This window comes from Ruditapes philippinarum, unplaced genomic scaffold (genome assembly GCF_026571515.1).
Source record: "Ruditapes philippinarum isolate M1 unplaced genomic scaffold, ASM2657151v2 ctg5924_1_1_1_1, whole genome shotgun sequence".
Classification (NCBI taxonomy): Eukaryota; Metazoa; Mollusca; class Bivalvia; order Venerida; family Veneridae; genus Ruditapes; species Ruditapes philippinarum.
In genome coordinates, this window is record NW_026858220.1 from 1 (window position 1) to 133,968 (window position 133,968).

The 133,968-nt window shown below is 32.5% G+C and overlaps 5 protein-coding genes across 9 annotated transcripts; 2 read left to right on the forward strand and 3 right to left on the reverse strand.

Moving 5' to 3' along the window:
• Nucleotides 1–330: 330 nt before the first annotated feature.
• LOC132752510 (proprotein convertase subtilisin/kexin type 7-like) lies at nt 331–15,953 on the forward strand (the record flags this gene model as incomplete). The annotated part of the gene is given in 14 exon segments (XM_060742840.1): nt 331–432; nt 1,384–1,479; nt 1,985–2,075; nt 4,079–4,133; nt 4,634–4,772; nt 5,774–5,877; nt 6,908–7,081; nt 7,651–7,758; nt 10,078–10,183; nt 11,126–11,282; nt 11,789–11,883; nt 12,287–12,380; nt 12,833–12,941; nt 13,754–15,953. Coding segments are annotated over 14 exon segments (2,099 nt in total), but the record flags the coding sequence as incomplete, so codon positions are not given.
• Nucleotides 15,954–21,430: 5,477 nt separating this feature from the next.
• On the reverse strand, nt 21,431–40,393 carry LOC132752511 (WD repeat, SAM and U-box domain-containing protein 1-like). Its single transcript, XM_060742841.1, has 12 exons — nt 40,232–40,393; nt 37,938–38,388; nt 34,967–35,166; nt 33,896–34,000; nt 33,049–33,142; nt 32,335–32,368; nt 31,404–31,444; nt 29,386–29,492; nt 27,871–28,095; nt 27,045–27,125; nt 26,584–26,655; nt 21,431–25,868 (listed from the first exon to the last, which is right to left on the reverse strand). The coding sequence occupies exons 2-12, from the start codon at nt 38,354–38,356 to the stop codon at nt 25,720–25,722; spliced, it is 1,527 nt and encodes a 508-aa protein (XP_060598824.1). The 5' UTR covers nt 38,357–38,388; nt 40,232–40,393; the 3' UTR covers nt 21,431–25,719.
• Nucleotides 40,394–45,784: 5,391 nt separating this feature from the next.
• LOC132752512 (monocarboxylate transporter 14-like) lies at nt 45,785–62,708 on the forward strand. Of its 4 annotated transcripts, none has more exons than XM_060742842.1 (7): nt 45,785–45,982; nt 54,830–55,150; nt 56,870–57,013; nt 57,477–58,211; nt 60,983–61,252; nt 61,414–61,539; nt 61,853–62,708. In XM_060742842.1, the coding sequence occupies exons 1-7, from the start codon at nt 45,907–45,909 to the stop codon at nt 62,017–62,019; spliced, it is 1,839 nt and encodes a 612-aa protein (XP_060598825.1). In that variant the 5' UTR covers nt 45,785–45,906; the 3' UTR covers nt 62,020–62,708. The 4 variants fall into 4 exon arrangements, with proteins under 4 accessions (XP_060598825.1, XP_060598827.1, XP_060598828.1 ...); XM_060742844.1 differs by lacking the exon at nt 45,785–45,982 and adding an exon at nt 49,589–49,741; XM_060742845.1 differs by lacking the exon at nt 45,785–45,982 and adding an exon at nt 51,548–51,685.
• A 6,266-nt stretch (nt 62,709–68,974) lies between these two features.
• On the reverse strand, nt 68,975–83,228 carry LOC132752513 (monocarboxylate transporter 4-like). The gene is made up of 6 exons (XM_060742846.1): nt 83,070–83,228; nt 76,526–77,229; nt 75,880–76,023; nt 71,859–72,314; nt 70,899–71,168; nt 68,975–69,297 (listed from the first exon to the last, which is right to left on the reverse strand). Exons 2-6 carry the CDS (start codon nt 77,139–77,141, stop codon nt 69,140–69,142), a joined length of 1,644 nt encoding a protein of 547 aa, XP_060598829.1. The 5' UTR covers nt 77,142–77,229; nt 83,070–83,228; the 3' UTR covers nt 68,975–69,139.
• Nucleotides 83,229–102,066: 18,838 nt separating this feature from the next.
• LOC132752514 (large neutral amino acids transporter small subunit 4-like) lies at nt 102,067–119,992 on the reverse strand. Of its 2 annotated transcripts, XM_060742847.1 has the most exons (10): nt 119,632–119,992; nt 115,906–116,479; nt 114,091–114,137; nt 113,233–113,309; nt 112,528–112,620; nt 105,550–105,745; nt 103,975–104,124; nt 103,327–103,428; nt 102,932–103,118; nt 102,068–102,474 (listed from the first exon to the last, which is right to left on the reverse strand). In XM_060742847.1, exons 2-10 carry the CDS (start codon nt 116,436–116,438, stop codon nt 102,312–102,314), a joined length of 1,548 nt encoding a protein of 515 aa, XP_060598830.1. In that variant the 5' UTR covers nt 116,439–116,479; nt 119,632–119,992; the 3' UTR covers nt 102,068–102,311. The 2 variants fall into 2 exon arrangements, with proteins under 2 accessions (XP_060598831.1, XP_060598830.1); XM_060742848.1 differs by lacking the exon at nt 119,632–119,992 and having other exon boundaries at nt 102,067–102,474; nt 115,906–116,650.
• Between the last annotated feature and the right edge of the window lie 13,976 nt (nt 119,993–133,968).

The following is a 133,968-nucleotide window of genomic DNA, read 5'->3' on the forward strand; positions in this document are numbered from 1 at the left end:
AAAAGAAAAGATCCCCCCACACCCCAAATAATGTTGAAAATAGTTAAATGAAATATCTTTATATCATTAAAATTTCACCGCAGGAAACCATTTTACTTGTGTATATTTTGACCTCTTTTTTTGGTAATTTACGTTGATTGTAAGTGCTGTTTGCAATGTGTAAATTACTTTCTTTGTTCACTTCACAATATTTTACTTTTAAATAATTTTTCAAAATTTTCATGAAAATGAGCATGAATCTGGAGGCATGCTGCTTTAAAGTTCTGACGTGACCTCATTTTACTTTTTTGTTAAGTTTATTTTTTCAACCTAGGATTTGTTAAATTATAGGATTGGAGTGGAACAATCCAGATTTGTTGGAAAATTATAATAAAGAGGGCAGTTATGATCTAAACAATGGGGATAGAGATCCTTCACCTAATACCAAAAACCGTAAGTTGTTTTTATTTGAACATGTTCTATTTTTTCTCATATGTATCTCACTTCTGAGAAGTTTTTATGAGGAAGTACCCTTGATGTTTTTCATATTGAAAAATTGCCCTTCTGTTCTTGTGGTGGGTTAAAAATGTGAAAAGGCCAAAACCTGAAAAGCAACTCAACTACGACATTTTAGATGTCATTTTTTCAACTTCTGTTTGTTATGAATTCACCTTTATGGAATGAAAGGTAAATATGTGACAGTCTTCATTGTTTGTGTTTTTGACCTTTCACCTTTTCAACCCTTACAACATGTCATAAATCTGCCTCATATTACAAAGATGTGAGATGATGGGGAAACAGTGATGCCACACAGTTACAATCTGTAATTCTTCAGTTAACCTGTTTCTCATGTGTTCATGTTCCTAGAGAGGTTCTGAAATATGTTGTATCCTAAGAAAACTTTAGAAATAAGATTTGCTACCATCTTGAACCTTTAAGTGTGGCTTAAGGTTTTCAAATTCAAAACATTTGCCCCTTAACTGCTGTGCTAAAACGAGTCAAGCTGGAAAGTTGCAGTGTGACTTATACTGTTTTGGTGTGACGTAAAACCAAACCTAAAAAAAAAATACTTGAATTAACAAAATTGAGTGTTTGTATGACGTAAAACAGAATAATGAAAAAAAATTTCATCATGTCAATGCTATCACTGGATGGTTGCGAATCAGATAGTTTTAATTGATGTGCGCCGTATCGCTTGCTGCTATCCACCATCTTGTGCTCTTGAGCTTTCACTTGACAAAATCATTACTAATATAAACTCCATGGTTTTCTTTTCAAAATGAAACCTGATTATACTGTCTTGTAGTAGCTTTACAATAGTCAAAATAAAAATGAAAAAAAATATGTTAGATAATTTGATTTGTATAATTAATGATATATTTAAATATTTGTGTTTATTTATAGAGAAGAATCATCATGGAACACGATGTGCAGGTGAGATCTCTGCCATACCAAATAAAGTATGCGGTGTCGGTGTTGCCTTCCGCTCTAAAATCTCAGGTTTGACGAATGTATTTCATAGATAACTTACATTATAAAATATGATCATTTTGAATGTCTTACACATACAGTGTATTACTCAGATAAAGTATGATCATTTTTGTGTCGCCTTGAAAATCCGACATATAGGGATTACTTTGGTTAGCGGCCGCGGCAACTTCGGTGGGGGGTGTCCCCTAAGGTTTGTCCAGAGCATAAATCAGTCACTATAAGTCGGATTGACTCCAAACTTGATTTGCATGCTTCTTTCAATGACTTGACTCGCAGAGTTCTAGTGCATTATACTTGCAATTTATAATTTACATTGTTCATGAAAAAACTGTTATAGGCTTTAAAAATGCTCAAGACATAGAGCAAGACTCTATATTGCTATGAGAAAAAATTCATTAGAGAGTTCATTATGAACTTTCATCTTAATTAAGATACAATAGATATGATTAAAAAATTCTGACACATTCTGGCATAAACATATTATAAATTCATGTAAATATTTTGTTTATGTTAGGATTAAAGCTTCTAGATGGACCTCTAACAGACAGTATGGAAGCTGATGCCTTCACAAAGTTCTTCCAGATCAATGATATTTATAGTTGCAGGTAAGAACTATGAAATCAAACAAGTATCGCAATTTCTGTCAGCATATCAAACAAACCGCTAATTCAGGTGTTTTTAAGTGACATTCTATAATTATGATTTATCAAGGCATTCCCCTCATCCCACTGAACATCTGCCATCCCCTCCAATAATTTTCTAGCAAGTTTTTTTCCCCAAGAAAGTTAAAAAAAACAACAATAAAAAAGCAACAATTTAAGTCAGTTTTGTCTAATCCATTTGAACTGTTCATTTATAGTTCATTGAAGAACATTTTAAATTACATTAGAGAAGGATACTATCAACATCAAAATTTAAATTTGGTCACAAAAATGATCAAAAATCAAACAAGACGTTTTTTGTTTTGGTCGGAGATCAAGAAGTATTTTTGTGTCGCCGGTGTTGCCTTCCGCTCTAAAATCTCAGGTTTGACGAATGTATTTCATAGATAACTTACATTATAAAATATGATCATTTTGAATGTCTTACACATACAGTGTATTACTCAGATAAAGTATGATCATTTTTGTGTCGCCTTGAAAATCCGACATATAGGGATTACTTTGGTTAGCGGCCGCGGCAACTTCGGTGGGGGGTGTCCCCTAAGGTTTGTCCAGAGCATAAATCAGTCACTATAAGTCGGATTGACTCCAAACTTGATTTGCATGCTTCTTTCAATGACTTGACTCGCAGAGTTCTAGTGCATTATACTTGCAATTTATAATTTACATTGTTCATGAAAAAACTGTTATAGGCTTTAAAAATGCTCAAGACATAGAGCAAGACTCTATATTGCTATGAGAAAAAATTCATTAGAGAGTTCATTATGAACTTTCATCTTAATTAAGATACAATAGATATGATTAAAAAATTCTGACACTTTCTGGCATAAACATATTATAAATTCATGTAAATATTTTGTTTATGTTAGGATTAAAGCTTCTAGATGGACCTCTAACAGACAGTATGGAAGCTGATGCCTTCACAAAGTTCTTCCAGATCAATGGAGTAGTGGCGACATATAGGGATCACTTCTCCGTCGTCTGTCTGTCTGTCCGTCACAAAACTTGTCCGGACTACTCCTCATAAACTACTTGTGCAATTTCATCTAAACTTTACAGGAATGATCAGTACCAAGTCTAGTTGTTCATATTGTCAGCATTTTCCGGTTCAATGAATTTTGTCAGAGTTATGGCCCTTTAATAATTTTTATTTTTAAAGTTTGTCCGGACTACTTCTCTTATACCACTAATGCAATTTCAATGAAACTTTACAGGATTGATCTGTAGCTCAAGTCCTTGCGCATAATGCAGGGGTTTTCCGGTTGAATGATTTTTGGCTGAGTTATGGCCCTTTGTTAAAAAGGTGTTTTTTTTCTGTGTGTTGCCAGATACACAAAAGCTTGTCCGGACTACTCCTCATAAACTACTGGTGCAATTTCATCCAAACTTTACAGGAATGATCAGTACCAAGCCTAGTTGTGCATATTGTCAGCATTTTCAGGTTTAATGATTTTTGTCAGAGTTATGGCCCTTTTAAAATTTTTAATTTTAAAGTTTGTCCGGACTACTTCTCTTATACCACTAATGCAATTTCAATGAAACTTTACAGGATTGATCTGTAGCTCAAGTCCTTGCGCATATTGCACGGGTTTTCCAGTTGAATGATTTTTGTCTGAGTTATGGCCCTTTGATAAAAAGGTGTTTTTTTCTGTGTGTTGCCAGATACACAAAAGCTTGTCCAGACTACTCCTCAAAAACTACTGGTGCAATTTTATTCAAACTTTACAGGAATGATCAGTACCAAGTCTAGTTGTGCACTGTCCGTTTGTCTGTTCGTCTGTCACAAAACTTGTCCCAACATGAAATTGGCCATCATGAGGCGACACATGTGATTACTGATCGCTCTTGTTTACATCTAGCTTACGATAATGTGCTACCTATTAAAAAACATCATTGTTGATAATTTGGAGAAATTTTATTATTTATGGTTTTTTTATTTGTTACAGTTGGGGCCCAGATGATGATGGGAAGACAGTGGATGGACCTCATGTTTTGGCTGCTGTAAGTGTTGTGATTATATACTCTTAAAGATAACATAATTAAAAAATTTTGATTTTAAAACATTGTTCTTGGTCAGGGACTTTCAGATTTCAGCTAGTTTATTGAAGGTTGGTTGTTTTACTGTGAGTGCCTGACCATGCCCGATATAATTAGCTCTAAATTTCTTCCTTTCTACCACCTGTTGGGCTGCAAATTTCACCATAACTTTTCATCATAAAGAGAGACCCACTCTTGCCATGAATTAAATGTAACAGGTAAATTCTGATAGATATTTACAGAGATTTTCTTCGGCCATGTAAGTTATTTATAGGTCATGCAAGTAAATTATAAAATTGAAAGGAATTATGGCATAATGTAAAATGTAAACTTATTTTGACTTACACTTGTTCACACATCTTAATGTATCCTTGGATGGGCATGATGTCACTTTAAGAGAACCACGGTTAAGTAAATCATGAAGCTTATGATGAACTGTATACATTTTCTTTGAAATAAATTAGGCTGGGATGAAACATGGTATTGACTTTGGACGTGGTGGTTATGGTAGTATATATGTGGTTGCCAGTGGCAACGGGGGTCATGAAGGGGACAACTGTAACTATGACGGTTATGCAAACTCACTTTATACAGTAACTATAGGTAGGTGTAGGATTTTATTTTCAGACTTGTTGTTTGAATTGGGTTTAAAGTTCACTGATTGAATAGATGTATTAATTGTGAAAAATCATACTGTAATTGAAAGCAGTGGTGAACTGGTTACTTGTAGCACTATTACAGTGAAGAAGTCCTTATTTTCAAAGATTTTAGAATCCTTTATTCAATATTTTTATTTTGTAACTTTCAATTGGGAATATTTTTCTGTGGATTGGGAAAATAATATACTATTTTTAACTTGGAATATGACCCAATGACGGCTATAAAATATGCCCAAAAAATCCCTGTAATCAATGTTCAATCAAGTGTAATTTTTTTACAGAGCATAACTTTACCTACCCATTTCTGATAGGTTACCTGAAGGAAAGTATTATTCTGTGGTGTCATAATGTGGATATTTGAGGTTCTTGAGCTCCTTTATGGTATTCAGTGCAACCTCTCAAGAGAAATAACCATTATACAGCAACAGTCAAAATTCTTCTGAATGTAACTATTTCCTAGTAATGTAACCTGTCAAGAACAACACCTTTCAGCAACAACCATAATCTCTCCTATATGGTATTGCTCTGCAGAGAGTTGTAGTGGTATTGAACTATCAAGATAAATTTTCAAAATTCCAGAAATTTTACTCTGACTTTGTATGACTTTGTAATCTTTGTTTACTTTGCATGTTTGTTATGATGATGTTATGGTTATGAACTAAATATGTAATGGGTTCATTTAACATTTGAGCCGCACCATGACAAAACCAACATAATGGGTTTGCGATCAGCATGGATCCAGACCAGCCTGCGCATCCGCGCAGTCTGATCAGGATCCATGTTGTTCGCTATCAATTTCTTTACTTGTTAAAGGGTCTGTAAGCGAACAGCATTGATCCTGATCAGACTGCGCAGAAGCGCAGGCTGGTCTGGATCCATACTGGTCACAAACGCACTATGTTGGTTTTGTCATTGTGCGGCTCATTTTGTATTTATTATATAAAGGAGCTGTAGATGAGACAGGACATATGCCTTACTACTCCGAGGAGTGTGCCTCCATGTTGGCTGTTACATTTAGTAGTGGATCATGGGGTCAAACTAGAGATATTGTAAGCTGAGTTATATTTATATATGAAAATGATTGTTTTGAGTACAAAAATGTAATTATTTTCTCAAAATTTAAATCTTTGTAAACACTCTTTTTACTGATTTATTTATTGAAAATAAAACCAAAATTTAAATCTTTGTGAAAACTTTATTTACAGATTTTTTATTGAAAATAATAAAATCAATTTTTAACTCAATTCAAATAAATATCAAGAAATGATTATCATGGTCAAAGGGAAACAACTCCAATATAAATTATTAAACAAAATGAGAAAAACTTTACAAAAATTTGTTATGTCAACTGAAATCAGAAAGACAAAGTGAGGTTGGAAATTTATTTTTATTTGTAATTGTAGGTATATTTGATATACAAATGAAACATTTTCTGTAAAAGATAAAAATGTTTAAAATAGGGGTTTCTGATAAAGTTAACGATGATTTGAAAGTGAAACTGTTATTTTGTTATGAATTTATTCTTATTAAAAATAACTTTAATAATCCTTTAACTGAATTTGTGAAATGGACTTGTTTTGCTTTGAATTTTGAATAGTCCATTGTTGATTGAAGGGTTTTTTATTTTGATCCTAAAATTTAGCAGCCAACAGTATATAGTGTTTGGTCAGTTATAAATTTTAACTTAAGGGTTTTGTGAAAGCTTCATTCACATCTTTTTAAATTTGTTTTTGATAAGTACTTTGAGCTTTTAAAACCCTGATACTGAAAGTAAGTAGCCGTAAATTATCTTGAACTGGAAGTGTTTAGTCTTTGCCATTAGTAATAGTATAGAGCTAGATCAGTTTGTCTGACCAGATTCTTTACTATTAGTTGCTTAATTTTTGAATTTTTATTTTAAAATCCCTTAAACTTTGAATAAACTGTTCCAAATGGGAGGCAGGGCAAAACTGTTACATGAATTCTAGCTGGAAAAGGGTTCGACAACACTAAATTCAAAGTCGGACGATTCTATTCATGGAAAGTTTGACTTAAAATTCAGTTTTCCTAACAAAATTCTATTAAACTATATAACTATAGGTTACAACAGACTGGTTAGCACACAAGGAGTCAGTACGAGGATGTACGGAACATCACAGTGGTACGAGTGCTGCAGCTCCTATAGCAGCCGGCCTGATAGCCCTCATGTTAGATGTACAACCCTGTCTCACATGGAGAGATATACAGTACCTTATAGCTCTCACTGCACTCAAGGTTTGTTCATTGTCATAGATTTGTACTGTGAGTTTTAGCTGTGAAAAGTTTACTCTCTATATATCCCTAAAAAGACTCTATTAAACCCTCCAAGACAATAGATGATGACAGGAGGGCATAATGTTAATATCTCTCTGTCCTTTGCCGTGCATTACTTTGACTCTGGCCACAAAATGCTCACCATATCAGACAAAGACTTTGCTATTGTACTGAACAGGATTGTCACTTAGATTCAGTGAAATATGACATAATTTCCTTTACTTTTACTTTTAAGATCAAATTTTCAAAAAAAAACAACATTTTTTAACATTTGTTTTTCCAATATTACAGATATAGGGCAATTTTAACATGTTTTTGTGTTTCATTTATGAACAATAGCATGGTTTGTTTATGATTTATGAAAGACCTTATTTCATGAATTTTGTGCACATGCTTTATGAAAGACATAAAATTTTGTTGTTTTTTTTTTCTATGATAAAAGTAGTCAAAGTATTGCAAACTTTTCAGATTGTTAATTTTGGACACATGTACATCTTTTACCTATTACATGTATTGTTTTTTTTTAACAGGTAGACATAGATGTAGCTCACTGGCAGAAGAATGGGGCGGGGCTCTGGCACTCACATAAACATGGTTTTGGTCTTATGAATGCCTGGAGGCTTGTGAATGCTGCCAAGGTAAGTTATATTGTCACAAAATTGTTACAGGGTAATTACTACCAATAATGGATCAGAAAATGATTTTTTGAGCAAAGTTTAAACTGTATTAGTAAGAAGTTTGGCTACAAAATATTTATGAAACATGAGGGGTCTCAAGTAATTCAGGATGCTGATTTCAAAGTGCTTGTCCTTCATATCCTGCAAGAGACTTCGGATTCTTTCATTTAAGGAAACTTTTGAGCTAGCTTACAGAATGTTTGTTTATCTACTCAAGTGCCCAATCACTATGGAAATAATACATAGGGAGTCACCTGTTGTCTTCATTTAGGAAATAAATATCAATTTTGAGTGCATTTTGAGTGCATTGTTGTAAAATAATACATGGTTCGAGTTTAAATGTGTTGGAATATGATTAATTACAAAGCATTTGAACGTAAAATTAATATCTATCTCCAGTCTAACATAATAATAAAAAGAAAATTGTTTAAAATTTTAGGTTGAGCTACATTAAGCATCGAAGTAATTTTCCTGATGTCATTTGGTTTATATCTGAAAATATTTCTTTTTTATGTTGTCCATTTTTTAGCTCACCTGTCACAAAGTGACAGGGTGAGCTTTTGTGATCGCTTTTCGTCCGTCGTCCGTCCGTCCGTAAACTTTTGCTTCAAATGACATCTCCTCATAAACCACTAAGCCAATTTCATCCAAACTTCACAGGAATGTTCCTTTGGTGGTCACCTTTAAAAATTGTTCAAAGAATTTAATTCCATGCGGAACTCTGGTTGCCATGGCAACCGAAAGAAAAAACTTTAAACATCTCCTTTTAAAGAACCCAAAGAGCTAGAGCTTAGATATTTGGCATGAAACATCTTCTAATGAGTGTCTACCAAGTTTGTTCAAATAAAAGCCCTGGGGTCAAAATTGGCCCCGCCCCAGGGGGTCATTGATTTTCCCTATATGCATATAGTAAAAACTTAAAAAATCTTCTTTTAAAAGAACCCAAAGAGCTAGAGCTTAGATATTTGGCATGAAAACATTTTCTAATGGGTGTCTACCAAGTTTGTTCAAATAAAAGCCCTGGGGTCAAAATTGGCCCCGCCCCAGGGGGTCATTGATTTTCCCTATATATGCAATTATAGTAAAAACTTAAAAAATCTTCTTTTAAAGAACCCAAAGAGCTAGAGCTAAGATATTTAGCATGAAACATCTTCTAGTGAGTGTCTACCAAGTTTGTTCAAATAAAAGCCCTGGGGTCAAAATTGGCCCCGCACCAGGGGGGTCATTGATTTTCCCTATATGCATATAGTAAAAACTTAAAAAATCTTCTTTTAAAGAACTCAAAGAGCTAGAGCTAAGATATTTAGCATGAAACATGTTCTAATGGGTGTCTACTAAGTTTGTTTAAATGAAAGCCCTGGGGTCAAAATTGGCCCTGCCCCGGGGGTCATTGATTTTCCTTATATGTGTATAGCAAAAACTTAAAAAACCTCTTTGAAAAAATCCCAAATAGCTACAGTTTATATATTAAGCATGAAACATCTTCTAGTAAGTGTCTACAAAGTTTGTTCAAATTAAAGCCCTGGGGTCAAAATTGGCACCGTCCCTGGGGTCATTGATTTCCTTATATGTGTATAGCAAAAACTTTAAAAAATCTTCTTTGAAAAAAACAAGTAGCTAGAGTTAGATATTAAGCATGAAACATCTTCTAATAAGTGTCTACAAAGTTTGTTCAAATAAAAGCCCTTGGGTCAAAACTGGCCCCGCCCCAGGGGTGTCATTGTTTTTAACTATATGTGTATAGTAAAAACTTAAAAAATCTTCTTTTAAAAAACCCAATGAGCTAGAGCTTAGATGTTTAGCATGAACATCTTCTTATGGGTGTCTACCAAGTTTGTTCAAATAAAAGCCCTTGGGTTAAAATTAACTCGGATGGGGGGGGGAGAAGGTCATTGTTTTTCCTTATATGTGTATAGAAAAAATTTAACATCATGAAACATCTTCTAATGGGTGTCTTAACTCCAAGTTTGTTCAAATAAAAGCCCTGGGGTTTAAACTGGCCCGCTTCGGGGGCCTATATACAGGTGAGCGACCTCAGGGCCATCATGGCCCTCTTGTTGTGTAATTATGCTTTTATTTACCCTATATGTTTGATAGGGGAAAAGTGTGAAAGCATGGTAAAGCTATATAGTCTTCATATTTCCTTCAGCTACTATACAACTGTCATCTTTGAACGAAATAAAAAATTGATTATAATAACTGTATATACAGTAGAAAATATTAATATCCAATGAAAATCCTTGTTACAAACATGGAATATCATTTTTATTTGGTTTACAGGTATGGGACCAGGTGCCCTGGCAAACATCAGTGGAGTATAGTGAGAAAAAAGTTTCAATACCAATCACTAAAGGTCGCTCTAATCCTTTACAACTTACTTATACAGGTATATTCTTATTTCATAGGTGTCTTTATCTGAATCATTTTTCTTTATCAAGAATGATAGGTACTTTTTGTTGTGTTTAAGTTGAGTTTAATAGTCATCATTTAAGTCTCAACCCTCTGAATTTCTTAAATGGACTTGTCCAGCTTCCATTTCTGGAACAGTCCATTATCAAATTTATTTTGGGGTATCAAGATGTAAATTCTAAGTTGGTTAGTCAATTGGATCCATTGAACAAGGGAAAAGTGATCTGCTATTGAATGTCATTATTTTGTGCACTATTGTCAAACATTTTAAAGAAAAATTCATTAATGCTTGATTGTTAAGAATGCTTGAAGCTGATATAAACCATTTGCAAATGCTTCCTGGACCTAACTTATACTGGTGTCATAATTATGAGGAGTCATGGCTATGATCTTAGTAGAGTTTGAACCTGTGACCCCTGGGTTGAGAGGTAGACATCTTAACCATATCTCTAGGGCTCCTCTTGGACTATTTTTTTTACAGTCTGTTTCAATTCAGATGCTAGTTTATTGTTTTGACAATATACCTAAACAAGAACCAAATATATTCCAAAAAGAAATTTGATAATTAACCTTGGCTTATTTTATTTGTATACAACATTGTACAAATTTGTTAGCTTGATTAGGTTACTAGATTTTACTTAATAGATTTACTCCGGAATTAAGAATATTTGTGTTTTTCCCAGCTAATCCGTTGGTACACACATCGTTTTATCAGTTACAGCCTCGAAAATAAGTGCAACAGGTTGTCTAATCTAATGTGATGGGCAGTGCACTTTGAAGCTATTGTGGTAAAAGATTGTTTGTACCTACAGATTATCTGTGGAAAAACCCACATTTGCTGAGTTCCGGATAACATCTATTTTGACCTGTCAGCAGTATGAATATGGTTTCATTTCATTTTTTGTTTGTTTCTCAACAGTGACAGAGTCAAATGCCAATGGATTTGACCTATATATACTAGAAACTGTGCAAGTGACCTTGACCTTGGATCACCCATGCAGGGGTTTTCTAGACTTCAGAGTGAAGAGTCCTCATGGTACAATGTCTGTGATTGGTGCATCTAGACCACATGATGAGTATGTATGACATAGATGTAATCTATTTATAGATAAATTTATCGCCTCTCCCAGCACTGTTCTGAATTGGGGCATTGCTCTGGTAGTAACACTCTAGGAAATGCTAGTTTGATACCCAGCTTTTTCAGCTAAACTTACTAACAAGTATTTCGATAGGGACTTTAATAATTAAATTACCATTTAATTGTTTTTAACACCTTAAATTTAAAGGAAGCAGTTATATCTCCTGAATTGAAGTAATTTCTGTATCAGTTGGCTCCATTATATAAAATAACTGAAGATTTTCTGGAGTGAGATGCCAATGTAGGTTTCTGGTTGTGACTATAAGTAAATGTAAAACAAAACCACTTACTCCCTGCCCCTCACAACCTTATCCTAACCCCAGTAGATTACTAAGTTGTGCTTCTGCATATGCTTAGTTTTAGGACACAAACATCATCGTTTTTGTACATTTTAATAAAATTTGTAATAGATCATTCATTTGTTAATTAATTTGATTGTTACAGCTCACCTAATGGATTTGACAAGTGGACATTTTCTACTGTTAGATGTTGGGGAGAGTCGCCTGTTGGTGAATGGACAATATTCATCAGAGATTCGGGTATGTGTGTATATTTCAAAACGCTAAACTACTGTTGACTTATATACCTTAACTCTTTAAGGCCCATTAAGCCCCTTAAATGCTATCATTTTATATTTCTCAAAACCATTTTATTTTTTTGTGTCTTATGTTTTGCTTTGTTTACAATAGGTATAATTATAGTGTGTTAGTATTTTGTATGGAAGTCAAAATACAATGTACTACTTTGTTTACATTTTGGTACCTTTGCAACACATTACTGCATGTTGAACACTACTTTCTGCAATAGTTTAACAAATAAGTTCCTCAGTTAATCTATGTAAAAAAATTCACATTTTATGTTCATAGGCTTTTAGACCTCAGTTGGGTTCCTTTTGTGTAAAATATGTGTATTTATTGAAACTAACGGAAATAAACATTTCAGACAATGGAAAATATGGAATGGGAACACTTCGTAGCTGGACCTTGAAGTTGTTTGGAACACCTATGGCACCTAAAGAATTTAAAAGAAGGAAAAAGTAGGCTTAAAATATTTATATTATACATGTATATTCCTAAAATGTCTGACTGTATGGCCTATTTCTGCCAGGAAATACGAACTTGTTCATGTCAGGAAGCTATTCAGTGAGCTAACAGAAAGGCGAGAGTTCAGCTCATGTGCTTACAAAGACCACCTGAGGTCTTCCCTCAGTAAAAGTGGAAAGTCACCACTACTACTGTGTCTGTTTAACCAAACCAAAGGAAAATATAAAAAATGTATATATATAGTGAATATTGATCACTTGTCACATCTGTGACATATAAACTGTGACATCACAACTGACAAGATATAAGTGTGACATGCATACTTTATATGAAAGTTGTAACATGCTTTTATTGATATAAATTGTCATTTTCAAACTTTTGATTTCTTTGGGTAAAATTTTAAAGACAAGTTGTTATTTTCCGTTTTTCTTTTGACAATTAACAGTTTGGTGAATGAGGCCCTGCATGGGGGATTTCTGAACAGTACAAGCAGATGTATACCCCCTCCTGTTACCTCAAAACCTGATGAAATCATGTCGGTGAGAATACTGAAGGTAAATATAATCTTAGGCCAGTTCTTTTATACCATGGCTTTGATTTATATAGAATTTATTTTATTTTATTTCGATTTTTTTGGAAGCTATAATCTTATAGACACAGTTTCGAATTAGTACTGAGCAATGAGTGTAAAGTATCTTGGTCAAAGAAAAAATGACTTGCCCCTAGTCCAACCCTCTAACCACTCGGCCATGCCGCCTTAAAATTGTTCCCTCATTTCATAGAATTTGGAACAAGCAAACCACAAGCCATATGGGCAAGTGCTTGGCAATATCTGCTAGCCCAATTAAGATTTAACAAGCTCAAAAATTATTCTTTTAAATTGGAAAGTAAATTCAAGAATGATGACTTAAACAGTTATTTTGTAATTCTGTCCCCTGAATAAAGGATAAATTAATTAGTTGTTCCTTTTGAAATTCAGTCATTCCACTTTCAGAAACTAAGGTAAATTGACTTTCCACAGGTCAGTTAGGCAAGTTCCTTAGAAAATGATATGACCTTGACCCAAATTCAACTTGACATGAAGTAGTGAGCTAATGTTAAATTCAATGACATCTTTTATATATTTGTACTGAAAGATTTTGCGTCTTATATCAATAATTTTCCAGCCTGCTTCTTGAAACTTACCAGAACTTTTGTTATGCCATGTCCTGAGCAGGTCTGAATCCCTTGACCCTTGAGTAAAGAGACATATATTAAAATATTTAATCATTATGCCACAACTGCACACCTTATAGCATAAATTTGACTGACAGTTTTATTATAACAATAATATAAATTCATACAATTTTTTTCTTTTCTTTTGAAGGTGATCTGTATGACAGGTGCACTATGTTTTTTATTTGCTGTTTACGAGTCATTTGAATATTTATTCTGCTATAATGATGAGAAAAAAGAACAAACAAAGTATATGAAGTTGATGAAACAAGCGCACCGACTGGCTAGAGAGCATATCTACAACCAGCCAACCAACTCGGAGACAACCGGACTACTTAATGATAACATTCCTATGCAAACATTCCCTACATCTGACCTCTCTGACCCTGATGGTTCAAGGTCAACAAGTGATACAAGGTCAGCAGGTGGATATAACTCAGTGGGTGGTTTAGGTGACCGAAGAGAAGGTCAAGGTGAAATGTTAGGTGACCTTACAGAAGGTCATGGTGAAAGGTCAAATTCAGATGATTCTCTTATACAGGCGGGTCCATGTGATGTGGAAGTACACAATAGTCAGAACGGAGAAGTTTCAGCAAATGTTATACATGAAGTGAATGGTGAAATAAATAGTGCTCACTCAGCTGCGGTTAGTGACAATGTAACACATTCCCGCATGACTGACCCTGAGTCTAAAGGTGAAGGTCATTTAATTAGTGATACTCTTGCAGCGTTACAAGCAAAGGTCATGAGTAAAAAGCAAACAAAAAATGGGTACACTCTTTTACAAGACTGTTCTGATGAATCTGAAACAGAATTTTAACCAAACACATTATAAATAATACAAGACATACCTGTATTGAGTTTCTTGTGGGAGATTTAGCCCTCATTTAAATACTTCAATCAAATTTTAACTAGTTTTTACCTCTATTTTAATGAAATTGTAAAGGAAAATCCTTTTAATCTTTCTTTACATCAAAAATTGATTATCTACTTACACATTAATAGTTATGTTACTGAGGATGCTCTAGAACTACTAGTAAGTTAGGGGTCTGTATGATAATATGTGTTGATTGACCTGATTATGTATTTCTATTTAGTGAATAAGGAATAACTCTGACCTTCTCAGAGCTAACTTGGATAATGTTAGGCCTTTACCATGAGATTTCAGCAGGGTCAACAAGTACATCCAGACTGTATACTAATATACTGTTACTGTTTCATTTTAGAACTTTGATACTGAATTCCCTTTTACTAGCAATGAACTCTTCCAAATTTATTTTTTAAAGTAAAGACAGCACATCATTTAGCAAGGTTTTTGTAACAGAAATACTTATATAAATGTTATGAAATTCTTTTGCTATTTTTAATTTCTGATAAACAAATTTGAAAATGAGTAATTATGATACTAGTAGAGGATGTGCATTATAGAAGGTATAATTATATGGTTATGAATTATTTATGTAGACCAATCAGGACATAGTAAAAAGAAAGATAAATGATGAGGTTAAAGATAAATTGCATTTAGCATTATTTTAATTGCATTATTTTATTTGTATTATTTTGTAAATGATCTTAAAATTCTTGCAAAATTTGTCATTGGAGCCCTTTGTGCCACCCTGTCCTTGATTTGACAACAGTTTTATTTATGTCGTGAAATCTTGTGAGAAGTCTGTTATAAACGAAATACTTGGGATTTTTTTTAACAACATAGTAAATTTTAATGATCAGCATATTTGCATAAATATATAGGTCTTATATAGAAAAAATATAGTGTATAAAACTTCCATGTAAAATATTATTTATGTGGTAAATAATTGTCACTTGAGGGGTTTAGAGTAGTATATATGGTTTTAGCTAGAAATAAACTGCGAGTTTTAATGTTGTAAACATTGTTTGATTTGTTAAATTATATTTTTAAGTTAAATCATATCAGTTTATTTTGGGTTTATATTTGCATCTAGATTTTGAATAAATTTAAGATAGGTTATTGTATAAAATGTTAGCTAGTGTAGAAATTTTATTCAATTTATATATTTTGTTTAATATCACAAGTATGGAAAAATCAGGCTGCTTTAAATTTCACATTGAATAATGTTAAAGGAATAAATTAACATTTTAAACCATCATCAGAGGCCACTGGCTTTAAACCACTTTCCCTGCTCTTCACCACTCCTGGTTTCAATTCAGGGATTTTGTGTTCATTCATGTGAGGACGCTGTCGAGCTGACTTATGAAAGGTTAGCGGTTCTACTCAGGCTTTTGCCTGAAATATTGTACAAAGAGTCATGTAAGGTCTTTCTTCATCCAATAAAGCTGAAAACTCCTGAATAATGTCAGTGATTTTAAAACCCAGCAAAATCACAAACTACGAGGAAAACTAATGTTTTATGATACATCCTCAAAACAGCAGGTAATGAAATTATAGTGAAAAAGTATAATTATGTAAAAATTATGTCAGTAAATAAGATGGGCAAAGTCTTCCTTTAGAGCATTGTAAAATGTCTTACTATGCAATAAACAGACTTAGATAGTTGGATGGGGTTGTTATTTTATCTTGCCTAGATTTATGGCAGTTTATTGCAGTCTGCATGGTTTAACACATTTTCAAATAAAATCAAACAAAATAACTAAATAATTGAAAATGTACAAATAGTGTTTTAAGAAATGTATAACTATTCAAAATCAAGTGATACTTGGCAAGTTATGTGCAAAATATTTTTTTATATTCTGAAAGGAGTTATGCCCCCTTTTAATCAGCAAATTAAGGGTTAATAATATACTTCTCTATTTTCTAACTGTTATACAAGGTCATTTTCTCAAAATGTTGATTTCTTAATATTTTGAAATTTTTATTTTCTTTACAAATATTTTTATTTTTTTGTTTTGATTACTTGAAACTTTACTACTTTATTTTCTGAATACCTTAAGCTGTTTCTGTGATAATGTGGGTAGACAAATTTTGAATGTATATCACCACCTGAATGCAGTAATGGATTAACTCCTATTAAGATTTAGTAGGAGTTAACCCATTACTGCATTAAGGTTATAGTATGTTTTTGTAAATCCAGCTATTTGCTTGCTTGCTTGCAATATTATCAATTATGAAATTGTAAAGTTTCCTGAAATTATTGCCCTAAAATTTGACCTTATTTTTTTGTCAGAAGTTGCTGGAAAGCCTGGAATATAACACCGTCCAGCTCTTATATTACTCTGTGAAATATATTTTGATCTTACATACAATACAAGCAAATGTCCTCTATATATAAGATTTATTTATTAACTTTAATTTGTTATTGTTGATAAATGATACCTTACCATTTTTATGTTCATATTTTGTTAACTTTATTCAAACGTGTTCATATTTTTCTATCTTTATTCGAACATGTTCATATTTTGTTATCTTTATTTAAACATGTTCATATATAAGTTGGTGCTGATTGCATTGCTAGTCAAAGTATTAGATTTTATGCATATTTACTGGGAAATCTTATATATATTATTGTTATTTTGTATGCCCCTACTTATTTTTTTTTTTATCAAGAACAGTGAGACTATCCTATTTACCATATAGCAAGGAGTTTGCTTGCTTCTGAATTTACTTTTTGTGTGAAGATTTTGCTTGCATCTTAAATTCTTATGTTATTATGTTAAAACTAAAATAATGCCTGAATTTAATATACTGATCTATTTTTCTCTAATATTTATTGTTGTAGATATGTATTTACAATATTTCTTATTACTTGTTCAAATCCCACAATTATTTACACAATAACTATGTAATGTTTAAATTTTATGATTTTTACATGATAAAATTATATGTAGTTATTAATGTATTGATTTATTTTTGAATCTTGTCTGTATGTACAATATGAAAGTACGATGAAAAATTCCGTATTTATCTTCTAATTGTATATTATTGTGATTTTTTTTTCATATAAATTATGATGAAATATTATCGAATATTGTTGAACTGATTTTATTTTTGGGACATATTTTTTTATACAATTTGAATGCATAGTAAAAATTTGCTTGCCCATATGGTAATTTTCTGGTAGCGATGGAAATCCAGACTTAAAGGAACTCCACCAAGGTTTAAAAGCATAAAAACACAACATTAATTTCTTACATCTATATATATTTAGATCAGCTGGTGTACTTAAAAAAGAAAGCTTTGCAAAAAATAATTAAGAAATATACTAAGAAATATATTAAAAAATCATATTTTTGTGCTATTTTTAGCCCGATTTGACAATTTTGGGTCATTTTCACAATTAAAACGATGATTCTGGGAAAATGGAGGAAGCAAATTATCTGAAGTTTTCCCCACAAGTTACTGATCTAGATCTACATCAAATGAAACATTTATGCCGAAAAATTATCTCCAATCCTGTCATGTCAAAAAAACATCAGTAGAATTCCTTTAATTCATGAATTATTCAGGAGTATGAACATTTATACATACAGAAATGTCCCATGAAATAATTCACAACCATAGTGATTTTTTATGCATATGAAATGTCAAATTTAATACAAATATAGCATTGTAAATGTTAAACCTTTTTGATGGGGATTTGAGCTTAATTTTCAGAATATCTGGCACTTCTTTTGTAATGGAAATTCACAATCATTTCAATGAAATTGATAGAAGTTAAAGTTTATGTATTGAAGTGTATTAATAATGCAAGTATATTTCTGGAAAAACGATATTTCATGTGTTATACAATCAGTCACTGATAATCAAAGAAACCATGTACATAATACCTGTATACAATTTGTGCAAGCACTAAAAAGTTCACCTATTTTAGGTCTTGTTTGCTTTTTATATGAATTTAAAACATTTTTGGTAATATCCCAGCAGTTTGTTCACCAAAATGGCCGTCCTGGATGAATAGCCAATTAATTAACAATTTCTCGAAAAGTGATCAACTAAAAATCCAATATGATTTCTGGGATTTTAGGTCAATCCCAATACATATTATGAATCATATAAAAGAAAATCAGGTGCATTTGATATGCATTTACATGTGTTATATTTTATTTTCAGATGCTATTTTATAAATTTAATATTCTACAAATATGTTCATAAAAAATAATTTCAAATCTGTGGTGCTTATTTCTTTCAGGTTATGTTAAATGTTACACTTATGTTTCAGGTACCTAACCCATAATCTGCTGGAACCAAAAGTGATAAAGCCTTTGCCAACAGTATAGTGCCAGGTCAGCCTGCACTACATGTGCAGTCTGACCAGGCTCTATACTGTTGGTAGATTAACCCTTAAAGTGCTGAAACCAAAAGCGTTAAGCCTTTGCCACCAGTATAGAGCCAGGCCAGCCTGCACATCCGTGCAGTCTGACCAGGCTCTATACTGTTGGCTGACAAACTTTAAATATTAAAATAAATTGACATCCCTAAAATTGGAAATGGACAGTCCCAAAAATGGAAGTTGGACAAGTCCATTTAAGATATTCAGCATGTTCAGGGTTAATTTTTGTATCCATGACAAATCAATTAGTAATATTCAGCAGATTAAGGGTTTAAAACCAGTAAGGACATTTTTCTTGTATAACTGAGAATGTGCAATTAAAATACAAGTATATAGGTATTTAAAATTTAAATTTCTTATTCATCTATAATCAATATTGCTATGCATAATTTATGCAGGTTTAATTTTCTATTGTTTATTTTATTGTTTAGGCTTCCATTTGTGTATATATTTATATTTTTGTTGTTAATCCATTTAAATACAGGTAATTCTTTTATGTGATAATTTTATGAGGGTATATTGTATATTTATAAAAATGGGGAATAATGAAATAAAAGTAATATAAAGGAAAGAGGTGTCTTGTTTATATTTCATTGCAGTTAGTTTGTAATTAATTGGTCTTTAATGCCAAGGTGATTAAAGTTACTAAGCCACTTGCCTGTTAATACTGTGTGGTCAAACCTTTGCCAATGACATTGGTTTCTTTCATGTCTTGAAGCTATCTAGCTAACGTAAGACAGATAGGTAGTATATTCTACTCATATTCGTGCCTGAAAAGCACCAAAAGGCCATATGACCTCGACAGTGACAGTATGACTCATAACCCAACCTAACGAGAAAGTTATTGATGAATTTGTGTAACAAACTTTCTGTAAATAATTGATCTGAATCTGTTTTGACAGAAATACAATGGAATTTTTAACATCAGTATGAATGATATAGGGATAGAGATTTAAACTTTGATATCATTTGATCTAGATTTTGACCAAGTGACCGACATCATTTGATCTAGATTTTGACCCAGTGACCTACAAAGCTACAACTATGAAAAGAAATTTGGACTACCCAGTTTCAAATGCAGATTTGGACTTCAATATCAGATGACCTACTTTTTTACCCAGTTTCATACTTTTTAGCTCATCTGCACATTATATGTTTATGTAGTGGTTTTTTTCAGGTGAGCAATATAGGGTCTTTCTTGTCCAAAATATTTTCCAATGAAAATTTTTTTGGGAAAAGATCATTAAAAATAGAGACAAGGCTGGTAACAATTGTACAAAGGTGACTTTGCATGCTATTTAAAACCCAGCCCTGATTCAAAGATATTAACAAGAACATATCTAACAGACTAGGGGCTATTTTTAGCTATATTTTATTAATCTTATGTGGGTATGCCACCTGGGTAGGCAGGCTTATACATTACATTCAAACAAGAGATAACAAAACACATCTTATTTCTTATCTTCTAAAATTTAATTAATATAAATGATAAGAATTAACAGCAAAATATAACAAACATTTTTGGTTTTCTTAGCACTATCAATAATAAAAGAAAGAATTCGTATATCATTTTAAGATATTGTTGTGTTTAACATTTCATGTAATCTTTCAGTAGTGTATATCACAAATACCAGTTTAGAAAAAGTTCATAAAATAATAATAATAATTTTCAACCTTTCAGTGTTTGATTATTAAACCCTTTACAACATATAAATACATGTCATATGAAAACTTATATAGAGGATATTGAATGAGTGTAGTTTAATACTAAATTTATTGAACGAGTTAATAAAATCATATTATGCGAGCCTCTGGCGAGCAAAATATTGTTTCATTCATTTTCGAGTTCAATAAATTATGTATTGAATATAAGACACAATATAAATTCTATTTATCAATATATAAACTAAGAACGGTAAATCTGTTAAAATGAGTAATGTTTTAAATGACGCGCCCATAATGTAGAAGCTAACATTAGCGCTGCTTTAACAATCAGCTGTTCTATTGCGAAATGGTCACTCAATGTTATTTTCTGTGTAAATGTTTTTATAAATGCATTATTACATCCTGAAGACCTTTTATATGTGAATAAAAAGTAATATGCATAAAATTCATTGCATCCTTAATAAAATAAGTAAGTAAGAGCAAGCCAGTATAAATCCATGGTCAACCAAGACTACCTAGTACAATCCTGACAGGCTTGTTAAATCCAGGCTGCCTTATACAATCCAGACTGACCGTTTAAATCCAATCCAGAAAGACTAGGACAATCCAGGCTGCCTTTAACAATCCAGGCTGTCTTTTACAATCCAGGCTGTCTCTGTCATTACATGGTGCCTTATACTCTTATTTTTGTAGGTAAATTTTTTTTGAGCTCAAAGAAATGTATATGAAATGAAGAACTCATTTGTATCATGGTGAATGAAAACAGGTGCAATGCAAAGATTTGTGCTTCAATGAATTACAAAATTATAAACAAACTGTTTTCACCAACTTTTGACAAATGACTGAAATTTAAACACCTGATACATCAAATGAAAACCTATCTCATGTGATAATAGATCAATGCTTATTATTAGCCTTTTAATGGGAGGGTGATTAGCCTTTGCCACCAGTACTGAATCAAGCCAGGCTATACATCCATGCAGTCTGACCAGAATCTATGTTAGTTGCTTAACTTTAATATTTTCATATTGATATCCATTCAATTGCAATGGACTTGCCCAAATTAGAATCTTTGCAGGGAAAGTCTATTTATCTAAATTAGAAAGGGAGAAGGGTCAAAGCATATGTATCAAAATGTTATTTTTGTTCATGATTTGAGTAATAAATAAATATATACCATATCAATATATAAGTATATTTCAGTCTATCTATTACACAGTACTAAAACACATGTTAAAATTATGCATTATTCCAGTGGCTATACCCATTGTCTTTAGACAGTACACCACACTAGTTAACATAAAACTATAGGAAAATCTCTTTAAGTATTCAAAATTTAAGTAGCCCTATCTATAAGATTGGACAACATTATAAATATCTGACAAAAAGTTCTGGATCTTCTTTGAAGACAGTTATATCTCTTAAATCTTTGAATGAAAGTTGGCATTAATGATTTGCCTATACCATATATAAAGTGCCAGGCCAGCCAGCACTATCATGTCCATGGGACAAGTCAAAACTCAAGCTTAACATGTCCGTCATGCACTATATACATTTACCACAGTTAAGATTAAAGAAAATGAATGATTCTATAAAATCTATGACAACATAAAAGCATACTACATCACAATTACAATATCTAAATATAGGAACAAAAACATTTCTTTGAAAAACTGAACAAATAAGAATATCTGTACATAACAAAAGTTCAGCAAAGGTTATAAATATATATATATAAACATACAAATTGCACATTTACTCATTAATCATTTAGCATAGAAATGAAAATTAGATAGTTGTGAAAATGGTTGTATTGAATTTTTGAGCCAGATGCACTTTACCAGAACATAAAAATAGACCAAAGTTCCTGTAACTAGCATTCTTCATGTTAGCAACAGCTAAACAGAAGCACGTATGTAAGGCTATAGATATTTGTTCATCATTCCATTATGGACAGTTTCTAAAGAGGAAGCTGGACAAGTCCATTTAATAAAATTTGGCAACGTAAGGGTTAAGTATGCTAGAATTTGAAATGGTGTATCTGCAAGAATCTCACAATAAAAAATGAACCTAATAGTTACATTCAAAGCCAACTAAATAAAAATCTCACACACATATTTCACGAGAATCAATTATAAATTATGTAAAAACTTCAAAACTGTTTCTAGAGTGTAACAAAACAAATATATAATGACAATAAAATGCAATACATTAGCAAACAAAATAAATTAACAAAAATCAAAATTTAAAATTTTGGATTTCTAAAACTTCATATAATTATATCAGATCAGTAATTCTATACAGTTTCAAAGAAAAAACATAAACAATCATTAACAGGGGTTTACAGGTACTGGTTGTACATGTATATAGAGACCATAGGCGTAAATTTTACATTTAACCCAATACCTGCAATAACAGCGAGTGATTAGCTTTTGCCACGAGTGTAGAACCCGGCCAATTCTCACATTTTTTTATATTGAAATCCCTTAAACTTTGAATGGACTGTACTAAATTCAAAGAAGGGCAAACCAATTACACAAATTCAGTAGGTTCCAGGGTTAAAAAATTAAACAAGATTGTATTTGTGAAAAAAATGCTCTGACATGTAGTATACAAAGAACAATCCTATCTATTTGATTAAAATCAGACTTGTGGTTTTTAAGAAGAAGATTTTTTAAAGTTTCACAATATAATCTATATAACAGACATGCAAACATGTGTATTGGTATATGCCACTGCAGCATCTGTGATCATGTATACTGTAAATCATACATAGGTAATGATATTGTACTTAGACATCAGGCTTGTATAATGGAAATTATTTTAGCAAAAAATATAAAACAAGGTGAAAAACATGGTCTAATTATGATTACACGAAAATCAGATTTCTTGTAAGAAAAAGCAAGAAAATTGCTTGCATGTAAGTTTTTGAATGGTAAAAAAGATATTACAAGGTGGAATATGCAATATAATGAGTATCTTTAGGCAAATTATATTGATTTTGATGACTGATGTAAACAAGCAATATGAAATGCATTGCAACTATTTTATAATGTGAAGGGACTTTACTCAAATTTTGAGCACTGTTTAAGAATATATTAAAGCACTTTACAAGCATTATTTTCATCAAACAATATTGACATAAGCCAACTTATGGCATTAAACAACTTTATGGCGTCTTTGGATGAATAGAAATTTAAACCAGCATCAGCAAAAATATAAAACAAGATGTATTCCTTATACACTTAATGTCCTTAACAAAAAAAAGCTGAGACTTGTTTTTAATACTATTTCCACTAATATACTGTATGATATTCAAAATTTTATCTTTTTGTTCTTTTCTTAAATCATTCATCTTGTAAATACAACTCTGTATGTCCAAATATCTCATTAACATAAACTTTACAAATCCTCTTTATGATCATTTAGTAGAATGAAGATTGTTTGCAGCAAATTTTGGCTTGGATACATTTGTTATAGGCCTACATAAAAAAATAATACTCAATACATCACAAATGCTTATTTATCTTTTCTGAAGAAATAAGCGTAAAGTCAGTGTACATCAAAAATCTGGAAATAAAATATTTTCTATGGAACTTTGTATCATAAATTTTTTCTATCGTTTTTTTTAGTTTGTACATTTCACTCTGTCCACATAATTGAAAATTATAAATCAAAACTAGAACTGATACTGTCATGGCGTGAATACCCCTGCATACCACTTTGTCAGAATCGACAGTGGCCATTTAGAACTCCAGGACAACCTCCCTGCCAAATCTGAGGTTACTAAGCCAGTGCATTGCTAAGTTATGTATTCTACTTCTACATGCTTCAAATGTAAAAATGTCAAAATCAATACACTCTGGACAGGCATTCTGAAGCAATTGAGGGGAAAAGCTTTTTGACAAGGTCCCTGTGACCTTGACCTTTGACCTGGTGACCTCAAAATCAATAGGCGTCATCTACTAATCATGACTAACCTTCATGTCAAATATGAAGACTGTGGGTCAAAGGAATCTTAAGTTATTGGGCGGACAAGCTTTTGGAAGTCAAGGCCCCTGTGACCTTGACCTGGTGACCTCAAAATCAATAGGCGTCATCTACTAATCATGACTAACCTCCATGCCAAATATGAAGACTGTGGGTCAAAGGAATCTTATGTTATTGGGTGGACAAGCTTTTTGATGTCAAGGCCCCTGTGACCTTGACCTTTGACCTGGTGACCTCAAAATCAATAGGGGTCATCTACTAATCATGACTAACCTCCATGCCAAATATGAAGACTGTGGGTCAAAGGAATCTTAAGTTATTGGGCGGACAAGCTGTTTGATGTCAAGGCCCCTGTGACCTTGACCTTTGACCTGGTGACGTCAAAATCAATAGGGGTCATCTACTAATCATGACTAACCTCCATGCCAAATATGAAGACTGTGGGTCAAAGGAATCTTAAGTTATTGGTCGGACAAGAAAAAACCGACGGATGGCCGGACAGCCGGAGGGCCGGACAGCCAGACGGACAAGCTGATTCCAGTATACCCCCCTTACAACTTTGTTGTGCGGGGGTATAAATATCATACTATTTTAACTTTCAGACTTAGACTGGTAATTTTTTCCTTCCTTTCTGTCTTGCTACATAACCCTTCTTATCCCGGACCCCTTCTTCATCCAAAAAATAATAATTTTTTCTTCAAACTACAGTGGAGCCTTGTTGGTCCACATGAGTTTGGATTACATGTATGAATTGATTACATTGACAAATACAATGTCACAGAAATAAATCGGTTTTTGTATATGAAAGTAAATCTACATGGCATTGTTAATGTAAAATGGTTAAATAATAAAGATTGCATTTAGCAAAAGGTTCATTGTGCAATTACTTCGATCAAGGATATGTTTCTAAATCTCATGATTTTACCATACTGGACCATGTGCGTAGCTTCCACACCTTGTGTGATTCCAGCCTAGCAGAATCCACAAGTCGAATAAAAGTTCCAGATCAACTTAATCTTAAACAAACCCCCACTTCTATTGAAGTGAACCAGAGGTATTAAAGTGTTCTGAGTGTTTTTTATCATGAAATTTGTTCATACAATGTTTTTTGATGCAGTGATATTGAGAAAATTCCTGTACACTCTCGCTGTTTTTGGGAACAGTTTGACAAAGGCAACAAGCTAGCTGAAGCATATCATCATTGGTTTAAGTGCCGCTGTATAATCATTTTAAGACTCCGGTTCGGTGTAAGATCCTGGGTAGATAGTACAGCATTTGTCATTGGACTTCTATCTTTACCTTTCTGTATCCAACTTGTTATAGCTGCACGTTCGTATGTATAACCATCTAAAATAGGAAATAACATTACTAATACTTATTTATTCAGTCGGGTTTTAAGTCACATCAACAAAGTAAAGGTCATTTTGACAATACCATTCATAATTTTACCAAAATCTGGAACTAAGTACCGATCAAATAGCAAACAGCACATACCAAGATCAGAGCGCATTTGCCAGTCGATAATGGTTGCCTTCCACGATTTAGACTCAGTGTTAACCACTAAAGATAGAAATTCTTTGCTTTAGTTTACTGTGTCATTTTATAAGGAATAATATATGTATATGAAATGACACAGTAAACTAAAACAAGCTGCAAAGAATTTCTAGCTTTACTGGCTAAGGAAGATACCAAGTGCCCCTCCCTGCATTATTTAAATGGCAAACAACCTTCCGTAAGAACATATAAACAACATCTTTATATATTAATGGTTATATTAATTTCAACAAACATTGACATAATAAATCAAACTCTGTATCTGTCTAAATAACTTTATCAGTCATTGAACATTTATCATGATCAATCTTATATGAAAGTACTCCTGAAAGGAATGCTAACACCTGTTTATAATTAAAATATTTGTTTAATCCATAAATATAACACTGTTTTATTACATTTATACAGCTTTTGAATAAGACTTACATTTTCTTATACATTCATTACATAAAATGTGTATTTAAATGAGGTATGACTGAGGAAAAGCTGTAATAACTGATAAATTTACCTGAGCATATTACAGGATCTTTCATAATCTCCCTGGTGATTGGACACAAAAATTCATCAGGAACCCCAGCATCTGTAAATGATAAGTTACATGAAGCACCATTGACTTGAACAATTGTTTCTTTAACAAACACCCTTAAAATGGTGAACCACTATTAAGTTTGTTTGATTGTTTTGTTTTGATTTTTTTTGGGTTAAACTGCCACACTGACACATTACTGGCCAAAACTCACTTTTAAGTAACTTACACCAAAAGGTAAATACAATAAAGATTTCCAAAAGGTAAATACAATATAGGTTTCAAGTTACATAAAAAAATGCTTCGAGTTTTTCAGTAACTTTATGTAAAAAACTCTCCTTGTGAGATATATACATTTTAAATGAAAATACTAATTAATTCATTATCGAAAATTCCTAATCTTTTACATGTTTAAGATATGAGTACAACAGTGCTACACTTACCAAGTTCCTTCTGTTGCACAAATGGATGTTCCAGGAGTCGACTACGACAACGTAGTATCTTGTTTCTGTGACCAAGGGAATCTAACAATAACAAATACGATAACTTTGTATTCATATTACTGTAATGTATGCTGTGGTTTCAGTTTCGTTAAACCCTAAAGAAGGCATATTGACCTAAAAAAAATTCTTTGTTTTCAATCACACTAACAATGAAAAGGTCACATGTTGTCATCCCGGCTTCACTGGTGAGCGCTATCTTTTGTATTAAAAGGACTCCATTGAGGTTTTTGAAATAAAGAGACTGGGAATCATTGTTCAAGATTAATGTTCCATTTAATGTAGGTTATTTCTGAGTATATGCTTGAATTATCATTTGTTTATCGTTCTGTTATAACTGCCCAAGCTATCTATGTAAGAAATTCAAATTTTATGTTTTTAGACTTTGGACCTCAGTGCAGTGCCTTTAATTAAAGCAGGCATCAACTGAACTATTATACATGTACATAAAAGAAGTTTCTGGTGGGAATGACTTTTAATTTTATTGTAACAGTTGTAATGTTGAATACATTTAGCTTGAACATATGCAAAATCATGCTATTGTGTACAAAAGGGTGGGTTTTCATTAGTCAAGCAAACCCTCTTTGAGGTATTATATAGAAAATTAAATGCAAGGAAACAATTATTATGACCAACTTAGTTTTCTCTCAAACTACATTCACATGTGCAAACAAAATTCAAACAAGTCTTGAATAACAAAATATTCATAGGTGATGTTTATTTAATGTTTAAATAACTGCAAAGTAATAAATATACATTTTGTACATACCAACACCTAGCCCTATCATCAAACTTTCCTGATTCAGGGTGAGTAACTCCTGTCCATCAATATCGTGTTTTCTAAAGTTATCTTTGTACTGGTCTAGTCCTATCTCCTCTATCCATGTACATACATCATCTACCGTCCAGTTCTCCGCACCACTACAGGTCTCGTATACATCTACGCTATCTGTCTGTGGTGCATCCTCAATATGCAAGCCATCCTCTAAGGCAGCTAGTTAAAGATAGTGATTATGTTATTTCTACTTCTGTTAATTGACATTCAAATATATTTTTTAATTGAATATACACTGAATACTTCAGACATATATGTACAAAAGTATTCTGACATTTGATCTGATATTTAATCTGATATTTAATCTGATATTTGATCTGATATTTGATTTTGTCTGATATTTGTTCTGATATTTGGTCTGACTTTTTAATCTGATATTTGGTTAGATATTTACATTTGTCTGATATTTGATCAAATATTTGTTCTGCTATTTGATTAGACATTGGATCTGATATTTCTTCTGATATTTAATCTGATATTTGTTCTGATATTTGATCTGATATTTGTTCTGATATTTGTTCTGATATTGGTTCTGATATTGGTTCTGATATTTGATGTGATATTTGATTTTATCTGATATTTGTTCTATTTGTACTCTGTTATATTACACTTAAACCTGTTGGAAATGAAGGTAATTAGCCTATGCCACCAGTATAAAGCTACATGTAGGCCAGCCTTAACTTCACAGCAGTGAAGGACAAACTAGTAACTATTACAATTATTTAATTTAATTCATTATTTAATTATAAATTATTATTTAATTATTTAATTTATTAACACATTGGCGATCCATATCATCTGTTAAAATGCTGTTCGAATTGGTTTTATTTTCAGTCTATATATTCAAATATCATCCATGACTTTTGGTCAAATCAGTGTTTTAAATGAAAACTTTTGTTGGCTGACCATCTTCAAAATTTTCATCATGATTTTCTCAAAAACAATAAAGTTAAAGGCCACTTTCATCTTCAATGTATTTCAATACACACATTAAATAACCATAATTTTCTATATATTTCAAATATTGCAGATGAAAGTGGCCTTTAAAGGGACTCCACTGAGGTTTTTTGACATGATGGGACTGAAAATATTTTTTCAGATAAATGTACCATTTGATGTAGGTGTAGACCACAATTTTTGTACAAACTTTCAGATCATTCGCGCACTTCGTTTTTCCATAATAATTATTCAAATTGTAAAAAAATGACCCAAAATACTCAAATTAGACTAAGAAAAGCATAAAACTACAATTTTCGATTTATTTTAAAGTATATTTCTTAACTATATTTGCATATATTTCTGTTTAAAGCGCCCCAGTTCATTTATGTAAGAAATTCTAATGTTATGTTTTTAGGCTTTTAAACCTCAGTGGAGTCCCTTTAACTTTATTGGTTTTTGGGAAAGTCATGATAAAATTTATCTGAGGAATGAATACAATTTAACACTTACTAAAAAGCTGTTGTTCAGACTGTAGTTTCCAGATCATAACAGTTTTATCATTAGACCCTGATGCCAAATACTGTCCATCACTTGAAAAGGCACAACATGTCACATATCTGTAAACATATACAGCACACAACATAATTATCATATGTTTAATAAAATATATACATGTACTGTAGATGTAAAATACATGTCACATATTTGTAAATGTATGCATCACACAACATAATCATGTGTAAATATATACATAATACATATCACACATTTGTATGTATCATATACAATACACAGCCTATACATTACACAACACAATTCTCATGTGTAAATATATACATAATATATTTCGCATATTTCTCAACATGTATTCTACACAACATATCACATGAGAAAAAATATACATCACATATCATATAACATATTAAGAGAAACTAGAAATGTGTCATCATGCCACGGATGCCCCCGCATGCAGCCAAAATTTCAGATGTTATAATATTTAGTTCAAAATTTGTTTGCACAAATTATTTTTTTAATTTTAAGTTCAAAGCCCTTAAAACTTTTCAATGTTAACACAAACCATTTTCATACAATATTCAAGGCACTGAAATTATTTAGTCTTAACCTTTTGAAAAAAGCATATTTCATATTTGTAGCCAAAATAATGGCTACATACATTTCCACAAAAGTATGAGTGCTGAAACTGAAAGTTCAAAATTTTTCCAACATTCAAGAAAGATAAGTTTGTCCAAAATCATTGAACCATGACCAAATTCAAACTTAAACTGCTTATTCCTAAGATGTATCTATATTATTTTCAAAGTGAAAGGGACATAACTCTGCCAAAAATCATCGAACCATGACCAAATTTAAACTTGACCTGCGCCTTCCTTTGACATATTCATATGTCAAATTTGAGTTTAATATGTAACACTGTTGGGTAGATAATGAACAGAAACTGTAAATTTCATATTATTTTCAAAGTGAAAGGGGCATTACTCTGCCAAAAATCATTGAACCATGACCAAATTCAAATATGGCCTGGGCATTCCAAAAACATATCCATATGTCAAATTTGAGTTGAATGTGTTGTACTGTTGGGGAGATGATAAACAGAAACTGAAAATTTCATATTATTTTCAAAGTGAAAGGGGCATAACTCTGCCAAAAATCACCAAACCATGACCAAATTCAAACTTGACCTGTATTTTCTCATAATATATCCATATGTCAAATTTGAGTTGAATGTGTTGTATCGTTGGGGAGATAATGAACGGAAACTGAAAATTTCATATTATTTCAAAGTGAAAGGGGCATAACTCTGCCAAAAATCATCGAACCATGACCAAATTCGAACTTGACCTGTATTTTTTCATGACATATCCATATGTCAAGTTTGAGTTGAATGTGTTGTACCGTTGGGGAGATAATGAACGGAAACTGAAAATTTCATTTTATTTTAAAGTAAAAGGGGCACAACTCTGCCAAAAATCATCGAACCATGACCAAATTCGAACTTGACCTGTATTTTTTCATGACATATCCATATGTCAAATTTGAGTTGAATGTGTGCAACCGTTACTAAGATAATGAACGGAAACTGATGATGACGGAATGACAGAATGACGGAATGACGGAAGGACGGAATGACGGAAGGACGGAATGACGGAAGGACGGAAGGACGGAACAGGGTAACACTATATGCCCCGGCCATTACATGGCGGGGGCATAATGAACATGATATTACAAATCACATAAGGAAATTTACATGTATATGACATACATGTAACATATCACAGGAGAAACTATTTACATACATGTGAAAATAAACATTGCATTACACATCAAAAATGTGCTAACATATACATCACAAAATAGAACACATATGTGTAGATATATACATGACATTCATAATAAAGGCTTTATTTCATAAAATATTGAACAGGTATTTCATAAATCATTGATTCCACTAATGTTTGATATACTTAAAACTTTTATTCTATCTGAACTATTCAGCATGTACATTTTACCTTTTGTGGCCTTCAATGACATGTAAAGAAGTTCCAGTCAACTGAAAGAATAAATACATTAGTTAATACAAAAACCTTATATCTGACAATGACTAAAACTGTTTATATGCTGCATGTAAAAACCAAATATATTAATATAAAAATCAACATTTTTACATAATTTGTTAAGAGATCGTTCAATGAATAATCACAAAACCAGATTTTCCGCAGTGCATATAATATAACAATATAGAAAACTCTGCCAAAGAAGCACTTAATCACAAAACTCTGAAATATGCTCAAGGTCTAGAGCTTATAAACTTTTTTCCAAGTTTTGTCTCAAATCTCAGGATTTTCATTGGTCAGTGCACTTTCTGTGGCAGTTTTTGACCAATCAAATACCTTAGATCTGAGTTTGATCTCAGAGATAATTTCTTTATAACCTTGGACCCTGGGTTCTGGGTGTAGTGAGTGACAATTAAGCTCTGTTAAAATATGATTTGTATATCTGTAGTTGATAAGTAAACAATACAAGTTATCCTAGTTGTAAACTGTTACAGTAATTGCCTACACAGGGGCTTGGCACAGTGTTTGGATAGTGTAAAAAGTAATTCTTGAAAAAAATATATACTGTACTCACTACTGTATACCGAGCTCCTGTGATTGCGTGTAACTTATTAAATCATGCAGAAATTTCTTTTACTACTGTTCTGTTATTAAATGGATATATTTTTAGAGATAAAAAAAGTAAAGTCTGTTATATTACATTATTCAATGTTGATTAGAACTGTGAACATTGATGCTCATTGTATATTTCATTTACTATAAATATACTTAACTTCAGTGTTCAATTTTTTGAATATCTATTTTACTCATTTGGAGGCATGGAAAGATTTTTACATGCAATTTTATCTTTAACAACTGATTATATCTTTCTAGCATTTATACTTACTGGATCCCACAATCTCACTGTTTTATCTATTGACCTGGAAAATAAAAAGATTACAAAAATTTCATAATGAAGATGTGCAATTCGTCAGAATATTCTTAATAACTGACTTAGCAAATTCAATTCAGTTCAATTCTTTATTGTGTTATTTATGGCCACCGGTCCATACACAAACAGAATACATTTCAAAATATCAATGTAGAGTTAGTAAATAACAACTTTAATGCCAATCAAATTGCTATAGTCACTTAACACAGCAACTACCGTAACAAAGACATTTACAATTTAGTATCTCTTTAGGGAAAAAGGTTCAATGATTCCAACTAAATATGGCTTATTTTCAAATCATTTAATAAACAGATCAAAAGATTTAACATTGAATTGTATATTAACATTCCTTTCAATTCTGCAAATAATTCTACAAATGTTCATGCAAATCTCCTGAGAAAATGACAATGACAAAGATATATGTTATAGATTTGGCGCGTTGTCACGCAATGCCGCTTATGTGCAAAATATAATTTTGTTTATGTTATTAACATAACATCACTTCCTATGTGTATACCTATTTAGTGTTAATAAAGGAAATGAACGGTACACAATGCCTTGTTCACTTAGATCACATATTCACATTTTATGGTTATCTACAAGTATTACAATATTGATTACGGTCCATAACAACAATTGTACGTGTATTATATCTACATGTATACCTACCCTGAAGCTAGAAGTTTGCCATTCAATGAGAACTTACACTGCATCACAGTGCCTGTATGACCTCTCAATACACGTTTCTCTTTCAGCAGCACACCTGTAATACCAATATAGTATGTTCCAAGTAAAATGATATAACTTGACAAAATATATTAAAATCATTTTTCTTACAGTACAATTGCATTATTTCTGCTTTTACCCATATGACCTATGCAGACAGAGAACTGCCTGCACATCTATGCAGTGCCTGATCATGGTTTACACCATTTGTTGTTCAATCAGTACTTATTTCAAAATTTTCCCTAAAAAGACGAATGGTTTAGTTCAGAATGAAAGATGTTTAGATGTTACCATATTTAGTCAGGTAAGGGTTAAGGTCATATGACTAAGACACTTAAAGTTTGAAATTTTAGTGTTTTTTTGCGCAAAATTTGTAATTTATTTGTGAAATGATTCATTTACAGTACACAACCTTAGTTCGCACATTTTACAACCGGGAGTTTTTTGAAAAATTGGAAGGAAATGATACAACAATAACAGCTACAAAAATAATAACCAGGTTCCACTTGCCACTTGTCGGTTGTCCTTGGCTGTAGTGGGGAAGTTGCCATTTACATGTGAAAACAAGTTAGTTAAGGTACAGATTCCCTGGCAAATAAACTGACAAATACATGACACAAAGACTTAAAATGGCTCAGGCTATATCAGACGGAGACGTTGGCAGTTACATGTAAAGTCAGATAAGTTCAGGTACAGATTCCCTGGCAATAAACTGACAACAAATACATGACAAAAAGTCTTTGACTCATGCTTTAACAAACAAAAACAAAACATACACAAAAAAACTTACTTGTAGTGCCTGCTATAGACGTAAACTCCCACAGTTTTATGACATCATCCTGACCAGAAGTTGCCAACAGAAATCTTGATGTACCTGTTGGTGGGCCTGTCTGATCTAATAACAGATAACAGGGATACTGGTACAAAAAAAGTGACTTCAAAAGCAAAGAAAATAAAAGAACTCATTTAATTTTTAAAAGCTCAATTAAAATAACACCACTGAGGTCCAAGCGCATAAATAATGAAAATCAAATTTCTTACATAGATCAACTGGGCCACTTAAAACAAAAGATTTGCACAAGATAATAATAAATAATTATACACAGAATCAGATTAAAAATTTGTATTCTTGTTTGATCCTTACACTAACATTAGTTATATAGATATAAAACATGATAAATCTATCACACTTATCAATTATAAATTAAAGTAAACAATAAAAGCTCAATAAAAGGCACATAAAATTCTACCATTTCCCTAGAGTTTGAAGGATGCTGAACTTTTGATTGATATACAGTTATTTGATTCTAGTTTGATAAAATATCCACAAATAACGACAATCAATTCAAAGAATTCGAGGAAATTACAATATGAATATTTGTCACGTATGATAATGCTGTAAAATAAGATATTTTCGCTAGGCCAAAGTAAAATGAACATTTCGGCCGAATTGGTGAAATTAGATATTCACAAATTTCTATTTTCAGTTCTGTTAAATTTATTATAACTTCGATACTTCCTTCTACGTTCTCCAAAATCTTCAATTTTGGGAATGTTCAATCTTGGGAATGAACATACTTAATCCCTTACTAAAATTTCTGACTTTACAGTATGCTAGAAGTAATAATGACTTGTCATTCCTTCCAGAGTCTGACAAGACTCTTTTTACTAGTAAACTTCTTTAATTTTTTAATGCTGAAATCCCTGAAATTACAAAGTGAGAGTTCCAAATTTAACATTGTACAAATTTAGGTTAAAAGATAAAACAATTACTGAGTTATATTGCATAATATGCACTACATATACATGTATATAGAACATAAACTAGAACAATAGAATGTACTATGTAAATTTTTTGTACCTGATATGCCGTATGTAGGTGAGAAATCACAATATGTAACACCAAGGTCGTGACCTTCTAGTTCCATTAACAAGGCTTTTCCATGACCATATTTGGCATCCCACACCTGAAGGTCACCGTCACTTGAACCCGATACCAAATACTGGCAGTCCGGTGAAAAATCGCAACCAAACACAGTTCCTTCATGTCCACGGAATGTACTAATGATTTGGTAAGAAAAATAAAATATGAAACTATGTTGTTAATTATTCATATTAAGGTGCCAGTCATTTGTAACCTTGCCCACTCCCATACCAGGAGAAAAGCAGGGAATTTTGGAAAAGCAATGTCCTTGAAAAAGATCAGTCCTACTAGGGATTATTAATCAGATGGTGAAGATCTTCACAAACTCCTTTAATGCAGGATAGACTATGTTCCTCAGGCTATATAGGTGAAAAAATAACACAAATGCATTGACGTTAAAGAGTGGAACCAGCTGAAAGGGGTTGGTTAAGGTAAAATCATGTGTAGTGGGCTAAGGTAAAATCATGGATAGTGCGCTAAGGTAAAATCATGAGTAGTGGGCTAAGGTAAAATCATGGATAGTGGGCTAAGGTAAAATCATTGGTGATATGCTAAGGTTTAATCATGGATAGTGGGCTAGCCTAACGTAAAATTTTGGGTAGGGGGCCAAGGTAAAATCATGGAGAGCCTAGTGGGCAAAGGTAAAATCATGGGTAGGAGCTAAGGTAAAATTATGGGTAGTGGGCTGAAGTTAAATCATGGATAGTGGACTAAGGTAAAGTCATGGGTAGGGGCTAAGGTTAAATCATGGGTGGTGGGCTAAGGTCAAATATTTCGTGGTGGGCTAAGGTTAAATCATGGGTGGTGGGCTAAGGTCAAATATTTCGTGGTGGGCTAGGGTTAAATAATGGCTATGGTAAAATCATGGGTGGTGGGCTAAAGTCAATTTATTAGTCAGTTAGGCTAAGGTTAAATCATTGGTGGTGGGCAAAGGTAAAATCATGGGTGGTGGTCCGAGGTTTAATCATGTATGCAGGGCTGGGTTTAAAATGACTGGTGCATAAGTTTTCTATATTAACTATATTAACCCTTACCCTGTAATATTCTTTAAATGGACCAGTCCAGCTTTCATTCTCTGAGCAGAACATTATCATGTTTAGGAATATCAAGATGAAAATTTGAAAATTATATGCAAAACAAACAAATATCTTCTATAAAGACTGTACATAAAAATCATTACATATTTATGAATATCTGCATGCAGTATGTACAATTCAGATACATGTACTTTAAAATATTACCTTTCATTATAGCATCATAGATTTGTATGACATGAGAACACAGAAACAGGTTTTTTTTTTAAATATCTATCGAGTTATTAGAAGGGGATGTTTTAACCAATATACATTTCTATATTAGTCATAGTCTTCCAATAATACACGCTACAAAGTAAACCATTAAATGACTATACATGTATAAATATATCACTATGTGTACATCAAATTAAGTGTATCTGTCAGACATGATATATATCTTAAAGTTGCCATAGAAACAATTTCCTTAAGATTATTAGATTTGTATTGGTAACAATATGAAACAAAAGCTATTATATAAGTGCTTATCTTATGGAAGAGAAAATTATGCAACAGAAACATAACTAAAAGGATAAGCTTTTGTCACCAGTATAGAGTTAGTCCAGCCTGTACATCCCTGAAGTCTGACCAGCCTCTTTATTGTTGGTGGCTTTACATGTTTTTTGTATAAAGAATATTTTTTTACAGAGGCAAGCTCAGACTTTCCTATGAGCCTCTATCAAAATGTACATACTGTACAAACAAAAGATTTATATAAACAAAAATACTTAATGTATACAACATAGAAAAGAAAATTATTGAAAAATGATTTAGGAAAATGAATATTAACATTTACAATATTCAAGAGCAATCAGTGATTACATATTTGTATTTTGTTATTGAAATCCTTTAAACTTTGTATGGACTGTTTCAAATTCAAAGCAATGCAATTCTTTCAATCAAATTTAGCCGAGTTTGTCAACAAGAAAATCTTTAAAATTTAGCCGGGTTTATCAACAAGAAAATCTTTAAAAAAAAATTTAAGTTTGAAAAAGTCACATTCATGTATTTTCAATGCTTAATTGTAATAATATATATGTTATTTTTGTCATTATCATGGTTTATGTTCACATTTCAATTTCGTATAGGCCTATGCATACATTTAAACTACATGTATAATAATATAAGTGTCATAGTTATTAAACTTGGCTACAAGTCAATGTTTTAACTCTTTATTTAACAAAAACAACATGTCATATATAGAACTGCTGGTAGTAAAATAAAAGAGTCAACAATCATTATTGAAAATCATTACCACATAAAGCCTGCATTCAATTTAGAACTTTCTTCTGACACAATAAATATCTATCAACCAATCAATGAACCATATTCTTTCCTTATAAAAAACTTGGAAACAAGTTAATTTCTGTTTGTTTTTGTTTGGTTTAATGTCAGTTTAATCTTTTGTCAGTCATATAAAGAATGGTAGATACTAAACAAGAATTGCAGCTTTACATTTCAATTTTGCATAGTGAGGGTTAACCCAAAATGTTAGTTAGCTTCCATTAACATTTTGAGTGGAGAAAATTCATAAACAAATTTTCTTTATTAATGATTATTTTTCCTTTTTGTTATGACACATACAGGCATTGCTACAACCTGTCAAAGATTTGCTGTTTTCTCTAATGATGCTTTTGTTGCACTATTGACAAGTCTGTCTATAGACTTCACTAATGTTGGTATTCCCATTCTGTACACAGCTTTTGTCTGAACAAGCACTAAATGGATTATATAATCATGGATTGGAATACCAACTTATTAATAATATAAAACGCCTCTGTGGTTTTATTCCACTGGATAAGTTATTGTAAAAAAGACATACAAAATGTAGATACCTGATTAAGGATTCTGTGCTTATATCCCACAAACAAATATTATTATCATCCCCACCGGAGACCAACATTTGTGAGTCAGCCGAGAATCGGCACACACGTATAGGCGATTTACTCTCATGCTGTAAGACTCCTTTCTTCTTTCCCGTCTTTACGTCCCAAATAATAACTTTACCATCCGTGGAGCAAGAAGCTAACAGTGTGCCAAATGGCGAGAATGTACAACAGTGAACGTAGTACGTGTGTCCGCAAAGTGGCGAACAAGCTAGTTCACTATAGTCATCAGTGTCCCATAGACGCACTGTTTTGTCACCTGAACATGTTGCTAATACCTTGGACTTGGAGAAACAGAGGCCATTAACATCTGATGTGTGTGAGCTTATAGTGTGATGAAGGCTAGCAATTATACTGGGAGATTCCATACTCTTAGGATTTCATGTACATGTAGCAGTATCTGAAATTATGAAAATTCAAAATATTGTTAATTTCATGATACTGAGTAATGAATTGCAGAATATAAGAGCTATCATTATACAGTACAACCTCTGCAAAGCAACATTCTTTTGGAGACCAATCTTTTGGTTGCTACTTAGAGGTGTTGCTCTTAAAAGATTAGATTTATTAGAAAGTTTCAATTTGGAAAAAATATAAACTGTTGTTGTAAAGAAGTAATTGCTCAAGAACAGAGAATTTCACAAAACTAAAGTAGTAGGACCAACCCTCCAGGAAGACCAATGCTTGGCGCAAACATAATGATTTCAAGAATATCTTACTAAATAAAAGCATAACATTGAAAAATAACATTTTACTATCAATTTGTCATCTTTACATCTAAGATTGTATGCTTTAAAAAAACATCCTGCATGGTCATGACTGTCACTTAGTGCTGCAGCAGACAGAAGAGGAGTACTTCTCAATCTAGTGAATAAAACAAAGGCATTTTGGCTGCAAAACAGGCACAGGTGTAGTTCAATTTATGTAATTAATTAAACACTTTTTAAAGAATTATTGATAAAATTTTGTGTTTGTGGTTTCGGTCAAATTTAACAAAGACTTTTTATCTACACAACAAAGTCCAACTCTAATAAGACTGCCTAAGTTGCGCTGAGCAATTGAATTTTTTAGACATCATCCTGGTCTTAGGCTCACTCATTTTACTTGTTCTGTATGTTTGGGGAAGTCAAAGGCTGGGACCGGGCTTTGACTTGCCCAGCTTTAGACTACACATGTATATTTAAAAGGAAATCAAATAAAAACAATTAAAGGATATCGATAGATCAGTACAAACTGACATATCTCCTTCTTTAGATAATATGAGCTACAGCTGTTTCACAATAAACCCTCAAAATATAGAATTCTATGAAATTTTCAGTGTCATTTATAGTTGGGCACCTCCATTTTCAATGTATAAACTCAATGATAATGGGCGCAGTTTTCCGAAAACGGAACAATCACAACTTTTCAGATTAATAATACGGGGAAGTCAAAGACCGGGCCCGCGAAGCGGGTCCGGGCTTTGGCTTGCCCGGCTATAGACTACACGTGTACATTTAAAAGAAAATCAAATAAAAAACAATTAAAAAATATATAGAATTCTATACCTATCAATGAAATTTTCAGTGTCAGTTCTAGTCGGGCGCCGCCATTTACAATGTAACTCAATGATAATAGGCAGGGTATTCCGATAATGGAACTAATCTCACCTTTTCGGATAAATGATAATCTTCGAATGTATCGAGTGAAAACGGAAGCGGTGCATTCCGAATGACACCTTTAAAACAGAAAGAATGAAAGGAATTTTTAACGACTTTCCCGTTCATAGGCATTGCCTAATTTCATATAAATTGTCAAGGGTTCCTATTAAAAACAGAAGAGGTGCATGAAATACCAAATGACAGTCTTTTAAACAGAAAAACAAACAATTTTTTAACCTACTTCCCCGTAAACACTGTAGAATGTCATGCTTATTTTTTAATGAAACCATTTCTAGGAATAACTAGGCCTAACTCATAAACAGAAGCATTGAACAGCTGTTGAACTGTTTAATTTCATAATAATGTTAACTTTTCTTGTTGTAAAACAGTTTTTATGTTTTGTTTTGATTTTCAAAACATGTGTTACGATTTTGTGCCTAGAATTAGCCTTAATTTTAAATGCTTAAGAATGATTATAAGATTATGCAAGTGTTTTAACTGTTTAACCATCTGAAAGTAGCCCAACTTTCTTTTAACAGTTTAAACCAGGAGTCACGGAAAATTTATTTGTTGCTTTTTATTTTATTGAAAGCTGTCACTTACCTATTTATAAACATGTCAATCAAAATATGTTTATGACAAGAAAAGACCGACTTAAATATCTTGTATTATCTTATTTTACTGAGAATTTCGCAACACTAATAGTTATTGACATTTTGGTGTCAGCTGCCATTTTGTAATGATCATGTGACACCATCAGAAATTGTACACACAAACAAAATCACTCCAACACACGGTAATATTCCACTAAGTAACTAGGTTAAATAACACTAAATATTTTGACAAAAATAAATACAATGTATCTACATCTCTGGCCTAAATATTGGACAAGAGCTCAAGAACGCACTTTTGTGTATTAGAACCTATTTTTTGTCACAAGGATAATAGTTTACAAAAAACAGGCAATTCAATAAGGTGCTTGTTCAAATAAGCTAGTAACCTGCCGGGTAGACTAGTTAACATGGAGAAATCTAGGAAGACGGACATGTCTTACCAGACCATATAAGTATGCAACCTTAACTAAATCATATAGATTTCAAGACCCATCAATAAACGGAGACATGTTTAGATATATTTAACATTGAAAATTAGAAATGCTGCACACTAACAAACTGCATGGTTACAAATACATGTAGGCCTACATGTATATATACGGTACACTCTTTATATAGTTTTTCATGTGCGCAATGAATAAAACACTCCTATAAATGTATACAGTATAGTAAACTATTTCACTGGTCTCACATTGCAAGAAAGTGTCATAACTTATTTGGCCACAGAGCTCTGCAATATATTTAGTCTCTGAGCGATTTAACAAAACCGCGTGCACAACTAACATGACCTTTTTCGTGGAAATTACAGTCTGCAGTAACTTAAACGTGTGATTTTGCTCTTTTAGCATACATGTATAACTGTTACAGAATATTGTCATAATATTTACAAAAAAAAATGGTAAAAGTGTTGAACTACGGGTTCTTAAAGGGAGACACAGGCAAATTTTTATTTCTTACTTTTGAATTTTTCATTCGTTATTCTGTAAGTGCCCTCAAAATGAATATATTCGACAGTCAAAGGAACAAAAAAAATTCTCCATATAAAGAATAAAATATAGTTTCCTAACTTGACCCGCGTTGGTCAGGTTAGAGCGCTAGCATTTCACAATAGTTGTCAAAGCGAACTCTGGAAACGTGAAAGAGCATGTCAAATGAATGACTTAGGCTTGTTTCAATCATACAATATCCACAATATCTGTTATTGTAACCTCAAGGGTTTGTTCCAGTTACCGGACTTGTTTAAAACTATTTGGTGATTCTATTGGCATCTCAATTTTGTTCAACATATATTATATAGATATATTTACGCTTCAAAACCAAAATATATAGAAATTTAAACAGAAATTCATGCTGAAACTTCAAGAAAAGTTATTTTAGCATGATTTGAGCACATAAGATCATTTTAATATTTTTGTCATTATTTTGCCTGAATATCCCTTTAAAATGTCAGCAAACACTTAAGTACTGTAATTCCCTGAATCATAACCGAAAATTATATATCAACCATATCGACGTATTTAGCTTCGGACAAAATTTAATATATTATATTATTGGATGTTAAGCGGTTTTATATGTAAGCATTAGGGAGAAAAAAAATAGGAGGGTAGTAATAAAAATAGTAATCCTGAGGGTGTTTCTAAATCAAAGTTTTACCATTTCATTAAAATATTGACTTTGAAGAGCTTAAAGCGGCGCTAGATATCTTGAACAGTGACTTGCATTTTCGAGTACCGTCTATGAACCAACTCGATCAAATGTCTAAACATTGCCAATTTTGCCGTTTTGGGCGTTCTTTGAGGATTCTATATTATTCTCTAATTTATCACGACAATACTTAGTCAAGACGTGAATTTATATGAGCGAATTTATATGAGCACACCAGGCACCAGCCTCTTGTAAGAAATAAAAGGGTGAAACGAGGAGGAAATAAATATCAAACTAATTTCATTAAGTTCCGATATTTGGATGTCAGATATTGAAAATTTCTGACATTGGAAGTCACATTATAGAGGAAACAAGGGAATTTTAGCATTATATTTTGAAGCCACAAGCCAAAATCAGGAGTGACTGACTCTCAAACTTCCATTAATGGAAGCCCTGATTATATAATTCAAATAATTTCAAATGAATAAATGAATACAAATATTTGGAAATGATATTATGTTGTTTTTTTTAATTATGGGGCATCACAATTTAATAGATATTGTAAATGATCAAAATACAATGTAATTTAAAGAGTTTTGTATGACACAAGAGGAGGTCACTAACCGAGAAGTCAAAGCATGTCCAAAGAACGCTAGCACTTGTGTTTGACTCTTCAAATGTTGACATGTAGGTGGATATTACAACACTTCCTTAAGATTTCGACCAATGTTGATATTGATAGATAAAATACCAATGTTGCTACCTATAAAATTGTCTTCTCTTTCCTACTGGTAGCATCTCAACTTAAAGGTTCATTGCTCTCACATTTTTCAGACTTAGTGTTTTTTGTTTAATACATAACAGTTAATGCTTCACGAATTTCACATAGATTATTAGAAAAAAACTTTACTTATAACGCTGTATAGTTTTATCTTTAACAATTTGATAAAATATAGTTACATTAAAATACGAATAGATTTTTACTTCTTTAGAAAGGGCAAACATGAATCTTATAATTTTAAAATAAAATTTATATGGTTCTAGAACATGTTAAATGCTTGTTACCTGAAGAATGCAGTGCTAAATGTGAAGAAGTGAAAGACGTCATATAAAAGTAGCAAAGTGTAAATTTGACTTCCATACAAAATATCAAATCACTGTAGCTGTACTAATTGCCAAAAAGCAACTGAACGAACAGATGGTTAAGCCAATTGGTTAATGAGCAACTTTTTGGAAACTATAAAAGTAAACAAAATTAAAAAGCTATTGAGAAATAAAAGTAAAAGCATTTCTGGGGAATAATGGCATTTAAACAAATTGCAAAATATATGCAGTTGGTTCGAAATATATGTGCTACTCAAAATTTGAGATTCACAATTTATTTCGCATAGAATTTTTACGATATTCATTACTATATAACAAAACAAATACACATCGTTATTTATGGGGCCTGTTTGTTTTGCCATCGTCGGAGCACATGTTTGCCTCAAATGGTTAGCTGAATTCTTTAATTCTTAATAGAATATATATTTGTATTCAAATATAGTGAGTCGCAATAATTTTATTTTGACTTTGTAACATTTCATCACAAAATTGCATAACTGCCATTCAGCTGTATCATTTTAAACTTGGTTTAAAATGAATTTGAGAAGTTGACATCGAAACATTTTTCGTTTTTTAAAAATTAAATGAAACAAACAATTAATAACACATTAAAAAACCCAAACAAACAAATAAAATCATTAAAACTCCCAAACAAATACTATAAATATACATTTCTGCAGTTTTTTTTCTTCAGACATCAAAACGTTTTTCGTTTTTTAAAAATTAAATGAAACAAAAAATTAATAACACATTAAAAAACCCAAACAAACAAATAAGATCATTAAAACTCCCAAACAAATACTATAAATATACATTTCTGCAGTTTTGGAACACTTCTGGTCTAAGATAATCGACAATAAAAGACACGAAATGTTTGATTTGATAACTTCCCCTAGATAATAGCACAGACAACCTATCGAAAGTCTGAAAAAGAATATCCCCGAGAAATCCGCACTCCTCCCTTTTCTCTCTGATATATTTAAGTAAAAAATAAATGAAAAATAGAAAGAAAAAAAAAAGAAATATGAAACATGATGTTCCTTTTGTATACTTGTTAAAAGTAATATTCATCTCTCAGAATTTATTAAAGATTGGAACAAAGATTTTCCAGGACTTAAATCATAAACAGTACTGAGAAAATAGTACGACATTTGCTTTTCCACATACACATCCGTGACACTGGCTTTTGAGAAAAGGAGAATTCCCCCCCCCCCCCCAAGACTACAAGAGGATACGATGAGAAATTTAAGATTTGTTTAAATTAATTAAGTATATTCATGTAAATATTGAAATGTGCAACGTGTCTGAGGTACCCCAACACCGACTTAATTATGCAGTAACTTCATTATTACAACTGAAGTATATGAAGAAACTTTACTATTGTCTTCTTATTCTGTTTGAATTTAAGTTGGCTATTTATATTTTAACTGAAAATAAAATACAAAACAATAAAATAACAATAACTACATTGATCATACACCCGTGCCGATTTTGCGACTCCGTAAATATCGTATTGCACGGTCGTGCATATATTTTGACGTGACGTCATAAGCGTTATACAAACATCGTGTAAAGAGCGCTAAAATTTAATGTTAGCGTTATACTATAGGCGCGTCAATGAAATATGACTCTTATTTCACTTTAAACGGTCTTTATCTTGGGTATGTGATAAATAGAATATTAAATTCATGTAAGTTCCATACACTCATTCAATATCCTCTATACATTATACATTGTTATGATGAAAATAAATCAGAGTCATATATGCACTCGGTAAAAATGCTACAATTGAATTTGGTCATAATATAAGACCCTTTGGAGGTTTGAATGTTTCAATTGACAGATGTTACTTTGTCTTACTTTTGTTCAGCGGGGTGCTACATGAAAGCACGACAGTGACCACTCCTTTGGGCGTCAGGCAAAACACGAAATAACGACAAAGTGACCAATTTGTCGTACTTTCGTTCTGCGGGGCGACGAAAATACAACAAAGTGTTTTCTCTGCCGTATTTTCATGATTTCTGGCGACCCACGTAGCAAAAATACGACATGGCACAAATCAGCCACCATATTGATCGCAAAAAAAACGTGGAATATGTTATTAATGCGATTGTTTTCTAATTTATGAGTTGTCTCATATGCGGTCCATTGTGCATTGTTTGGTGTCATTTTTTCTTGAACAAACAAACAGATTTATACATGTAAGCATTGATACATATGAGAATTGAAGTATGAGATGTGTTTGTTTTTTTCTGGATCGGCATGTTTATATCTACGTATAAACTTACTTTAAACCTACTTAGATCAATACATTAGGCATTTATAGGATCTTTTTTTTATTCAACTATGATACATTGATTCATCGGTTGCATATAAAAACATTGCACTTTGACAAAGCAAAAATGATGCGCAATTATCACTATAGTATTGCCTTATTGGTCATAATGTAATAGTATATTATTTTTCTGTTTCATATCACTTGAATGCATCGTTGCAAATGATGTGTTTGTTAGGCTGTACATTGATATTGATTGTTTATGATGGCGATGTATTTCTCAATAGCATGGCATATCTGCTTTCGGCCTATCTGCTTTCAAAAGCAAACATTACAGAAATGTGAAGTAGAACAAATAGGTCAAGTCGCAAATAATTGCGATTTAATATTTGTTTGCCTAATTTCTGTATTTTTTTCCATTGATCTACGTATGTGTGTGCGTGCGCAACTAGGATATTCACCCTTTGCTATCATATCGGAGACTTTGGCCCTTGATATATAAACTGTCATCCAATTTCTAATGTACATTATGTAGGCCATCATCTGAGGTCACAGCATAAGATTGCATTGTATCTACGGACAGGCAGTGTGTATCTTAATTCGAACATTTCAAATTGCTCTGTTTAAACATAAATTAAGCAATGTCAGCGTTTTCTAAAAGGACTGCTTGCTGCGTGTGCTCACAGGATGATATTTCTGAGGCCCAAGGAGCCCAAGGTAAAACATTTTATACACTATCTATACTAGAACTAGTTGGTACTTTAGGAATGATATCATTCAGAAGGTTAATGATTAAATATTAATATGACATTATAAACCATCCGTAAAGGTTATCTAATGATTCGAAACCGATAAAGGTAAAACATTTATTTGTTGTTTGACGTAAACAAAGCTACTGTTCTGGCTTTAGGAGTTCGCATCTCATTGTCATGGAATATCTGTACACGTTAATTTCATGTTAATAGGATTTTCATGAGATATTAACACACAGGTAATTTGTATTTGCAACGCTATATCAAATAAATTACATTTTTATATTTTATAAATAAAATTTACAACAGTAAATTTATGGTGTTTCGATCCATAATATTATGGGCGACTCTCGAAAGAGCTGTAGCATAAAACGTCTTTGTCATTCAATACACGTGAATAGTTTATATAATTACAATTACACGAAAATGTCCCGGAACAAAATATTATGCTTTAAATAAAGTTTACATTGCCTCACTTATGTTATAATTTCGTGAATGCACCACCCTCTTTTATACCAATATACAAACATATTTGGATTTTTTTTCAAACTTCAAAAAGTACGTTTTTGCATCAGATATATAGCTTTATACACTTTCATGTCTTGTTTGAATTTAGTTTTGTTATAATGACAGAGACTTTTAAAACATGTTCGACTGTTATATTTTAATAATATAATTTAATGTTTAATGTTGTAAATTATATTTTACCGAAAATGAAAATATGTTAACAGACCAAATATTCCTAAATAGATTTTAAGCAAGTATTAGATTTTTTACAAAAAAATGTTGTTTTTTAAATATACCCATCGTCATTTCAGTAGCGTTTGTCCTCCTTGTAAATTTGGTTAACAGTTGATAAATACAAAAAATTAATACATAGTTCAAAGATTAGTCGGACATATTAATTTCTGTTCAGTCTGGTCTTTAACAAAAACATAATTATTTGACGTTTTTATTAGAAAAACAGCCTTTTTCAGTATGCCAGATTCTCGGTTATTATTCCGCTAATAATAATATCACATTTTGCAATTGAAATCCACCGAGAGTAATCAAAACAAAGTAATACAAATCTGGATAGTGTGATCCCTCGGAAGCATTGATCACAACAAAATCGCATGACAATTGCAGACTCAGTTTGATTGAGTTTTTACATGAGGGATAATGAAAAAGTGCAGCATCCCTCAAGCCCCCTAGCACCGGTTTTATCGGCACAATTTTCAACTCTTAAACGTGCTGGAATCAATGATCCCGAAGGACTAGAAATATATAACAACACTGAAAGACAATTTACGAAACTTGCTAATTCGGGTCGATTGTTAAAGTTCATGACAGTCAGAGAATATGTAATATCCCAGACGCTCTCTAGCACCGTCTAATTAAGATAAAAAGTTTAGAACTAAAGTAACTGGAAATTGCAAATGTCGCGTATTAGATTGGTCAACATGGAGTACGGACTCACCTTTATACATATAATACTTGATCGTCAATAACAATAACTTGCTGTATCTATAGGATGGGCGTTTAATCAATCGTTTACAACAACAACAATATAACAACAACAACACCTCTGCATAAATATTTGCTATATAAACACTTGTGTAACTGACCTCGGTCAATAAAAAGCACCGAGCTGATAAGTTCACAAAAGGAAAGTCCACAGAAATAACATAAGGAGTGGGTATAAAGTCTAAGAGTGTGAGTAATTATTATAAAAACATGTTCAACGTTTGATATTACCATTAAAGGGGGTTGACACGACGCGACAAAATAATTGTTTGAGATTTTTGTACAATTTGAAATTAGTCTATACCAACAAATTGCAAAATTTCGAATCATTCACCCAAACTTAAGTCGAGCTAAGAATCACACAAATAGTAGATTTTTAATTTTATTCGAAGTATATTACTTTAATATCTTTATATAATTTTTTTGTTGTAAGTGCTCCCGTTGATCTATGCAAGATTTTCAAATTCTTTTTTTTTATGATTTTGAACCTTGATCCTCCTATAAGATGATGATCCTCCTATAAGATGAATGATATTTCTCACTGTGTTGAACAGGTATTTCGGACGCATTTTGAATGATGCTCCTATTCACATTAACTACCTGAATCCGACCTCGATTAGCCTTTGCAATCATTAAAGATATTTCGATTTTTTTTTTTCAATTTAGTTTTCAAAGCAAGCGAAATCTGTTAACTTAATTTAGCTTGTTCAATTGCGGACTCAAAATTATCTAGACTAGATAGTCGATGTCATGGTATTATCTAAGTTAGAAGTCGCTATCTTGCCATGTTTAAAATTACTTTAATTTATATCAAAATAATTAACAATATGAGTTCGGGATTTAAGGTATTGCAGTTTATTATTTAGCCTTGCAGACAAATGAATGCTTTTATTGATTCTATTTAAAATGTTTTCCAAATACATGTAAAGATTCTATTTTGCAAATTGTTTCAGATACCGCATTCAATTTCATAAGTTGGTAGATCATATATTTAATGTTAAGAGGTATTTTTATGTTTTTAATGGTGTTTGTTTACAGCTGCTCATCATGTGGTATTAATGCTTGAACTCTTCAACTTTATTTCTATTTATGTAAATCATTTATGCATTTATATTTCATCAAGAACACTCTACCAGGGGGATGTGTCACAAATAGATTTATCTATTAGATCTCTCATTCTCTAATCTTAATATATCTACAAGTATGGTATGGAGAAACTTCCTCAAAAGAGGGACATCCAAATAGTTAATAAATAGTTACAAATGAAGTGCTTAAATCAAGGTTTTCTGTTAAACTGACTGTTACAAAACTTTAAAGTTTAAGGTGGAACAAAAATAGAGAAAACAGGTAAATTTAAGAACACCCAAAACGGCAAAATTAAACATGTTACAGACTCAGATTGATTTGCTGTTCATGGACAATAGTTGTATGTGCAACAAAAGTCCATGCCCCCCAGCACCGTTTTATAAAGCATTCCATATTTAAACATTTAAATGGTGAAATTTGGATTGGAATCATAATTAGAGGTATTTGTGCCATCCAATGGAAAACGGCGTAAGGGTCAGAAAGAAAAATGCTTGTTAGGTAGACGAGAAAACAATTTGAGGAGCTAAATAAAACATAATTGTGAATTCAATCTATTGATTGAAATAGTGGAAATTGGAACCTTAACGTTTGAATTTAATGTAAAGAATGTAAAGAATGTAAATTTACGAGAAAAAAATGCTATTATTACTAGAAATTATCGACAAATTTAAAACATGTATTTTTTCATTCATTGTCAATTTTACATATATACATAGATATTTACAAGAAAGTTATAAAGAAGTAAGTATCCAAAAAAGTACTAACGATTTACAAGTTGATAGGTAGTAACATGTACCTAATTGTCAACATTTTGAACACCCCATTTCGAATATAACATTAATTAAACCGACGAATGCTTGACCAAAGCTGCTTACAATGTAAAGTACACCGACGCATTTTTTGACGAAACTGCTGACCGTAAGAAAACAAATATGGATGGTAAGAGTGACTCAAGTGATCTAACGTAGGACGAACAAAAACTCTGGAATACATAAGGAGTGTGGACAAACAATCATAAAATTACAAGATAAGCAAAATATGACCTTCAAATAAATTCATATATATTCATGTTAACATGCCTGTTTTCGCAAAACTGATTGTGGCTGACATTGGATGTACTAGATTTATCGAGGTATATTAATTTCACTATTTTGAATGTTTACAGATAGATAGATAGATTCTTTATTACCTCCATCATAGGAGATTAAAGCATTTATAATGAAGAATTAATAAATGTATTCATGTGCATCCAATCTAATTAATCTGTCCTTTAAAAAAATCAATTTATATGTTAACTTGTAAACATAATAAAAGTATACTAAATTAAAAAAGTATTTAGCTATATGGAAGATATAAAAGCTTTTAAAAAATCATTTTGAGTAAAAGTTTCATAATTTAATTATAATTAACATGTTATTTGGACTCATTTGCGCTGTCACTACTTTAATTCTTAAGTGTTGTTTAACAAGCGTATGTACATGGATATTTTCCTGTAAACACTTCAACAAGGCTTTATCACGTAATTATACAAATATACATGTAATTCATTTATCAAGTTGAATTGAAACATTTCAGCGTTCCTTAAAATGGGAACCAAAATGACATAAACGTAGGTACAATATATCGACATAAAAAGATAATAGAAAATTATGAATAAGTACATGTAGATGTTGATTATGGCGTGTTCAGGTATCTTTATTGCATGCACGTGTTTATAACGGCAAGTTCAATTCATCTGACGATTGACAAGTGCAGTTTATATGTGATATAAGCTAAAGGTAATTGATATGCTATCATAGCACGATAATGTTAGATATCTAAAACAAGGTCTTCATTATGTTAATGGTGATACAACTATTTCTGACCTATGCAAAATCTCATTGATAAAAATCCATTTTTTTCTCTCGACAAATAAACATGTACATGCATACCATGTCGTAATACTTCAGAGTTGTTGTTCCAATCAATTCTGTAGTTTTTTGAGGTTACAAACGATTTTAAAATCTCGTTTGACACCAGTCCAAAAAATCAATATCAAATTGTACTTTGTCTAGCCTTGTTGCCAAAATTCCATATCAAATCCTTATTGCACCGAAGTAAAAAAAGTTCTGTTAAAATGTCAAGAGATCGATGGGGTGAAATAAACATGATACATGTATTTTACAAAGAGTACAAGACTGTTTTTATTTAAATCGTACAAAGCTGCAAAACTTATATCAGACGAGACGCTATATAATTGTGTGCTATGTACTCGTCCGATAGCATTCACTGTTGCACTCAATAATGTATAATGATTTACTATAATGTTTCTAAATTAAACATTTCACTATATCATACTTAAATGTTGAATACCGCTTAAGCCGGTGCCAGGGGGTGTGAACGGTAGCTTAGCAATTACTTTTACCATCCATACACCGCGCTTGCAACATTTCAATCTTGCCTTTTAGGGCGTTCTTTACGGATTCCGTTTAATATTTTTTATTAATTAAAAGGATCTATACTACGTAAATGAACATCCTATCATGTGAATAGTGGTATGTGCTCGATATAGTTTACAGGAAAGTACTGACCAACATTTTTTACATAATAAAGAAAAACTGGACCTAGCTGTATATTTGCCTTAAAGAAGCGGGCTTAAATACATTTATGTGTAAACATGTTTATAAATGTTTACATAACTAACTTAACAGTTGTGCAATTAATATGACATTTTAAACAGATACAATGACAAATTTGATATATCAACAGACTTATGTCAAAATTAGCTTATTTTCATACACAAATTATAACGTTATTGTTTGTGAATTTAGCAAAAAGAAATTACAGTTTGACCTTGGTTGGTGTGATACAGATAAAGAAACCAGCTGTGCCTGACCTCTTTATTAATTCACGTATACCATAAAACAAAATAACTTACTAACAACACATAAATTTGTGAGGATAGATTAACATACAATATTGCTACCATATGTCGCTTTCTGAAAATTATACCTGAGGTCACAGTTTAACTTATACATTGAAATCGTTACATTTATTAGAAGTATTTTAGTATACAAAAAGAGTGGATAATTTATGTGTAAGTACATCATTTATAATGACATTTCTTTGTAATGTTGATGGTCATTGGTGCCTTCTGGGTGCCGTACTAGAGTGTGTCGGGGGGGGGGGGGGGCTGCGTCCTGTGAACGTTGCCTTTGCCTTGTTGAGCTTTATTCTTGTTTTTTTTTTCAAAATTGATTTTAAAGGCTCATGCAATTAAAATGTTAAAAGTACTTTACGATGTACAATAATATAGGATTTATAAATGAATATATTTTGTACAAGAGACCGATATACATACAACCAAAGTTTATTGTATATAATCGTAAAGTATAACAATAACACAACAGTAACACAAATAACATCATCATATCTTAAGCTAAAAGCAAAATTATGATGAACATACAAAATGGCTTTGACAAAAAATTAAACCAACACTGTCTGGGACCTCTCTTAATATTAATACATTGATCATGTATGCCGGTTCTAGGGTGCGTGTAAGATGCAGCACTTTTACGTTATCTCTTATGAATAGACTCAAACCAAGACTTTCATTCTATGTAATTTTGTTTTCATTTCTTCCGGGGAATCACCACTTTTTAAGATGTTTATACTTCAGTCAAGGGCCGTGTGACAGCTGCCAAAAGTTGCCCCCTTTTTTCTCTTCACTCTCGTTATTTCTTTCTATTTATTCGGGATCATTGATCCCATCACGTTAGTTATAAAGATTTAGCATTAAGCCGGTGCTTTGGGGACATGAGAGAAGTTGCGCCTTTTACATTATCTTTTATGAACAGACTCCATCAAACCGAGTCTGCCATTTGCATATAATATTGTTGTTGTCATTTTTCCGAGGAATCATCATTGTAAGTTATGAAAATGAATTTTTGAAGCAATGTCATGGTGAGTATTAAATCGCATTTTGTCGATCCTGGTGTTGTTAATGGTTTCATTACTCTTGTCTAATATATTCGAATATAATAGCTTTATTGAGATTCAAACAAATTTACTGTACTTGAACATTGCATACTTCATGATTAAAGCGGTGCTAGGAGGCATAAATTATGTTGCGCATTTTGTTCACTTCTGTTCACTTTCTTTGATCAATTTCCGATACTTATTGTCTCACACCTTTCGGTTTTCAGGACGTTTGCTAAGTCCCACGAGCTGGCGCAAATATCTAATTATACATAATTAGCATCATAAAATGAATATTTCGCATTTGTCTCTTTAATGTATGTTCCGAAGTGTAAACTTAGTGACATTTTATTGAAGTTATAACTAATGCAATATTGCATTTCATGCACTTGTATTGCTTGTAATTTCAAGGAATCGATTTATATGTGTTTTTAATGTTACACCTTCTTTTATGTATGGAGTTATATTAGTATCCGCATGTAGCTTCTTATTACCATCCATTATAAAAAAAAGTACAGTTTGTAATTTAAAACGCAGAACGTTTATATTTTGTTTACATATGATTCTTGTTTGTACTGGTTTCAACCAGTTTTAAAAGTTTTATATGTGATATTTTACCTACTTGTCCTTTGAATTGTTTTGTTGTTAGTTTAAAGTCTCGACCGAGATTATTAAGTGACTTGGTTATTAACTGGAGTTTTACTTAATTCTTATGAGGTACTATACTTAACCTTTGTTGCAGATAAAAATGATATTAAAAAAAACTTTTTTTTTCAGAAAGGGTTTTTGCGTCAAGATTTAGTTTATTCTTTATTAAGTTGTTAGTTCTATTTCAAAAGCATTGCTATCTATGCAATCTATGTTATTTCGAGATGTTTCTAAAATACGATAATCATCTAAAATGTGCTCAATATCCAATCCGCATTTGTTTTGTTTTTTCTTTTGTTTCATTCAAACCTTACTGACACTGTTATGAATAAATGACAGAAAATATCAATATGTGCAATGCAAATAATTATAATACCGGTAATTCCTTCAATAAAATATCACTTATTCTGCGGGACATAAATTAAATAGACAAATAGAGGATATTTGTTTGTTTTGCATGTAAGATTGAAATATAATTTCACTGAGTGAACACCAGATGCCATATTTTCACGAGTGGCGTAGCCACGAGTGAAAATATAATAGCTGGTGTTCACGAATGAAATATATTTCAATCTTATATGTAAAACAAATAAATTTTCTTTTTATTTCATGCTTTTTAAGTGATTTTAAGTATTTTTTACTGATTTTGCCGCGTAACGTCGCGCATTCTCCTTTGTGACGTCATCACATCATGACGTCACATCATTAATTTTGAAATATAGTTCTGTTAAATTTTGTCTAATTTTGTTACATTTTTAACATGATGTATGGTGACATTGACTTTCTTTTCCTAAAGAAGCAAAATTTACGCATGACAGCATTTATTTCTGCCTGTTATTCCATTTCGTTATGATTTTCTATTCATCCGCATTTAGATATAGTCCGGCTACAGTGAAAATTATATTTTATAAATTTCACTAGTGGTTTATCAGAATATAATCATCTGATATATTACAATAAAACACTGGAAAGCATGAAATAAATGTGTGAAACGTTCATTTTATGAAGGTAACTATGCATTTCTTGTAATTAAAACATTCCAAAAACATTGCTTAGATATCATACCAGTTCGGTTCATTTATATTGAAACGAATGTACTATGACATACATTTATATTAATATCCTTTCATAAATATATGTGAAATAGGGACGTGTGGTTTTGTCATTTTCAATTTATTTCCTTAATATTTATACAGTGCAATAACACACTAGCTTCTATATATTTCTAAACGCATGTCAGCTATTGAGGTTTAAAGTTTTGTTGTTGCAATTTAAACAACTGTATTAACCGTAAAGTCACCAATTTTGTTTAAATCTGAGCAGTTTCCATTGCTGATACAATTCGATCAGATTCTACACTGGCAGCATGGACCTGTCGATGCTTTCGTCATAGATTCCCAGAAAAATGAAGGTTAAGTAAATTTCCAACACATCTTAAAAAGCTGAGATAGTAACGTAAAAAGATATCACTTATTGTACGGAAACTTAACTGCGCCGTAGTATTTAGATGGAGATGGAGTTAATCAATAGAACAACAGTGGATAGTGATTCATAGATTGCTAACCGAACAAATTTACTTATATACAACAGGTGTGTGTAAACTTGACTTTTTCAGAATGTATTTGTGAGCATCTAGAGCATCATCAGCGGATAGTTAAACGTGTTTGGAAAAAAATACAGAAAATGGGGAAGTTTGTGAAGGCAGAGGAAAGCCCCGAGGGTAGTTCGGTGAGCTCCGATTCTGATGATGACGGTGCGGAAGACGGGGGCTGGGGCTGGGCTGTCTGCTTTGGCAGTTTTCTTATCAACTTTATATTAGACGGGACAATGTTTTCATTTGGTTTACTGTTAATAGAATTGTTGGACTACTTTGGTGAAGGGAAGTCAAAGACCGCGTGGATAGGATCATCTCTTTTAGGGATGAGCATGTTTATGGGTGAGTTGCTGTTTTTCTTTACCACAAGAACATAGATAATTCGGTCTAGGATTTTGGCAATTAGATAATAAGAAAGGGTATTTAACGAACCTAATGACATTGAACATTTTATACAGCCTGAGTTGTTAAATATCTACGATACCAATTGGCTTCTTTAAAATTTTTGACGATGGCAAAAATGTTTTTATTAACCTTTGTTTAATACCCCATAGTTTTGACATGGAAATATGTAGATCTGCCTATAGAAATGTCTTACGTCTAATACAATATAAATCCGCCAAATAAAAAGTAAGTCACAAAAAGACTAACATAATTAGATATATCTTGTGACTGACAATCATATTTTTTTGTCTAAGAAACTGCCAGAAAAAAAGCTATTGGCACACGTTAACATCGCGTGCTATCCACATACTATATAGTCTGTGATTGAATGGGCACAAATATATCGCGTATGTAGGTAAGTAGTATTTGATCGTGATACGGTTCTTAATCTTGATAAACTTGTTTATAAAAAAATCTACTTTAAGTATTGAAATCTATGATAATTGTTTTTGAGAAATTAAAAAGATCCCCCTCACCGCAAAAACTATGCTTTTTAAGGAAATTTCAATTTCTAAGTGATAACACAGATTTGCTCGCTTCTCACCTTTGCTTCACGAAGCATTTAAATAATTACATCTCTTCTTTTTTAATTTTTTTAAAACTTGCATAATCCGATAATTTTTGTTACATATTTATGTTAGGGAATATGTGGTTAAGTACAGAAAACATTAAATATGCCAACACAGATATTTTTTTTCGTCTTGCACTCTTGACAGGTATAGAAAGATTCATGGGAATGCTGAATTGTCATTGTTAATTGAGAGAAAAACACTGAAAAAGAACGGCATCAATGCAATTTATTCATCGCGCTAATGTACTTCTATTAGAGTATTGGCCCAGTAACATAGATCTAGATTGATAGAAAGTGCTTCTTACGCTGTTATCTCTATTCTTCTATCAGAACTTTACTTTGGTTAACTGAGCATAAAATCTCTTAATTCAAAGGTCAACGTGGTTAGATACTTGACCAATGGAACTTAATGGACTGTCAATCAAGTATACATAATTACATACATCTGGAAACTTATTCATCCAACTCATAAAACCATTATGATTATTCTAAGATATTTTTTGTGTTCTCCCATATAAACAGGGCATTTCTAAACAGTTAATTAACCTGGTCTTAATATTAGTCAGAAAGTATGTTACAAAGCCAGTATCTAGGACGAAATCTATACTGTACTGTGTAAATAAAAACAAACAGCTCTGCAAGTTATATATGCCCCAGTGGAAATAGTCAGAACAACTTCACTTGGCCTGTAATTAATGTATCTGATAAAGATACACATCTTCTGTGTGGTATACAAGCAAAGTTGGCCCAGTGATAAACATTTGATTAATGAAACATTTCCAACGCTTAACGCTCAATCTTTGCGGAACAAGCCAAACAATGTTGCGATATTGTGAAAACAGTCCTCTTTGATTGTTACCGTTCTCCTTTTTTTACATTATATCAAACACAGTACAAAATCTAAAGTCTGTATTAGCATATTTTTTATTTATCTTCATGATTTATGTCTATCCTTGTATTAACAATACTTTGAACGAATTACTTGTATCTACAGTGTATATATTGCATATGTACTATTCATTTTCTTCTTTTTTTTGACATGACAGGACCAATTGTTAGTATGCTACTGGAACGATACAGTTGTCGTCAGATTACAATAGCTGGAACAGCATTATCTGTGGTCGGATTCGTCGTTAGTTCATTTTCTCCCAATGTGGAAATACTCATTATAACGTATGGCATCATCGGAGGTAATGACTTCACACTTTCTTTGTTCAATACATGTTAAAGCTGATAAAAACTATTTCTGTATCCTACAAGTAGGGTGTTGCGTTAGAGCCAGCGCGATTTCTCTGAGAACGAGTCTGTCACTATCGAACTGTCGTATTGTCACCGTCGTATTGTCGTACCTCGCATTTTTCCTTACCCAGAGAAATTGCGCTGGCCCTAACTGGGTTTTACTTTATTTTCATCATGTTAACTTTTGAAAAACATTTACTTGTGCTGAGGATAACAAGACTAAATTCAATTTAATTTTCGATTTAATTTTGACCACAATTGCTAGTAAAGTACCTAAATGGCATATAAAATTGAAACTGTTTTATTATTTGTCACAGTCCGAAAAGCAAGTAAAAAAGTCAAACGATTATACTAATCATTCCGGCATGATCATTTACATATTTTCATTTGGAATAAAATATTTTAACATTTCAGGCATTGGATTCTGCATGTCTTTCATATCTGCCATCATTGTCGTTGGGACCTACTTCCATCGGAAGCGAGCCATTGCAACTGGTATAGCAATGAGTGGGAGTGGCTTAGGGACATTTGCATATGCATATCTGACAAATATTTTACTATCAAGATATGACTGGAGAGGGACAGTATTGATACTCGGAGGTATATTACTAAATGGGATTGTTTGTGGAGCTCTATTCCGCCCTGTTACTAGACCGAAACTTCAACGCTCTAGATCTGAAGATTTATCATCGAATAGTTCCTTTGACGTTATAGACATTGCAGAAATCAAAACCCTTTTAACTAAAAAGGAACCACCATTTAATTATCTACGAACATGTAACTTGCCATCAAGACTTTCAATGAGCACAGAGTTGGCATGCATGCAGAAAGATAGAATATTAGCAGAAGAAAGTCACGCAAAGACGTTTTTGAGTCAGCATGACTTTTCAAAGGTCTTGAAACCAGTTTCAAATCAAATGTCAAGAACGGATGTTTTCTACAGTGGTTCCCTAGCACGCCTTCCACATCGATGCAGCAGCTCTGCAAAAGTTGAACCAGATTCAGACGATCTGAGTATTTCCAATGGAAAGGCTTACACTGCAGATAAGTCCAAGTGCGGTAGAGTCGTCGGTGCTCTGAAGAGGAACTTTGCATTGTTTAACAACAAAATATTTGTCTTGCTACTCTTGACAAATGTTGGCTGGACAGGTACTTTTTATTTTTATAATTCGCTCCTGCAAGATTAGACTATATATACGTAAGATACCGTTTTTTCCTATAAATACACAGTTATTAGAGGCTATTATACACGTACATATGCGTGTGCTTTCATGATGTCCGAGAAAATGAATATAGCTAGCTGTCCATTTACAAGGGCAATTGTCTGTACTACAGAATCATATTTTCATTATATGTATCATTTGTTCTAATTTTCGGTTGTGTTATTTTAGACTCACCTGAAATCATTCTGGAAAAAAACAACAGTAAAATGTAATTATGCGCATCTGTTATTCATTTGTTTGATTAAGGTAATACAAATTAAATTTCGTTATTTTTAGCAGCATCAAAACTTACAGTTATAATCTTACTTGAGACGTCGGGTATTTGTTTTTGTCTCAGAAAAGCACGAACCATTTGTGTGGTTGAAACGAATAGCGATAACGCCTTTAATTTCAAATGATGATAGGATACTATTAGGTTTGCAGTGCTTCAGTTGAGCATTAAAGTCAGTCCATGTGTTTTCTTTTTGTACTTTGCGATTCATATCAAGTCAAGTACACAAGTTATCTTCCTTAATCTGTGTATTTTGAAAAAGAAATCGTCCGTGTGCAATTTACAATCCTGTATAGTATTTGTGTGCTTTACAATTGTTGTAAATGAGTACCTCAATTTTTACAAAAATGAAATTGTTCGTAGAAATTAAAAATACCTTGCCTGTTATTTCCAGTGGCACAGTTGTAGTTCGCAATTCACTTGGAAACGAGTATTCTCTACCAGATATGCCAATATAATTGTTGTTCTGAAAAAAAAAATGTTATTTAGAATACACAACATTACGTCTTGTATGTTTTGGTGAACAACCGTACAAGAAATAGATTAAAGCAATAGATCAAAGAAATATATCAAAGCGACCAAATGACAATTGATATGAAGTCAGGTAACATTGTACCCAGTTGCAGTCTGAAAATGTAAAGAAAAATTGAAATGAACTAGCTCAGTGAGCATTTTGTGTCTTTGATTAAAGATATGTAAACCAGTGTTGGTCATATGAAAGATTGGTTGTAGATGAATATCAATAATGAAGTTAAAACATTGGATCTCTTGCAACAGTTAAGTTTGATGGATGATCATTGTAGTTATGATCGTTGTAAAACTGGTCTTGTTTAAACGGTATTCTACTTGTAAACTTTCCTTTACACCATGATTTTACATGCAATAAATAAGTACTGAGTACGAACATTTGGAGGCTCTCTGTTAAATGGAGTTTATCACCACTTTTGTGAACTGATAGGGTTATTTTTAGTAGTTAAGTGAGCACTTTTCATTACTCTAATGGATAAATGCACAGAGTACATATTTGACACTAACGCAACAAAACTTTGAAGCAACGTGTCATTTCTTTGTTTGAACTGAGTACATTTTGCCCTTGACACATTTAACCACATTTTGCACCCATGATATATAACTGTTTATAAGAAATGGATAGCACCCCTGATACCGTAACAATACATTCTTTTTCAGGCCGGGCCACTCACGAGGTCACGTGGATGGGCCGTGAGATTTTGTTGTAATTTTCTATGAGGTATATGTAAGGGGCAATATTCTATTGAAGTATTCAGCTATTTTTCATGACAATTTATCGAAACTGTCTTGTGACTGTTTTCAGCACCAATGATAAATCACTGTTTATATTTGTTTTTCTTGAAGTTATGGCAACATTTACAAAAGTGCATTTTCAATTTTATAATACCAATTATGCGTATATTGGAAACATTATATAGAGCCGCTAAACATTTCAGTACCTAGATTTGCAAACTCATTCATTTTAATTTCATATTTTTTCTCTATCTATTTCGACTGATTCGAAGAGGACAACATATTTAATGGTATTTATGTACCTTTCCAATATCAATACCTTGAACAGTGATTTATTATACAATAATTAAAATGTCCAGAAACAAAGATGATTTCATTGTCAGCTTTCTGGACAAAAGGTAAATGTTTGAGCTTTATCATTTGTTTGTCTGTATAGCAAATGGAAATTTAAATCAAAGCACATATTGGATGGCAATATTCGGTCTGAAATTTAGTTTTTTTAGATATTTAGATTTAATGTCTAAATTTCATCGAAGCTTTCGTAGATTTTTGTACAATTATGCATATTCAGATTTTTCTTTCGTAATAACAGTCATTAAAAAAGTATGTGGAATGATTGTTTCTTTGAGCCAGTAAATAAATGTGTAAATTTCATTGGATATTCTTTGACATTCTTTTGTCTAACATGACCATTTTGATTGAACTAGTTATAAATTTAAACTACATTTTTGGTGTACATTTTGAGTAACTGCTGTTTACATAAGGAATTAGAATATCATAAAGAAGTTTACTTTCTTGTTACATATGTTACCTATGTATCAAATGACACTTATGTATTAGTATCATTCTTACGCAAATAAAGGATAAAAATATGTTAAAAATGGCAACTGCTAAATAATTAATGTTATTATCATGCACATGTATTTTAAATAATTATGATTGAAACAGTTTAAAATGGGCGATTTGAAACACTCATTCACATTTTTATCCATATATTATTTCACTTTTAATATCTGTGTCTTAACAAACTTAATCGCACAATTTAAATTAAATACACTACGTATCTGATATTTTATTATATAATACCATGATTTATATAAAAATGAAATATAAACTTGACTTGATTATCCTTAGGTTTTCACATGTTTTATATGTTATTTCAGTGCAATCTGTACCATTGACGTACATACCGGATCTTGGCATCTCTAAGGGACTGCCTAGCTCACAGGCAGCAACGTTGATCTCTATCGTCGGTATAACAAACATATTTGGAAGAATCATCTCCGGAATAATCACCGATATGTTCCGAATAAGAAGTTCTGTGACGTATACAGCTGCGTTGTTCACAGCGTCTCTTGTAAATTTTCTGATGCCATGGTGTGAAAGTTTTCTTGCATTAGCAACGTGTGGTGCAATATTCGGCTTATGCATGGGTATGTCCTTTATCTAATAGCATTTCTAACACACATTTCTAAAGGTTAATTTCAAATTATTCCCTTTGGGTCCAAAAATTTCAAATTTAGCATTGCTAACTTCCCTTGATTGTTTTTGTTCTAAGTTCAGTCCGTCAACATATACTTTTGACTATTTTCAGCAACCGTTGTATCGATGAGAACAATTGTATTAGCAGATCATCTGGGAATTGAACAATTGACACAAAGCTTTGGGATGGTAGCTATGTTCCAAGGTGTAGCATTTCTCACAAACGCACCTTTGGCAGGTATATGTTTCAATCACCTTTTATTTAAGTAGCTCATTGCCAAAGTCTGTAACATTGTCATAAAATAATTTTAGAAATTGATAAAAACAGGTAATCAGATTAAATGAAATTTGTGTACTTATAAAAATGTCTTTACAGAAAACGGTTCATTTAAACAATAAAACGTCAATTAAACCGAACCTGGAACATTTCCAATTACGATAACCGTTTGAAATCAGTGTAATCATGAATCTTGCAGTTTAAAATACACATAATATTAAAGTCTTAATACACTTAAGGTACATTTCTTTTAAATGTTTCCATTGTTTTCTAGGTTATCTTTATGAGACGTTCGATTCGTACTTGATGCCATTTAGCTTTGCTGGTGGTATGTACTTTTTGTCGGGAATATTTTGCCTGATCCTACTTTGCATCGATCATGGCCAAAACGGAAAGGAGGAAGAAATCATCATCAAGGTTGAAAAGGTGCCAGAAGACTAAGAGTCAGAACGTTTCATCATAAGTGCAATAATATATGCTGACTGCACCAAAACGTGTGCATGCTGGCTATAACTGACAAGCGGTATGATGATCGCGAGAAGCGTCGTCATCAACGCCAATACTAAGGTGACTTCTGTGAAATCCGCAGATAGTCGTAAGAAACGGTCCCTGTTCCTGGGACAGAAACTATAAACAGTGAAAGTATGATCGAAGGTGCTGAGGTTAAGCTTCATGTGGGTTTAATGGACTTACAATATAAAACGGTTTTCTTTGAAATTGACATGAAGTTGCCAAGTCAGACCAGGAGTGAGGAATGACAATGCGAAATTATATTCTTGTGTTGAATATATTATGTACAATAAAGATAAATACATGCAAAAGGGTACATTATAGATATATCTTGTTGCAATATTTAATGCTTGAAAGCACAGTACGACGTTTTTATAACCACTTTGTTACCGGTATGTTTTTTTATTTAGTACATCTGTATATGTAATGTATGCGAATTGAACTTGCTTTGTTTTGTTTTGTGGTATTACATCTAAAGCGAAAAAATGTACATATTTCAACATGTCATGTATTTTAGAATTTATAGCATGTACAAAACCAGATAATTTCCTATCATTATAAAGTGAAAATAATCTTGATTTCTGTGAAATGAAAACTCTGTTTATAAATATTTTTCTTACTATGATGTTATAATGGCATGTATTTTCAGAATCTTATTTTTACCTTTTTGTATAGCTTTGTTTCAAATCGTGGTAATTGTATTATGAGACTAGAACAAAAAATAAATGGAGAGATCCCTTCAAGAGTAAAAAAAAATGCGGCCCTTAGGCCATAATAAACTCAAAAGCCATTATCGCATATTGCCGGGCAGCAACCAAGTATTAACCTCTAAGTACAAGTTGAAGTCCTGGGCAAACATGCGAATGACCAGAGTATTGCAACTCTCAGTTGAATTTCTTGACAGCTAGCAAGTTAATTATATAAGCTCATGTTACAAGTATGGAAGAAAATTACTTGCTTGCATACTCTTCTAAAATCAGCTACGATCAATAGAACGAATCAAAATGATTGTCTTCTTGCTTTCTTATATCTTTATTTTATCTGTTATTATTTTTTTGTTATTTTCTACCATAAACATTTTTAAGTTCATTTAAACTGTACGGTTTTGTTAAATAAAGTAATTGCATTAATTATATTAATGTGAATTACGCCAATCAGTATTTGTTTTTATTAATTCTATGCAGAGGTGAATACTGTTATGCAATAGCATTCAACAGAATGTAGTTTGGTAACCATGCTTTTAAACCATTATCTGAAGGTCTAAAATAGTTAACATTTCTTCCGTCTTTTGGTTTGAATCCAAGTGTGAGATAATCTATGAACATTTTGAATTTGTGTAATGGATTTGCTTGCTTTGAACTGAGAGCAGTTTATTAAAAGAATTAAAGGGTTTCGGAGTAAAAACTTAAAAATTGACTTAAAAATAGTTTTGTGCATGTTAAGATTAAACTTTTTTGTTTGCCAGCAGGACATCAAACAAAAACAGGACAGGGCAAAGTTGGCACATGTTGAAATTAGTTGTATTGAAATTATCCAGCACTCAGCATGTAATTGGTATTCACTTTTTGATTTATTTATCTTTATATTGTTCAAATCTCATATTGAACAATTAAGCTGTAGATGCTCGTCTAATTAAAAAGCAGATAATGATAATAATAATAATGATGCAATAAATTAGTTAACAAAGATCAACGAGAGGGAGCGGGATTCACAGAGCGGGAACAACAAAAGTTGAATAAATAAAACATACTAGTAGTTAAGCCTTTTCATGCTGTTCTTGAAAGTGACAATCCATTGCCTCTAATATAGAGCACATCCACGGAGTCTTACCAGGTTGTAAACTGCTGACTGACTTATTTTAAATTTTCATCTTGTTATATGTTGAATGAATAAAGTTTTAACAAATATTCCAATCGCTGATATTCCCATTCAGATATTAATTGTTTGATATTGCTTAAATTAAGGTATGTGACTATTTTTAGCCGTTGGATTTACGGACTATTTGCGTTCTTTTTACCGGTATGACATCATACTAATTATTTTTATGTTTCAAGGTTTGAGTTTCTTGACGCTGCTTTAGTGAGTTTAAACAAAGAAAGCGAGAGTGTTTTCTTATTCATTATTCGCTATAGCTCGTTGTTTATGTTTTACCTCCGACAATTTTAAATGAAAGCATTAAGCTCCAATCAGGGCATAACGCGGTCAATCTCAGAAAAAATGTTTTCAGAAAGTACTGAGCAAATTAGTCCTTTGACATTGTTAAGCATTGACACTTCTGAATTTAGAACACTCCTGGTATACCACTGCTGATTATCTTTTTGAAGATAATTCATGCTAAATGTGCTCTTTAATAGTAGCTAGTGATATCAAGGCGTCTACTTCTAGCAACTTCTGACCCACTCTCTCTCTCTCTCTCTCTCTCTACATCCTATTTTATTTGTTTTACCTAGTATTTTTTCCTTGTATCATAGTTTGGGGACCTTTCTGTTGAAAATGTGTCCGAGTTAAGTCGTATACATATACATGCATAGTGCGGTAACTGGAGTGCAGGTATAAGTGACCCGCACTCCAGAGCATGCCCATTGATTGACTCACTTTTGCTGGGGTTTACTTATTGTGGCGGCAGAGAAATGGAAAGCGGTAGAGTATCATAATTATTCAGATGCTCCTTCATTGGTAACTTTTTCTTGGGGTTTTCCTTGTGACAACAGGGAACGTGTTTTTATGTTTGACTATGATACAAAAGAGAAAGAACATCAAAACACTCGGCAATCTAATCAATACTCGGGAGCTACGCCCCCTCGTACAAATCAGATAGCCTCGTGTTTCGATGCTCTTTCTATTACTTAAAGTCATACTAATACTTTTGTAAAACTTATTTTATTGATGGGGAGTGCATGCGCTGTACAGAATGACCAGAAAATGTTTCATTGAGGTTGTCTTGCTCGTCGCTGTGTGAAGTATTACCAACACAACGGTGTGTGCTTCAAGTATTATAATTGTTTTATCATCTAAATTAAAATATTGAAATCCGTCTCCGTCTTGACAGGTTGATGCGGACAAAAGTCAGCATGTATTATAATTATGCTGTGTCATGAACAGGTGGAATCAAAATCATCGTCACCTGATACAATTTAATTTTTGAAGTTCTGAGCGTTGTTATTACATTGATCTATTCAAATCAAAACGGCATGAGAAGTTAAGTGAAATTTTCTGACATACTTTTCATCGGATATGTAAGGCCAATGGTTTGATGCATACTTGATAACAGTTTCGTAAGAATAACACTTATTGTATCAGATAAGATCTGTTTTGCTCATAAGATCTAAATGCAAATTCGGAAAAATACTGTTTCAAATATCATTTGTTTCTGCTGAGGCTATGTGCAGCTAACTATGAAAAAGCATGGAACGGCATACATGTGGGGTCACATATAACACTAAGTTAACCTACTAGAGCCCAAAAATTATTATCCTTTGTCCCTAGTACAGAAATAGGCCAGCCTGGACATCTGTGAAGTCGGACCAAGCGCTCTTCTATATCCCCTTGCACCGGCCTACGCATTATTCAACTTTCAACGCAATACATTTTCAATTTATTATTATCAATGATCACGAAGGATCCGAAAAAAGAAGCCTGTGCCATTATGCCTATACTGTAGTATGTATTCCAAGACCATCTCGGTTATGATGGTCCTCTTTGCCGAATGAAGCTGTTTTAAGGTTTTAATGCCACTGTTTTTAAGAGTGTTCACACGATGGGAACGTGCTTATTATTTCAACCGTTGAAATGGAAAAAAAAGAATTATTTAAAACTTTGCAATTCACAAATCATTTTACCTCCCTTTGATAAATCTTAGTTCGTGTGTAAATAGATAACAAATTAATGTAGTCTTAAGCCGTATAACTAACTATACATAAATGCACAAAACACAACTGATTTTATTCCACAATTCCGCACGGAAATGTGAGCAATTGTTACTGAAACTTATAAACCATTTTTGAGTACTGTAGATATTTAAAGAGTTCTCATTCTATTTGTCATAGCTACGCAAATATTCTTGATTTTTCTATTTTTCTCTCAGACTTTTTGTGTTGTTTCATTTTTCTGGTCCTTCTGGATCATTGATACCAGCATATTAATTGTTAAAGATTGAAACTGGCGCTAAGGGGACCTGAAGGGCGGTGCTAAGGGGACCTGAATGCCGGTGCACTTTTCCGATAACCGTCAGACTCAATCAAACCAAACCTGCAATTTCCATGCAATTTCACTGGTAGATCAACCATATTCTTTTGTGTCTTTTGTTCTAATGAGAGTGGAAAAATGGAAAAACTGTACCTTTCTGACCCAGCTTAAATTATATCTGGTTACTTAGAAATTGCTTCGGAAGGACATACCTTCCTTTCACAATATTTTTGAAAGATATGACTTGATTTAACCAATAAATATCATTAACCTCAAAAATTACAATAATGATTGACAAGGGCAATCATTACAGGATGCAATATCCATAGGAATCTCGCGACAATAAACTCTACATTTCACGTAAAAAGATTTTATGCATTCGACCTTTAAAGAGGTATTCTCAAATTGAAAAAAAAATATGTTGAAATTGAAGGACAGTTTAGTTCAAATGTTTAACCATTGTAAAAAAAGCTTTATATTATAAATTATAATTGTTGGCAAGGCAGTCAAGTCAATCACATGTATTAAGTATTAAAATTAATTAAGTAACTGACACTGCATTGTTTTCTTAAGAAAATTAAATATTTCGTTAGTGTCAATGGTAATTTATTACTTGGACATTTGCAATTATTTAAAAGTGTATGTCAGCTCTGTGATCAGCAGAAATTTTCATTGAAAAGGGGGGTAATCCTCTTCGAAATCATTTTGTAAAAAAAAATGATTGGCTACCCCTATATCAAAAGATCATTTTTATGTGTCAGACATTTTATTCTCCTAGAAAAATCAGATGTGTGAAGTTCGCGGCCTAGCCGCAAGGTCGCCAAATTCACGCCGCCAGGCCGCTGGGCCGCCAACATCACGCCGCAAGGCCGCCAACTTTACACATCTAGAAAAATCAACTCTTTAGCACAAAAACTCAAATTTTAGGAAAGCGTAAGTCTATGGGATAATGAATGCGATAGTCTTTCCTGCTGGGCTAATTTTCATGTTCTCATGTCTTGTCTCAGGTTTTGTAGTCCTGAATAAAGATAAATCAAACAAAACGTTTCACAAATTTATTGCATGTTTTCAACAAACGTAGCGTGTAATTCAAAACAAGAAAACATCACATTTATTTATAAAATAATGTAATACTGAATTATTTAAGTAGATATTCAATCTTAAATCTGGAAGATTGAATTTAAATAAAAAATTCAAATAAACAACCATTATACAAAAATGTATACTCCCCGAGTAGAACAAACCATTTGAACTTTATATAATCTTGAATGTAAATACAAGCGTGTAAGTACGTAAAAACAGATGCATTTGTTACTCTATGTCACAGCATAAAATGTCCCTTTTGCAATGAACACTGAAAGTTGACAATGATTGTCCATCTATCAAACTTCAACGGCGTTTTCTACGTTCTGTAGTTCAATATTAGTAGTGGTAGCTACACATTTGTCTTTTCTATGCTCCCACCTGCACACCGCCCGCAGTGGGAAACAAATAGCCCCTGATAACCCAATTGCCGCCCCAGCTAAATAAAAAGCCCCCTCGTAATCTCCAGCCTCATCTGAAAAGTGCACCTATAATATAATATAATATAATATAATATAATATATTTATAATATAATATAATATAATATAATATAATGTAATGTAATGTAATGTAATATAATATAATATAATATAATATAATATAATATATAATATAATATAATATAATATAAATCATGGTAATATAAATCGTTACACTTTTCATTATATGTTAATTTATGTTTCTCAATTTAAGTCTAATATTTATTATTCATTTAAATAATATATGTGGCGTAACATATTATGAGCGTTCAGGTAAAACTAAGCGGTGAGTGCTAAAAGGTACTGGAGTACAGTTGAAACGAAGTAAAACATGTACTGTTTATACGAAAACAAGGTATTTAGCAACATTAGATTAACAAGTGCATTAAATAGGCGGAATAATGGTGACATATATATTCCAATAGATTCTCTCCCTTTCATAAATGTATAACAATTCGTCTACAAAAATGTATAATATTTATAAGTATTTTTACAACAAAAATAAGGAAATTGGCTTTTGCTTATAGATTCAATTTCTTGTTTCAGTTCTCTAAATCGTTTCCTGGAAATTTTCGTTATTTTACGGACTTTAATTAAAAAGACTTTTTGGTCAACATTCGGAAAAAAATCCATTTTTTTGTGTGTGCAAATTTACATTATTAATATTACATTCTTCCAACGCAGGTTGTAAATTTTTACTACAACGTTCGTTCATTGCAAACGTTCACTCTACAAGTAGCTAGGAACAAGTTTTCACTCAAACTTTCACAGTAACTTTCATTAAATCAGATATAACATACATAAAAACATCATGAACACATCATCTTTAACAATCATAAAAAGTATAATTTTTTTGCATTCATTGTTTTGCAAACAAATATCTCATGCAACACGTTTCACGCGATTTTAATGGGAAAATTTATAATAATATAAAGGCGGCCTTTCATTAAAACAAAAGTAGGTAAAAACGAGTATTCAGATCTATTATATGTCATAATCCATTTAATTAATAAAACTAAGTAAGCAGTTTTAGTGTCGACAACATTTAATTCTCACAATATGTCAAAGAATGGAATAAAACTAAGATGACTCCATGCCTTGTTTTACAAAATAAATAAACAAACTTAAAACCAAATTTCGGTGGTACATGTGTTGGTGAGTCTGAGCAAGAGACACCGAAGAGCGGGGCAACGCTCGACATTTTCTTAATTCCAAAGGCAAACAACCCGAAGGAAAGATATATTTAAAACGACAACGGCACCGGCAACATGGCTGTACATATAGCAATTTAGCACAAATTATCTTAATAATAAAGTGAAGTGTATAAGGACAAACCTGCAATAGGGGCACCAATGAACGCTGAAAGTCCCTGACACATTGTGACGAGTCCAAATGATGACGTCAACTTTTCTATTCCCAGTAACTCTGCCATTATAATTGATCGATATGATACAAAGACAGCTGAAAGAAATTAATTTCTTGATAAAAATCTCATCTTTAAATTGTCTGTTTGTATTTCAAAGTATATCTGGATGGTCCAGAATGGTAATGCATGTATATAAGCTATCTATTGTTTTGTTTTTGCAAGAGAGAATCGTTATGTAGCAAAGTTGATGGTTAAAAGCATGCAGTAATCATTCAAGAGTGCTGGGTTTATGTCTTGTTCACTTCTCCAAATCGATTGGACGCTTATTTATTTACTCCTTTTTATACACTTAAAGCGCATAAAATAAAATATGAAACAAGATAAACTGTTTTTGCAATCGACTTTTTCACTCATATATAATCATCAACAAGATACCATATGTCACAATTTACATAATACAAATGAGCCGCGTCACGACAAAACCAACGTAATGCGTTTGCGACCAGCATGGATCCAGACCAGCCTGCGCATTCGCGCAGTCTGATCAGGATCCATGCTGTTCGCTTACAAGTCTATAACAAGTAGAGAAACTGATGGCGAACAGCATGGATCCTGATCAGACTGCGTGGATGCGCAGGCTGGTCTGGATCCATGCTGGTCGCAAACCCATTATGTTGGTTTTGTCGTGACGCGGCTCAAATGTAGATCTGAATATGCCATGGCATGTTTGTTATCTTATTTAGAACAAAGATGAATTACATATGGAATTAAACTTTCTTTTGGTGACTTTAAATACATTGTTACGCAGACGACAAATTTGACATAGCCTTGTCTTACTTACTATATAACCACCAGGTCATTGACATTCATGTTATCTATTCAACTAAATTTTCCAAAACTCAAATAAAATATAGGGTTTTATATTATCAGCTAACATCTGAAAATTTTAATTTCAATAAATCTTGTTTATCATGTTTAACATTCTCCCCCACATCTGACTCGTGATCCAGTTTTTAAAAAGGTTCACGTAAATATCATGAGGTGACGTATTGAACCAGTTTTCGGACTGTAAACTCTTTTTTGCTATGTTTTGTTAAACAGTTTTACTTTAAATATACTGTACGTCTGTTTATAAATCCCTTAGCCTGCTGGTGCCCAATTGATGATACCCATAAGACCAGTGTAGACCAAGATCAGCCGACACAATCGTGATGTCTGAGCATGGCCTGAACTGTCATTGCATATTTTGAAATTCTCCCTTTAAATAACACAGGAGATTGACATTCTATCAATAATTGAAATATATAAGCAAATAATTAAAAAATAACGGCAAATGTACCCCTCTATACTATAAGTTAACGGCAAATGTACCCCTCTATACTATAAGTTAACGGCAAATGTACCCCTCTATACTATAAGTTTATAGTTATAGTATAGAGGGGTACATTTGCCGTTATTTTTTAACTATTTGCTTATATTTTTCAATTATTGATAGAATGTCAATCTCCTGTGTTAAATAATGAATGGTTTTATCCCGATAGTCCATATAATATATATTTAGCGATGTAAGGGTAAATGTAAAAACTTTACACATTTGAAGTATACTTTGCAAAATAATTAATCGGTAAAACCGTCCAGTATTGGGAAGGGAGTTCATTTAATACTAAACATTGCCAGAAGCCTGTATAATACGTACCAATACTAATTCCGAACACAACACAATATGTAGACATGGCCCCATAGTGAGAATAATAAGGGACGAACATTGTTGACACGCCCCCTATCAATAGGGCCACGCTATTTATTTTCAGAGGATCAGCCCAAGGTCGGTCCGCCAACCAACCGACAAAAACACGTGCGACTGTGTTCAAAATACCAATGATTGAGATCAACATGGCTCCCTGCTGTGACGTCATACCAAAGTCGTCTGCGAGATCAGGAATGTAAGTGAATGGAATGAAAAATCCTGAAACATTAAAATGTCGTTTGGTTAAACAGGGTCTTATTTATTTATTTCTCACAGTGTCATCTGCTGAGGAAATAAATCATACAGTAAATTGTCGTTTGATTAATCACCATAACATTTTGATTTATTTGTTTCATCTGCCTTGAAATTAATCATCACACTTAATATGACTTTTCACGCCAAGAAGTCAATTTGTAACCCTAAACACATAAGGTCAACAACAGGACATTTTTGGTCAAAATGCTTACTATGTCCTTTCTTGGTGACAAAAATAATTTCATCTTTTTATTAGACGTATTAAATAACAGATGTTCAGCAGCCAGACAATAGTCTCATTGTTCAAATTATAAAAATGATATATAAGTCATTAAAATATGACAATAAAACGGTTTTGTTTCGTTTTGAAAAATGATACGTTTGAAAACAGAAAACCTGAGTTTTTACTAACTTACTTTTATCCCCAAACCAATTTTCAAAAAAAAAAATGTTATATAACCATTCAATTTTGACTTCAAACACATTCTGCTATTAAATGTCAATAACCACATATTTTTTGGGCAAAAGAGAGCGGTTACTTCAACTAGAGGGGAGAAACTGAAATGATTGACAAATTTGTCCAATTATTTGCCTCTTAAAACGGTGTGGGATTGTTCATGAATAGAAATATGTCGGTTATTTTGTAACTCTTACCTAACATGCATAGAAAACAGGACAATCCGTAGACAAGGAATGTCGGACTTTTCAACAACTCGAAATCGAACATTGACGATACGTCACAACACTGTGCACATTTAGACAACTTTTTGTCCTCACAATCGTCTGTTTCACCCTCAAGCAGGTTTGTATTGGCATCGCCCTTAGCTCCTCCCTTTAGCATACTTCTACGCTTTTTGTCCTCCTCCTCGGCCCCTTTTAAGGGCCTTAATAAGATGGCTATTGGAATACCGTTTAGAACTACAGCAGATATAATCCACATAGCTCCTTTCCAAGTGTACTTTTCTATAAGAAATTCACTAAGTGGGGCGAACACAAAACCTCCTATGCCACTCCCACATACTGCTATACCCGTAGCTAGTGCCCGCCTTTTCTTGAAATAATGTCCCACTGTTACAATAGATGGAAGATATAATAGGCCTAGACCTGCACCTAGAACGAAAAAAAGTAACGTGTAAGAAAATAATACAAAACAAATATAATAAGGTAGTTGTGCTCAAGATCAGGAATGTATATAATATATGTCAGAGGGTGAGAAAATGTGCTCCCTGATCGGGACTCGAACCGAACCCTTGTAATACCGTTACCAACAGAGCTATCCGGCAGCTTACAAGCACACACGTGTTCTCCCCTAAGTAGTGAACAGTTCTGAACCGTGACATGTATTATAAACGATCCTGGTCAAATAAAGTAATTCTTGGCTGCCATAACGAGCTAAGTTTATTTCATGCGAGGTTCAAGTTACGTTTTTGACAGGATTTCAAGTCACGGCGACACTGTCAGTGTCATATTATGACTTTCCAGCTTGATTTTGCGGAGGAAAACCTCAGATGACCATTCGTGTATTCAATTATTACAGACTCGAGTGGGCACCTCAATAAAACCATTACGCTTCCGTTAGACACATGAACAGAATCATCGCGTGTAAAAAATCCCAGTCGGGATTCGAACTCGTACCTGTGATGGGCCCAAGTTGCATAATTACAGATATATATACATCATAAATGACAAATAAATACTATTTCCGCGGTTCACATTCGAATTTCAAGTATCTGATTAAATTTTCAAGTAACTTCAAGTTATTTTGGTCACACGTAACCTTAGTTATCCTTAAACTGTGATCATAGGTTAACCTTTAACCCTGACCTTAGGTTAAGTATACGTATAAAATTTAGGTTAAGTTCACATATCAGATATAGTCTGATAGCGAAGTGTTAAACTGATATGAATAGATTGATGTGACGTGACAAGGAATATTTTTACAAATATAAATTTATACATGTTTATATAAATGTACATATGAACAGATACTGACCCAAGGATATTAAGTAATTGCATATAACCATTGTAAATAGACAATCTTTCAAATGGTTGTCGTTTTAACCTTGGTTAAAACAATCGGGGTTATTCAATAGTATAAAATAGGAAATATTTCTAACAAACTGTGTAATAACCAAAGTAGCGAGTTCTTTAAACAATATGGGTAATAAGGAAAGTTTGGTTGGGATCTAGGTTGCACCAACATAGTATAGATCATATAGCGACTTTCCAGCTTTACTGGGTGGAGCAAGACCTTAGGTGCCCTTCCGTACACAGCCGGTGCATTATTTCAGTCACAAGCGGGCAATAAGGAAAGTAACAATCATGGTAAAAAAGAAAGTCAATTGCACCTTCGAATTTCTTTCAAAAGAGATCACTGTTTGGTTTCTTTCCATCCGACAAATAACATATTTAAAATGATCAAGCTCTTTGAATATTTACCGACCATATATTTCACAAAATTAAATAAAAATTACATCTATATTTTAATTTTAGACTGTTGCATACATGTACTTCAAGAAACTGTGAAAATCGCATTAATTAAAAAAAAAACGCTCACAAAACGACCGACTTCTAGGCTTATGAATAAGAATAAATTTGTCAAAGGGGCCTCTGTAATTTAGTTATTAAAGACCGGTTTCTTTAAACCCTTCGCCGCTCCCTCATTGTCGGTCCGAAACCGGCTACGGCGGTTAAGAAATTCTTTGTGCAAAGTGCATATTTCCATTCTATGTGAGATTTTTCGTAGTTAGATAACATGGTTTTAATAAAGTTTTCAGTGAAATATTAGTAAATATACACATTTAAGGAACCCTTTCTAAAATGTGAACGTGTTGAAGTTTAATGTCACAACTTTTGAATTCACCGTCATGATTTGTATTTACTATGTACTACGTTCACAAGGAGTAACAAAAGTGTGTTTAACGTCATATCAAATTACGAAAAAAAAATCGTCATTCTGTACTTCTAAACGACATGGAAAATAGCTTTTAGCTGACCTTGAAACTGAATGTTACGAAGCTCTGATCAAGTTTAAAGAACAAAGGCACAGGCATGTAAAGTAATTGGATTTAAAGTAAATATAATCAATAGTGAAAGTTTTGTAAACATATTTAAATTTTGCTTGTTTCCTGTTTCTTTAATTGATGTACAGGCAAACCTATGACTTAAGCCACTCAAAAAAATATCATCTACAGAAAAAACCTTTAGCTATGACCCCTCGTTGAAGAACTTTATACAGTCTATATATGGGCTCGTGTTGAGAGACCACCTGACAAAGCAAGGTTGGTAAAACTCTATTTAACACGTGTCTTCTAAACAGAGTTCACTGTACGCCATATAAGGTGTTAATGGAGGAAAGTTCATGTAAGTATATACAAGTAAACAGTTTATGATATACAGTGTATATATTGTTGGCTAGGAACAATTTACATAATTTACATAAGATTATGTAAATTGCTGATCTCATTTATTGAGATATATATAGAGAGAGATATTTGTAATGCAGTTTTATGGGATTTGAAAAATTATCTATATGAACTTCCGTGTTGGTTAAAGATTAGATCAGCTTAATTTTCTAAGAATGACAATGCAGTAATATATATATATCTTTTTTATAACCATTCGGAACACGATTAGTTTCGTATCCGAAGATTGACGGAAAGGGCCGAACAGTTGTGACAGTCGGTGCATTGCACTCCATTTTTGTATTTTCTGAGCGTAAGATCAGTAAATACATAGCTAACATCCACGGTCTAACACAAAATTTCCTCACAGTCCTAACAACGCAAAGTAGTTCTCACTCAAAACTGCTTAAAAACCAGCAATTTAAAAGAAAGAATAATTTTTAATGTAGGCATTTAACGAATTACTGTGCATTAAAAGTTTAGATTAGTCAACAGAAATATCAGGTTACAATCACAAATTTCGCGGATGAATATCTTTTTTACCCAATGAAAAATGTTCGGCTATTTCCGTAAAGCTTCGGATTATCAATGAATATCATTTTAATCAATGAAAATGCTATTTTTAGCTATGTCGATTACCGAATACTCCAGAGCGTAGTACACTGTCGAGTAGTGGAATATATACATGTCGGACTGTTTTGGCGAGAAGATTTTCGCTAACTTATTTTCATCAGTGGTTAACAACAGGTTTATCGTGAACAAAATACCTCGAAATTAATAAGGATTACAAACACGAAATGGAAATTCTCAATTTAGAATTACATAATGTATTCGTTTTAATTCAAGGTACATATGCATAACTTCGCCGTGGTGCAGAGGTAAGCGGTCTCGTTGAGGGTGTGAGAGGCCTATGGTTCAAATCCTAGTCGAGGCAATTCTATTTTTTTTTCATGCAAAATTCCATATGTATCAATCCCAAACTGTTATAGAAGAAAATCAAAACGCTGTCGCTGCGTAAGATGAATTATAGTATATAAAATAAACTTATACAGGAAAGTACATACAGATAGTCAGTATGATTTAGATTGCAAAATCAGAAAATATCATAGAGCTGCTGTCCTTTGATTATATATATTTTAATCGCCATCTATGTCACACAAACGCTGTTTTATCTCCGCAAGCAGTTGGCAACTTCTCGTCATACATAAATTAACGGCAGTAATTGTAATTTAACTAGATCATATGTGTTTAAAGTTATGTTTATATATTACCTCCAAGCAGGCCATATAAAATGATCATCACTTGAACGTTCGGTGACCACGTGCAGGCAAAGAACGATATAGCTGCCAAACACGCGCCAAATACTGCAACCTGTCGAGCCCCAAACACAGATACAAGAATACTCGAGATTGGACCTATAAAATAATTAACGATGTATATAACGTATATTGTTATAATAAAGTGATGATTTACTAAGAGTTTTTTAAATGGTTTGAATGCTGCCACTGACAACGACTTGCTTATTAACATAAAACAAGGCAATATGAAATCAGGTGCGCCTGCAAAAAAGTATATATATGTCGACTGTTCATAACAATGAACAGTTCAAAATTCAAAGCAATATTAATATTTTATACAATATTAAGCGGTGAAAGGATTATTTAAAATCAACTGATTTGTTAAAAGACAATATACTTGCTTACCATCTTGCCATTTTTTATCAATAACAGAGCAGCCTCTGCAGAACAAGACCCTTTGGGAGACAAATACTTTGGTTGTTGAAGTGAAATGTTGCTCTATGAAGGTTTAATTTAATGTCAATTTCTATTTCGAAATAATTGAGATAGTTGTTGTAAAGAGGTGTTTGTTATACAGAGGGTCGCTCTGCAGAGATTCTAGTATAAACATCATACATACCAATCCCAAGGTAGGTTCCATTTAACACTGATATAATCCAAGACGTTAAGCTTTTACTTTCATTGAAATGTAGCAAGAGTTCCTTGAAAAATAATCCAAATGAAAAAGATATTCCATCTAGAATCACTCCCACCATAAAAGCTGCAAATGTCACTACCCAGCCCCAACCCCCGTCCGGAGCGTTGTCATAGCAACTTGTCCCCCGCTCTAATTCTTTGACGTTAGGTCCACCATTTTTATGTTCAGAATTGTCACTATCATTGTTCTGCTGGTTTATATGAACATGCCGTATATTACCATTGTCATTTATCAGTGGTGATTCTTCTAAGGCAGTTTGTCTTTCCTCGTCAGCTTCCAAATCATTAAAATTTGTTGATTCATTTTCATTCGATATTCTTTTGTCAACACTTTCATTTGCTGAATGTCGGTTAACTCCGTTTATTTTCGGATTGTCATTAGAATTTCCAGTAATCACATCTTCTGATTCCATTTGATCGTTTTTCTCATTACTTTCGTCTGCTCCAGCAGACGACACTTTCACTGCATGCGCCGTAGACGTTTCCGGTCTGTTATCCCGCTCGGGAGTTTGCCTGTCAGTAGAATCGCTCTCCGGCATGTTTCTTGCTGAGCATGAAGCCGGCAAATTGTTTGGTGACCGTATATTTCTTGTCTGTGTTAGTCAGTTGAGTGTGTTTTCATTGTTGCTGCAAATGAAACAAATTTCCTCCGGTCAGTAACTAAGGCGATTGTAAAAATGATAACGTACGCGGTCAGCTGCGCACGTAACCTTTAAAACAAACATTAGGTGAGATCCTTGCATAAGAAAAAGATAAACCTGTGGAAAATTTACATTATCTCTATAATTTATACATTTCAAATGTGATTGATGATAAAATTAAATTTTATTCTATAACATACTTTAAAGCCAGCAAAATCATAGTATTTAATCTTTTTTCTCATTTTATCAAACTGAATCACACGAATACGAAGTTCATTTAAACTAAAAATTACTTATAAATTCGGAAGTCGCTACTATAGTAAGTAGTAAATACATGTAGAATATAATGAAATCGCTCATTAATCGCAGTGTACATGTATCACACGGTTCAACAAGGAACGTATGTTGTTTCTGTTTGTTTCTGTTTTCTATGATAAAAGTTATGTTGTATTATCAGTGGTGTTTGTCATATATTTCTTTGCACCACATACCTGAACGCTGCTCTCTATGCCTTTAGCAAAGTGAAAGCCGAATTCTGAGGAAAAAGTATTTACATGTAGTTTCTTTATCAATTTGCAAGCATTTATCAGGCCATGGTTGTTTTTTTTAATATTTATTATTTAAACATTTCGAACTTGAATAAAAAAAAACGCATCACAAGTTTGATTACAGAAATACACTCGATTTCAAATTTTAGAAATATCGATTATAGCGTATGTTAGTCATAATTTCTAAAGATTTATCACTAAACCGCTTTAGTCCTGTCTGTACAAACAAGAACAATCTCATTTTTTTTCGGCCATTTCCGTCAGTCTTCGGTTTACATGTATAATAAATAATAGTAGATGCGTTCCGATTGCCAAGGCCAGCATGCAGTCAGACTCTAGGCTTATTGTTATTTTGATATCAAATCCCCTTAAATCAACAATGGACTGGTCCCAAGACTATGCAGGGTAAGTTCATTACACAAATTTAGGGATGTTAAGACTATCAATATACCGGTACTTCAAATTCTCGTAAATCAACTGTAGGAAATTTTCTTATTGTACACATATATTATAAATAATTAATAAATTTCCTCTTTGGGTACAAAATGCAAATGATGAAAGCGTGATGAACACATCAAAAATATTTGCTACACATATACAGTGAAAGTTTGCAATAACAAATTGAAATAACAATGTAGACAATTTCGTTAATTGCCAAAATGGTATTTCCGTTTAGGATAAGTAGTTCGGTATTCATGGATAAGTAAACAATGTATGGTTACATGTTGTTTTCCATTTCAGTGTCAATTCAGAATTATTTCATAAAGTAAACATTCGCAGGAAAAGACTTTGACACGCATTCTGAAAACATTTAGTCCGCACGTGCCCCGCGGGCACTTGCTGATGCCATGTTAAACTGACAGTTACTTAAAGATGCTATCAAATATTACGGAATACCTTCTTAATAGTAAATGTTTACGCTACTTATTCGCTTCGGGTTAATTGTTTTATATTATGTTTATTCTTTTCTGTAATACTGTAATTTGTAATTAATTTGAAATATGCAGAAAATGTAAAGCGTTTGTAACGTAATATTATAAAGAAAGATAAAAAAAAGCTGATAATACGTGACGCAAATAGGATGAATTAATTAATTGCATATAAATTCATTGTCAAACCTGACATTTATGAAACAATGATACAATATTACATTTCAAAATTTCATACAAAATGTACTTTTAAATGTGCAAATTCGGAACTTTAAAGTTGAGAAAGGGGGCAAATGTTATTTAATCTCGTTTATAAAATACTTAGCTTTTCCAATTATGCTATTCAGTCTTGGGAATAATTTTAGAAATTTTATATCAAATTATCAAAATTAAGCAGCAGGTTTTGGTCGCCCCTCTGATGACATAGTAAGGCATCAATACAAAAAGATGTGCCGAAAATGAATTTTGACATACTTATATCTAAAACCTTCTCGCCCTTTTACTGACTTCATTGAGATTTCTTTGCCTCCGAAAAAAAATCTTCACAGAAAAAATAATAATTTTCCGTGGTTTAAATAAGCGTCTCCCTGGCCAGGAGCATCAACACAAATAACAACATCCCATGTCAAACATCGATAAGCGCCTCCCTGACCAGGATCATCAAGAACAACAAATTACTACTTCCATGCACGGACCTTAATTGGTCCGTTTTCCCTATGATAAAAAAAGATTAATAAGCGTTTACCTGACAAGATACAGAAAAGGCAACAACAAAAGATTTTTAAAAAATCAATAAGAGACCACATGACAAAAGCAGCGACAATAATAGCGAAACTCGGACAAACTATTATACCGCTTCAAAAACTGGTACTAAAATGATTCAAACTATAACAATGGATTGATCGCCTTAATCCATGAACGCCGATTTTGATTTATACTGAAACGTTTTTCTTACTCCTTCGCCCTCCAAAGACCCCAACCCCCCTGAAATATGAGTAACTATAGCCGTCTTTCTCCGATGTTAATGAGTGCTTCAGTTCCGATGAAGATACGAACAAATAGTTCTATAGTGCTAGAAATCGTTGTGATAGTTAAACAAGATAAGTTAATCACTTAATCAGGTGTTAGTAATAAATAGCTTCGCTCAAGTAAAGCATATTTGATGACCTTGGTGCAATTAATACTATAAAGGCTAATTTCAAAACATTTTGGTGACAGTATATAAAACAGACAGAAATAACCACAAAACCACAATAAATCATCTAAACCTTCAAAAATACTCAAGAGTTACTAAAATTGAAATTCTATCATTAAATGATTTAAATCAACCCCCGCCACTATAAAAGACTGAATCACTAATTAATAGACAGAATTTCAAACTCCTGTGATGTCACATGCATACAACAAGCTTGTAATTAAAGGTATACAATGCACTAATTCGTCGTTAATCCAAAGAGTCAATCGTCTTGAATCACACACAAAAAATAAGATGTCTCTCGAATTCTTCTAAATCGCGACATAGCACTAGCATTTAGTCAAAAATCTATAGTCGTTCGTTGACAAGACATAATTTAGTCAATCATTCAACAATGTTAATCGAATCAAAAGCTTATGGTATAGAGCCTTGTCAGATTGAAAATACTGTGCGGTCTGGCCTGGCTATCTCAATCTTTGTATTGTGTACGAAAGACAGATGGGGACATTTCAACTTCATGATTTCTAGTTTTCAAGATTGAAGTTGAAACCGTGAATTCGTGAAATCGTGTCTTCGCGATGTTGAATTCGTGAAGTATAGAAATAGTATAGAAATAGTGATCGAATTCGTGAAGTTGAAACTGTGAATTAACGAAGTTTAAAATAATAAGTTACGAGGATGAAGTTGTGAATATTCATGAAGATGAAATCGGGAATTCATGAAGTTGAAATGTCCCCATCGGTCTTTCGTAATTTTGATACTGATATCCTTTAAATAATGAATGGACTATTCCAAATTAAATGCAGGGTAAGTCCATTACATAAATTCAGCAGGTTTCGGTTTTATTAATTTCTATTTTGATAACAAGTTTATATGAAATTGTACGAAATTTAACAATCTTTACTGTGTAATGAAACATCTTTCGTATACATCTGAACATTTATTTCAACTGGTGAGAATAAATTATACAATGCTGTCAACTAATATGTATTACATTATAATATTTGAAACAAACGAAAATTATCCGGTAACTTGAACCTTCATTTTCGTCTGTTAGACGAGATGATGGTTTTTATAAGCATATGTTAAATTCAAACACCTTATTATTTTGCGAATTATTAAAAAAGATGAACTACTATTAATCTATATCTATTACAAGTACATTATCAATATAATTGAGCCGCGTCATGACAAAACCAACATAATAGGTTTGCGACCAGCATGGATCCTGATCAGACTGCGCGGATTCTTTTAACCTGCCGTTAGTTTTACCTGCCGTCAAGATAGCTGGTTATTATACCTTCCGTTAAGATAACTGGTTATTATATTTGCCGTCAAGATAGCCGGTTTATTAAACCTGACGTCAAGATAGTCGGTTATTATACCTGCTGTCAAGATAACTGGTTATTATACCTGCCGTCAAGATAGCTGGTTACTATACCTGCCGTCAAGATAGCTGGTCTTTATACCTGCCGTCAAGATAACTGGTTACTATACCTGTCGTCAAGGTAGCTGGTTATTACACCTGCTGTCAAGATAACTGGTTATTATAACTGCCGTCAAGACAACTGGTAAATATAACTGCCTTCAAGATAGCTTGTGTCAAGATAACTGATTATTGTATCTGCCGTCAAGATATCTTGGTGCTATAATTCCTGTAAGGACGACTGATTGCTACAACTTATGTCAAGATAGCTGGTTGCTATACCTACAGTCAAGATAGCTAGTCAGTGGTTCTTTGATCATTCCCGCGGGTTCGAATCCAGCTTCGTTGACGTTTAATCTAAACATATGTGTATAAGTTAACCAACCAGCATACACAACAAGTACTCAAGACAATATAAGTACGTCGTTCGGTGCATTTCATCGGACTGTTTTACTTTATTTTGAAGTCAACCCCATTGAATCAACAAAACAAAACCGACTGCATAAATCAAAACATTTATCTTCCGCTCTTTTCTGTTCAGTTAAATTTGATTTAAGTTTCCTTTTATCATTCGACTGGCCAAACGTTTACTTGATAAGAATAAGTGCCAATAAAAGGACTGTATGATAAGGTAGGTATACCTATAAATTCTATAAATAAGTAACACGTACGCATAAATAGTGTACAAAAATTGCAACTCTGAGTGATCGTATTATATATATTATTTACGTAATTATATAAGGCAGATGTTTGTTTTATCAGTCTACAATCTATTGATTCTTGCACTGAACTGATTTATAAATAAACAACATAATGTTCATACAAGTTAACGCCTTACTATCTTTAATCAAGGTCGAGACAAAATCAAGTTTTTAACCTTGAAATGAATTGACTTTCAAAACCGTAAATCTAATATTATTCTTCATAATGAAATGGTGTGTATATCTCAATGTGTATATTTTGTCTAAAAGTAATGTATCACTGTATAAAACAATATTTCAAAATACTAAGAAAAAAGGGAAAATGACCGATAAATGAGTACATTGTTATTTTATTCCTGGCGAACATTAACAATTGCTGTTTTAATTACTTCAACAACTAACATATTACTACACAGCCATTGGGGAAAAAAATTAGCTCTCAGTGCTGAACTAATTAACGTAAAGTGTTATCATGACATCTTCAATTACATTATACCAGTTTTGACCTCATTCTGTATCAGTCAGGAAACAATGGTGTTGGCTGACCTTAACTTCACTTTTTCACTTTTCATTAAGTACTCGTATTACAAAATGCTGAGAGTGATAACACGTGATAAGCAGAGGTCAAATATTACACGGTCAGTCTCTACACATTGCCCAAAAGGAGATTAGATTGCACGACGGTAAATTTCCTTCATTTAAAAAGTGGTAGTTAACAAGTCTGAAATTAATCAAGATTCCCATAAATATGGAACCAAAAAGCTAAAAAGCTAATGTGTTTAGTGTGTTAGTGGGTCTCAAAGGCGTCATTACACAAAAAATCCTCGATTTGCGGAAGAAACATTTAGCACGTATTTCGCATCTGCCAATATTGGTTTACATCTAGCAAGGAGACAAAGCATCCGCGGAATTCCTCGAGTGAAAACAAAATAATCAATGGAGAACGGCATACTTATTTGTAACAGAATAAATTATATTATATAAAAAACTGTTATCTCAAGTTAATAAAGATTTAAGTATAGCAAACCTTATAAAGCGAAGTATCCCTACTGTATTAAGCCAATATCGAAGTTTAACAGAAAGCACACTTCACTCGATCAGCTGTTGTACAGCTGTTTAACACAATGAGGTCACTTGACAGCGGCGTTGTCTTCACTGTAATGCTACTGCTACGCGTAAAGTACATGCTTAACGGAAATATTCATATTCCATCTAAATGTGTGCAAAATAATAAATAAGGCAGTAGGATATATTACATAGGTTTATTCTTAAATGAAGAGATATATTTGAAGCATATTTAATGAAAATTATGTTTTATATCTTATTTTAATTAATATTTCAAATTCACTTTCAACAAGTATCAGCATTATTACATTTATTTTTTAATGAAAATATGAAATCTACAGTTAGTAATTTATATACTTATATACAACGTTAAAGATTCGATTTATACATATTAATAGACGCTAATGTAGAAAGTGTGTGAAATAATGAATAAACTAATGCATGACATTTATTCTTACTGACATTATCACTTGATATAGTTTTCACTATCAGAAATGCCCAAATATTTTAGTAAATCAGCGGCAGCTTCTCGGCTCTTTCCGTCAAATTTCGGCACAGAAGTAAGAATACACAGAGCGGGCTAACCAACGCTAGTGCACTAAACATGTAAACAAAAAGTTATTTAATACTGGGAGTTGCTAACTAAGTTTGTTCCAATATATCGTGTAAAAATCCAATTAAATTAACTTAATTTATAGGTATAAAAGTAAACAGTACATTATTTATATACTAATTATTACGATCGTAGAAACCGAAAGAACAAAATGTCTACCAGTTGACATTAATTACGATTTGTCTACATATTTACCTATCAAATTGTTTTGTTTTTTCTTCAAATGATATCCGATTGTTTAATCATTTATTTAGCACCTCTTCCGAAGTTTATAAAATTTCAAATATATGTTCATGTAGGTTATCGGGAGAAAATAGGTAACGTACACAGCGGACACCCTCGATCTGATAACTGCTTCCAATCAAATGAAACAACATGTTGATATATTAATTGGTCTTGGTGAACGCAACATGAACTAATCGATCTAGTGTGCCGATCTATTTACCTATCATAATATATGAATAGCTTTGTTCGGGGTTGTTTTGTTTTATTTTATTTTTTTAGATAAACACAAAAGAGGAAGTAAAATTCATATGTTTCATGACAAAAAAAAACTACCCAACAAACAAAAACAAAAAAACTTCAAAAATCACGAATGAAATGAAATCAGCCGGGTGACAAAATGTCGATCTAAGATTACGTGATCCGCAAATAAAACCATATTATACCTTTTTGTAGCATAAAGGATATTTTGCAAATTTAGGTCTTCTTTATACACGCAATTAATTGAATGACGATAACAATCTTCTGCAACGCTTATGGGACACGCGGATTATTGCATTATGATATAGCCAATATATTCATTCTTTTGAATAAAATATACCTGCAACCGTTGCAGAACGACCCTCTGTAAACCAATCACCTCTTTTAAACATCAGTATCAGTTCTTTTCTAAATTAAAATAAAATACACCATATAGTTAACCTCTCATCAAACAACACCTCTCAGTAACGACCAATTTCTTTATTTCTCAAAGGGTCTTGCTCTGTAGAGGTTGCACTGTATGACACAGTTGATTAAATCTTTTTTTTTAAGTTAGATTTATAACACGTATTTGGAACAAGAAAAGGCCCTACATTTAACCTTGAGCTGCTATTTTAATGGGAACGGGAAGAATTTAACCTTGAGCTGCACTATATTTTAATAATTGGAACGGGAAGATAATCTAAATGCAGTGTCACCGAACTTCTTCTTAGCATAGATAAAGGTAATTTAGTTGTTAAATTGCGCAAGTGTATTAACTTGTGTAAATATGCGTTGATGATATTCACTTAACCCAGCATATGTTTAAAGAATAATATGCATTTAGCTATATAACTTTAAAACAAGAAGGACAATATGCTGCATAATCTGATGATTCCTATGGCTACATGCAGCTTCATTTGATGTTTATATTGACTACATGCGGCTTCATTTGATGTTTCCAATGACTACATGAAGCTTCATTTGATCTTTCCCATGACTACAAACAGCTTCATTTTATGTTTCCAATGACTACATACAGCTTCTTTTGATGCTTTCCATGACTACATGAAGCTTCATTTTATGTTTCCAATGACTACATGCAGCTTCATTTGATGTTTCCAATGACTACATGCAGCTTCATTTTATGTTTCCAATGACTACATACAGCTTCATTTGATGTTTCCAATGACTACATACAGCTTCATTTGATGTTTCCAATGACTACATACAGCTTCATTTGATGTTTCCCATGACTACATGAAGGTTCATTTGATGTGTCCCATGGCTACATGCAGCTTCATTTGATGTTTCCCATAGCTACATGCAGCTTTATTTTATGTTTCCTATGACTACATGCAGCTTCATTTGATGTTTCCCATGACAACATTCATCTTAATTTGATGTTTCCCTTGACTATATGCAGTTTCATTTGATGTTTCCCATGGCTATGTGCAGCTTAATTTGATTTTTTTCCATTGTTACATGCAGCTTCATTTGATGTTTCCCATGACTACATGCATTATCATTTGATATTTCCCATGGCCACATCCAGTATCATTTGATGTTTCCCATAACAAAATGCAGCTTCATTTGATGGATCCCATGGCTACATGCAGCTTTATTTTATGTTTTCAATGGCTACATGCAACTTCATTTGATAATTCCCATGGCTGCATGCAGCTTCATTTGATGTTTCCCATGACTAAATGCAGCTTCATTTGATGTTTCCCATGACTACATATAGATTCTTTTGATGTTCCAATGGCTACATACAGCTTCATTTGATGTTTCCCATGGCTACATGCAGCTTCATTTGATGTTTAGTATGGCTGCATGCAGCTTCATTTGATGTTTCCCATGACTAAATGCAGCTTCATTTGATGTTTCCCATGACTACATATAGATTCTTTTGATGTTCCAATGGCTACATACAGCTTCATTTGATGTTTCCCATGGCTACATGCAGCTTCATTTGATGTTTCCTATGGCTGCATGCAGCTTCATTTGATGTTTCCCATGACTACATATAGATTCTTTTGATGTTCCAATGGCTACATACAGCTTCATTTGATGTTTCCCATGGCTACATGCAGCTTCATTTGATGTTTCCTATGGCTGCATGCAGCTTCATTTGATGTTTCCCATGGCTACATGCATATTCATTTGATGTTTCCCATGGCTAGATGCAGCTTCATTTGATGTTTCCCATGGCTGCATGCAGCTTCATTTGATGTTTCCTATGGCTGCATGCAGCTTCATTTGATGTTTCCCACGGCTGTCTGCAGTATCATTTTATGTTTCCAATGACTACATGCAGCTTCTTTTGATGTTTCTCATGACTATATACAGCTTCATTTGATGTTTCCCATGACTACATACAGCTTCATTTGATGTTTCCCATGACTATATATAGCTTCATTTGATGTTTCCAATGACTATATACAGCTTCATTTGATGTTTCCAGTGACTACATTCAGCTTCATTTGATGTTTCCCATGACTACATACAGCTTCTTTTGATGTTCCAATGGCTACATACAGCTTCATTTGATGTTTCCCATGGCTATATGAAGCTTCTTTTGATGTTTCTCATGACTACATACAGCTTCTTTTGATGTTTCTCATGACTACATACAGCTTCTTTTGATGTTCCAATGGCTACATACAGCTTCATTTGATGTTTCCCATGGCTATATGAAGCTTCTTTTGATGTTTCTCATGACTACATACAGCTTCTTTTGATGTTCCAATGGCTACATACAGCTTCATTTGATGTTTCCCATGGCTACATACAGCTTCTTTTGATGTTCCAATGGCTACATACAGCTTCATTTGATGTTTCTCATGACTACATACAGCTTCTTTTGATGTTTCCCATGACTACATACAGCTTCTTTTGATGTTTCTCATGACTACATACAGCTTCTTTTGATGTTTCTCATGACTACATACAGCTTCTTTTGATGTTCCAATGGCTACATACAGCATCATTTGATGTTTCCCATGGCTATATGAAGCTTCTTTTGATGTTTCTCATGACTACATACAGCTTCTTTTGATGTTCCAATGGCTACATACAGCTTCTTTTGATGTTCCCATGACTACATACAGCTTCTTTTGATGTTTCCCATGACTACATACAGCTTCTTTTGATGTTTCTCATGACTACATACAGCTTCTTTTGATGTTTCCCATGGCTATATGAAGCTTCTTTTGATGTTTCTCATGACTACATACAGCTTCTTTTGATGTTCCAATGGCTACAAACAGCTTCATTTGATGTTTCCCATGGCTACATACAGCTTCATTTGATGTTTCCCATGGCTACATGCAGCTTCATTTGATGTTTCCTATGGCTGCATTCAGCTTCTTTTGATGTTTCCTATGGCTGCATGCAACTTCATTTGATGTTTCCCATGGCTGCATTCAGCTTCTTTTGATGTTTCCCATGGCTGTATGTAGCTTCTTTTGATGTTTCTTATGACTACATACAGCTTCATTTGATGTTTCCCATGGCTGCATTCAGCTTCTTTTGATGTTTCCCATGGCTGCATTCAGCTTCTTTTGATGTTTCCCATGGCTGTATGCAGCTTCATTTGATGTTTCCAATGGCTACATTCAACTTCATTTGATGTTTTCCATGGCTACATGCAGCTCCATTTGAATTTTCCTATATGATGTTTTGTTTCCCATGTCTAAATATAGCCTGCTATAAAGTTTAACTTACATATAGATATAACACTTTGATGTTATAAATGATAACATATATAAAGCCTGTTTTTATGTTTCTCATGACTACATGAAGGATAATTCGATGTTTTTTCATGACTATATACATTAATAATATGTTGTCCAATTAATATATTATCATATTTTAATATTTCACATGAGTACGTCATCATTTGGCGTTTCCAATGACTACATGTATCATTATTTAATGCGCGTATGACTGACTACTTGCCGCATGAATCTGTTAACTGTGAATACTTATAGCATGACTAAATATTTCTTATAACTTCATGTAGCGTGTTTAAATGATAACTTTGAATGCACATAACATGATCTTACGTTTTATTTTACTACATATAGCGTGTTTAAATGATAACTGTGATGATCGAGTGTTTTTAAAACTACATGTAACATTTCATTTGAATACATTTATCATAATCGAATGTTTATCATATCTACATAAAGAGTGTTTAAATGTTAACTGTGAATGCATATAACAAGATCGAATGTTTCACATAACTTCATAAAGAGTGTTTAAATGTTTACTTTGAATTATTTATCATGGTCGAATGTTTATCATATCTACATAAAGAGTGTTAAAATGTTTACTGTGAATGCATATAACATGAGCGAATGCTTAACATAACTTCATAAAGAGTGTTAAAATGTTTACTGTGTATAAATATAGCATGATCGAACATAACTTCATAAATAGTGTTAAGTTGTTTATGATCGAATGTTTAACAGAACATCATAAAAAGTGTTTAATTGTTAACTGTGAATACTTTAAGCATGAGCGAATGTTTATCATATCTTCATAAAAGTGGATTTGAAATTAAATGTATAAAGCATGATCGAATGTTACACGTGACTTCACATAACGTGTTTATGTTTACTGAGAATACATATAACATCATCGAATATTTTATATAACTTCAAAAAAGTGTTTAAATGTTTACCGTGAATACATTTAACATGATCGTATGTTTCACATAACTACATTAAGCATGTTTAAATGTTTACCGTGAATACATATAACATGATCGAATGTTTCACATAACTACATTAAGCATGTTTAAATGTTTACCGTGAATACATATAACATGATCGAATGTTTCGTATAACTACATTAAGCATGTTTAAATGTTTACCGTGAATACATATAACATGATCGAATGTTTCACATAACTACATTAAGCATGTTTAAATGTTTACCGTGAATACATATAACATGATCGGATGTTTCACATAACTACATTAAGCATGTTTAAATGTTTACCGTGAATACATTTAACATGATCGTATGTTTCACATTACTACATTAAGCATGTTTAAATGTTTACCGTGAATACATTTAACATGATCGTATGTTTCATATAACTACATTAAGCATGTTTAAATGTTTACCGTGAATACTTATAACATGATCGAATGTTTCACATAACTATATTAAGCATGTTTAAATGTTTACCGTGAATACATATAACATGATCGAATGTTTCACATAACTACATTAAGCATGTTAAAATGTTTACCGTGAATACATATAACATGATCGAATGTTTCACATAACTACATTAAGCATGTTAAAATGTTTACCGTGAATACATTTAACATGATCGTATGTTTCACATAACTACATTAAGCATGTTTACCGTGAATACATTTAACATGATCGTATGTTTTACATAACTACATTAAGCATGTTTAAATGTTTACCGTGAATACATTTACCATGATCGTATGTTTCACATAACTACATTAAGCATGTTTAAATGTTTACCGTGAATACAATTACCATGATCGTATGTTTCACATAACTACATTAAGCATGTTTAAATGTTTACCGTGAATACATTTAACATGATCGTATGTTTCACACAACTACATTAAGTATGTTTAAATGTTTACCGTGAATGCATTTAACATGATCGTATGTTTCACATAACTACATTAAGCATGTTTACATGTTTACCGTGAATACATTTAACATGATCGTATGTTTCACATAACTACATTAAGCATGTTTAAATGTTTACCGTGAATACATTTAACATGATCGTATGTTTCACATAACTACATTAAGCATGTTTAAATGTTTACCGTGAATCGTATAACATGATCGTATGTTTCACATAACTACATTAAGCATGTTTACATGTTTACCGTGAATACATTTAACATGATCGTATGTTTCACATAACTACATTAAGCATGTTTAAATGTTTACCGTGAATACATTTAACATGATCGTATGTTTCACATAACTACATTAAGCATGTTTAAATGTTTACCGTGAATCGTATAACATGATCGCATGTTTCACATAACTACATTAAGCATGTTTAAATGTTTACCGTGAATACATTTAACATGATCGTATGTTTCACATAACTACATTAAGCATGTTTAAATGTTTACCGTGAATACATTTACCATGATCGTATGTTTCACAAAACTACATTAAGCATGTTTAAATGTTTACCGTGAATACTTATAACATGATCGTATGTTTCACACAACTACAGTAAGCATGTTTAAATGTTTACCGTGAATACATATAACATGATCGTATGTTTCACATAACTACATTAAGCATGTTTAAATGTTTACCGTAAATACATATAACATGATCGGATGTTTCACATAACTACATTAAGCATGTTTAAATGTTTACCGAGAATACATATAACATGATCGAATGTTTCACATAACTACATAAAGCATGTTTAAATGTTTACCGTGAATACATATAACATGATCGAATGTTTCACATAACTACATAAAGCATGTTTAAATGTTTACCGTGAATACATATAACATGATCGAATGTTTCACATAACTACATTAAGCATGTTTAAATGTTTATCGTGAATACATATAACATGATCGTATGTTTCACATAACTACATAAAGCATGTTTAAATGTTTATCGTGAATACATATAACATGATCGAATGTTTCACATAACTTCATTAAGCATGTTTAAATGTTTACCGTTAATACATATAACATGATCGAATGTTTCACATAACTACGTTAAGTATGTTTAAATTTTTACCGGGAATACATATAACATGATCGAATGTTTCACATATCTACATTAAGCATGTTTAAATGTTTACCGTTAATACATATAACATGATCGAATGTTTCACATAACTACGTTAAGTATGTTTAAATTTTTACCGGGAATACATATAACATGATCGAATGTTTCACATAACTACATTAAGTATGTTTAAATGTTTACCGTGAATACATACAGCATGATCTAGATGCAACATTCCTTATGTTTATCACATAACTCTGTGTACAATGTAGCATGCTTCTTATGGCTTTAATTTATTTCGATATAACGTGTCCATGCCGACAACATATAAATTGTTAATATGATTTTTCTTGTCAGTATTCTATGCGGGTATATACATTCAATAAATTTTATCATTTCGTTTTTTTATATAATTATATTTGATACATTATACCGAATCAAATTTTTGTTTGATCGAATATAAAGAATGTTCATTTATTTGTCCATTCAAAAAGCATTTTAAGCTCACCTAAACACTGTGTTAGGGGTTTCTTTTGTGATGGCAGTTTATCGGTCGTCCGTTGTCTTCAACCTCTTCAATCAGCATCTACCATTAAACCACAACCAAACTTCACAACGATAATCCTTAGGTGGCCCTATACCGAAGTTATATAAATTGTTCAGTTTGATGAAAAGGTAGGTCACAAGAGCTTAAACTAGACTTTGAACATGAAATATTAAAAATCTTCTTAATATACAGTGCCAAAAGCAAAGCTACTTGGCATGTTGCATCAACTTATGATCTGCAACAATAATATAATTCATGCCCCTTGGGTGAAATTTGGCACCTCTGGGTTCACGTTTTTATTTGTTTGGGTCGTCAGACCAAACAAATAATGGTAGCGAAATTTCAGACTCTAATGCTGTTAATTGCAAATGCCGAAAGTAGTCCGCTTTTTTAAGCGGTTACTTCCCTTTATATGTAACACAAAGGCCGAAAAATTCAGGGGAGACCACTGCGTAAATATGTTCACATGACAGGCGCATTAATTTTCAAGCAAAATAATTCCCGAATAGTCGAAGATTTCTAATATTGTTTTATTCTTTATAGATATACATGCTTATAGTAAGCGCCATGATTATTTACACAAGTGTTAAACAGCAGTTAGCTACGTTACAAAACCCTAATTTAGAATAATATGGTTTTCTTCAGGCCGTTAACATATAAAGTCACCGTGGTCAAGGAGTTTGCGCGCTCGCTTAGGAAGCGAGAGGTCTAGAGTTCAAATCCCAGTTAAGGCAACTCATTTTTTTCAAATTGTTTAAGTCAAATAAACATTGGGTTGCAATTAGTCTTTTAGCCAATCTACTACAATTAAAAACGCTGGAAAGCATTGGTGGCACTATACAAAAACAAATTGTTTTATAATCTCACAACCTTCACCTTTCTGACATTCTGAGACCCAAACAAATTCAGCGCCTGCTGTGCTTTGATTTACATTTGTACAGGAAATCACATTCATGTCTTCTTTTGGCTAGCAATTCGGGATATATTTATCTTATTCAGGTTATATTTTCTATACATCTTCACGTAAAAAATTAAAATACACAGAGCTTAGATATTTGACATGTAACATTGCCTTGTAGACTTCTACAAAAGTTGTAAGAATTAGCCGTACCCTAGGGGTCACTTCGTTTTCGACAGTTACTATAAAAAAAAATTCCTCTTAAACTGTTATGCTCAGATAATTTCTATTGAGCATGTAGCGTCCCCTTTTGTTTCTCGATAAAAGTTTAATAAATCATGTTCCTGTGGTCAAACTTGAATACAACTTAAGGGGCATTTAGTGTAAATAGACATATAAAATATAGGGAAATACATATCAGGCTTCTTGTGTGAAACTACAATGCCTAGGGTTTAGATATTTGACATGCAGCATAGCCCTTGTGACCTCTACAAATGTTATATAAAGCATATTCCTGGGTCAAAAATATAGCCCTGCCTAGGGCGTCACTTATTTTATATTTATATAACTCCCAGAACATAGATAGTTACCATACAACATCACCTTGTGGTTCTCTACAAATGTCATATAAGTCATACCGATAGAAGCCAAAATTATCGCCACCTTAGGGGTCTTTTAGTTTATAAATAAACATTTAATATATCAAGAACTTAGATACATGTAATTGGCATGCATCATTTCCTCGTGGACGTCTACAAAAATTATATAAAGTAGGCAAAGCTCAATTGTAAACATTACCCTTCCAATGTAGCCTAATTACTGAATGTAACCTCATACCTCATTACAATGTAATTTTTGCAATTCAAGAATTGTGACCTTTTCTAAAAAATGTATCTGAGGTGAGCGATTCAAGGGCCATCATGAACCTCTTGTTTTCATTATAGGGGTTAAGAGGACAAATCTTTATTCTACGGTTATTTCGAGTGATTAACTTAACAATTTTATTAATAAATGTCATTTATATCTATCATTTCACACAATTATCTAGATAATTGATAGCAGTTTGTCTCCATTCAGTGAAATATGTGCAACTTATGATAAACTGCAAACACTGATTATAATGTCACATATGACCCTGACCTTTTATAATAAATGTTAATTATCATAAATACGGACCAGTCTGAGAAGTAAATCTTAATACATCTAAGTGTCTTACCCGGATTTCATTTTTTTAATCTGTTGACAGAACTGATCATTTAAAGCTGCCCGCCTCCAAATGAGCCAAAATTTTTCAAGAAAATCAATATTCAAAATATGTACTAAAATTTTAAGAAAGGTGAAAACATTTAAGATCCAAGTTATATTTTACATATTATGAGCGGTTTAAGACTGATTTTGCAGTATTTTATTCCCGTATGTCTACTGCGTTACTAACGCAGTAAGGGCTGTTTTTGCATATGTTGACGACATTTTGGTAATTTTCTTGGATTGTAAGTGCCGATTGCTAATGTTAGTTATTTTATTTGTTCACCTTACAATATTTTACTATTAAATATATTTCTAAAATGTTCATGAAAGTTGATATGAAGCTAAAGCGTGTGAATAAAGGGAGGTAATTTTGACAAGCTTATAGAGAAAATTTATACAGAGTTATTCCCACATGCTCAGTAATACATACTGACAGATAATACACATGCAAGCAATAATTATAGGAAACACGTGTCTACGTAATTTTCCGAAATGATATGTATGTAATGGTATGTGATGGTTTATTAGCAAGAAAACGCACTGTTAACTCAAGACGTATTCATGAAATTGAATTTATTGATATTACCATGCTGTAATTAAACAGAAATACCTTTTGATTTATATAATTATTTATTACGGAATTTCCTACCTGATGCTCTATGAGCATATCTTACCACATATAAACTCATTGTGAAAAAGAAATAAGTTAGTTCCCAAATGAATGTTTTTTACTCAAACCCGCTTTATTTGTGTATTTTTCTCTGGTTTGAATTTAGAACAGTCCGTTCAAAGTTTTTTCAACATTCGAGAATGTAATTTCAAATACGAGAATGTTATTTCACATACGAGAATGCATGTCACACATACTAATCTATAGAAAGAAGCCACTGGGAAAGCATGTCACACATACTTAGTAAACATGCGAATATCTATGTTACGCATACGTAATAAGTAAATAGAGCAGAACATTTTTAAAATATCTATATACAACCCGATCAATTATGATTATTCATAGATCAAATATACCTACTGACATGCATACAAGTTCACTACAGTAAGGTAACAATAATAATTGGCACGGGTAAAAAAAATCATATGATTTTCTTGTTAGTTTACGCAGCAAATTATGTACTATAGACAGCCGTATGATAATTATATCATATTATGTAACTCTTTGATGTTTTATTTGATGCCCATAAATCTTACTTCTTGTACAATATTTTACATTTTCGTAAAGTGATTCGCGCATATGTAAGGAGCATTATATATGCATACGCTATATATTCTATACGCTCTTGTTTTACACAGGTACATGTGTAGATCTACATATAGATGAGTTGATAGTATTAAAATGAAAACAAAAATATCTTTTTTTTTATTATGAACATAATTATAATGTTTTAATGTACATGAATTATAAATATAAATGCCAGACACTGTATCTATAAATACGTGTACAAAATGTATAGACATTGGTTTATATTTCCTGATGAAACTTATGTATCTTGATTCATCTATAAAACACTTGTAAGTATACTTTTAGCTGCGGGTAACTTTAAAAAGTAAATATAAGTTATTTTTCTGCATCTATTTTTGCACCTTTTTAAATTCATCTCAAAAAGCTTTTTTCGAACATTCATTTACATTTACTGTTCAATCTACATATGAGCCACGTCACGACAAAACCAACATAGTGCGTTTGCGACCAGCATGGATCCAGACCAGCCTGCGCTTCCGCGCAGTCTGATCAGGATCCATGCTGTTCGCTTACAAACCCTATTACAAGTAGAGAAACTGATAGCGAACAGCATGGATCCTGATCAGACTGCGCGGATGCGCAGGCTGGTCTGGATCCATGCTGGTCGCAAACGCACTATGTTGGTTTTGTCGTGACGCGACTCATATGATTTGTACTTTTACATTTTAATATCGTTCATCCACGCAGTGAACGCTAACCAAAGACTATATATATGCATTTTATGCACCGTTTATTATACCGACACTGTAATATCATGTATGCTCACATCTTTATAAAATTTCTGACCTGTAAAAAAAAACCTAATACATTATGTACATACTTAAAAGCTTAAATGAAGTATAGAATTTTTCGGTTTGTCGAATGACATAATTTAGACTAAAACGCTTAATTTTATTGACATAAATTATTTGATTTAACCTTTCATATTTTGTTAGCGTTTGGTATTTCTTATATACTTTGAATAGAATTGTATATGATATTAACTTTAAAAAAATGTGAAAATTTTGGTTCATCCTTAATTCAAAATTTTTATCATTGATATGCTGTTATATAAATTTGACTGTGTTACCCCCGCTTTTATATTATCTAAAATTAAAGCCGTATGATTATTCTCCGTATATGTTTTTTTTTCCGTATAGTTTAATTTTATTTGGGTAAAGGAAGCAAATCGGGCAAAAAAAACATATAAACCCTACCAAAAGACATGCCAAAAGGGCAATGTTTGAAAAGGGCACCTGTTATAGGTACACCTTTAAATTCTTAAAAACAAAAAAAATAAAAAGAATGTTTTAAAATTTAACGTGATATGCCCATTTTCCCCTTTAAAATACAGGGGAAGATTTTTTAAAAAATTTGTGTCAAATTTTAAAGGTAGTAATTGGGTTTTTTAAAAAAGAAAATGTAAAAGGGTGAAATATAAAAGCCAAAAAAAAAGGCCTCCCCTCTTTTTGATAAATTAAAAGTTTTCGGTTTAATTTTCCCAGACATAAGAATTTTTCCCTTTGGCACGTGGTAAAAACATTGAAAAAAAATTATAACAAAACTTTAGTTTTTTTGAATTACACCTATTTTCCCCCCAAAATTTAACTTATATGGTATAAGGGTTTTTATTTCACTAGGGCCCAAAGGGCCTTTTTTCCAAAATAAATTTAATCTTTTAAAATATATAACATTTTGGGAGTTTTTTAAAAAAATTTTTAAAATTTTTTTTTTTTATTATTTTGCATATAAAATTGAAAAATAAACTTTTTAAAAGGGGTTTAAAATTTTAGTTTTTCTTTAATAAAAAAAGTTTAAAAAATTTTTCATTTTAAGTTTAATTTTATGTATTATTTTGTATGATGAAACTATTTTTTCCTTTTAACATTCATTTAAAAATAAATTTCCTTAATTTTAATTTTCAAATTGGGAAAAGAAAAAAAAAATTTCCCGGACAAGAATTTTAAATTTTGTTTTAAAAAACAAAAAAATTTTAAAATAACCCGATAATATTGAACTGAACCCAAAACAAAATTTTTCAAATTTTTTAAATATTATCTTAAAAAAATAAAAATAAAAATTTTTGACGGGAAAAAATGTTTTACTAAAATGATAAAAAATTCCGCCACTTCCCTTGTTTTAAAGTGTGGTTCAAAACTCAGGTCTCAATATTTGATTTGGGCACAAACTGTCACAGTAGTACAATTGACCAAAGGGAAAACCTGAGAAATTTAGGCCCGGGGCTAGGAGGCGCCGGGAAAAAGTTTTAACAATTTTACTATCCTTTAGTGATAGGAAGATTTTGGGAAAAGGGTTTTTATTTTTTTTAAATTTTGATAATTTTAGACCCCAAAAAACCCCTTTTTTCCCCCCCCCTTAAAGACTGAAATTTTTTTTTTCCCCCTTTTTTCTTGAGGGATCTTACTTTTTTAAGACAAAACTTTGAAAATTTAAATGCTAAAATTTTGCCTTATTTATTCGCCGATGGCCCCCTTTAAAAGGGAAAAAACCCGGGGGCCGGGGTTTTTAAAAAAAAAAGTCTTTTTATTATCGATTTTTCCCATAAATGATTAAATGAAGAATCAATGAAAAAAAGTGAAAATTTTTCTATTTTTTTGGGGAAATGGGTTTTTTGTAACGTCTTCAGGTGTTGCTCTTTTTTGTTATGGGATTGGAAAAACTACTTTAGGGCCGGAAAGGGGGGGGAAGGATGTTTTTCAATTTTAGTTATCTTCCCCCTGGGGATGGGGGTTACATTCCCCTATCCTTTGTTTAGGAAGCAAAATTCCCGCTAATGCCCATAACAAAACATGAGGTGGGCTTTTTGTGCAATAAATAATTCCCATCTTTTGGGCCCCCCGTTTTTTTTTAAAAAATTTTGTCCTTAATAAGATACAAACCCATGATAACCTAATTAGTATTAACAGGTTTTAGCAATCGATGATTTTAAAAGCAACGTGCAATATAGCTTCAAGGCAAAAATGTAAAAGCTTATTTGCTTAACCAAAGATCTTAGATATGTGTTTTAAGAAACTAATTAACTGTGTAATTTATTATCATACGATCTGGGTTGCTGATATGACGTTGGCTTATTACAGAATTACTATGTCAATTACTAAATTAAATGTTTGAGTAACATTCATAATTGAATTGTTCTTTATTGCAAATGTAACTATACTTAAGCCAGTACGCTCTACATTTTTATTATTTCAATTTCCAATGCACTTTAACGCACACAATGTTTTGTATAATATGAAGTTTGTACTTTAGCCGGAAAAAAAAATACCCCTTTTATTTATTTAAATTTTACTTTTTTCCGCAAAAAAAAAATTTTTTAATGCGTTTTAAACGCGGCTGCATTACATCATTAATAATGCATGTGTTTATCGGTGTTCGTAGTACATGTGTTTATCTATTTGGATATCTGAACTGTAAGGATGCAGAAATCAATATTTTCACAACTTCAAAGGGCATAAAACAGTAATTTATATGCATAGACTCGTTTACGCGTTACGCTTTACTAGCGTTGTGCAGTCAGCACGGCATTCAATAATTGTGTACTTAAATGCTCTCTTCAGGACAACCTAAGAAGGTACTCCGAAATAAATGTTACTTAGGGATGTTACAGAAAAGGGTCATAATGGTCCTAGATCGCCCGCTAAAAAGTTTTAATTCTTGAACGCAGGAGTAGAAAATTGGGGGTTCATTTTGAACCCAATGGATAAATAAAACTTTAAAAGGGTGTTTTAGGAAGAGCACCATGCCAAACATCTAAGCCCTGAGTATTTTACTTTCACAAAATAAAATTTACAAGTGTTTTCCTAATTAAATATCTATAAACTGAGCTGTGACTTCGAATTTGGACCACAGGGGCATGAGTAATATTACTTTTTGCAGACGACCAACATGCATACACATATCTAAGCTCTTGGTATTGTAGCTTCGGCGGAGGAGAAACTTAAACATTTTACTATTTTAGTCTTTGTAAATAAAATGACCCATTTTAAACCCCAGGGGGGGGCATTATTCATACTATTTTTGTAGAGGTGAACTATAACATGCTACATGCAAATAACAGCCTTTGGCAATGTAGCTTAACACAAAAAGACTCTATTAATGTGTTTTCCTATATAAGCGTATGTGAACTAAGTGACCCCTTGGGCGAAGCCAATTTTGACCTCAAGTCAGATGGTCTATTTATCTGTTGTAGGCGATCTCAAGTTGATGCCAAGTACCAAATATCAAAGCTCTGGGGTTGGAAGTTTCGGAATAACAGCATTTTAAGACATTTACGTTTATAATTATATGTAAATTATGAGATTTCAGTGGGATTTATACAACTGTTATACAACTTAAAGGTTATGCTAAATCCCAAATATCCAAGCGTGCTTTTGGGTATAATTATAGTTCCAGAGGAAATGAGTTTTAAAGATATCGTTTTAAAGTCTTTATTAGCTCCTGTGGTCGTCTCATGCATGCGACTGTTAACAATTTATTAAACTTTTGTAGAGGGCCACACGACGGTCATTCTTGGGAAGTTTAGTCAAAATCTTCCTCTTGATTTAGGAGATATTTTTAAAGGAATAAAAGGCAACATATATCATACGACCGCAAAGGTAACCTTTGAGTACTCTGCGCTTAGGTGAAAACAAAAACAAACACAAATATCTTGTTCCCGCTCGTTTGCTGATGTATCGTCCTTGAGTTGTTTAGGCAGTCGTCCTTGAAGCCTTTACAACATAATGTTGTATTTCGTTTATAGATACTAAATTGATTAAGAAGTTTCAATGATTAGACCGTATGTAATTGTATGTAAACAAATTGCGTAAGTGTACCATACTGACGTTAATACATACATTACTATATATCAATAAAATATACGAATCATTTCCAAATAATGTATAAGAGTAAAAAAAAATCATTGTTTTTTTACATCAGCCATTAATGATTAAAAATACATGTAGGTTAAATTCAAATGACTTTCTAAAGAGAGAACATAACAATGTTATCAAATCCATCCGAAAAATATTTTACAATACATTTTGCATCTTCATTTTGCATACATGCTCGGATGACTCAATCAATCAATCAATCAATCAATCAATCAATCAATCAATCAACCAACCAACCAACCAATCAATCAATCGACTATCCTGTAAGTTTTTACAATCTATAATTTATTTAAGTAACAGTTGGTCCATTTTAAAGTTTTGTTAACCATTAAACTTGAAAAACGGATAATTAGATTTGACCATTGCTTGCATTTAATACCTTGTCACTAAGCATAAATATTTTCTTTATCCATTTATTTAACATTACATTCAGAGACAAAAGCTCCTTCATTGACTTTAAACCAAATTCAAACCATTTTTTTAACTTATAGTCGTATGATATTGATGCATACATGTATATTGTTTCACCTTATTGTCATTTCTGTAAAAGACTGGCAAGACCTGACAACCAATAGAGAAATATGTTAAATATCAAAACGCGTTCTTAAAGGCCCATAAAGCCTATCAAAAAGACTCCTATTTTGATCTTTCAGAAGTTGTTATTATTTGGTGTTCTATTACAGGTTCGAAGCTGTTCACATTGTTCATAAAGCTGAACCGAACCATTTTTTATATATTGGCTATAAGAACATTTCTAGTGTTCAGTATGGGGGAAATCAAAATACCATATTTCTTACATTAATCACACTTTTTTCACGTTAAATGCAACTTTCTTTACACCAAACTGGCTCATTATTAAAACGTTATAACACCACAGGTTTGCCTTTTCTTCAGAGGCTAAATTTGTTTTAATTTCTAAAGGTAGATGGCCTTTAAGTAAATAAAAATATATAGACAACAACGTCCGTCATAATTATTTTATTTCAAGAGTACAAAACGTATGCCTCATGCATTTATTTACATATATATGTTTATATATAAATTTGAAAGACTTGGAAATAAAATAACAAAGTTAAACATTTTTGCAAGATCAAACAGTTATGAAACATGAGCATTGTGTGATATACATGTATGATTATACATGAATCTGAGGTTTTGAACATATTAACATAAACAATAAATATACAAATATATAACATTATAAATGAATATTTACACAGACAAATTGTGCATTTCATAGAAATTAAAATAAACAATTTGATGCATTGGCAAAAAACAGCCTTTGGAACTATGGTGATAAAAAACCCTAACAAATATAACAGTAACAATATAACAAAATTCCTTCACAAATATTTGATATGTTATGTAAAATCCTAAATGTAGATTTCAGTGCCTAGAAATTTGCTATCTTTATCACATTTATGTTTCTCATCGGTCCCAAAACCCAGTGAAAATGGTGCGCGAGATGTTGCCGCCCAGAACTTAATAAAAATATTCCCCGCAATACAAAAAAACATTTTTGGGAAATCAAACTTTTTAAAATTTTTTGCGGGCAAAAAACTGTTCAGTTAAATTTTAAATTTGCCATGGCTGATTTAATAAGAATCATAACGTTTAGTTAATGTCGAAATTGAAAAATATCTTTTAAAAAGAAACAGGAAATCCGTCATATAGCTTTTACATTGTCTTTGTAACTTAAAGGGAGATATAGGCAAAATTTTCATTTCTTAGTTTTGAATTTTTCATTCATTATTCTGTAAATGCCCTCAAAATAAATATAATAGACAGTCAAAGGAGCAAAACTTTTCTCCATATAAAGAATAAAATGGAGGTTTCCTAACTTGACCCACGTGGGTCAGGTTAGAGCGCTAGCATTTTACAATAGTTGTCAAAGTGAACTCTGGAAACGTCAAAGAACATGTCAAATGAATGACTTAGGCTTGTTTCAATCATACAATATCCACAATATCTGTTATTGTAACTTCAAGGGTTTTGTTAAAGTCACTTGACTTGTTTTAAAACTATTTGGCGATTCTATTTGCGTCTAAATTTTGTTCAACATGTATAGATATATATTTACGCTTCAAACCCAAAATATAAATAATTTAAACAGAAATTCATGCTAAAACTTCAAGGAAAGTCATTTTAGCGTGATTTGAGTACATAAGATCATTTTAATATTTTTGTCATTAATTTGCCTGAATATCCCTTTAATTACCAGAAACATAAAAAAAGATAACGCATTTGGCCTTATTTGAACAAATATAAAGTAATAATAAGAAGACGGCGGCACAGAGCCAAGTTAGTCTATGTACTCATGCACTGTCTGGCCAGGCCATACACTGTTGGATTACTAACTTAAAATGTTTAATTTGACATCCAAAAATTTAATAATGAATAGTTATAGAATAGTTCCAAATTTAGGAGAGAGTGAAGTCCTTTAAATAGAAAGATTAGATAATCTACAAAGCGACTCATCATATAAATGGTTAATCACCTTCATCTCAAAGAGTCAACATTACTTTTATGAATTTAGTGACACAAACACATCGGCAAAGAAACTTACATGGTTTGGTGCCAAATCGTAAGACTTGTACCACTCGAACACCGGATATTGTATAAGTCCGGATAACCCGGCCGAGGAATGTAAAATACCAAACAACACTGAGAATGACTTCAACGGATACCTGAAAAAAACATGTAAATGAATATTTAGATTTGTATTGTAATTCTGGATATAAGGTAATAGGAAAGTGAATGTGCTACAAACCGTTCTGGTTTAAAATGAGTGTTTTAAATCAAGATAACTGTGTCCTAAGAAAGTAACATATATGTAGTATATTGAATTATTTTTGCAGTTTAAACCAGAAGCTAGCCAGCCTAAGTCTAACGGGTCAGAGCTAGATCTTGAAAAGCGTTGTTTATTTGGCCGTTTGTTCGTAAGTTCTTTCTATATGTCTCAATTATAAGAATTATAAAAGCACAACACAAACTTCCATATTTTTTTCAAGAGTATGATTCTTCGAAAGAACTACTTGCACGCACTATATAATGTAAATTGGTATGCATATTGAAAAAACTGGTTACATGTTTACAAACATTTTAAAACTTTTGTATGACCAACATTGATTAATTTATACTTACACGTCATTTAAGAAGGTAATCTCATAGGAAAATAGGTAGGATCTGTAGATTGTAAACAAAACAAAAACGAGGTTAAGGAACGCTTCCGTTTCAACGTAAATCAATGAGGTAATAACTATAGACATTATTGACGTCACAGTTAAGGGCAATATTATCGGCATACGTCTTCTCTTGAAGTCGTCAGTCACTGAAAATATAAAAACATTACAAACATTTAGTGTTTTACGGTACAGATTATAAATATAAAACTCTAAATCCTAAAATATTTTATATACATGTGCATGTGCTGACTTTAGTTTGAAAATATAAGGATTCTATTTCTGGCTTATTTGATGGCTTATTTAAAAAGAATGAAACAACAGATCATAAAGATTGTATAATCTATCTATACTTACGCATATAACTCCGACGCTGACAATCGTGTAACATCCCGGCGGTAATAGATGTGATAACGGTTGCCATGGTAACGTATGAAAACACACCGAGATAATAATTTTCTGAAATTAAAACAAAATACCGTTAGTTTCAAGAAATTTTCTCCATGTTGAATGATATATACATTGTTTATCGAAAATCAATAAAAAAAACCTGGTATAGTGTACATGTATAGTTTCAATATTACAATGCCTTTGGTGAATAATGTTTAAAGAATGTACTTAGTTTCAGCATGTAATTTTTCTGTATACCATCAATAGCGCAAGCGGTTATATTTGGACTTTATACCATTCGTACCTAAAAAAATTTGTTTCTTATCCTACGAAGGATTTAGAATTTCTAAATAAGGGTATCACAGTAGTTTTTCTACTCTTTTGCAAGCTCGTGCCTGAAATAAAGCAAGGAGGGGCATCTGAGGTCTCCCCCGCCCGCCACCACCATACTGCAATTAAAACTGGAAAATCGCTTTCTGACGTTCACATAATATCTATGTTTCAATTCTTTAAAGTTAATAGTATACGTAATTTGCATGTTTGAAATTCATATATATATACATGTATGTATTTTTGATTTGATTACAATAAAATTGGTTATATTATTAAATTTACCTTTAGCAGCGTTTCCGTTGAACTTATTTTCCATCCAGGTGTTAAAAAAGCCAAGAAAGGAGACAAATCTGAAACCTTGGACACACATCCAGAATACGTGTAAAAGGTATTCGCTGGAAAACAGGATCCGACAAACAGAAGGTCCCTTATCTAGGAAATGAAGCAAAAAGAATTCTTTCGACATTCTAAAAGAACCCTTTTGTATATAAAATAAGGCACAGGAAATTTTCTCCATGTTGAATGATATATACATTGTTTATCGAAAATCAATATAAAAAAAAACTGGTTATAGTGTACATGTATAGTTTCAATATTACAATGCCTTTTGTGAATAATGTTTAAAGAATGTACTTAGTTTCAGCATTTAATTTTTCTGTATACCACCAATAGCGCAAGCGGTTATATTTGAACTTTATACAATTTGTACCTAAAAATTTTTGGTTCGTATCCTACTAAGGATTTAGAATTTCTAAATACGGTTTCACAGTGGTTTCTCTACTTTGTAGCAAGTTCGTGCCTGAAATAAAGCAAGGAGGGGGGGGCATCTGAGGTCTCCCCCCGCCCGCCACCACCATACTGCAATTAAAACTGGAAAATCGCTTTATGACTTTTACAAAATATCTATGTTGCCATTTCTTAAAAGTTAAAAAATATTACGTTTGAAAGTCATATACATATATACGTATATTTGATTTGGTTTAATGAAATTGGTTATATTATTACATTTACCTTTAGCAGCGTTTCCGTTGAACTTATTTTCCATCCAGGTGTTAAAAAAGCCAAGAAAGGAGACAAATCTGAAACCTTGTACACACATCCAGTATACATGTAAAAGGTATTCGCTGGAAATCAGGATCCGACAGACAGAAGGTCCCTTATCTAGGAAATGAAACACAAAGAATTATTTTTTCAAACTAAAAGAACCATTTTGTATTCAAGATAAGTCACAGGAAATCATTATGCCCCCTGTCGGTCGGTGTGTTGGTCCTGGTCTGTAAATGATCCCTATTGATTTTGGGGTCAAAAGGTCAAAGGTCAAGGTCATGTTGACCTTGAAGGTGGAACGGTTTCCGATCAATAACTTGACAACCCATCGGCCCTTGCGTGTTTTTGTCCCGCGACCCCGCCGTTATATTTCCTAAATCTCGCTACGCGCCCCCGAGGGACGAAGTTTTATTTATTCAACTTCGCCCGCGCCCTCACTAATTAGCGTGTTTTCGCTCCTCGCCCCCGCCATTTTAACTTGTTAATTTTCGACATTTCGCATGGAGGGGTCGCGGGGCGAAAACACGAATGGCACAAGTCAGCCGCCATAAAGAACAGTAAATTAGAATATAATAATTTCTACCCATGTGATCAGTGCAGACAAAGACCAACCAACATTCCTAACATATAACCATGGTCTGTACTGTTTGATATTCAGTCAGTCCTTATCTTAAAATTGCTCCAAAAATAATTAATTGCTTTTTCCAAACCATAAAGATGAACAAGTCCATTGAAGATATTAAGCGTGATACGGGTTAGTATAATAAATAAAACAACACCAGCAACAACAACAAAACGGCCAACCATTACCTTTCTCCTCCAATTTGATAAATTTCTCTTTTTCCGTCTGCACATATTCAGATTTACCAGTGCGGGTGTTTGTTATTCGAGGTTTTATACGGACACAGGGAAGCAACAGTAGGGTACTTGTACCAATAAGTGCCAGGTGGATCACAGCAAGTCCGGTATAGTAATATTTCCTTGATATACCGCCGTCAAACGCAACCTATGTTAGAGCCGAAACAAACAAAAATTACATAAATTACGAACATATTCATTTATAAAAATCATAGGCAGGCGTATAACTGGACTTCGGTCAAGATGAGGGAAGCAGTGTTCCAGTGGAAAAGATGTCAACCTCACAACCAAGAGATCGCATATTCATCACCTACATGTACTTAATAAGCTCGTAAATACACCCACTTTAATATTTATATACTGTCTTCACTTCTCGTTTTATGTTCCGCTCCGACTGATTCGAAATAGTCATGAAATATAAACCCATTGACACATGCATTGAATGCAGAAAGGATGTTAGTTTGCATCAGTGTTTTAAATGTCCCGAGATCGGAGGAAACAATGTTTTAACGACATTGAAAGTTTCCCGGCCCACCTTACACTTTTTCGGGAAACTGACATAAAGCATATATATGTGAATAACTGACATAAGAACATGTAATTTTTCTCAATTTTCTCTCAGGTTTTAAAGGTATTTTCAAGAGTTATGAATGTTGACATCATTTGAGCCGCGTCACGACAAAACAAACGTAATGCGTTTACCACCAGCATGGATCCAGACCAGCCTGCGCATCCGCGCAGTCTGATCAGGATCCATGCTGTTCGCTTACAAACCCTATATCAAGTAAAGAAACTGATAGCGAACAACATGGATCCTGATCAGACTGCGCAGATGCGCAGGCTGGTCTGGATCCATGCTGGTCGCAAACGCATTACGTTGGTTTTGTCGTGACGCGGCTCATTTGGGAATTCGGTAATTCAATATTTTTATACGTAACTTTCTATTCGAATGCTGCAAGTTTGCACAAAACAAGTATAAGAAATTTTACTTCCTGTTTACAATCATTATTATAAAATAACAACATAATGCTCTCTATTTTCATTGTCAAGTTGAGCTAAAATTTGTTATATATTTAAAAAAAATTGACTTTTTAAGTTATGTATGTTTACGAAAATCTAATAATAAAAAATGTAAGGGATGCAAAAAATTAAAACTGCCTAAAACATAAAACAAGATTAGAGGCACATTGCGACGAATATTTATACATTTTTTTCACGAGTCACGTGTGTTAAATAAATACAATTGCAGCAAAATGTAAAGTTTTTTCTGACTTTAACTATTGGGATTAATACCCTATTCTAATATTTTTCGTATACAGTATTAATAAAAACAGATTTTTGTGCAAGTTCTTGCAGTTTTGCGTGTTTCATTTCCCTACGTACAATTAACCTGAAGTTAATAAAGATATAGTTACACTCACAAAAAAAAACAACGCAACAGTTATTCGAGTATGACGGCACAATGCACGTACATGCCTCGCACAGTGTAATTTTGGTTTCTACTTCATAAAGTACAAGAAAAAAAATATCTCTGATTTAAATGATTTAAAACGCATTCTATTATTTCTGAAATAGCTATAACCGAAAATGAAGTAATTGATATTATAAGGAATTTAGATGTTAATAAGGCAGTCGGTGAAGATCTTATTAGTCATAAATTGCTCAAAAATATATGTAGTACTGTGTGTAAACCCCTATGTTTATTACTAAATAGGTCACTAGCAGAGTGTATATTTCCTTCCATATGGAAATCCGCTATTGTAATGCCTCTTTTTAAGAAAGGTGATACAAATTTAACTTCAAATTATCGTCCGATTTCTTTATTAAGTTGTATAGGAAAATTAATGGAGAGAATTGTTTATAAACATATATACAATCATTTAATAGCCAATAATTTGATTTATTCAAAACAGTCAGGGTTCCTTCAAGGTCATTCAACGATTTTTCAATTATTAGATATATATCACCAAATAGTTAAATCTTTAGATGATAGAACATTTACTTGTGTAGTGTTTTGTGACATATCTAAAGCGTTTGACAGAGTATGGCACAAGGGTTTACTTCTGAAACTTCAGAAAAATGGTATCAAAGGTAACTTGTTGAAATGGATTGAAAGTTATCTAATTAATAGAAGTCAAAAGGTCTTTGTAGGGTCTTCTTTATCACAACCACTGACTGTAAACGCAGGGGTCCCCCAAGGCTCGGTGCTTGGGCCATTATTCTTCCTTGTGTACGTTAATGATATTGTAGAAAATTTGCTATGTATAACTCGTTTATTTGCAGACGACACCTCTTTGTCTTGTACAACATCATCAATATTCGATCTAGAAGGAATTATTAATCATGATTTAGCTTTGATAAACTTATGGTCTAAAAAATGGCTTGTAGATTTTAATCCTAACAAAACAGAAGCGATTATTTTTACTTTACAATCCAACGTTAACAATCCAAAATTACAATTTGATGGCATACCGGTAAAATTTGTTGAAAGTCATAAACATTTAGGCTTAACTTTTAGTTCTAATGGAAAATGGCACGATCATATTAAAAGTATAACATTATCGGCTTCTAAATTACTAGGTACAATGAGAAAACTGAAATATTCCCTTAATAGGGAAACCCTAAACCAAATTTACATTTCATTTCTTAGACCTCTTTTAGAATATGCTTCTGTAGTCTGGGATGGGTGTACAAATTATGAAAAAGATACGTTAGATAAAATACAGCATGAGGCAGCCAGAATCGTAAGCGGCCTAACCCGTTCAGTTTCTCTCCAAAATTTATATAAAAAATTAATTGGCTCTCACTATCTGATAGAAGAACGTACCAAAAACTTATTTTAACATATAGAATTCATAATTGAGACGTTCCTGATTATTTAAGTAATATTTTCCAGAAAGAGTTCATAATACAACACCATACAATCTTAGAAACTCAGAAGACTTTGCAACTTTAAACAGACGGACTCATATATTTTCTTCTTCTTTTGTGCCTTCGTCCGTAATGCTATGGAACAACTTGCAACCTGAAACAAGATCTGTAGAAACTCTGTCACATTTTAAATCTCTATTAAAGAAATCAACCTTTCGATCTACAGACACTCCAAAATGGTACCTTACAGGTGAAAGAAAACTCTCAGTTTTACACTGCAGACTGAGAAATGCATGCAGTAACTTAAATTTCCACTTATTCTGCAATCATTTGTCACAGGATGCAAATTGTTCGTGCGGTTATGAGATAGAAGATGTTAACCATTTTTTGTTTACTTGTCCGAAATATCGAAATGAGAGAATTGATCTTTTTAACGAATTAAGGCAATTTCACCCTTTAAATGTCCAATTACTTTTAGTTGGTAACAAAGAGTTGTCTTTAGAAAATAATAATAAAATATTTTTGACTGTTCAGCATTTCATAAAAGTAAGCAAACGCTTTTGATTTTGAAAACAAACCAGCACAATCCCAATAAATATTAATGTATTTTTCTTTCATTTTTGCAAAACAATAGACAAGATTCTTTTCTTTCTTCTTCTATATTTTTTTTCTTCTATATTTCATTTTCTCAAAATCTATTTTTGATTTTGGTATATTCGGCAAATGTACATGTTTTCTAAGTCATTGTAACGCAAATATATATAAATCAGTTAACATCGTTAAATACCATTCAAGCTAGAGAACATGTACACCCAATCATTTTTATTGTTATTTCTTACCTAAAATCATTTTTAAAGCCAATTACTATATATGTGTGAGTTTTGTTACTTCTATCTAACTGATAGTCATTCTTGTAAAATAAGTTATTGTAATTTATTGCATCAGGGAAGACCCGTTGCTAATGTTGAGAGAACTTGTGGGTCAACCCTTTTGCCAAATATGTCATGTCATTGTATTGTAACTGTCTACATGTATGTATTTGTCTTATTTTTGGCAATAAAATATGTTTAAATAAAAAAAAAATCAAAAAAAATTTAAATGTCTTCCGTAATTTGATATGATTATGCGAAAAAAAACTAGGTGACAAAACAATAGGCGACCTTATTGTAAACCAAGCATATCACTATCTATCTAATGCTCTTTATTTGCAATAAGATATAACTATTTATTATATCGATATATATATTTTTTTGTTTTGCCATTTAAGGTGCATTCCTGCAGATAAGGCAAAATATTTCAAGAAAATCAAACTTGAGAAAAATGTACTGAGATTTTAAGAAAAATAAAATATGCTCGTGATACAAGTAATAATTTTATGTCCGCGCGATTAATCAACTATTTGGCAGTATTTTTTCACAATATTTCTACTGCGTTACTAACTCAGTAAGGGATAGTTTTTGCAAATTGACCTCTTTTTTTGTAGTTGTTTACATAGGTTGTCAGTGTCGTTTGCAAATTTTAATTATTTTCTTTGTTTACTTCACAGTATTTAACTTTATTTTTACATTTTCAATATTTTCATGGAAATTAGTAGGAATCTGGAGGCGTGCTGCTTTAATTAAGACAAATTATTAATGATTATATCTCTAAGGTAAACAAAATATGATCAAATTATATTGAGCTTCAAATGATAGATTTTATCAATGCATGCATGAACGATGCACGTAAAAATGAATAAATATGAGCCGCGTCACGACAAAACCAACATAGTGCGTTTGCGACCAGCATGGATCCAGACCAGCCTGCGCATACGTGCAGTCTGATCAGGATCCATGCTGTTCGCTATCAGTTCCTCTACTTGTAATAGAGTTGGTTAGCGAACAGCATGGATCCTGATCAGACTGCGCGGATGCGCAGGCTTGTCTGGATCCATGCTGGTCGCAAACGCACTATGTTGGTTTTGTCGTGACACGGCTCATATATACAACTTACTCGTCGAAGTAAACATAGGGAACGCAAGGTCGTGACATGCATTCTTTTCTTTCCTCTCGTGCGTGACCATGAGAAATTGAAAATGATAAACAAATTGAACTCGTGGCCATGAAATATTGACAATTCTAGGCTATGGTATACATATGTTTGATTAACATAAAAAAATGGATACTAATTATTTTCTTTCGCATAACTGTTGAAATTAAAATATTATGCCCTACTTATTATATAATTCAGTCATAAGCCGATATACATACTGCCATACATGGCAAGGTCAACGGAACTTAAGCTTCAACAATAAAAAAATACATTTGTAAATACTTTGATATCTGCTTTTGTAATATAGAATATCAATTATTTCAAAAGGAAATAAGAGGTTAATGATTTTAAAACTGTTTTGATAAAGAAAAATAGGCCAAGGGCATTTTGAAATAGTTTTAATCTTTATCTAAACTACACTACAATACGATCATTTCATTGACATTTTGATAATGAAATTACAATCTTTGTTTTAATATAGATAATCCTAAATGCGTAAACAAGATATTTTTAGTTTTAAATGTATAAAAGATTAGAACAAATGTCGGAAATATTAAAAAAAGTAAAATTATGAGCTCACTGAAAAACTTATTTATGCACGTACGACAGTAAAATAAGTGAATAAGGACGGACGAACGGACGGGGGTGCCAACATTTGGGGTTTATGTGTTTTTTGTTTGATCTTTATGTGGCACTTTTCCACATAAACCAGTAAAATTACCACATAACCCAGTCGGTTTATGGGATTTCCTTCTTTTTAAGTAAGATTATGGACGGAATGAAGCTCATAGACCATTGGATGTTTGCCCGGACAGAGAGACAGACAGACAGACGGACGGACGGACAAGGCGACGTCTTAACCGGGATTATCAGCAGCTTAAACTATGAATGAATGTAAGTTCACACATGTTTAATGGTAATGTATTAGATATTTACTCATATTTATCTCGGATATTAATTACAGGTAACAACCGCACGTGCAATACAGCTGTTTTTATGTTGGCAGGCTGACGATATAAATTTGTTATAATTCATTTCACTAGCATTTTATTCAGGTTATAATACTTTAACATAAATAACTTTAAACGGCAAAGATGTCTTAATATCTCTCCATAACTAATACAATTAATACATCCTTTGTAACTTTTTTTGTGTTAAGAATGTTTTTCCCCGGCCCCTCGATTGTCATTATAGCAGAACTCTCTTTTGCCTTGAAATACGCCTCGGGTGCACCGCCTTATACTATTTCAGATACCGTTGGACACATAAGTAGGGCCGCCAACCTAATTTAAGCTGGGTCGATTGAAAGAATTAAATGTTCCTCTCGCAATTCGAAACCCAAAGCGGTAATAGACAAGTGGGTCAAATGACTTTAAACATTATGTCACTGATGTCCTTGTGTCATTAGGTGTAGCCTACATGGAAATATATTACACTATACATGTATTTTGATGTAAGTATTCATATCCATGCGTTAAAATAATCGTAAAGTTACTCCATTAAACGGTTCAAAGTTCTCAAAAGCGTGATACTTTCATGAAATAATACATGTATATCATGCTTTATGAAATAAAATGACTTCCAAAAGCATCTTCAATAACTAATATGCGGTGATCATCCGATTTCAAATGTAAAATATTCATGTTTTTTAATAATTCAAATGGAGTTGGATATTGAAATTATCTTTTAAAATATTAAAGCTCATCTACTGTCAGTAACAAGGTTCTTTTTTATCAATATCAATGTTAAAAGTCTGATTTATCCCGACTTAAGACCGGTATAAGTTACGGGTATTGGTTATTACACAGAACTGACAGCACGGCCATCTTTAGAGACGCGTCCCAGAAAGGGTTTGGTCAAGAAGAGTTACACCTCCAGAATGGGTTTGGTCAAGAAAGGTTACGCCTCTAGAAAGGGTTTGGTCAAGAAGGGTTACGCCTCGAGAAAGGGTTTGGTCAAGAAGGGTTTATTCTACAGAAAGAGTTTTGTCAAGAAGGGTTTCTAGTTTATAATTATCTGTATAAATACCTTCATAAGATATGTAACAACTGTGGAAGCATCATAGAGTCCGACAAACACGGCTGTGATAGTGGATTGTACAGCTGGGAATAAAAAAGACACCTGCAACAACAACACCAAAAACATATATTTTAGTATGTAGCTAAAAGATTACACTTTCATTTGAACAACGAATTTGAAATATATACATGTACCTTGTTCATTTTAAGTGAATTGGTCTATAATGGAAGGTATGTAATACAATGAATAATTACGTTGATAGTATTTAGTATTAGACATAACAACAAACCAGGAAATAATTATACATGGAAGATGTTGGCAAGTATGAGATACATGATCCGATATGACATATATTTTCATAATATGTAATTGATGTTCTAGAACATGATATTATTATTCATCATATAAATAGTCATTCTTAATAACAGAGACAATATTCTATTTCAAGCAGCACTTTATAAGAAAATCCAAATGATACATTTCTATTGTTTTTATCAATATTTGAAATACTGAAATGTAAAATATGCTCATTGTAGACCAATCTACTTTAAATATAAGAGCATGTATAATCATGCGTCTGTTTGTATAAAACAACGTCAGCAAAAAATCATAAAATACATAACATGCAAGTATATTTTTCTAAAAAAAATAATGAATACAAGTGTAAGTAACTGTAATATATATATTAGGTCAACGTAGTTCAAGTGTTCTTACATGTATGTTTGTTGAGTACAAAGCCATGCCTGCCACCCCTATACAGCATAATCCTGGACAAATTAGCCATGGAATCTCTGCAAAAAATGAATATTGTCTTTGATAGTACAAATGTGCCGCGTCATGACAAAAGCAACATAGTGGGTTTGCGACCAGCATGGATCCAGACCAGTCTGATCAGGATCCATGCTGTTCGCTTACAAACCCTATAAGAAGTAGAGAAACTGATAGCGAACAGCATGGATCTGATCAGACTGCGCGGATGCGCAGGCTGGTCTGGATCCATGCTGGTCGCAAACCCATTATGTTGGTTTTGTCATGCGCGGCTCAAATATATCCATGAAAAGATCGATCCTCTAAATGTACGATAATAGTAAAAATTGTCAAACAACCATGGTGATACATGTATAATATAAAGAATAAAAGCAGTGCTGCACTATGTTTTCATTTATTTTTTCTCTCGATACATCGTCCGAATTCTTTTATTTAGTTTATACTTTAAAGTTGCGGCCGCAAATAGTCGCCACATTCTATATAAATAGCTGACAACCGGAAGGTTCGATATTGAAAGATTAATTGAGTAAGTCTGTACTTAACGCTACAGTCACACTGCAAAGATATCATATAGAATTGGTTATCAGTTATCACTGGTAATCAGAAATATAACAATAAATGTAATCGATTTAGAAATCTTATCATTTTAAATTTTGTCATAAACATGACGTAAAAACTATATTATAGAATCATTATAATCAAACAGTGAGTATATAAAATAACGAAGCAATCTAAGTTAAAATTCTACAAGTGTTTCAAACGATAAAAATCCTGAAATGTATATACATTGTTCCAATAAATTACCTGGCGTTGCGAATCCAAGACACAAGGCACCAGTTATGTATGTCAACCTGTGAATAGAAGAAGAGCCTTGAGTTGACAAATAACTTGAATAGCCATCAATCTGATATATTTTTATATTTTTCAGTCAACAAACTAACCAAGAATGATTTTTGAAACAGATCATTCTGTCATAACCTTACATTATGACATTTCTTTGTATTATATTAAAATCATTTAAAGGCCCATTTTGTCTTAGAAATGCTAGCATTTTAAATTCTCAAAAACTTTTTTTTCTTTTTGGTATCCTTTTACAGTTTGCAAAAAACTGCCCATTTGTCTGATTATAGATGAACTATCTTTGTTTCTCTTGCTATGTTTGCAATTGGTTTAATTACAGTGAATAAGTATTTTGTATTGAAGTTAAAATACTACTTTGTTTACATTTTGCTACCTTTACGACGCATAACTTCACGTTCAGTCCCACTTTCCGTTGTTAAACATGTAACATGCTCTAAATCGATCATCAAAACCTTGTTTAACACATGTTTGTCATTTCTAAAGAATTTTAGAATTTTATAAGTTTAATTTAAGCATTGGATATTGCAATCCTCTAACAAAATGCAGAACTTTTAATTGCCTCCTCTATACATTGTATTAGTATAGAACTAGACTCTATTCTTGGACAAATCAATAAAAACAACGCGAAGTAAATGACTTCAATTTGTATATCTCTCTCACTCTCTTTCATTTGAACCTGATGTTACATATAGTTAGTATGCAAAAACAGTTGAGAATCATTCTGTTAAATAGTATAAATCTAAATCTTATGAATTTTTTTAATAAAATTTATCAACAGTAAAATTACATTGGTTCATTAATATATGGTTGATTCCCGGAAAAGTTGTTATAACATAGTATGTCTCTGTTATTTAATACACATGAATAATGTACGTAAACAGAATAAAAAGATCCGGTTTTAAGTATAGGGTTTTATCCGTCTAGCAGTAATTTTGTGCATGCGCCATTTGCTTTTAAGGCAATAAATTACCATATTTATTTCATACAAGCATTTTGGAAGTATACTTTTTTAAAATTCAAACAATAATTTTTGCATCAGATATATATAGCTTTATATACTTTAATTTGGATTTAAATATATGCAATAATGTATTGAATGGTACATTCTTTGAAACTGAGATAAACAACGAATTTAAACACTTACAAATACAGGCAAAGGTATTGAATTGGTGTTTCTTCTCAAATTATCCAAGTCATTCTTGGTCAGATATTTTTGTATTTTTTTTTGTATTTTTTTTTTGAAATTATTTAATACGCAATGGTCTACAAAATGCGTTTTCCCTCCACTTATGAAATTAAAAATACGTGTTTAGGTTTTAAAGATATTGTCAATCTAAGCACAAGTTATCAAATCTGTTTCACATAGATTTGTTTTGCTTGTCATATAACAAATACACAACTTGATATTGATTCAAGTGATATGAATTCGAAATGAGCTTTTCTATTATGTTGTAAAAATAAAAATATAACTAAACAAGAAATAAAAATTGTTGTTTTTTTTAATTTTTCGGAGAGGGACCATACGGTATTTTGGTGCGTAAATAAAACCCTAGCGCGTTCACCCAACGATGCCCGACGATGCTCTATGATAGGGAGACAGAAAAAGGGGGTTAGGGACGAGGGTCACACATACATACAACGCATAAATAATACGAGGTATATCAAATATTTATATAGTATATAAAGTTGTTATCCCAGAACATCTATGAATATTAAGCGATACATATCCAATATAACTATAAATATACACACACTTACATAGATAATAATCTGAAATTCCGCATGCCGATCCTCTGTAGAATTGGCCCCATGATGGAACAAATCACATAGGCGACGCATATTGCAATGGAGAACCATAAGTTCAGTCTAGCGTCTTGTTCAGTACATCTTGGTATCTCGTCTGCATCTGTCCTAAACTCCCGCCATGATTTATCCTCCTCATTTAATTCGCTATAAACGGTGTACAAGCTATTTTGATGAGTGTAATTCCCGTGTTTAGACTGAGCATAATATGTTACATTAACATCCGTTACATCATAGTCTGATAAATATGTCGCCACTAAACTGTCATTTGTGTACAATTCATCGGCAATTCTCGTCTGTCCTGTACCAGAATTGTCGGCTGCTCTATTATTTTCTACAGGTGTATCAGAACACAGTTCAAGATAAAATCCCTCCTGCTTTAATACATACAAAAGCGAAGACCAACCGAACAGCTGACCTGCGTAGAACAAAATTTCAATAAAACACCAAATCGTGCAAAGTCTTGGGTAGTTTTTATAAAGTTCCATTTCTCCTGAAAGCCTGACGTGTTCGTTCAGTGTTTACAAATCTGCAGGAATGAAATGTCGATATAATAAAATTGTATTCTTTCTTCCTTGGATATAGAAGTACATAAGTTAAATCGAGTGAAAACTACTGAATACTTGTGTGCTACGAAAGCGGTTTAAACCGGTTACAATCAATAGCAAACAAGGAGCGCTTAATATCAACATTTCTGTGAAGTGCGCTTAAAACTTAAAAACTTAATAATAAGTAATACATAGATATCGTTACCTCAAATTGCATACATAAATCTTACACTTTAAGATAAGCATTTAATGTACAAAAAGTGACGAAGAAAAATATGTTATATTTTAGGTCTAATTAATGATGTTAACGGATGAGTTTTGTGTAAACTATGATGTGATGAACGAGTCCGATAAAAATAGCAATTAGTGAGGTAAAAGTACTTAATATATTTCAAAATTCGGTCAATGATGTTAAGTACCAATAACTGATAAAAATGATCTTTATTTTTTCAAACTTTGAAAAAGTCATCATTACATAAACGACGATTAACACTTAGTTAGTTTCGCTTTCAACAGATAAGAAATACAATAAAACTGTCTCGTTTGAAATATAAATGTACGTTTGATGTAAGTCAGCCAGATTTTCAGCTAAAACAGTATAAATAATAATTCATTATTTAATAAAATATATAATGATAATTCTGCAAGTAAAAGCATTATTTATGTACCCTTAAGGCTTAGCTGAACTGACCAGTGTAGGTCAAGTTCAACCGGAACATCCGTGCCGCCCGACCTTGGTCAGGACTATTCGGTATACAGTCAATACTTACTTTTAAATTATTTCCTTAGTTTGAAATTATTTCCTTAAAACAACGAATGGTCTTGTCCGATTTGAAATAGAAATTTTTTTATATAAGATACTAAGCTAAGTACCGTGTGAATGAATCAAGTTCTTTTCGGCCCATGTCGGGATGTAAATTGAAGCGTTTCACATTGGTTTTAATTATCTCTGCAGGTAATAATATATTTTTTTAAAAAACTGGTGTTGACCCTATGGTGGTAATTTGGGTTTGGACATATAGGTCCAATTTCTGAAAAGAATTTTTTTATATGATTTACACTAAATTCATTATTAAACTGGTGCCAAAATTGATGTATAATTAGTGCCATGGTAATGACCAACCTTTATCGATGACCGTTATCTCGTATTAAACATGCTGACCATTAAACACCTTGGCAGTACGATTGTTGTGATTGAAATTTTATGTTTAACTATATACACATAGGTCAGTAACTGAAATTTTTTGGTAAGGTCATTTTTGATCACAGGGCTATCATTTAAAATAAAAAGACCTTGCAAAGGAGCACTAGATTATGTTACATATCAAATATAAAGCCTTATGGTTTCTGACAAGAGATTTATTACAAAAACTTGAAAAATGGGAATCCCTCGGATGATATGAAATCAATAAATTGTAGACTCGATTTGATGAAGTCTGTTCATGGGAGATAATGCAAACACGCAACATCTCTCACTGACACCTGCTGTTGTTGTAAAGTTTTTAAAAAAAAAACGGAAACAAGGGAGATCACTCGGAATCCAAAGAAAACAACCAAATTATATGATAAATGTTGGCTCGATTTGATTTAATCTGTTCATATGAGATGATGCAAATGTGCAACATAAAATATTTTAAAAAAAACAAGACCAACAAAGAAGGGTGATATTCAATGAATGCACCCCCCTAATGCAGAACTACCAGCAAGGATAGCGGGACACCAAACAATGAGTGTATGTCAATGAATGTAGGTAATGCACTTCTGGCGATGAAGGACCCTGTCATTTCAGGGGCAGCAACTCTGTATCTTATAGTGCAAATCAGGACATAAACCAAGTTTCTTTGTAAGTTTGGTTGAAATCGAATAAGAAATATAATTGTTATGATGCCGACAGATAACATGTCATTCATTTGGCATACTCACATCGTCCTAAAAGCCCATAACATTGGTCCAGGCTTCTAGGACACTAAGTTCAGGGAGTTAGGCCGTTAATCCGCAAGGCCTTGGCTTCACAGATCTCTCAAATCACTACATGCTTAGAAGAACTGAAAATATTCATTCATTCCAGGTCAAAGTTAAGTGATACAATCAGTAAATACTTCGTAAATTATTCATCTATATAATGTATATAGCAAACGCGTCAACATTGTAATGTTGAGTATAATTGTATTTTCTATACTGAATTTTATTGATGTTGTTCTCTTCTTAAAACACGTTTACAATTAACTGACAAAATGTATGACACTAAAAAGTAATTGAAAGGCCGTGGTCATCGAGGTGAAACAAAATCATATATCTTGTTTATAAATTATATGAAAATATGGTAGTTAATTGGTGGCATTAAGAATATAAAAATACGTTACTGTCGTCTGCTTAAACGTGTTTACAATACAATTTTATATTGTACAACATTGTCAGAAGCGCAACTTTTGTTTTCTTTGTAACTTGTATTAAACAACGTATATTTCTTCTGTTATTTTTTAATCTCAAATAATTTCTATACATAAATTTAGCTCGTACCTTCCATTTAATCAGCGCGTAAGAAGTTTAATTATTCAATAGGTAATTTAATCTTTTGAAACGAGTAGTAAACAGTATTTCAATTCCATCAAGCTTCAGTAGCCACAGAAAACCCGAGTGACACCATTTTTATACGCAATGGATTAGCCCAGCTTTCAATTCGGAACATTCCATTCAATTTAAAGGGATTTCAATATCAAAAACTGAGCTACAACAATTTGGAACAGTTCATTTGAATTTAAAAGGATTTATTGATCTTAAATTGATCTTTATTGACTTAAACAAAAGCTACCGTTAATTTCGAGCTTGGTCAGACTACACGGAGGTGCAGGCTGGCCTCGCTATTTACAGGCGCATTCGGTTCCAACAGGTAAAGGGCAGCGTCTTTTGCTATTCTTTTATATCTATATTTCTACTATTTCTACACAGTGTTTGCATTTACTGCATGTTATTTAAAAACAAGTTTATGCCAATAAGCCCTACAGTTTAAAAATAAAATATATAAAAAATAAAAGAAAATTTAAGAAAACAAGCCAATTGTATACATTGGAACATGCTGTAATAATGTAATACTATTATTATAATATCATATTTAAGCAAAGCTAGTACTTACGACAAGGAATAATAATCTTACACGGTTACAATGCCAATATCATAATGTTACATTTCAATCAAGACTTGTAAACTGAACACTCGGTTTTGCTTTAAACATTTAGAACACTTTCCTAATAAACACATTTCATAAAGTTGTAAGAATAATCATAATATTGTTCCTCTTTATTTGCCGTTGGAAATTTAACTGTATAGAAGTCCACGGTGAGACAGTACTTAAGGTATAATATAGGTACATGTATTCATAAATTGTAGTATATACCCTCGTTCTATCAGCAGACAAGTTAAACGTTTAATGTAAAGGCATATAGTATAACGATATTCCTTCAAAGCATTAACTTTTCTGTCCCTATCACTGTTTATAAATGTTTAAATAAAATTTCCACAGGCAGAGTACACCCGTGCAGAATTGTATTATATCTCGTGCGTGACCCGGATTGTATTGGCGGTTTCTGGTCTCTTATAAAAGCTGTGTTATATGTCAGTACGATGAACTTTCGAACTTCGTTATATACATGTTCTCAAATTTATAATAATCGATTTCCTATTTAATCGGTGATGTATGTCCATTGCATTTCTCTATACAGCTATATACATGTACGGACGCTTACGTGACCATTACAAAATCAATAGGGACCTAAGTCAATCAGTTTTTGATATCTACTAATGATTACTAAATTAATGTAAAGTCATCTTAGACCGGTGCTATAAGGAATGTATAATATGCCGGTGCTGGTGGGCATTATTTCACGTTGTTCTAGTGTACATATGTAGATGGCAGACGACAGTATAGTCTATCTTATTTATAATGTGCAATAAATGTTATGTTCCTTGGCGTGAAAGTTCAAGTAGTCAAAAAAGAATGCATTTTCGTTTTGAAATATTACACACAAGATAAACATAAAACAGATAAAAAAAGATTAAAATTACTTATGAGTTTCATAAGTTCATACATTGTTATCAATAAGCTAAATAATCCACATAATTATTTTTAATCTTAGTTTGTTTTTAATCTTTCTCACTTCACGATTTGATACAGATTACATCGTTCGATATATTGTTACATGCATTATATAAGAAATGTTCATGCTTTCAGTATTAAGTCCATTAGGCAACTGAGCGTTTGAAAGCTTTAACAGAACCTGTGCTAACAAAAATAGTAAGAGAAACGGAAAAGGGAATATAAGAAAGGAAGCAATATCATGACTTTCCGATGAAATTATTTGACTTTTTACTCCGATACAATTAATTATATGTTATAAAGTGTTGATCGTTTATATAATCAATTCATTAAATTACAAAATTCAAGAATAACATAACGAATAAATATGAAACAAAGATAATACATGGATAAATGTTTCAATTTGACTTATTTTGTTTTCGTAAATGAAATTTTTGTGACAACATTCCTTGAAGAGTATTACCATCTTAGGTAATTTCATGTCCATTATTATACTGTACTAAAGAACTAAAAGATTTTTTTATTTTTATGCATCAATTTTGATTCTCACCTTGATCTTAATCTAGATCTAAAAAAAATGTTAAGTAACTGAGAGTTGGTTGGTGAAGACATTTTGCTACCTTTACGACGTACGTGGCGATGCAAAGATAGACCAAACACAAATTGGCATCAGTTTTCAGCACTGACCGAGGTAAAATATTGTGTCTTGACAAATAAGTCAAATGACAAAGCTCTTAGTTTTAACAAACATTTCATTTACATGATAATTGACAAATAATAAACTGTACGCATTGATTAGGAAGCTTGAAAAGTTGTTTTTTTAATGGCATGTTTTTTTAGAAACTCTCTCCGACAAAGCTCTTAGTCATACGAACAAGCATTTGTGTGAAATGATTTAAAGAACACATTTTTTTTCCACTTGCACATTGCTGCATTAACTTCAAAAAAGCTATGTCCAAGACATAAATTTTACCAATTAAACAATCGAAAAAGTACTGATCGTGATCTAAGAAACAAAGTATATTTAGTCGATGGCCTTACTTGCACTTAGATTACTTTTGCAACTAATTAACATACTAACACACGAGTGTAATGTATGTTACCTAGCTGGTTAAAATAAGCCATCACTCTATAATACAGTGATAATACCTGTTACCAGTTTTATCATACAATCCTATCATGACGCGGAAAAAAAACCCAGTTCTAGTTCTAGATTACAGCGGAAATCATGTCTGCGCATGATGCCATCAAGTGTACAATGTTGTTTTTTCTTCTTCATTCATTCTAGTACAAATTGTATTAGACGTCAAAAAGTAAGCGGCTTAGTGCGCTAGTACGTGCAATAGAGTAATCTATCAATGCCTAAGTTCCAATGTACCAGTTTTTCCGGTTAGTACCTATCTTTTAAAGGCCCATCAAGCTCACAAAATGCTTTCATTTCTCAGTATATATTTTGTTTTATAATTTTGTTACCATTCCTGCAAACGCACTCACTAGCCATAAAACTGAACCATCTTCTGCCTTTTTGCGCATTTTTGGCAATTAGTATAGTTATGGTGATTTAGTACTTTGTTTACACTTTTGTTAGGACTGCGTTTCATAGAAAGTTCTAAAAGAATCTTAAGACCAACTTTAGGACTATCTTTGGGCTGTTTCAATAAACGTTATCTTCAGTTTAAGACATTAGACTTTAATAAAATCTGTTTATAGAGACGCTAATAAATACAATAGCACGCGCTTCAACCGACATGTACGTTCATCTGCATCGTAATTCGACACTTGATGGAGTCATAAAAGGACTTATAAGTTAGAACGTTTCCTTTAAAACGCACAATTTGGTCTTGAGGTCATAAAGTTTATTTCAAACGCCTAATGCGCCTTTAAACAATGAAGATGTATAAAAAAAAAACAAATTTCCCTAATATATTATAAGTGTGCTGGCAACGTTTTGGGAACGTCATTCTTCCTGATTCATCATCTTCTTGGAAAATTCTATAAATAGATACACGTGGTGGAGACACGTGGTGGAGTCACGTGATGGAGTCACGTGGTGGAGTCACGTGGTGGTGTCACGTGGCGGTGTCACGTGGTAGAGTCACGTGGTGGTTATTTTTAAGAGATATCCTTGAAGATTATTATGTTCAAGTTTGAAGACAATCCATTCAAAAATAACAAAGTTACAGCCAATAACAGCATGAACAAGCAAAATTTGGACTTTTAACCTTGAAGGTCAAGGTCATTTATGGATGAAGGTCAATGTTAGTGGGGTCTACTGAAAGGTCTTGTCCCAAGGGTTGTTGTGGCCAAGTATGAAGACAATACACCAAGAAATAAAAAAGTTATGATCCAGGTACAAGTTTGCGGACGGCAACGGCAACGCCGCCGCGACTATAACAATATATATATATTACTTTTTTTAAAAAAAAGTCGAGCTAAAAACCATAGTATGCAACTACACTATCATTTAATACTCATGTATATTGTTTTGAGTACATTTGCAAATTGATACTGTCCATCTAATTATCCCTAGAATTCCGGCAGAGACTTACTGGGAGTAACAAAGCGTCTTCTACATAGGAAAATCAGAGTCCTACATAAGCTCTTTATTTAAAACGAAAAAGTCCTTATTAGGCTTTTAAGTCATGGTTCGTGTTTAACAGATTTTAAAGAACATTAAGGTTTTGCACCAGACTACGTCATGGTCATGGTTCCATTTCATAATGTACTATTAAAATTAAATCCTAACTAGGAGTGTAAAGCTCCTATGTAGGAGATAAAAAGCCTAATTAGGACTTTTAACTCCTTCGTAGGAGATAAAAAAGCCAAATTGGGACTTTTAAACCCCTACGTAAGAGATAAAAAACAAATAAGGACTTTAGGAAATTTAAAAGCCTAATTAGGATTTAGTTTCGCACACCTAATTACGGTTATTTATCTCCTACGTAGGAGTTTAAAACTTCCTAATTGGGCTTTTTATCTCCTACCAAGGAGTTAAAAACCTAATTATGCTTTTGTTTATTTTACATAAGAGTGATCAACTCTTAATTAGGATTTAAATTTCGTTACAGAACATTACAAGAAAAGCATTGATGCAAAGCATCAAAGGGCGTCCAAGCAAGAAATGCAGCAAGTGAAGATGAACAAGTACACATATGATGACAAGATATTCTTATAAACTACCAGAGATGTACATCACTTATGAATGAGCGGACGAAAGACATTGTTCATTATGAACTTTGATTGGCATGCTAGAGATTAGAATATTACTTGTTATTTCTTTATGATCGTGGTTATTAATAGCAACGGATATACATGTATGCAATCATTTATAATCCATATGTGTAACGCATGATCAACACGTACCACACATTTGTAATTGTCCCTTATTATGTTATCGCTATTAGCGAAGACCCCCTTAAGGTATCTGTTCACACTTTAAGTTAGTAAAAATATGACACTGGTTATATTACCATGTTGATCATGTTGAGCATAATTGTTTATTATACAATAATTGTAATATCTATTAATTTTAATTAAAAAAAAAATACAAATTTTATGAATATTGTTTTCTTTTATTCTTTTTTTTGTGTTTTATGTGCTATTTTAATACTGAGTTTTTACTACTCTTTTTTTATTAAAATTGTAAAATAAATTTTAAGAATTCAATTGTCATATTGACCGACGATTATAAGTCAAAGCTTAACTGGAAAAAGTCAGTAAATTATGGTTTATCTTTCAATATATAATATTGTTTATTCTTAAACCATGTACATGTACATTGTATTTTTCTTTATCATTTTTTAAATTATCAATCAATTGAATAATTCATAAAATCTAATTTGTAACTTTGAATAATTCCTCGGCATCTTTACTAAACACGGATAACAAATTAAATAAAATGTTTCAAAGTTGATAATGTCATTCTAATACCATAAAAAATGTACCTTTTTCTCAATTATTGTACATATCACGGATTTATATTACATATAAATCCGTGTACATATTTATTGTTTTTATCTCATATAGATAAAATGAAACATGCTATTGTTGTTTTTTTTTCTAATTGTAACGATATCAAACATCTACCCCAAAACCGGGAGAGACCGGACAATAAACGTGTGGTACTATTCGCCGGTCACTAGTAAATCCTGGTCAAAATAGACCGGGAGAGACCGGCATTCACCAATAGGAGTGATAAATAGATATATCTATATATAAATAGGTTTTTGGAATATTTAGGTCATCAACTGATCATTCTAGGATACATGTACAACAATAACATACGATGATAACCGACTGTGTACTACAAAATGATAAATAAAAAACCCCGAAGAGCGCGATTTATTGACGGAAAAGGTTATTTCATTTGAAAATGTTTGCATTGCGAAAATTCATTGTAACATATCGCGACATTTCATTCTTAATTAATAATCAAGCACCCTCATACCGATCGGAATTTTCGGCTTTTATTATGACTGACTAAAAGGCTCGAGAAGTTGCTGTCGCCCTTTCACAAAATCTGATTTCATTCCATAAGAGCGCCGCGCTTCGGCGCGGACGCCAATGAAAAGTCATTAGTATGCTTCCTTTAAAACAAATTTTGGAAACGTTATCATTTTATTAGATATTTTCGATCATGCGACCACATACATGCATCGAGGACATTTTGTTAGGACAGTGACCGTGCGACCACATACACGCATCACTGGATTTCCCTTCTCTTACGAGAAAGGAACAAATAGTTGTCTGCCCTTGTATTGAAGGGCAGACTTTAAAAATATGCCTTTCCCTTATTGTTAATGATAAGGTGGCTAACATTCTCACGAACACATTTAGAATTGGTTTATATACAACAATAGTAACGCAAAAAAAGCGGGTTATCAGTTTACGTCCTTTTAAGTCCGCTTTGAAATTTTAAAAAGATAATATATAATTTCATGGAAAATTTTGAGTTTACAGTTTTTTTCTACTCATTATAACAGAATTATTTCAATTTAACATAACATTATCATTTCATTTTATATGCATTAAATATATGGGAGATAATTCACACTTTGTTTGCAAATATTAACCTTGGGGCATTTTTGCCAAAGCATGCAGTTAATTTCAATATCCGACTTATTCTACTGGTAACATAGAAAAGGTGTTGTGATGACCTGCAAGAAAAAATTGATTAAACTTATGCGGCTGACAATTCTGACACTAGGAAGACTGTTAATATTTGCAAGCTGCGAAATTTGTAAACTGAATTTTTTTATTTTCTTTTTTTAGATCAATCTGGGAATATCAAGTTAGTCCGTCGGAAAGCACACATATAGGTTCTGTCTGTAACATGTACGTACATCATTTCGGTTCCAGCACTATAAAATACAACAGTGGTCATAATTACACAATTGCTTTTTATCATAGTTCATTCCAATTCCATTATACAGTTTTCAGTCTGTCTTAGTGTATATGATGTAACTGTAGCATACGCCTTTAAATTTTCAATGTCTAGGGTGCATCGACGAAACACAATAAAAGTAATTTCAAATCAGACGGAGTCCATCAATTCAATATACCTTTACCTGAAAATGTAACCCTAATGTCTATGTACTCAACAGTGACTGACATTAAAGATTTCTTACATAAACAGCAAACTTAAACCCCAGTCACACTAGAGCTTACGATTACTTGCGACCACCGGCGACTTGTAAAACTGACGATCATCAGCGATTGTCTGCGACCGAAACCATTTTTGCACAGATAAATTTACTTTTGCGAGTATCGTAAGACAAGTCATCATTGACAATCGCACGACAGGTCATAAGTAAACGTACGATGGTCTCAAGATTGCCTGGGATTACTTACGACTACCCGTGACATAACATGCGATCACCTACAACTTGTCGTACGACCATCACACGATTACTAAAGACTACTTAAGATTATCAGTGACTAGTGGCAATTTGTAAAGACTGTCGTAAGATTGTCGCACTTCCGAACGACCATCGTGCGACAGCCTTAAGACCTTATAAGATCACTAGCGACCTGTTTGATCGCAAGGAGGTTTTTGTGCAAGCTCAAAAACCTCTCTACGACTGAAATTGGTCGTGGGACCTAAATAAGATAACCTGCGACTGTCACGATGACCGTCGTAAGACGTTTTAAAGATTGTCCGCGACCAGAGGTCACTGGTGATCGTGAACTGGTCTTCACTGGTCGTAAGCTCTAATGTGACTGGGGCTTAAGTCGTCGGGAATCTTGTTTTGTCCTGTAATTGCGTGTCAATAAAAAGCCTTTTCAATATAAATGCACCTTTCGCTTTAACATTTTTCTGTGATCAGAAATAATTTACAAATGATAGTAATTGTTTAAAGCCTAACTTGAGGATAAATATACAATACGAATAAAAAACGCTTGATTTTCAGTCTGAATGTTAGCAAGTTTAAGAGGATTTTCCGTCATCATTGGCAGCCTCGAAAAATGCATTTCTGTCTACAGTATTTTTATCAGCATTTTCACTTTGGGCGCCTGTATCATTCTCAAGAAAAGACACACTTTGTATACTGTGTGTTCTGGCCATATAATAATACATATAGTATAATACTTTTTATACAGGTAAAACCAAAGATAAACATGCTTAATCAAAGGCATAATGCACCTAGTCTACATACAAATTATATACAAATACAATCGTATTGGTAAAATTTAAAGTGTCCATGTCCTGTATCTATTTCATATTGAACTGACCTTAAAATTAAACAGTGACTTTATCATCTATATACACACTTGTCTATAAACATAATTTGTAATTTATTGTTCTACTTTGTCAACATCGCCAATATTAATTAAAACATTTCAAGCTTCGTTATAATAACCAACCTGAAACTGTTTTGGTCTAAACAGCTGTCGATTCAAATATGACCGAGAATGGAATACTAGTATCTTAAATTTAAAAGTACATAGGGGTGGCAGGCACAAAGCCATATACGAAAACCCATTACCAGGGAAACAGGAAATTGAAAATCATCTGTCCTGATAGTGTAGTGGTTATGGTGCTTGTTTTGCATGCTGAATGTCGTAAGTTCAAATCCCATAAGGGGGTTATATCTTTTGTATTTTATTATTTATTTTTTTACTTTCTATTCTATTTACATGAATGCATGAATGCATGAATGAATGACTGAATGAATGAATGAATGAATGAATGAATGAATGACTGAATGAATGAATGAATGAATGAATGAATGAATGAATGAATGAATGAATGAATGAATGGCGAGGTTTTCATCACATTGCTTAATCAAAAGCTAATTCCTAATCTTCCAGCACACACTGTCGTGGAAATGGACAATGCACCTAATAACACTTTTGCAATGACAAGTTTCTAACTAAATCAAACATCTAAATCAAGTACAAAAAGTGCGATGACTTTCCTTTGACAGCCCAATAACTTATACACCCCAACCAAACAGCACAGGAATCGTGTGTTTGCAATAAATAGATGATTTTCGTTGTAAGCCATTATGTCACTTGTAGCTGAATTCTATTCAACATGAAATTTCATAATCACGTATTTGGATTAAATGATTGATTCTTATTATAACGTTTACTTATAAGATACATAGGTAATCGGCGCGTTGATTGGTCACTACCCCCGCACCCCCTCCCCCCTCACCCCACACCCACTCTACAGCCCTCATACCTCTCAAAACCATGTAAAATACAGTATTTTTCATTTGAAACATGTTTTAATATTTGGTTTATGCTTTTAATTCAATAACCTTCATTTCCTACAAAAAATAAAAAAATTGATACACTATATATATGTATCAATTTTTAATTTTTTGTAGGAAATGAAGGTTATTGAATTAAAAGCATAAACCAAATATTAAAACATGTTTCAAATGAAAAATACTGTATTTTACATGGTTTTGAGAGGTAGGAGGGCTGTAGAGTGGGTGTGGGGGGAGGGGGGTGCGGGGGTAGTGACCAATCAACGCGCCGATTACCTATGATAAGATACCTGTTATTTTCGTCTTTTGAGACAGTAATGGTTTCCGTAAAATGTCGAATGAATGTTTGTTTATCGTGTTATTTATATGCATGACACTCATAAGAGAAGTACATTTAAACAAAATGGAAATGTTGGGACAAGTATAATTGATAGGCCAGCGTGCTACCACTACACTTCAATGTCTGACTATAAATAGTATACAATACTATGCTTACCTTTTCTAAAGTGCACTGACCCATCTTATGTTTACAACGGTTCCGTCAATAGTATATCGTACCATCGATCAGCAGTGTTTTGATAAGGACATGGGCTACCGGAATGTTTATAAGTATTCAAGGTCACTGTAAAAGTACAACAGCTTAATAATATCTGGTTTAATAAAATATTAACGAGGAAAAGGCCTTGTAAAGCGAATAAAGGCGTTAAAACCGCGAAAAAGGCCGTAACATAATTCAAAAGAAAGGTTACAACACGCAAGAAACAATTGACCTTGTAACGAAAGTCAAAGGCGTTGTAACGCAAATAAAGGTGTCATTACGATAAACAAAAGGTATTGTAACGCGAACAAATCGATGTAACGTGAAACAAAATGCGTTTAATGCATTTTCACATTATTTATCTATTTGTGCTCCTCATTTACATGTATGTGGCGTAACTACACTTTTTTCACGTTAAAACGCTTATAAAATTTATATGTATATGTATTCGCGCTATGACGCCTTTTGTTCTGAGTTACTTTTCCTTTTTACTTTTCCTTTTTTGCTTATTAACGCTTTTTTTCGTGTAACTACGCTTTGTTTTATACGGTGGCACAAAGGTGACATGTGTGCGTTTTTATTTATCTCGTGGCCACGAAATACTATGTCGTGGCCACGAGTTACTAAGTCGTGGCCACGAGATAGCTAAGTCGTGGCCAAGAGATACTCTGTCGTGGCTACCAGTTACTAAGTCGAGGCCACAAGAAAGCTAAGTCGTGGCCACGAGATACTATGTCGTGGCCACAAGTTACTAAGTGGTGGCCACGAGATACTATGTCGTGGCCACGAGTTACTAAGTCGTGGGAACGAGATAGCTTAGTCGTGGCCACGAGATAATTAACCAATCAGAATACACTATATATATTATGATTTTTTTAAACTTGACAACTTATTTTTACATGCAACATTAATCTTTGAAAATATTGAAGATATTCACTTTGAACTTGTCTTTAATATCATATTAGAAAGTCACCTTCCAAGGCCCACCAGACATTAATTTTTACTATAGCCCTTTGTTTGGCAAGTTTGTGATCGAATTGGTCAGTTTGTACGTACTACGGCCTGTTAATCTTATTTATACGATAACATGACCTGGTTTATTTTATTTGTAAGGGACATTGCCCGTGGAAAGTAAATAGCCTATAAGGTAAAATCCTTGTCTGATGAATAATTCAAAAAGGATAAGGCATGGTTAGATCATTGCACCTGATTAGTAGATGACATCTAATAATTTCGAGGTCATTGGGTCAAAAATCAGGGTCACAGTGACGCTAAATGTAAAATTATTGACAAGTCAATAAGTTGTATAAATGGCACTTTCACAGGCTGGTGAAGAAGGGCCATCCTTGTACTATAGCACATGTCTAAGAAATTCATATAAATGGTGTAATCTGATTAGTTATTTATCTCGTGGCCACGACTTAGCTATCTCGTGGCCACAACTTAGTAACTCGTGGCCACGACTTAGCTATCTCGTGGCCACGACTTAGTAACTCGTGGCGACGACATAGTATCTCGTGGCCGGGAGATAAATAAAAACACACACATGTCACATTTGTGCCACCGTAGTTTTATACTCAAATGGCGTTATGGCGCATTATTTCGTATTATTACCGCTTTCAAATATTGTATTCATTTAAACTGATACCATTAGTCTTTCATTCAAAGATGATTTTTTTTTTCAAATTACGGTTTGCAGTGAAAAAAAGGCCGACGTTGTGCATGTTATGTTAGGTCTCTTTATCTAGTTCGCTGACTTAAATAATTGTGTCAGTTTTCGTTATTTCATGTTACAAGATTCGTATGTATGATATGACCATGCCAGGTACTTGTGTGTGTGTATTTGCGTTTATTTATACTCGCCACCGGTTGCCCATATGGGTGAGCCCTCCAGAAGAGTATTAGTCATTTTATTTTTCGGAGGATAGTGCAATTACAGATACAGAAAGATGCCCCAATTCCAGAAGCTTCTCCTGGTTCTTTAGCGTGCCAAGTGTTTAAGCACCCATACACGGGACCTCGATTTAAAGTCTCATCCGAAAGACTGATTAGTAATTTTAGTTGGCCAGCCCGGGAATCGAACCCACAATGTCGAGATTACAAGTCTTGCGCTCTAACCGATTGAGCTATGCGGGCTGGCATGCCAGGTACGTGTATCTGCATTCATTATATGTCGACCTATTGACCTGGTTGTTGAACACCTGCCTGTCTATATGTATTTTCAGACAGACTTGCGAAATGCCAAATATCTGACACATTTCTTACACAATATTCCGTATCATCACGCCAGCAATAAGAATGACAAAGGTAAGAAAATAACGTGGACCAGTAAAGCTATATAAAATTGGTGGGTTTTTGATACAGTATACAGTAGATTAATACTTAAATAATAAGTCACAAATACGACAAATACGATGATGACGTCATACACAAAAGTCCAACAAAAATGACCGTTTAATATACAAGGAGTCAAAGTTATCATAATATTTTTGGAAAGATAACTCAGTACTTGTGTCCATTATCTGGAACACGAATATGAAAATGTCCGCTGGATGTTCGATAAAAGCATCTTTGTCTTTTTTTCCGTCCGGAACAGAACGTCAAATATACAAGCTTTCACCCTGAATTCTGGCTTGACGGCGCCGTACACCGGTGCTTATACGCTGACATTACACAGAGCGACTTTATTAAAAACCATCTTAATGTCGTTTTGGCGACCCTAATTTATTGTTCTGTCGTGGTACCTTGGTATCAAAAAGAAATCATATCGTGAAAAAAATGTCTTCCATATTAACGCGTAACTCATGTGGAGCTTAAATTTGTTAGTTTTTAAATTAATACACTTAAAGGTTACAAATAAGTTAGTGCAATTTTTGAAAGGGGCTTTAAAAGGCTTATAAAGTAGGATTGAAATGTAAAATAAATCTCCTTACGGTTTAATTTACCAAATATTGTTATGTCATGTATACAATACTACGTCCCACGCTCTTCACCCAAAGGATTTAAGCCCACAAAGCATTTACAATTTAAATATCTCCTAATGCTGGAAAATGGGTGGCTTTCGGTTAAGGTCATATAATAATTGTGTCATACTTGGCAAAATAGCATATATAAAATTAATAGATTTTCATTCAAAGATTTGGTACGATTAAATAAGGTCAAAAATAGTCTCCGCACATTTATAACCCAAAAATACGAGATACGCTATTTTTATTTATTTTTTATTTGGTTTTACGTCGCACAATCACAATTTAAATCATATGGTGACTTTCCAGCTTAAATGGTGGAGGAAGACCTCAGGTGCTCTTCCGTGCAATATTTCAGGCACTTGTGTTGGGATACATGTTGTATTATATACACTTCATAATGTAAACAATTATAAAACGTTCATAAAAATATGGTTAAGCAATTTTGTTTATATAAGTACTGTTATAAATTACTTGATTTCATATTCAAGCTTTGATGTCAAATACAAACAATATACATGTATTTCTATTTTAAACAGACGCCGACTTTATAAGTATTTGCCCATGCATCGCCCATGTACTGACTAACCTATGCAGACTTCATGTACAATGCACATGTATATAATAATATTATGATGTTGAAAAAAAAAACGTTTTAAAAAACAATATTGACTAATGTTGTTGCTGACAATCTTTTTTTAATTTTCAATGACATTATTCTACCCAGTATTGTATAGAATCCGTTGACCTAAACATATAGATTTACCGACACTGACGACAACAGGATAACAAGAGAGTCGATTCCAACTTTTCCGATATAGTGAAATATCTTTTCTGTTTTGCCAACATATATATATCTAACATAAATTACAGATGAATTAATAAGAGATTCAAAATTGATCATGCATCAAAGGTAAACCATTCGGCGACTGATTTAACAAAACAAGCAGTTATTTTCACGTGTTCAGCTAGCACCACATACGATGTGGTACAATTGTACCATCTTCACTTCTCCAGGTTACCTCGAAAATTACCTGTATAAAGTAATTATAGCCCAGAAATGTGAAATTGGTTGTCATTCAATAACTTGATTCAGTACTAAGCCAGACAAATATACATTAGAGTTGATAATTTGATATTTTTGGTTGGTGCGACAGGGGGGTATGGGAAGGGGTTAAAAAGTTAAGAGACTTTCATAACCTCTCGCATTAACAGATCAAACCGAAAATAGGTATTTTCACGTATTTCACGTATTTATGTTATTTATTCATCTCCCCTCTTTCAGCTCTTGAGAAAAAAAACCACACATACAAAAAACAACAACAACATATTCCCAATAGTGATTATAATTACCTAATGGAAACATGACTTTTTAAAGGCACATTATGCCGGCCCTCTGACCTCAGAAACAAATTATTTTTTCTATAGAAAGGACGAACATGAAATGTTACATGTGTGTTACCTGAAGAAAGTAGCGTAATGTTAAATAATTTGTCATAAAAGTAACAAAATGTAAACAAAAAAGTATTTTGACTTCCATACAAAATACAAATTAACTTCATATGTACACGTATTAATTGCATAAAAACAACAGTTGAAAAAAGATGGTTCAGGTAATTGGCCAATGGGTAACTTTTTGGAGACTATAAAAGTACACCAAATAAAAAGGTTTTTGAGAAATAAAAATAAAAGCATTTCTTGGGCATATTGGGCCTTTAAAGCTTCCTAACATTATATTTTATAAGTACATGTACATGTAACTTAAAATAAGCTTTTTAATGATTATTTTCAATAAAGAATTTGAAAATGAATTAAAAGTAAAATATTATAACTTTAGCCATATATCTGTTGCTGTATGATCGTCACATTACTTTCATTATGGTATATCCGGTTATTGAAATTGACAATCCGGTCTAGTAAAATATAACAGATGATGTAATTAATATTTCTGTCTTTTTTCTTTCTTTCATTTATCTCTTTTTTCTTCAGATTTGATCCTCTTGTTTTCAAAGTTCTGTTATTTACATTTTAACACTCAATGAATAAAAAGAGAAATGCAAGACCGATATAAATTGATATTTCTGCCTTAGACCGATATAAATTGATATTTCTGTCTTTATATAATTATATTTATTTATTTATTTATTTATTTATT

What these genes read in the sequence shown, in the direction of transcription:
- LOC132752514 (XM_060742848.1), bottom strand. Translation starts at nt 116,438, where the DNA reads ATGGAACTTTATAAAAACTACCCAAGACTTTGCACGATTTGGTGTTTT. An exon ending in AATTTCAGATTATTATCTAT is followed by an intron (nt 114,138 to 115,905) that starts GTAAGTGTGTGT and finishes TTCTATTCACAG; the next exon opens with GTTGACATACATAACTGGTG. An exon ending in ATTACCTTCTTAAATGACGT is followed by an intron (nt 102,475 to 102,931) that starts GTAAGTATAAAT and finishes TGTTTTTTTCAG; the next exon opens with GTATCCGTTGAAGTCATTCT.
- LOC132752512 (XM_060742842.1), top strand. Translation starts at nt 45,907, where the DNA reads ATGTCAGCGTTTTCTAAAAGGACTGCTTGCTGCGTGTGCTCACAGGAT. An exon ending in TGAGGCCCAAGGAGCCCAAG is followed by an intron (nt 45,983 to 54,829) that starts GTAAAACATTTT and finishes TGACTTTTTCAG; the next exon opens with AATGTATTTGTGAGCATCTA. An exon ending in AATATTCGGCTTATGCATGG is followed by an intron (nt 61,253 to 61,413) that starts GTATGTCCTTTA and finishes GACTATTTTCAG; the next exon opens with CAACCGTTGTATCGATGAGA.
- LOC132752513 (XM_060742846.1), bottom strand. Translation starts at nt 77,141, where the DNA reads ATGCCGGAGAGCGATTCTACTGACAGGCAAACTCCCGAGCGGGATAAC. An exon ending in TGGAACCTACCTTGGGATTG is followed by an intron (nt 76,024 to 76,525) that starts GTATGTATGATG and finishes ATTATTTTATAG; the next exon opens with GTCCAATCTCGAGTATTCTT. An exon ending in TTTATATGGCCTGCTTGGAG is followed by an intron (nt 72,315 to 75,879) that starts GTAATATATAAA and finishes TTTTCGTTCTAG; the next exon opens with GTGCAGGTCTAGGCCTATTA.
- LOC132752511 (XM_060742841.1), bottom strand. Translation starts at nt 38,356, where the DNA reads ATGGAATCTCCCAGTATAATTGCTAGCCTTCATCACACTATAAGCTCA. An exon ending in AGCACAGAATCCTTAATCAG is followed by an intron (nt 35,167 to 37,937) that starts GTATCTACATTT and finishes CCAAATCATTAG; the next exon opens with TACATTCCGTGGACATGAAG. An exon ending in GATGATAGGGCTAGGTGTTG is followed by an intron (nt 27,126 to 27,870) that starts GTATGTACAAAA and finishes TGTTATTGTTAG; the next exon opens with ATTCCCTTGGTCACAGAAAC.